The sequence below is a fragment of the Ovis canadensis genome, chromosome 18 (genome assembly GCF_042477335.2).
Source record: "Ovis canadensis isolate MfBH-ARS-UI-01 breed Bighorn chromosome 18, ARS-UI_OviCan_v2, whole genome shotgun sequence".
Classification (NCBI taxonomy): Eukaryota; Metazoa; Chordata; class Mammalia; order Artiodactyla; family Bovidae; genus Ovis; species Ovis canadensis.
The window spans coordinates 77,604,574-77,748,002 of NC_091262.1; the positions used below are offsets into that span (position 1 = coordinate 77,604,574).

Consider the following 143,429-nt stretch of genomic DNA (forward strand, 5'->3'; position numbering starts at 1 on the left):
CCTCCCTGGTTGGGCAACTAGGATCCCACATGCCTTGGGATGTGACTAGAAAAAAATTTAAAAAAAAGAATAGTGGAGAACTCAGTGGGTCTTTGATCCCTTTTCACTCAGGGGTGGGCTCTGCCTCTCACTCATAGAAGGAAAACAGTGGTTTATTAAGTGGCTGAAACCCATCTTCCCCTTCCATCTTGCTGACTGCTCCAAGCCCAGCACTGGGAAAAGCCCAGTGAAAGGCTATTTCCTTCCAAAAGACCATGCCTCTTCCTCTGGATCTGTGATATTATTCCCAAGGAAAGCATGCTCCGATCTATCAACCTCTCACACAGGGGACGGGGAGAAGGTGGTGCTCCTGTGTGATTCCATTCAAACTCATGGATGGGTGGGGATGCTCTCTACTCGAACAGCCTCCTTCATGATGGGGACCCAAGGGTACCAGACCAAGGACACAGGGCAGCCAGAGCTCTGTCCCACTGATTTCTGACCCCTCAAGGCCTCACCCAGTGGCTCTCCCTGGGAATTCAGAAAATGTTAGCTGAAAGAAACTAGACCCAAGTCTTGTCATTCCCAGATGAGGGCTTTTACTTCTAACCCACTTGGTCTCAAACTTGGCTGTTTGCGAGTCACCTGGGTCATTTTCAAAAATACCAGTGCCGAGATCTCTCCTCGAAAGAGTCTGATAGAAATTGGTCTGGGGTGGGGCCTGGACACGGATTTTGAAAAACTCTCACGTGATTCCAGTGTGTAACCAGGAGTGAGAACCACTTTTCCACATCACAGTGCTTCACAGAAGTAAAGAAAAAGCACTGCCGGCCTCTCATGCCATTATTTCCTGTCCTCTCAGATACAAGAGTAACGGCTTTGCGTCAGGAGAAAAATGGAGAAAGACCTTTAATTCACCCTTGGAAATAAGCTGTCCATCCCCTACCCTGGAAAGACACAGAAAAGGACAAGGTTTGGAGATCAAGTTAAATGTCCAATTTATTTTTATAACTTGAAACCAGAACAAACTTGGTTTTGAACAAGCGTACAAATGAAATGGCAGACACATGCTGAACTGAACATTGTGACATTAAGGGGAAAAAAAGAGGCCCAAAATCTTGTACAGAGAATAAAAGAACAATAAATATTTTACTAAGCCATATTGAAATGACCTCCTGTCATCTCAACATTTTATCCATAATAAAAAAAAAAAAGTGCCCATTTCTTAAACAGAGCACAAATACCAAGCAATAATAAATAGTTCCAAACTTGTAGTAAAAGACAGAACCTCCAAGTAAACAACAAAAGCTCATACAATAAGTAATAGAAAAGGTAATAAAAATATTTCGCCTTGCCAGTACAAATGCAAGCAATTTGACTCAATGTAACTTTGCTTCGCAGAGCTGATACAAGGAGCACCAAAATTCATGGGTTTGCCTGTGTTCCACGAAAATCCTTAACCGTCACTTAGGACCGGAACGAAAGGCTGACTTCCCTACTTTTCACACTTTTGCTTAGAGGAAGTCAGCCTCCTCCTCCCCCATGAAAGACCCTCAAATGGCAAGTGGCAGGTTCCAATTGGGGGCAACTTTGAACCAAGTTGTGGCAGTGTGGAAAACCGGCCTGGGGTCAGCTGGGTCCCCCCGGGGCCCGGGGCTTCTCTCACTGGGTCATCTGCTTCAGTGTTGGCTTTTTAAACACAAAAAAAGGGAAGCAAAAATGCTCATTTCTCTGCAGTCGTCAGAGACACACTCTTTGTGCTTTGGGATGGCTTGATTCTGGCATCGTGGTGACTTTGCGGAAGCTGGTGAGAGCTGGCTAGCTTTTGTAACTACAGGAGGATTGCCTTGGAGGCTGCTCAAGGACCTCCCCAGGGCACCCAGAGAAAAGGGCAGCCCGTGGGGCTTCAGGTCAAACAGGTAGGAAACAAACATCTCAGCTTGATCTTCTGCCTCCTCCCCCCTTCTTTTTACTTTGCAAAGGTAAGTGGCAAGGAGGAAAAGCGTATCAAACAGAAAAGCGCCCAGAAGAGAGATTTCTGCATTTGGTAAAGAAATTGCCCAAAAGGATGCTTGCTTATACTTTCATAACCTGAAATATAATGGTTTCTTAGAGTTCCTGAAATAAAAAATGGCTTCCTGATATAGGTATTTTTTTTTAAAACGTATTATTCCCTCATCCAAAAAACCACCACTTTATTATCTTAAAGCTACTTGGCTTTACAAAAACAAAGGGGGGGGCGGGGGGGACAGAGAGGGAGAAATAAATCAGATAAACATGAGCACACCGAGGACCGACAGGGGTGGGAAGATGGAGAGGAAACACGTGGGAAGGAAAGAGAAAGAACTACGGAAAGGCACCGAATTCGTCCCAGGCCCTAGGCATTTGGAGACTGACGGAATGTAGGTTCCGGAGAGAAAGCAGCAGAGCAGGTAAGAAAGACAGCAGGCCACCACTCTCCACGATGAAAAGGTCCTGGCTGTGATGGGGACCCCTTCCTGAAATTCAATTTGCGCTGGTCCCAGCCGCAGACCACGTCACCTGCGCCTGGCTGATACGCCAGCTCCCTTTATCACATTTTGTTTTGTTTTGCTTTGCTTGCTTGTTTGATGTTCTCTCAAGGACTAGAGAAAGCTCGGTTTGCGTTTCTTTCTGCTCTGAAGGGTGGGAGAGGTGGCGGTGGTGGTGGGTGGTGAAGAGAAGGCCTGCGCTCTCTCCTCCACGTCTGACATCTTTACAGATGCCTCGCAGAGAAGGGAGGGCTCTGTGAAATGGTACCGACATCTTGACAAAAAAACTGATTTCTCCACTCAACGCGAATAAAGAATTTCCCATCCGATCTGCTGTGGCCACACCAGGGAGCCTTGATGCAAGGTTCAGGGCACTCAGACTGAAGCCCTATTTCGAACAGTCCTTGGTAGAGGCCAATTCTGACAAAAATATATACAACTAAAATGATTTGTGAACCAAAGCATTTAGCTATTTCCTTTTGTTTCTTTTCCTCGAAGGTTGTCAAACAACCCTTTTTTTTTTTCCTCCTGTACAATAGGTCTTAACATACAAATTTTTTTTTTTGCAATATTTTATCCTGCCAAATTAAAAAAATATATTATGGCAGCCTGCTTGTTTTTGTGTTTTTTTTTTCTTTTTATTTCCAAATTCACTAACAAAAAGGTACATTAAATCCCTTTAAAAGGACAAGCTTACAGTTAAAAAATTACAAGCTCCAGTAAAAATACAGCAAGTGCCTACATCATATGAACCAACCAATATATCCATTCCAGAGGGAGGTGGGAGGAGAGAATTAAGCACAGATCAGAAATGTGGGGGTTTTTTTCCGCAAGGCAATAACAATATTAAGCACTTTTTTTTCTACATACTTTTTCTACATGGTGTAGCAATCCCCTTTTAATCCCCAAATACAAGTTTCTATACATTTTTTGAAATAAAAATTCAACACCCAAGGCAGAAAAAAATTTACTAAAACTCCGACTTCACATTTACTGTGACAAGAACAAATTATTATAGACCCACCATTTAAATTTTACTGCAACATTTTCAAGGAAAAGAAAAGGGTTTTTTTTTTCTTGTTTTGTCAAATGCCCAGGCATTCTCGATTATTACAAATACTGGTCCACTTTTACAGTAATCAAGAAATTTTCATATATATAATATATACTAAAACCCCGTCACCAAAAGAAAACAATATACACGCAGCCACTGTGGCATTTTTTTTTAATAACCTATTAAGCAAACTTTGAAAAAAACGATCGCTCCAACACACATACACACAATTTTTTTTTTTTACCCTTGTATGTATCCAATACTGTAAACGTATTTTTAAGACAGAGTGCACTAAATTTAACTTTAGAAAAAAATTAGCCATTGTTCCTGAATTGTTTTTTCATTCAACAATATCAACTTGTACCTTGTGTCACTTGAGTTTTAATTCAGCAGTAAGTCACCTCCACTCCACATCTAAGCAGCGTTGTCCCACAGGCAAAAGGGGCTGAGGTTAATTCAGCTAATGGATATCCAGGGTTGTGCTGGGTTTATTTCTTCATTTGATTGGGTCTTATGGCATTTTCACGTCTTCAACCAGGATTTTTGAAAATTTATTTAAAGTAAATGTGGCTTTGTTTCTAAAGAAATGTACTTTTCTCATTTTATTTTTTTTTAAAAAGTCTTTCATTGCAAAAGAAAAAAAAAGTTTTGCATTTGTCTCAAGAGACTCAAATAGGAAGATCAGTTTTCAAGGCACTCACATCAAATTGAATGGCAGTAGAAACACTGTCCAATAAATTATTATTTTATTTTGTTCTTTATAGTGCCAGTACTGTGAATGCCATGCTTAGCAATACTGACACTCAATCTCAGCCATCCCTTACAGTTTAACCCACCTCTGGGCCAAAAAGAAGAAGATGCTGCAATTTCTTGTTGAGAAGCCATTTAATTTAAATGCAAACAAAAGCTTTAAAGTGCGGGTCAACAGAATTCAAATGTCTAATCTGAACAGTCCAATGCTTAGTACCTTCCAACCTAATGGGATAGAAAAAAAAAAAAAAAACGGAAGTAGCTCTGGGCACCTTCGGATGGAACTCTTCCCGCTTTGCAGTAAAAGGGAACTGAAATTGGCAAGATTCCGCCCACCCCATCCGTACAATGTCATCAGTGTGCAGAGAGAATACTAACTTCCCTCCAGTCACCATCAAGACACTTGTCTGCTTGAGAAACGGTCTGTTGTCACTGGTAGCAACGTATGACTTAGGATTTCTGTGTTGAGGGTGATAAAAAGAGAGAGAAACTGTCAAGCCAGAAGAAGCCTGAAAGAACACAGCTGGTTTCTTTCCTTTCTGTGTTACTGCAGGCCACCACCATCTATCTACCCCCCAAAGTACCCTCAGCCTATTTTATTTCGTCTAATCTATGGCAAATAGCAGAGATGGCATTCCAGGGCACACCAACATTCCAAGAAACGGATGGGATCTGCTGGGAATGCACTATTTTAGAATGCTCTTGGGCCGTTTTCTGGGGCAAAGTCCTCAAAAACTCCTGTTTCTCTGGCAATGCTGAGTATTTGGGGGGGAGGGGAGGGAAAGCCCACCATTCAAAGGTTTCCTTATGTATGGCAAGGTTGAAGTCAACACAGAAAAGGCCTCCCTTACTCAGGACATCATCAGTGCTACAGCTCCATTTCAATTCTGAAACAAAGTGCTACAACTTTAAAGATTGTTATCGCTGTACATCCACCCCCCTCCCCCCCCCAAAAAAAAAACGCATGCCACTTTTTATTTCAGGACAAAAAAAAAACAGAATAAAAAAGTAAACAACTTTAAAAGTCATTTAAGTGTTGGCTTCCTCACAAGAAATTACACACGCTTAGCTTAGATTTCAAAAAAGCAGCGCCCTCCCCCCCCCCAAAATTATAATTTAAAAGATAGCTTCCCCTCTACAGAGCTCAGGAGTCATCGCTCAGGCTACTACTGGGTTAAAGAAAAAAAAAAAAAACTAAAGAAGGGATGGATACCCAACAAAATCTCTTAAAGGAATTTCAACAGAAAGAATAACAATAAAAAGTACCTGCACATGCCAAAAAAATTACAAAACCCAATAAATACAGAAATTATTGCACAGTTAAAAGGCTCCACAATTTTTTTTGTTTGTTTTTACTGCCTTAATCAACCCTCGGGTTTCCATAGGACTTCGCAGACACAGGTTAGGTTGGAGGGCCGCCTCCCCTGGGCCCCGGGGACCCGCGGGGGGCGCCGAGCGGCGGTGACGCGGAGGCAAGTGTCAGGTCAGCATTCTCTCGCTTGGCGACGGGGCGACTGTACAAGTGCGCGGGGTGGGGCCCGGGCCCGCGCGCGCGCGCGCGCACACACACGCGCACACGCGCTTAGCTCCTCTCCGCCTGCTCGATTTTGACGTCGTTAGTCAGCAAGTGCTCGCCGTGCCACTTTTTCATGTGTTTCTCCAGGGTGCTATAGACGCTGAAGGGCATTTGGCAGATGTCGCAGCGGTACACCTCCTTGCCGATCTGCCCGTGCGTCTTCATGTGGCGCGTGAGCTTGCTGCTCTGCGCGCACGCGTAGTTGCACAGCTCGCACTTGTAAGGCCGCTCGCCGGTGTGGCTCCGTCGGTGCACCGTCAGGTTGCTGCAGTTCTTGAACACTTTGCCGCAGTACTCGCACGTGTCGCTGCGCCGGCCCTCCTTGGAGCTCGGCCGCCCGGGGCCCGGGCCGCCCAGGTGCGGCGTGCTGCCCCCGCTGGCCGTGCCGCTGCGGCCCGACAACCCGCCGTCCAGCAGGTCCCCGGGCGGCGTGGAGAAGCGTAGGCTGCCGTTCTCGGACGAGTGCTCGGACGACGTGGCGAAGGGCGACTGGCGCGCGTCCGTGAAGCCCAGGAAGGGGTCCTTCATGAAGTGCCGCGACGCCGCATAGCCCACCAGCCACTGCGAGTACACATTCTCGGACGGGATGAGCGCGGCAGGCGGCAGCTCTAGGTCCTTCTCCACCTTGATGCGCTTGGCCGCGCTGTTGAGGCCGGGGCTGGGCAGCGGCGCCGGCTTGCGCGGGAAGAGGCCGGGGAAAGGCTCGGCGCCCGGCGCGAAGCCGCCGCCGCGCCCGTTGACCGCACCCCCGGGGCCCGCGTCGCCGCAGCCCCCGGCGTCGTCGTCGTCGCCCGGGTCCCCGCCACCCCCGCCACCGCCGGCCGCGCGCTTCAGGAAGGCGCCGCGCTTCTGCTTGTCGGCCAGCAGGTCGCCGTACGGCGGCAGCGCGCCCAGGCCCACGTTCTCCATGACCTTGCCCAGCACCAGCGCCTTCTCGTCAGCCAGCGCCTTGGCCGCGGCGCCGCCGCCCGCGCCCGGCACGCCGGCCACCCCGCCGCCACCGCCACCGCCGGCGCCGTTCTCCCGGTTGCGGCTGAGCTCCGAGTCCATGCTGAAGCTCGACTCGGGCCGGCTCTCGTTCTCCAGCAGCAGCTCCTCCTCCTCCTCCTCCTCCTCTTCGTCCTCCTCCTCGGGCTCATGGCCCAGGGAAGGGTCGCTCTCGTGGTGGCGGAAGTCACCGTCGGCCGCCTTGAGGCCCTCCCCGGTCAGCTCGCTGGTGCCGGGCTCCGGGGAGCTGGCAGCCGAGAGCCCGTCATCGGAGCGGCCTGCCAGCGAGCCGGCCTTGTGCATGTGCGTCTTCATGTGGCGCTTGAGCTTGCTCGCCTGCGAGCACGCGTGGTCGCACAGCTGGCACTTGTAGGGCTTCTCGCCCGTGTGGCTGCGCCGGTGCACAATGAGATTGCTCTGGAACTTGAAGGTCTTGCCGCAGAACTCACACGACTTGCTCTTGGCCGGCGGCTGCGGTGGCGGCGTGCCACCGGGGGGCATGGGCGGCAGCGGCGGCGTGCTCAGGAACGGGGACTTGGGGCTGGGCTGGAAGGGGTTCAGGAGCCGGTGCATAGGGTTGCCGCGGCCCGGGGACACAGGCGGCGGCGTGGAGCTGTTGCCCGCCAGCTCGCGGAGCCGCCGCGAGAAGTCCATGGCGGGCGAGTCGATGGCCATGGGGTTCAGGCGCATGACTCTGTCGAAGGCACTGGGGTGCTGGGCGACGAGCCCCATCTCCTCGGCGCTGAGGCGGTGCGGGTCCAGGTGGTGGCGTGGCGGCGGGCTGAAGAGCGGCGGCGTGCCGGGCAGGCGGCCCTCGCCAAAGCCCGGGTGGTCCCGCAGGATGGGGCCCGTCATGCGCAGCAGGTTGAAGGGGTTGCTGTCGCCCAGGAAATTCATGAGCGGGGACTGGGCCACGGCCTCGGGCCCCAGCGGCGGCGGGATGGTGAGCCGTGGCGTGAGCGAGCTGCTGGCCGGCCCGGGCTCCAGGTAGATGCGGAAGCCATGCGTGTTCTGCGCATGCTGCAGCAGGAACCACGCGCTGTTGAAGGGCTGCTTGCATGTGGTGCAAATGTAGCTGGAAGGCTCATCTTTACCTGCGGAGACACACGGACAGAAAGAGGCAGGAGAGACGTGAGATGCGGGCGGCGGCGCGGCTCTCGGGGGCGGCAGCGGACCACTGCCGAGCAGGCCCAGGCCAGCGACCCCCGGCAGACCCCCTGGCGCACAGGCTAGAGAAGCCTCTGTGTGGCTGTTACTCCAATTGGTAGACCTCGCTCTGTGCCCTTGTAACATGGTGTCTTTAAACCCATCATCTCAGAAGCCAAAGGAGATGTTATTTGTGAGAAAGCCTGATTCCAACAATGGCAAGTATTCCAACAAAGGCTGGGCTGCCTAAAAGACAGCGGGGCAAAGTTCAACCATCCTGTAGATCCTGGTAGTTCTTTGAGGGTGGGGTGGGGAGTGGGAGGGGTACTGTCCTGCGCCTTGTAGGATGTTTGGAGGCATACCCACTAGAAGCCAGTCGCACTCCCTCCCCTCCCAGTCATGAGGATCAAAAATCTCTCCAGGCATTGCCAAACCTCTCTGGGGGACAAAACAACTCCCCCCACCTCCCCACCCAGTCATAACTAGGCAAATCTTCAATCCAAGGATGTTCTAAGAAACACAAATCAAACTGAATCACCTCGCAAACATTTTAAGAGAACTGGCTGATAACCTCTGCATCATTTGGGAGTGGAACTACTGGAAATCATAGGGTTTCATACACCAGTGCCTGTGCAAAAAGCACCATCCAAGTTAAACAGGGATTCTCGTATGAACAGGACTTCAGCATCGTAAGAACATCACCGTAGCTGCCCACCCCACCCCCCATCACTGCCCTTGCGGCCTCATACACACACACACATACACCCCTAACCACAGCATGGAATCTGGCCTTGAAACCCCCCAGGGCGGAGCACTGGCCTATATGAGGCCCCTTACCAGAAGGCTGAATGAAAGTGTCACCTCTGACAGGGCGATCAGGATGATCAGTGCAAGTGTGAGTTTGTGACAAACTGGGCTCTGGCATCAGGAGCCAGTGTTAGTGGACGTTGGTGGCATGGAGCCAAAACATCCTTGTCTTTGTCCATCATTGGGGGCGGTCACAAAATGGGAGCCTGGACCTTCCAACCAGCACCTATTTCGTGGCCGACATCCTCAACCTGCGGGTGATGCTGGCTATTTCTCCAGCCTGAAGCTCTCCTAACACTCTGTGAAACGGGACAGGTGTGGGCAGGCCCTGCCCTGCCCCCTCAGACTCGCTCACTGGCTGGAGAACGGAAAGGGAACATGGCATCACAGCCGAGGTCTTGGAAAAAAAAAAAAAAAACCCTTTTTGTTTTTTCAGACTTCCTTGTACCTGGAAGATTTTAACACTGATAAAGTACAGTAGCTGCAAACTCCCCAGTGAAGCCAAAGGTGTCTGTTAGTTTCCAAACCCGGGATCAGGAAGGGAAGGGGAAGCACAGCCCCTCCTCGAAAGAGGAGGGACTTCTGAAATCCCATATAGAGATGGAGTTTTTGTTTCTTTGATTCCCACCCAAGAAGTATGTTTCTTGGGGGCTTCACCCTTAGCAGTCAAAACTCTGTGGACTCTGAGAACAAATACCCCAAGTTCCTTATGGGTTAGACTTGATGGCTTCAAAGGAGCCTGGACCTCGCTGAGCCATGCAGTGTGTGGGGGGTCCTCCAGGAGTCAGAGGTCAGCGTGGAGATTCTCCACAACACAGAACCAACTGGGCCAGATCACCTACCGCTGGGAACTAAGACATGCCTTCCAAGTCTGGTGGTCCACGGTCATTACTGCACACTCGTATCCAACAGGACACGTGTCTCCAGATTTGGTAGTGAGAAGACCAGTGGGTGGGTGATGGGGGAACGGACAGAAAGGGAAAAAGGGTTCCAAAGCTCAGCTTCCCCTCATTTTTAAACCCAGCTCCAGGAGAACTTCTGAGGCCATTTTCTTTCTCCGAGGTGTCTGGGAAACTTCCTTCTCCCAGCATGTCTGCATTAATTCAGTTCCCCATGCTGGAGCCCCTCAGGAGAATCCCCCCCACCAGAAACGGGCAGGGAGGCCTTCCCAAGGCCCTGGGCAGCTGTGTTCCTGGCTTTGGGAGCAGTAAGGCCACACTGACACTTCAACCTTCCCTTCCTGTGTGCCTACCCACTGTTGCAACAAAAGGCCATTTTTGGGGGGGGTGCATTTCATCGTCACATGACCGCCGAAGGAGGCCAGGCCAGGACCACATCCCTACTGGCACATGACGATGCTACAGCCCAGAGATGCACAGTCTTCTTGGAGGTGCCATCTCCTGTCCTGGCTTATTAGGTGATATATGTGGGGAACGACAGAACAGTTCACCTCAGTCTCACGGGAGAGCTGGCCAGATGCCATAGTGTTTGCTGCTGCTGCTGCTAAGTCGCTTCAGTCTCTGTGCGACCCCATAGATGGCAGCCCACCAGGCTCCCCCATCCCTGGGATTCTCCAGGCAAGAACACTGGAGTGGGTTGCCATTTCCTTCTCCAATGCATGAAAGTGAAAAGTGAAAGTGAAGTCACTCAGTCGTGTCCAACTCTTCGAGACCCCATGGACTGCAGCCTACCAGGCTCCTCCGTCCATGGGATTTTCCAGGCAAGAGTACTGGAGTGGGGTGCCATCGCCCTCCTCAAATCCTTTTCTGAAACAAGGCAGAATAAATAAGTAATAAATAAGAAGATAAAGAAAACATCCTTCTCTGGCACCAGGAGCTAATAACACAAATGAAGCGCCACCTCCCACAAGGCCATAGATCTTCCAGTTAAAGAGCGCTGGACTCCCTGGTGGCTGGATGGTAATGAAGCCGCCTGCCGGTGCAGGAGACGCGGGTTCGATCCCTGATCCGGGAAGAGCCCACTTGCGGCAGAGCAACTCAGCCCGTGCACCTCAACTACTGCGCCTGTGCTCTGGAGCCCAGGACCCACAAATACCTACCGAGCCCACGCGCCCTAGAGACGTGGTCTGCAGCAAGAGAAGCCACCACAGTGAGAACTCGGAGCACCGCAACTAGAAAAAGCGCACACAGCAGCAAAGACCCGGCACAGCCAATAAAACAATTTTAAAAATCCGTTGCTTTCAACTGTAAATCAATAAAAATAAATTTAAAAAAAAAAAAAAAGAGAGAGCACTCTGGACTCTGCACCTGGGCTCCAGCCACTCTCAGTAACCGAGTTCCACACACACAGCAGCTCTGGTTCCTTGTGTTTTCAACTTGGGCCACCTCCTTTCCCCTAATCTCTTTTTTCATCATCTTCATTTCCTTGGGTCTCTCTGGAGCACTTCCTGTTTCTTGTTCTGATGGCCACACACTTTCTGGAAAGTTCTATTGCCCCTGAGGAATGCGGGTATCAGAAGACAGTGCAAAACTCTCGGGCAGGCCAGGAATGAAATGGCCGATTTAAATATATTTTTTTAAACTCAAGCAGCAGCTGCTGAGAAGCGTGTAGCTGCACGTTCTAAAGAACTCAGAGGTTTCCATTTCTTGTTTTTTTTTTTTTTTAAAGACAAAACAAAAAGAGTGAAAGACATTTATACGATTCTAACTTAGAGAAGTCTAAGGAGGAAGTTTTGCTTGCTGTAGTCTCATCCTTCAGTCCTGTCCAACTCTTTCGCGACCCCAAGGACTGTAGCCAGCCAGGCTCCTCTGTCCATGAGATTTCCCAGGCAAGAATACTGGAGTGGGTAGCTATTTCCTCCTCCAAGAGTTTCTTTCCCACCCAGGGATCAAACCTGTGTCTCCTGCGTTGGCAGGCGGATTCTTTACCTCTGAGCCACCAGGGAAGCCAGAAGGAGGACGTTAACCTGTTCGGAATTTATCATCAGGTGGGGGAAGAGCTCTGTGCATGCAACCACCAAATCAGATTCCAGGGTCCCAGATCATGCCAGGGTAAGCGCTTTTCCTTGCCTTTGAACAATCTGGTCCCCTCACTTCCCTCCACGCCATGGCAAGATTCACAGCAGGGGACAGTCTATCCCAGGATCTGACAGCTTCCAATGTTTTTAAATCTCCCAGTCCTCAAAGCCCCTTCCTAAACAACGCTCTTTCCACTCTCCCCTTAACTTTTTTTTTTTAATAAAATGTTCATTTCCATACTTCCACTTCACGGTTATCTGTTGCCTAGAAGTAGCCTTGAGCACTGGGACTGCTCACTTTTGAAAACTGAACAATGTCAGAAAGGCTTTGAAGAGCCACTCAGAACATTCTTCTATTCAAAAACTCACTAAATATTTTAAAAGGCAGCACACAGTCACAGACGGCTCATTTTTAAATGTGGCAGAAGCCCCTCGGTGAGAGGGCTGCTTCGGACGCGGGGCTGTCCCTGCTCCTGGAGCTCAGGGCCACTTGCCCAGAGGTGAGTTGGAAGCTCCAGCTGGTGCCAGCTTTGCTGATGGCCCAGACAGGGGCCATGCCCCAACACGCTGCCACTGTGGCTGCCACCAAGGTTCCCACCGAGAGGTCAACACCTAGATTATTTTGAAGCGACCTGGAAGTTGAAAAGTGTTAGTTGCTCGGTCGTGTAGGACTCTTTGCAACCCCTTGGGGTGTAGCCCACCAGCCTCCTCTGTCCATAGACTTCTCCAGGCAAGAATACTGGAGTGGGTTGCCATTCCCTTCTCCAGGGGATCCTTCTGACCCATGGATCAAACCCACATCTCCTGCAATGCAGGCAGATTCTTTACCATCTGAGCCACCAGGGAAGCCCTGAAGCAACTTACCCAGCAACATTAAGCCTGGCCTACAGACCTAGAAATGTCAGCTGCATTGGGATCACTACATCGGGCCTGGCAACTCAGAACCCAAGGCCAGCGTGTTTCCTTGTCTGCTTCCGTCCCTTTTCCTTCCTCAGACGCTTTTGGTATCCGTTGGCAGAAACCCACACCGGACCTTCTTCGCTGTACTGGCTTTCAAGATAGACCCTTGTGTTTTTCTGTAATTCAAAACCCTCCCTGAGATCACTGTTACAAGAACCCTGAACAGCGGCACAAGTTCATACCTTGCCATTCCCTGCAGGAAGATGTCAATCAAGGGGCTTCCCAGGTGGCTCAGTGGTAAAGAATCTGCCTACAATGCAGGAAACATGGGTTCAATCCCTGGGTCAGGAGAAGGAAGTGGCAACACACTCCAGTATTCTTGCCTGGGAAATCCCATGGACAGAAGAGCCTGGCAGGCTATGTGTGTTGTGTGTGTTAATTGCTTAGTTGTGTTCGACTCTTTGCAACCCACAGTCTGTAGCCCACCAAGGCTCCCCTGTCCATGGGATTCTCCAGGCAAGAACAGTAGAGTGGGTTGTCATTTCCTTCTCCAAAAGGAACCACAGAAAGAAAGAAAGTGAATTCGCTCAGTCGTGTCCGACTCTTTGTGACCCCATGGACTGCAGCCTACCAGGCTCCTCCATCCATGGAATTTTCCAGGCGAGAGTACTGGAGTGGGTTGCCATTTTCTTAGTCCATGGGGTCACAAAGAGTCGGACATACTTAGCAATTAAACAACAAGGTCAACCAAGTCACTTTACCCCTCTGAGCTTCATTTCCTCATCAGTAGAATGGGAATAACATGCCAGCTTCCGAAGAGGGCTGGGGGAGCAAATGAGATCCCACGCGATCCCTATAAAATCCACACATCCCCACGCATGCACGTATTATGGTTGGGCTTTGTATGTTTCGTGTTTTATTATCCATCTTGTACCTGGCAGTGGATGTTTCAGGCGGTGCCCTTCTGTGTAACTCTGGCTGTAATAAAACCCTGGAGGAATTTTAATGCAGCCGGCCTAATGCATTAGAGGTTCCAGGGAAATAGAAACTTGCAAACGTTGAGGAAACATCATTTTTTATTGTGACTCTTGGGAACCAACACGCAACTGGGCTCCTGCAATGAAATGCTGCTCTCCCTCCGCCAGTGGGTGTGTGTGTGTGTGTGTGTGTGTGTGTGCGTGCGTGTTTTAATGAGCACTGAAATAATTGTTCCTCCCTATTATGCTGGTTACTCTAATAATACCAATAAAGGTATCAGGGATGTTCAATAAAAAGCACACCTTTAATTGAGTTATTATTCAATAAAAAGGCCGTAATTGAGAGCAATAGTTTAAAAGGGCTCTCCTAAGGCCGAGTGATACCAACTAGAAGGGTATTGCTGCCTGCGGGGGATTTAGTGGTTCAGGGCTTCTCCAGAGCCACAAGCGGACACCGCCACCCAGCTCAAGCAGGGCCTGCGGTGATCGCCAGCCAGGGCCTTCCTCCACCCAAAGGTGGAGGCAAAAGTGAGAGTCCTGACACTTGGATGCTGAAGAACGAACTGAGTCTTGGCTTCACGTGTCCCTCTGTGGCTTGCGAAGCACTTGACAGGTGGTTTGGCATTTTCATAGCGATCAAGGCATTTCTCTCAAATATGACCTCTGAGGGGGCCAGGCCAGGTCCACATCCCTGCTGGCACACGAGGATGCTGCAACTGAGAGAAGCAAGAGCCCTGCCTCCCCTCGAGAGCAAGGGGAGGGCCACACCCCTGCACAGGCTTCCCCACCCCTGGCTCCATCCCGTTGCCCCCCAGCAGCACCTGAGAGATGGACCATTCTCTCCCTTGTCGGGGCCTGTTTCACAATGAAAAGGTCCTCCTGCCACACTGTGTGTGCCCTCCCAGTGAAGGACATTGATTACCCTTTGATGGAAGCCAGTCAGGTCCACCACGGGCTTGTCCCGGGAGTGAAGATGTTTCACAAGAGCAGGTGAGTCCCTGAGACAACAGGTCACTCAGGACCTGGAGAAGGGGTGATGAGATGCTGGGCAGTCAGATGGAAGGGTAGGCTGCTGGATTCAGGGTCTGCCACCCCCGCCGCTTTCCCTCCCTGGGTTTTATGATGCCCAGTGCCCAAGGAGAGGGCTGGACCCACTGGCCGGCCACCTAGTCCTCCAACAGAATCTATACATACTAACAGTGCTGTCTTTTCAGTCCCAAAATGATAATAATTATTATTGATATTATCAGATCCCCTGGATGAGGTCATGGCAATCCACTCTAGTATTCTTGCCTGGAGAATCTCATGGACAGAGGAGCCTGCTAGGCTACAGTCCATGGGGTTGCAAAGAGTTGGACACAACTGAAGCAACTAAGGACATTATCTCTAGATATGTGTAGACCCCTTATTAAAGAGTATCTCCCCTTTCATGATCCCAGAAAGAAAACTTTCAATTGGTTTCCTTGGGTGGGGGGGAACCTTTGTAAGTTTCATATTCATATCATTTCTGAGCATAGTCATCTATGAAATCTACAAGCACCCCTGCTTGTTCTGAAACAGTTCGGTTCAGTCGCTCAGCCATGTCCAACTCTTTGCGACTGCAGCACACCAGGCTTCCCTGTCCATCACCAATTCCCAGAGCTTGCTCAAACTCATGTCCATTGAGCCAGTGATGCCATCCAACCATCTCATCCTCCGTCATCCTCTTCTCCTCCTGCCTTCAATTTTTCCCAGCATCAGGATCTTTTCCAACGAGACAGTTTTTAGCATCAGGTGGCCAAAGTACTGGAGTTGCAGCTTCAGCATCAGTACTTCCAACACAAGCTACCAAACAAACCTCAGCCTCTCCGAGAGAGGTGGTGGAGCTGGGGGGGGGGGGGGGGGAGGGGAAATAATGGCAGCAGTAACAGTCAACTGTCTTTAAAGCCTTCCATGAGCCTCACGCAATTAAGGCGGACTGTCTTCACAACAACCCCCAAGGTCAAGGACTGTCATCAGCACCATTTCACAGATGAGGAAACTGAGGACTAGAAGAGAGAAGGTGATCCGCCCAAAGCCACACAGCCAGCTGTGATCTGGATAGAAGCCTGGTCAAAAGAGGAAAGGGTGCAGACCCAGGCCCCTCCCAAGTCAAGGGACCCGGGGCAGGAGACGGGGCAGTCGTGTACACCTTGGGATCGCTTACCTTTCCTCCCAGCCACATGCTAGGCAATGTGCAGACGCGTTGTTCTTGGCGAGAACTGCAACAACTCAGTGAAACCCTGCTGACTATCTCGTGCAGAAGCGGTGGGTGTGCTCTGTTGGGTATTGGTGCCGGTTGGTAGTAACGGCAGTAACAAGACTACTGTGTGTGCCAAGTTGCCCAGCTGCGTCCGACTCTTTGTGACCTGTGGACAGTAGCCCCCAGGCTCCTCTGTCCATGGGATTCTCCAGGCAAGAAGACTGGAGTGGGTTGCCATGCCCTTCTCCAGGGGAACTTCCCAACGCAGGGAGGGAACCTGAGTCTCCTGCCTCTCCTGCCTCTCCTGCTTTGGCAGGCAGGTCCTTTCCCACTAGCACCACCTGGGAAACACTACTGCTACTAAGTGGTCTCCCTGCTGCTGAAGTTGCAGAGCCAGCCTCAGTCCAACACAGCCAAGGCCCCTCTGCCAGCGGCTGTGGCAGACATCAATCGGTCCACCCGCACTTGCCCTGCCAGCCTCGGAATCCTCTTGAACCCAGAGCTCTGGACAGCTGCAACTGCCATCCCTGGACCTCAGCTCATACAAGCCCAGGAAGTGGGGAACCAGGATACAGGGCTGAATGGGCAGGTAGCAGGCTGTGTCCTATACTTGCCTTGCATTCACTCACTGAACAAGCAGGAGCTGGCCACCCTTGATCCACCAGCTATTCTGCTGGTCTCCAGGGATGCAGCTCTCGAATCCCAGAGGAGATAAGAGCGCCTGGTAACCCTCTCGATTATTTCATGAAAAAATGAGTGCTAGGGTCAAGTTCAAGGTGCTGGGAGAGAGAAGCATACAAGGGCTTGGCTGACTTGGGGGCTTAGAACCTGCATCACTCCATGTAGTCTGCTAACTCTATGCCTGTGACCATTTGCGACAGAGGCGGCTCAGAGAGCGCAAGCAGGTTGTACGAGACCACCCGACTGGCCTTGGGTTATTTATTTAAAATCCATCATCGGAACAGGAGTCCAGGCTCCCTGAGGACCAAGCTGACCCTCCACTGCCAGGACTCTGGCCACGCACAGGGTGACAAACGCACACGTGCTTCAGAGTCAGGCGTGCCTGTGTTAGCTGAGTTCTGGCTGCTTGCTCCCCTGCAGTCGGGGTCCCTGGAATCATCACAGGTAGGAGAAGGGCGTCTGCCCGGGTCTGCGTGAACCTACCCTCCAGGTGAGGCCCTCCGGGCGAGGCCGCCTGGGGAGCAGGGCTCAGCTCAGCGTTCAACAACACGCCGCTCCCCCGGCTCACCAGGCAGGGCCCCACCCAGCACGCCCACGCCTCCCTGCTGGCTGTGTTCCACCCACCAGAGCACGCTGGGATCCAGGTGACTCTAAAGAATCTAGACACTCTTCCACCGCCCCGACCCACCTCTGAGCCACCCCGGCAGAGTGGGCAAGTAGGCGGGCCAGCGACCCTCCTGAGTCACAGCCTTGATGGTCCTGCTGCCCAGACGAAGCGCCAAGCACTCAGCCTTCAGCATCTGGCTGGACTCACTGCCCACCAGTGCCCTGGCCCCCTGCAACCCTCCTGGTCCTTGCCTTGCCCGTGCAACTCACAGCTCCACGCACCTGCCATTCCTGCGACCTGGAAGACCTGCCCTTCCTTCTCACCCTGCAAGCATCTTCTGAGACCTGGTCCCAGGACAGCCCCCTCTGTATCCCCACGGCCTTGCAGGTTTAGCTGCTCAGTCGTGTCCAACTCTTTGCAACCCTATTGACTGTAGCCTGCCAGACTCCTCTGTCCATAAGATTTCTCAAGCAAGAATACTGGAGTGGGGTGCCATTTCCTCCTCCAGGAGATCTTCCCAACCCAGGGATCGAACCAGGGTCTCCTGCCTCTCCTACGTTGGCAGGCAGATTCTTCACTGCTGAGCCACCTGGGACGCCCCTACAGCCTTGGGGGATTGCTACTTGACGTTCATCACTGCCTGTCATCACCTTTCCTTGACTTTGCTGGGCTTGACACACATACAACCTGCACGAGCCAGTGGTGGCTTTGTGCTCTCCAAAGGGCACTCACAGAGACTCTGAAAAGTGGGTTCTAATCCAGGTTCTGCATCAAAAAGAAACTCAGTCTCATCACAGTTAAGTGAGGGGCCCCAGATCAGACAGCTGGGTCACAGAGCCCAGATTCACACCTGGGTCTGAGCCCCAGGCCTGGGTTGTATCCGACACATACCTGGCTGCCCCTCCACCGGGCCTGCAGACTCTGCTATAACCGGCCTTGAGGTGGGGCCTGAACCCACCACAGCAAACCATTCCACCGGCTTCCGTGCACCCCAGCGAGCTGACCGGTGCCGCAAGCTGTAGGCTGTGTGCAGGAAATGCCACACGGAGCTTGGCTGAGAATAGAGCGGCCTAACACGTGAGAAACCTCACTCCACCACAGTCCACTCACTCTGAGAGCATCCTGCGGTAGAGGTCACCTCTGTGCTCCAGGTGCCCGGAGTTACCCCGGGCTGGGGGACTGGGCCCCCAGCCTCCACCACAGCCTCACACTGAGGCCCCGCCGTCCCCCGAGACAGCCCAGGTGCACAGAAACACGAGCGGAGCGAGAGTGGCATCTTTGGAAGTTACTCCACCCAAGGAGTAATCTTGTCCCAAACGGTCTAGGGACAGGCCTTTCTCATTCATTCATTCGCTCATCCATCCAGTCGACATGTGCTGGGTGCTAGGACCCACAGCAGGACCTACTTGGAGGGATCAGCCAAGACCCCTCCCCACCCCCAGGAGACCACAGGTGGAGACCGGGGAGCAGGAGTGGGCTAAGCTGTGACACAAAGGATTCTGAGGCACACCAGGGCCTGCCGAGTGACCTCAGAGCATCCAGGGAGCAGGCAGGCAGGAAACACCACATGGAGGTGAGTTCCAGACAGAAGGAAAGCAGCGCCTGCCCAGATCCAGGGTGGGGGGGGGCCGTGCATGAGCACCTTTGGGTGAACTGAACAGAAAGCAGCTCTGGTGGCTGCAGATGGAGGCAAGGGGGAGCAGGAAGGGAGAGGCGATGAGGAAGGCCAGGCTCTGCGGAGAATTCTGCAGGCGTTTTCATCTGAGGCTGAAACCTGCTGGCTCTGCAGGGTTCCAGCGCAGGGAACATGCACACGCCATCCAAAGCCAGGGCTAACCGGTCAGTATGAAGAAGGTTCCCAGCTTTCAGTAGTCTTAGTCTCCTCCTAGAAAGCCAGAAGCCCTTCAGGACAACACCCAAGGTCACACTCCACCTCTACCCAGAGACCATACTGAGGAAGCAACAGCCAGGAGGCTTTTCTCAGCACGTCTATACCTTTGTCCCTTCCTCCTTTCTTTCCTTCACACAGGCAGGCAGTGTTGTTCTGCGTGCCAGGCCGACGCTGAGCAGAAGGACACCCACATGGAGCCTGCAGTCCAGAGCAAGAGGCTACTGACTCCACAAGTGTCCACTAAGGCTCAGGCCACTAGGTCACTAAGAAAGCATGTGCCAGGACCCAGAGGAGGAGAGGGTGACAGGCTGGGAGGACGAGGGGGACTTCTCCCGAGAGGAGACCCTGGGGCTGATCTCAGAAGGAAACGTGAGTCCACGTTGCAGAGAAAGGAAAGAAAGGATGTGCCCTGCAGAGGAAACTGCAGGCCTGAAGGCTTGGAGGTGGGACCCTGGATTGACGGAGGGTAGGGCCTGGATGTGGAACTGAAGAGCGGACGTGGGATCCATCTGCGGAGGCTCTGAAAACAGGCAAGACACTGAGCCGCAGACAGACCACATTCCACTGCTGCGAATTCCATCACAAGGAAAACTTTTTTTTTTTTTAATGAAGATTTTCAAGCCCATACTAGAGGCCTTACTCGAATCACAAACTGTTCAGTATAACAAAATCTCAGGACAACGAAAGGATGGAGGTGGACCTCTGGGAGAGTTTGGTTTCAGACCAGACCTGCCCAAAGTATGAAACCATAAGGCATAAAGACATGAAACGGGTGGGGTGGGGGGGTGGGGCCAGGTAGAAAACACAAAGAGAGAATTCCAAACCCCATCTATGAGGATCACTAGCCTAGGAAGCGAGGAGGCTTCTAAATCGGCCTCCCCAGCGTAAGTTCTGTTATGCCAGCCAGCCGCTTATCCAAGCACCAAAGTCTGTGAAGCCACCTTCAGGAATGGCTTGGTCCAGATTCTCAGCGGAACAGGGAAGGATGAAAATTGAACCACAGCTGCAAGCACCATGCACCCTAGATTTCCCCGCAAACAGTCTCGATTTCAACTGCTCGATTCTGTGGTCACACCAGGTGTGCAGTTCAGGCTCAGGAAGCAGCCAGCCAGCCCCGAAACAAAGCGACACCGCTAACTGTGGGGACATCTTGGGGCTGGGTGAGAACTGTGGTGTTTGCGAGTCAGATGGAAGAGCCAGAGGCAGGACACACACAGTCAGTTTGTATGCGGCAACTCACTCACGGCATTCTCAGAAACCTGCGGCCCATTCCCCCAGACCATCTTTATATAGTACCCACGCCCCACGTTGCACAGGCATTGGGAATAACACGTCTGCCCTGAGACAGACGAATACACCATCAGAAATCTGCTTTCTGTAGACTTCACTGCAAAGAACCTACACTTTTCCAGTGGGTGCTGGTGAGCTGACAGATGTATATATTCTTCCCCCACCCCAATGTAAGGCTTTCTGAAAGGATTCTAGAATGCTAGGGACAGGAATTTAGCAGAGAACATGAAGAGGAAGCATAGAGCAGATCATCCTTATCACTTAATGGAAAAATACAGAGCAAATTAAGAAATTAAGGGGCAAAACCAATCATGCGGTAAGCTGCTCGCATGCGTGAATGCTGGCGTGTGCACACACCAAGCACATCTCACGCACACGTTCTGGCTGACACAGGAAGTCTCCCCTCTCTGAATTCACAACTTCCTTCATGCAGCAGGCCTCCATCCTCCGTTTCCTTAAATCCACAAAAATCTCCACATTTCACCCCAAGAAGTATTACAGGGGCAGTAAATCTCGTTTTAATGGAGTGTACGTTTAGCTCGGAGGAGATAATTGACGTTATGGAGAGCCTCGACGCTGAGCTATATAGGTTAGCTAACGCAGAGGGGACTCATAGCCACACACCACAAACAAGCAGTAATATATGTATATTGTTCTGAGTGGCGTTACAGCAAAAGTGTTCGGGTCCGCAGGGATTGATAAAACACAAGAAAACAGCAGACGCACACTTGTAAATTTGCCTCATTTGTCTCTGAAGTTAAAGGTTATTCCCTTGTTCTGAATCTGTAATAAAAACATGCTAGCCCAAGGTTTGTGGAGAATGTTTGAATATTTAAATTGTGTATAATGATGGGCAATTATAGGGTAAAAACTGGACCTTATGAATGGGGCAGCGCTGTCTGGATCACCAAGTGTTTCCCCAACCAACGACTCATTTATATTTAATGCATAAGCACTTCCAACCCTCCCCCTCCACCCCCACCCGCCTCCCCCACGCCCACCCTGCCAAAGAGCTGGAGGGGCTGTTAACAGATCTCACCGCCACTAACCGGTAACCAACCAAGCTGGGCTTTGCCTGGGTGAGCAGATTCCTTTCTTTCTCTTTCCTTTTCTCTTTTTAGTTCTGTTTTCTTAAGTACGCCTAGTATGTCCCTGCAACCAAGAGCTGAGACCGAGGTCGTGACTCTCCAGGACAACTTCTGAGGCATCATCTTTCCCCATGGCCGGTCATTGCCTCTGTGTTGCCTGGGAGCTGAGGCCAGGAGGGTGGGGGTGGGGCGGGGGTCTCCACCCCGAAGGGGGCGCCTGCTCCCCGGCGCCCTCCCTGGAAGACAGCAGAGGGCCCTGCAGGGAGCCCCAGCTGTGCTGCCCTCTGAGGTGGCACCTTGGCTTCTGGGCTGGAACCGAGGTGCCCGGCTGGCCCCAACCAGGTTAACCAACTGCAGTGTTAGAGTAACTGCAGCCAGCTTGTCACCGAGCACAAAAGTCATCAGCAAGTGAATGTTCTTTTCTGCACCACAATTAAGACGAATCAATACGACGTGCCACAAATGGTATTTTACTCTCAATAAGAACTCGAGCTGAGTTTATTCAGAATATTTTAGCGCTTCCCCGGGGGATTTTGGGCCGACGCAGATGGCAAATAAAGTACTCAGCCTAAGGCTACAGCACATTATGGTAATTCTAATGTCAGATGTACTTTAATATACAGCTCTATTTAATCACCCCATTATTTCACATTTCCATATGAAAACCTGCGGCACTTCTGCGACGCCTCGCCTCTGCCACAGCGCCAGCTCCCTCCAACCTGCGGGCAGCGGGGAGATGGCCATCCTCGCCAGGCCCGGCTCCCAGCGCCAGGGTTTCCGGATGCCCTCCGCACAGCAGAGCTGCCCGGCGTGATCGGGAAGTCAGAGGGTTCGGAGAGGCACCAGACACCTCAGGAGGTGAGGGAAAAGAGGAGGCCAGCTATACACCTGCTGCACACAGGTTCATGCAAAAATGCAGGTGTACACACACACACACACCCTCAGATCGGGGAGAGAATTATACCAGGCTCACCCCTCCGCTACTCTCCAAACACCAGCATCGAGGCTGGATGGCCCAGTGGCTAGACCCAACCAAGGATTTAGCAAGGAGGCTGGCAAGACGTGCTTCCTGCCCCGTGGCTGGCAGAGCACCACCCACCCACCAGCCCCACGAGGGCAGAGGGAGGCAGCGGCAAGGCCAAGGGTGAGAGGATGTATGCAGTGTGAGCTGAGGCTGTCTGGTGACAAAGGAGATGGGGAGAGCGAGCATTAGGCAGGCATGTGGGGCAAAGGGGCTGCCGCTCAAGCTGCCCATGAGCCTGCAGGCACGAAGCCCCCAGAACGGTCCTGTGGGCTTTGCACCGGACAGTCTGAAGGGGCGGAGCCCGGGCCCCAGGGGAGGTGGAGCCACATGGATTCCAAGTGGCTCGGCACCTCAAGGGCTGGCGCGGGCAGCCAGCTGGCGGGGAGAAGCCGCCGGAAGCCGAGGCTTTGGCTGAGCCCAGGAAATCGCTCACACGCTGTCACATGCAGACTTGGCCACACGGCTGCAGAGAGGCCCAGCACGAAACCCGCTGCCGGCCCAACGCGAGATTTCTCAAAGATGGGCTGCTGATGGGCGAAAGGAAACCCGGCACCTGACCCTATTGGGTGCCCTGTGAATGAGTCAACATTTAAAGGCACAGCACAGGATTCCTGGAGACCTTACAGCAGATGTATCCACATGAGACTCCAGCCTGCAAGCAGGCGAGGTTCCACTGCTGACAGGTGCATGGGAGCGGGGGTGGGGCGGGAGGACCACCTCTCAGGGAAGCAGGGAGGCGAGCCGAGAGGAAGGGCTGGGGGGACAGAAGAAAGAAAGAGAAGCAATATAACTGAGACGGTCCTAGCACGTATCGCCAGAAACGCTAGCAAATTCCTCAGAACTGTCCATTTACCAATAATGCGATCAGATACCTAATTCTAGCAGATATGCCTCGTAAGTGCAGTCAGTGAAAACTTTTTTTTTTTTTTAGGAAAACTGCTCGATGACTTGAACGTGCAGATTCTGGCTATTCCAGATCCTGCAGGTACCGCTGTGACCGCAGCTCACCACCCACCGTCCACCACCTACCATCCACCACCCCTCAGAGTGGGGTCATCCTGTGACTTCTTTATAAAACACACTTCAGGGGGTAAATTCAACAGTGGGAACTCACTCTTGATATCCAAGGCCTTTGATTCCACCCTATTATTATTGGTGATTCGTGAACCTAAAAATAGATACTAACATTCCCCAGTTCTCTTCCTGGCTGCAGCAACTGCCAGTTTGGCAGCGGGAGGGGGGGTTGGGAAGAGCTAGAACAGTGGTTCTAACTGACGACTATTCTGCCCCTCTCTGGGATTTTGGCAATGTCTGGAGATATTTTCAACTGCCGTGATTAGGAGGCTGGGGGTGCTACCAGCATCTAACGGGCAGAGGCAAGGATGCTGCTAAATATCCTGTGGCAAAGAGTGGTCCAGCTCCAAAGGACAGCGGTGCTGGGTGGCCAGTCCTGAGCGAGATGCTCCGCCTAAGTTAACAGGGCTTCCCAGGAGCACCGTGGCTGCACCCAGCAAAGCTGACTGCAAGAGGAAAGTGGGAATCAGGGTGAGGCAGAGTGAGGAGGAGAGGAGAGAGAAGGTGGACAGAAAATCTGAGACCAGAGGGGAGAGAGAGGAGGGGCCCGCATCACTGGCTTTTGGCAGTAAGCAGACTTGTGGAATCCCAGTCAATTTCATCATTATAGAAATCATGTGAATTCCAGAACTGCCTGGAGATGCAAATATCCGGGGCTCCTAGGGAGCTCTGTGCCTCGAAAAGGGGAAACGCCACCCCGCACAGGCAGAGGAGCAAGCAGCCAGTGTGTTAGCACCCTCTCTCCCCGGCCCACCACCAAAAAAAAAAAAAAAATCCATCCATGACGGACACCTCCCCTTCAGAACAGGGCTCAGCCACCAATGCCAGGGACGGCAAGGGCTGCCCTAGATTCAGCTGCTCAGACGTGAGCCTTGCAACAGCGGCTGCAGGAGATGAAAACCCAAATATACTTCCTGAAGTCAAAGAGATAAAAATACAATTTCTGCTGCGTACACCACTGTTTAACTCCGGCAGCAATCCTGACACGTGGGGAGCAGGGGGAGGGGGAGTGGGGAGGATGACCACGCAAGCTTAAGTCCATTTAAACACAGACACACACACGTACGATCTGGAGAGATTAAATAAAAAGTACAATTAAGGACCACTCAGAATCCCAAGGCCTTGGAGGACGTGCTGCCTCCGGAATATTTTTAGAACAATCACTAGAGTGATTCTTCTTAGTTGCAGAAACACTCCAAATCAGAAAGTCAATTTTTCCTCTATTTGCAGAAGTGAGCTGGCTCCACTGGACAGAATGTGTGTGTTTTGCTTGGCGGCTGTTCACAACGCTGTCTTGGCAGCGTTTCCTTGGAGCGCGCACGGCGAACCTGGCGCTCACACAGTAGCACTTTCATCTGAAGCGCCCGGGCCACGCTTCCCTAATAACAGCCTGGGAGCTGCAAAACCCCTGCAAGCCCAGCCCTTCACACGGGGAACAGAGCAGGGCTTTCGGGCCCCCTCTCGCCACAATAGGGACTGTAAACTGGGGCTGGTGCTTTGAACAAAACTACTAAAAGGCGGAAAAGAAAACAATGCCAGCGCCTGCTGGCCACCTTTCGCCTCGCCCCCTGCCACACACACACACACACACACACACACACACACACCCAAGCCCAGTGGTTTCTCCATCCCTCCCGCTGCCCACACAGGCACCAGATTATCTTCGGATGGGTAGGGACGCGGCCGCTGCAGAGCCACACTGAGGCTGGGTCCCAGGGCCTGACAGATCTGGTTCTCCTGCTTGGTGGCCTTGGCTGAACATGAATGCGTGAACTCAACCCTGAGCTCTGGTTTCCTTCTCCACCAGTGGGGTTAATACCTGTCTTGAGTATCTAGAGCAGGCGTGTCAAGAATCTTAGCACTGGGTCAGTGCCCAAGGGAGGACGCTCTTCGAGGGTAAGGATGTGAATGGGTGAGTCGGGGAATGAGTGGATGGATGCACGAGTGAATATACGAGGGAAAGAATGAGTGGGTGAAAGAATGCCCCAGTGGATAGCCGAGTGACTGGGTGAGGGAGTGAACTGAGTGAGCAGTGAATAAATGAGTGAGTGAATGAAGGACTCAGCAGGATGGGGCCAGGGGGAGGAGCAGGAGGAGAGGGAGCTCTCATGAGCCCACCCTGCTCCATCACTGATCAGGAGCCAGCGTCCCGCCCTCCCCATCAGAGGAGCTGTCACTCAAAAAAGGGACTTCCAGGTACCATTTCCGCCCCGCCCTGGCTTCAAGAAACGTAGTTATTTTGGCCTCTTGGAACTGGCTCATCACCACTGTCTCTGCTTCACGCGTTCCTCTTTCTTTCTCTCTGTGTTGTTTACAAAGGTTTCATTATGTTTTCAACTAATCAGAAAGGCCCCGCTAATACACAATTAACATGTGATTATAAAAAAAAATTAAAATAGCTTCCAGAAGAAGGAAATGTAATTAAGTAGAGAATGCTTTTCAATAAGTGCTTGCTTTAACCCATTGTCAGAACACAGTCTGCATTCGTCCACAATGCCTGGAACAGATGCCAAGGGCAGAATGTTAAAAGCAAGTTTAAAAAAAAAAAAAAGGTCATTATTTTCTGGGGGAATAATAACCATCAACTTGGCACACCATGCTAGAAAACTCAGATTCCGGCTGCAGAGGGCTGACCTCCCCCACCCCAAATCCTCTCAGCACCGTTTTCTGCAAAAACACTTCCCTTCTAAAATATAAGATAAATTATTAGACCCAAATCTAACATAATAAGTGAAACAAAGTGAAGAAACAACAGCCAAACACACACATTTACAAACTCCACCATTAACAGAAGTCCTGGTCCAGACCCTGAAGAGAGCTTGACATCACCACTTTTTAATCATGTCTGGGATCATTTTATTTCAATTATTTCAGCCAAGTTTCAGAAGGAATCTGTCTTTAAAAAAAAAAAATAAACAAATCTAAAATGGATTTTTAACCTCACATTCGAGAAGCAATCTGACAAATCAAAGGGTTTTGTCTTCTCCTCCTTTTCCTGCAGCCACCCCAAATAAATTCTTTATGTCAATTTATGGGCCCTGTTGGAAAACACCCTGATGCTGGGAAAGACTGAAGCCAGGAGGAGAAGGGGATGACAGAGGATGAGATGGTTGGATGGCATCACTGACTTGATGGACATGAGTTTGAGCAGGCTCCGGGAGTTGGTGATGGACACGCAGGCCTAGCGTGCTGCAGTCCATGGGGTCACAAAGAGCTGGACATGACTGAGGGACCAAATTGGCTGACTGATGGGCCCCTATGTTGATGGTTTCTGCCAACCAAGTGGTGCCCCAGTAAACTGGAAGTTCAAGGAGTTCCCTTTTCCTTGAGAGGTCTGAGAAATGTGCGTGTCCCTACACATGAAACGCCTAGTCCTCACCATAATTTTCCCAAAATAATGGAGAAGAAGCAATATTGGAAAGCCCAGGGCTGGTGGCAAGGCCACCACACAAGTCACCTGCCTCCCTCCTTCAAACCTGAGCACAGAGCAAACGCTCCCAGCCCCAGACTATCCCCAGCTGCGGGCAGGCAGGCAGTGAACAGCCCACACCAACCTGGCTGGCCAAGGGGCTGGGGCTTCTGGACACACATCCCACCACGGAGGTCGCCTCTGGGCCCTTCTGGGCACCGTCCAGTGCTGCCCCCAGTACCCTGAGCCAAGCACGAGGCACCAGGCTTCTGCTAATGGCATGGCAGCGGTTAGCTGGGCGATCCTGGGCAAGGTGCCTGACTTCTCTGGATCCAGCGTCTGGTGTGACATTCCCCATCTGTGAAATGGCCCCAAGAGGAAGCAAATTTCTCTTACAGGAAGAAAAGTGAGCGTCAAAAGGTTTAGGTGTTTGACCTGAGGTCCTGTAGGAAGTGTGAGCCTGGACGATAGGGCCCAAGAGCCTGTCTTCTTAACTAGGGGGCCAACTGCAGCCCCCTGGAGCCGACAAGACCCTCGGGGGCACTGGGCACCCATGGGCACTGCGTCAGCAGAACCTCACGTCATCCCACAAGCTCTGTGCTCTCACTACAACCCATGGGTGAGGAGCCTGCCCCTGAGGGTTTATTTGTGTCTGCCCAGGGGCCACCCGAAGTGTACAAGTAAGGCAGGTGACCACAAGGTCACTCAGCCCTCCCCACAGTACCAGGTGGGGAAACTGAGGCTGTCCGGTGGAAGAAAGACTTCCCAAGTCACAAGTGGGTTCAGCGAGTCAAGCCCTGGTTCCTAACTCGGGCTTCTAAATCCCTCGGCAAACTCACCCAAGGCACCAACAGGCTGGTCCACTCTGACCCAGGGCTCCTTTCGAAGAAAAGGAGGTGAGGTCACCGATGGCTCCCCTCAGCACTCCCATTTCACAGATGAGACAAGAGAGGAGAAGACACACAACAGGCCCACAGCCGACGCTTCCCAGCCCAGCACCCTGTCACCACCCCACCCCACACCCACCGAGACTCAGGACTCTTCCCTGGAACCCCTGAGACTATGACCTGCATTATCTTTATGTCTCTTCACTAACTCCTATTGGGGTCATTGCCTTGGGTTCAGATGGAGAATTCCAAGGCTCAGAGAGGTAAAGCAACCTGCCTGAGGTCACACAGCTGGAACCCATCCTGGGGCCAACAGCCCGGATGACCCTCAAAACTAACTGCAAATACGTTTCCCAATAACAGCACCCCAACTCTCCCCTAAAGAACAACAGGTCTCTCCAGAGTGGGAACCTCGATCTATCCATTCCTGAATCCCTTCATCACTCAGCACCGTCTGACACATAGTAGGTGCTCTTTCAACACTGGCTGGACCGAATCCTGCCCGCTGTCCAGAAGAGCCGTTAAAATTCTGCAGCCGGCGCCTGCCCTGCGCGTCTGCACGGCGCAGCAAGAACTGACAATTCTTCCTAGATAAATATCTGGAAAGAAGTCGGGAAACAATTAAAACTAGAAGCTAATAAATGATGGAGAAGCCCAGGAGCCAAGTCCTGGCCCACATCCCAGTCTTCATTCATGCATCAAAAATACCCCAGCAGTCCGAGCCTTCGAGAGGGCAGCTGGGCAGTGGGGCTGTCCAGCGTAATATAAATGGGAATTAGATATGATCGAACGTACTCATTGCATTCCCAACGGCAGACACTATCTCCCAACTCCCCCTCCTGTGTCTCCCCAGCCAAGCCCCCTCCTCAGGAACTCGTGACAGATGATCTTGTAACCAGGCAACCAGGAGGAGGAAAGGGCCCCGAGTTCCTCCACGGGATGCGGACGGCTGCGTTCCGCTGAGGGCGCTCCTGGGATGCAGGGCCATGACACCCCCTTGTGAACTTTAAAAAGTCGCGGGGAGAGGGGTGCACGAGCTATCCCCCCACCAAGAAAACTTTAGCGCTCTGGCTTCCTCCTTCACCTCCTGAGCCAGGCCAGCTTTGCAGGGAGACAGGTTTCCATGTCCCCCACCCAATGACAAGTATAGCTACAGACGAACCGGCAACAGAAGGTCCCAGACCACGGTCTTTCCAGAAAAGACTCTTGCTCTGCAGCGGCCCATCCTCCTTGACTGTTTGCCACCTGCAGCTGTCTTGACAAATGCTCCCAAGGATTCCAGGGAGCCTCAGAGGCTCAACCCAGTCAGCTGCACTCTGGGCAAATATGTGACTGCAAAGAGAGCGCTCTGTATTCATGGGAGCGCGCGTGCTTAGTCCCTCAGTCGTGTCCAACTCTTTGCGACCCTATGGACTATAGCCCACCAGGCTCCTCTGTCCATGGCATTCTCCAGGCAAGAATACTGGAGTGGACTGCCATACTCTTCTCCAGGATTCATGGGAGGAGACAGAAAAAGGCTCTCGGGGTTCTAGACGGATGAAACGGAAGCTCTGTGAGCAGGGCGCACATATGCCCATCCACTCTGACAAGTCAAAGTACTTTTGAGGCTGTGTTAGACACCTCGAGAGCTCCTTCGCTGGGCATGAGCCAGGTGTCTTCACATCCAAGGTGATGTTGGTCCTCACGGGTTAGGTGGGTGTCACGGTTATCACGCTGATGGTGCTAACAAGGAGGATCGGGGCTAGAGAGCGGAGAAGGAACATGTACCAGGAGCTAGGAAATGGCTAGGAACCTGGCTGGAGGGATTTGCATACATGATGTCGTGAACTTTATTCTCAGCCTGGGACAATGCAGAGACCCAAGATCTACAACCAGGAGGCAACTGCATGGCTTCCTGCCTTCCTCACCTGTGCCCTTCCCACGGTTCAGGACAGAGCTTTTTGCTACCAGTCATCTTGTTTTAGGGAACTGTGCAGGTTTATTGTTGGTGGCACCGAGCAGACGAGTGAGAAGAGGACCACAGGCAGGGGGGCACGTGTACAGAAAGCCCAGCGCCCGCCAGGCACCACCCCAGGGTCTAAAGAACCCTCAGCCCCTTCCTGCCAGCTAGCTGAAGTCGGTATGCAAAGCAGGGTCCAGATGCTCGGAATTCAGGGCAGAGCTGTCAGTTCCTTTCTTTCTCTCCAATAACCATAGTGCACTTAATAAAGAAAAGGAGTGAAGTCGGAAAATTGAAAATTGGAAAAAGAATAATTCTTTTCCGGGAGGCAAGCCTGTAGGAGGTTCCTGTGGGTATCAGAGGGTAAGGGGCACTCAGGGAGGAAATGAAGACCCTGTCTGGGGGGTGGATATGATCCAAGTATCTAATAAGGCTCTTCTGACGATGCTAAGATACACACACAGCCCCGCACGCTCCCTCTTCTGAGCTGCATGAACAGACGCGAATCTTGCTAACATCTCTATCAAAATGGAAATGACCACCGCCAAAGACAGGGCAGACATGGAGCAGAGGAGACGCAGAGACTTGAGTCCATCAGCTCAACAGAGGTCCTCACGATACACGCCCCACCACCTCTGGACCAGGCAGCCCCAGAGGAGGAGGCCCTCTGACTCCCACGTTGGGGCCACAAGAAGGGAATGGAAATCATGGCAATAAAAAGAAGATACCTTCCAAAAGCACAGGTCTCCAAGCCTTTCGTGTTGGTGGGCCATCCATCACCATGGGGGTGACACAGTGTTTTCAGCTCATATCCCCCTGTTTCATCTAAGGGCCGGAAGGTTTTCCAGGAAGTGGGAGGAGCTAATAAAACCACAAGCTTTGCAGAGCCTGAGGCAGGGTGCCGGGCTAAAAACTTCTCTTTCCAATCAGCCAAAGCCACCACAACTTTAAATCAATGTCACTGCATCTTCTGATTTTTAAAGGGACACTTTCTTCTTGTATTAATAGAAAACTTTACAAATACAGACCAGATACGGAAGAAAAATAGGGACCATCACAGTAAACTGCCGTTAGCAATTTGGCTGTCCCTACAGGTCCATTTTCAGTGGACTCAGACACACAGACGTCTACCAACTGAGCGCTTGCTGTGTACATTTTTGGTCTGTGCTTTTCTCTCTTGATATTACACTGGATACATTCCCCCACATCTCTGGAAACACTGTGATATCATTATTTTTCATTGCTATGGGATGTCCTGTTGTATGGCTGGAATGCCGTTCATGGAGTTATTCTCCTCCTGGAATCCACTTGCTTCCAAAACTTTCCACTATGCCAGGTGGCGCAAGTGGTAAAGAAGCCGCCTGCCAATGCAGGAGACACAAGGGATGCGACTTCAATCCCTGGGGTTGGGACGATCCCCTGAAGAAGGAAATGGCAACTCACTCCAGTATTTCTTATCTGGAAAATTCCATGGACAGAGGCACCTGGAAGGCTACAGTCCACAGGGTCCCAGAGTTGGACACGACAAGGACACAGCAGGGGCACGTCCACGTTATCAGGCATATCCCCTGTGAGTCCTCAGGATGGGGACCCTGAAGTGATAATAGAATTCCTGGCTCCAGGGGTTTACAGGATCTCGTTTCTTATTCCCAGTTATGCCTCTGACCCTCCAAATACTGCCCTGCTTGACAACTCACCCTTAAAGGGCACAGGAATACCTACATGTTCTCAAGTCAAGAAAACTTTCCATTTTTTAGTGTCTTTTTGTTTTATGGCTGTGAGATATGTGCGATCTTCATTCCCTGATCAGGGATTGAACCGGCAACCCCTGCATTGGAAGGCGAACTCTTAACCATGGGACCACCAGGAAATCCCTGAAAGCTTTCCATCTGATGGAAAATTTGGGAGAAAAAACTTTCCCAGCAGGGCTGGCAGGCATGCACGCACACTCCTGGTCCCTGCCAGTCTGACATCTATGGTGCAGTTGGACGGCATCACCAATTCAATGGACATGAGTTTGAGCAAACTCCAGGAGATGGTGAGGGACAAGGAAGCCCAGTTGCAAAGAGTTGGACTCGACCTGGCGACTGAACACCACCACCACCACCATTGTGCAGGACAGCTGTCTTCCCCAGGGCACCCCGGAAGTATGCCAGGGCACCCCGGAAGTATGCCAGGGCACCCTGGAAGCACGCCTAGCCCCAATGACCCACCAGTGTGCCTCTCTGGACACCCTGGACACCACCTCCCTCCCCACGGAATGATACCATTGTCCACAAACAATCACTTTTCAAAAAACAAACAGAAGGAGCATGTCGGCCTGATACTTTTGCGAGATAACTCGTCCGCTTCCTGAAAATGCGAGATAATGAATAAAAATGTTCATTACGGAATTATTCACTTTCCTCCCCGATTCACGTCTTGGTAATTACCGTGACCAGCCTAATAAAAACTGCTACAAACCGAAGGTCAACTGGCAGTTAGAAGTGTTCATTTTCATTTCAATGTATTCATCTCTGGCTCCTAATGGCCTCATTTTCTCCCATGCTCCTTAATAAATACCACTGAATTACAGGTTAAATAGCTAAATTAAATTATTGCAATTACAGCGTGCAGAGCCCTGAATCTGGGTTTACCTTTCCCAGTTCAATTAGAGGCGAAGTTTCAACAGCCGCGGAATTCTGATTGCTGTCAATATTCTCAATTGCTGAGAATCCGCGCGGATGCCCAGATATTTGGTGAGAGGGGCTTTCCCCCCCGCCCCGATGTTTCCAAGGGGCTGACTGGAGCGCTCTAGACTGAAACAAAATCACACCATCAAAAGTGGTTTTTGGAAAGAGACCACAAGGCGTAATTGATTCTTTTTGACTGAAAAGGGAAAAAACTTAGCAGGGTTCTGGCTAAATGTTCTGTGTGTGTGTGTGCTTGTGTGTGTGTGTGTGTGTGTGTGTGTGTGTACACACAAAAGAAAACCCCATCTTCTGAAGAGGAAAAGTACATTTCAATAAATCCTGACCCCCCCCATCCACTGGCCCACAGTGATTTTACGGGTCCACATTAAAGAGCCTCCTCATTATTTAAATATATTTGAACGCTTGTTGCTATTGTCTTGCCACAGGATTAATTATCCAACATTCCTTATAAGACAGAGTGTCTTAATAATACAGAGTGCCTGGGAAGGGAAAAAAACACCCTCGCCAGCTCCGTTTCCCCAAATCCCAAGATATGAGTGTCTATTTCTTGTGAAACAGCTCCCCCTTACTTCTCCATCCCTCTGCTTCGGAAGGCACCACATTCCACCACGGACAGGGACTCTCATCTCAGTGGATTTGGTTTTGTTTTTGAACAATCTTATTAACACACAGCACGGGTGAGCTCAGAAACCCGCTAGCCCCACCCATGAGTGTTTAGAAACCTGTGACATTGCGGGGGTCCGTGTCACGGAGAAGAAAGCCCACCCACTTCCCTGCCCCCTGCCCGGAGCCCAGGGATGGTCAGAACTAAAGGGAGGACCAATCCCCCTTGGGTGGGCAGGTGGGCAGGGGAGTTGGGGATGCAGGACGGCTGAAATACCATTTGGAGCTTTCCTGTCCCCGTTCCGAAAGCCCACAGCTGAGCGGGTGCCAAGCACCGCCAGGGCCAGGGGGCGTGGGTGGCAACCGAGACCCCGCCCACATTGGCTACCAGGGCCAGGGGTCTGCTCCCCGAACTTGGCTTGACAGCCCACATCTGGAAGCCCTCCCACCACGACAGACGTCCTCCAGAGGCCTGGGCACTTGACGGAGGAAGCTCTGCCCAGGGCCCCAGGAAGACACATTGTCCATGAAGCTGGCATGGGGGGTGGGGGTGGAATCTGTGTTCACACCACGAGGCCCACCCCTCCACCCAGGATCGTGGCCAGGACTCTGCCCTGCAAAGGCCTGGGCCTCAGCCCACTGGGGCCCCATGCCCCAGGACACAGGGCAGGAGGCTGGCATGACCGTTTCCAGGTCAACCCAGAAAAGAATCAGAAGCAAGAAGTCCAGACAGGGAGCTCCCCAACGGTGAGGCCTGCATGCAGGTCACCTCTGGGGCCTTCCCCTAGGCCTGGCACAGAGAGGCCCTCAGTCAATATTTGCTGACCCATACTGAATGGGAAGCAGCCTCCCAGCTGTCCACGGGCCGGCCAGACGGAGCCAGGCCTCCGTGCCCACAGCCAGCTGCCTCGGGCAGGCCCTCCACCCACACCAAGCTTTGCTGACATAGAGAAGTGGGCACAGCCAGGCCCGGCGTGGTGAGGAGAGGCCTGGGCACTGAGACAGATCAGAGAATGGACATACATGGTCCCAACCTTCCAAGCCCCCAGCACTTTCCTAAGGACAGGATTAACACCACAGAGCATCCAGTTTCCCAGGAGAGGTGGCCAACGGCCCAGGCAAATATTTCTATAGAGGAAAACCTAACTCCAGCCAGGGATTTCTAACCCTGGAAGCCAAACCATTCATTTTAAAGAATGCCTAAAAAACAAATTGACCATTCACTGCTTAGAGCAGATCAGTAGTTGAAAAGTTGTCACATATAATTAACACGTGAAATACTGGGGCTTTGCGGGGGCAGAGGAAGACACTGGAGATACAGCAGCCCTCCCGTGTACGAGGCTGGAGCCCACCTAGATCCTCATTCGAGCCTTGCAACAATCTGAGGACGCATCACCGCCATCACCGTCATCCTCCAATTTTCCAACGACAACCTAAGATTCAGAGAGGGGCAGGGACTTATCCAAGGTCACACAGCTGCGGGCCCTCCATCTCCCATGGGAGGGCTGCCCCCTGGAGAAACAGCATACCGCCCCCCCAGCCTGGCACCGAGGTGCCTCTTGAAGTGCTGCCAGCAGCCTGCTCCACCCGCTCTGCACCTTGGCCGAGGCCCCAGAGTCAAGCCAGCAGCTTGTAGAGTCGGAGGGCCTTCTCCCTCACACCCGGTAAGCTGTCACTCATTCCCTCTGCCTCCAGGGACCTCCCATCCTCCGTGCAGACTGGGGAGGGACTCATGGCCACCTTCATGTCCTGAGTCAGACATGCTTGCAGAGCTCTCAGCCTCCCTTGATGGTCCCTAGACCCATCACACAGTCTCTTGGTCCTGTACCTGCTGTCTCCAAGGATCACATCCCTTGTCTCCGCATCCCACTGCCCAGAACACAGAAGGGCCTGAACAAGACCCTTCCCCTCCCTGGGCCTGGGTCTCTGGCTGCAGAGGGAGCCAGGCAGACAACTCCCCCACCCTCCACCGCGAACCCAGGGCCCCTCAGCCCGAGTGCTCTGGGGCAGGTGCGGCCACTGCAAAGCTATGTCCAGGGAGAATCACGGGGCCTCCCCTGGTCCCTGTCCTCTGCCGTCCAATACCGATGGGTCACTTGGACAGAACAGATGAAAGCTGCCTTCCCCAAGCCTCCAACACGCCCAGGCACCAGGCTGGGCCCTTCCACACGTCATCTCAAATAACTCTCCACTTCCTGGAGGAGGAAACTGAGGCTCAGAGATGGGAAAAAGGTTCCCAGCTACCGAGGGGGAAGGCAGCGGCTACTGCACTGCCCAGCAGCCCTGCTCTCATCCCTGAGGCCTCAGTAGGCAGAGCAGGCCTCGACAGCCACGTGAGCAAGGACCCACCAGACGGTCCGCCCCTGCACATCTCACCATCATGGGTGTAGTCAATTAATTACTCAGTTCAGTCACTCAGTCGTGTCCGACTCTCTATGACCCCATGGACTGCAGCACGCCAGGCCTCCCTGTCTATCACCAACTCCCAGAGCTTACTTAAACTCAGTTCCATCGAGTCGGTGATGCCATCCAACCATCTCATCCTCTTTCATCCCCTTCTCCTCCCACCTTCAATCTTTCCCAGCACCATGGGTATAAACAGTGTGTAAACGATGCAGACATCCCCAGGCTCTGAGCTGGGTGGGGCATGCAATTATAACAGGAGTCCCCCCACACACATGCATCACACACACATTACAGCACAGCAGGAGGCAAGCACCTCTGCCCCTGGAGACCTGATCAATCCTCTGCAGCACCCCCACCCCAGCGCCTCTCACCCCCATCTTTGGGCCAATGGACATGGCCAAAATGTCCCGGGTACCACACGGCCACCCAGTCTTCCCAAGACCCTGCAGATGGAAAGGCTTCTTCCCTTGGCTGGGATCACCGCCCCTGCCCCTGACCTCCAGGCCCTGCCCAGTCCTCAGAGCGTGGGCCCTCTGGGACCCCACTCAGTCTGAGCTAGCCTTGGAACAGAAAAGGCTGCATCGGGCAGGATGGTGGGGTGTGCGGATAAAGGAGGGGGTGATAGTTCGGTCTTGGGCGGTTGCTGCAGACAGGATCCAAGCCTCAGCTGTGGGGTGGCCCCTGGGGAACTCTGGAGAACTAGCTATTCCTGGGGGTCTGGGGGTGAAGGCTGCATGCTCCCTGGCACAGGACAGAGGCTGAGGCTTCGGTGAAGCCCCAGCTGGCCTGAGCTGAGCGCCCTGAGCTCCCCCTGTCTACAGTGACAGAAGGCATCTCACCCTACAGCACAGGGTGGGCACAGAGGCGTGGGGGCAGGGAGGCAGGTGGAGGACCCAGGACTTTGCTCCCCTCCTCCCGGCATTTCATCCCAGCAGCACACAGGTAAGGGCTGCACGGAGACCCCTTTCCCCGCCGACATGGCTCCACACATGTCCAGCCAGTTGCCCACCTTGACCCCTGAGCTGCTCACCCCAGAGCTGTTCAGTGCAGCCCCAGTGACGGGGCCAGGGCTGGGCAGCTGGGAGCCGGACACGGTCACATGCCTAACAAAGAGTCTTGACCCTTCTCCCTGAAAGGTGACTGACTGCCTTCCTCCCATGAACCCGGGCAGAGGGTGAGCTTGAGCCCAAGTAGGGGAAGAAATGTTTCAGACTAAACAGCGTTAACATCCTGGTCACTCCCTTGGGCCCCTGAAGGTGGTCCTGAAGTACATTCCTTGTTCAAAAAGGTCAAAAAAGAAAAAAAAAACACCTTAATAAACTCACAAACTCATCCCCAGTAAGGCCACACGGGCAACATGAACATAGTCACTTGAAGTGAAGTCGCTCAGTCATATCTGACTCTTTGCGACCCTGTGGACTGTAGCCCACCAGGCTCCTCCGTCCATGGGATTTTCCAAGCAAGAGTATTGGAGTGGGTTGCCATTTCTTTCTCCAGGGGATCTTCCCAACCCAGGGATTGAACCCAGGTCTCCCGCATTGTAGGCAGACGCCTTTTTGTCTGAGCCACTAGGGAAGTACAAGTTACTTGGTTTGGGCCCTAACTTAAGCCCACATGGTGTGACAACTTCTCTTATCAAGGGTACCTGGGACAGGACAGGTGAGCCAGGCCCCAGACCTGTGGGCAGGTGTTCAGACGATGTACCTCCATCAAATTACTTTGAAAGGGAGGATGAAATGATTGTTGCTTAATGAAATGTGATTTTTCACAGCAGCGGAAAGGGACAATTAAAACAGGTCCTTGAAGGAACAGTGGGACTGTCCTGGGAAGGTGAGCGTGAATTCTGAGACTGGTAACTTTGACTGTGATTTATTCTCAGGCTTCTCTTCAGGGTAGTGTGGCCAGTGATTCTCCAGACCCCAAAAGTGAGAATCCGGGAACAACTCTAACACAGACACCAGGGCCAGCTAGGCCCACGGAGAGATCCCATTCACTCTGGGTGCCCCATCCAGGTTGCACACAGTCTGGGGAAATTCAGGGATTTTCCCCCAAAGCCTGTACCAGCCACTTCTGACAACAGTTAGCTAAAAGCAGCCACTCTGCAAGGTGTCGGCCACACAGACATCCAGGGAAAGGGGAAAAGTCAATTCCTGCACCTCCTATGTGCCAGGCCCCACCCCAGCAGCTTTACAAACCTCCACTTTCCAGAGGAGGAAAAGGAGCTCAAAGTATATCTATGCAGTCCTGCCCCTTCGCAGCCCTTATAGAATGAGGTCAGGAATAAGTTAATAAGCAAACTGAGCGTAAGTGGTAATGAGCAGAATTCACAGAAATCTATTGCCTCCAACCATCAGAAAAAAAAGAAACTAGCCCAACTACCTCTTAATCGTTGTGGAGCCATAAAGCCGGCCCCAAGGCCTTCCTTCAAACTCCTTTCCTTTGCGGAACAACTGCTGAAGGAGCGTCAAGGTCGCCCTGCGAGGGGAGCCCTTTACAGGAAGCAAGCCTGTAGGACCAGGGCTGCCTTACCACCTGAGGCTGGGGCTCTGGCAAGGGAGCACACGAGCCAGCGAGGTTCACCTGCCCGGAGCTGGAGCCACTGGGGTCCTTCACCGGACTCTCTCTCCAGGGACGAAGAAGCGGAATGACGTCTGGGGATGCGGAATAAGAGCACCAGGCCCCCCAGCACAAGACGGTTCTGATGGTGCCATTTAGTGTGTGAATAATGTTTCGTCTCAACTTCTACCGGCGTCAGTCTGAGAACCTGTCTCCAACTTCTGTATGCTAAAATGCCATCATGATCCGTCCCTGTGATATTCTCTGTTCCTTATCTCGGGGATCCTCAAACTACAAGTCATGGAATGGCTGCTGCTTTTGCAAATAAAGTTCTATTGAAACAGCCACCCTCATCCAGTACGCATCATCCACGGATGCTCTTGCCCTGTGATGGCAGAGCTGAGTAGCTGCAGCAGAGATGGTTGGGGCCCACAGAGCCTAAAATACCTACTATCTGGACCTTTATCTCAGATAAAGCCCTATCTCATCAAAAAAAAAAAAAAAAAGCCCTGTGATCAAGTCTCCCAGACTTGAAGTTGATGCAAAAATCTCTCTATCCTAAACCATGATGCTTCCTTTCATAAACAAATCAGAACTCATCATGTCTCCCTTTTTGTCAAGGCTGCCAGGAAGCTCAGAACTAAAGTCTGTGCTCCACTGCTGTGTGGGTTACTGGAACAACCTTCCCCATCCCTTGAAGGTAGGACTCCTGTTGTTTCATCATCATTCTAACGCTTCTGTTACTGGTTTACTTAAAGTAAGAGACTCCCTATTCCTTCATTAAGGAAGCGGCTATCGTATAAATATTAAACAGAGAAAGAGCATGAGGACAGGAAGACGCTGCAGCTCAGGGGTCCCTCTGCACCATGATAAATCTTTGCAGAGACCCCATTCTCAGAATTCACCCAGGGAAGGGAGCCCCATTTCTTCCCTTTCAATCTCAACTTCCTCCAGCTGAGTCCTCTGGACCATGAAGCTGGGTGAGCTCCAGACACTTACTGTGGTCTCTTCCAGTGCCCTACCAGCTTCTGACGGGCAAGACACTCAGGCACTCAGACCTTCCTGGGCAGGGTCTGAGGGATAAGACCCAGAGACAGAAACACAAAACACAAAGACACAAACATAGTCCATGCCCTGGGAGCCTCCCGCTCCTCCACACAAGGGTACATGGTGAAGGGCTCAGTCCAGAGGTGTGTACTGCGTGCCGCCCAGCGGAGCCAATCCTATCCCAGGGATGCGTCTCTGTGGGAGTAAGCGGGCTGCCCAGAGTGACTCCAGAGCTTGCCGGGTGGAGTGCAGCCAGGCCAAAGGGCAGAGATACCCAGGGCCCAGAAAGGAGGCCAAGCTCAGACACTCCCCAACCACCACCAGGGCTGAACGATGGGGTTCTGGCCAAGCTCCAGCATCTCACGGCTCCACCTGGAAACCAGGTGCGTGGACGGGGTGACCCTGAGCTAACGCCCTCACACCAATGTCACAGCAGCAGCCTTCGGAACACTCAAGTATTTCATCAAACAAAGCTACAACAGGCGGCTTGGTACAAGGGGTGGAACCCAGTGGCAGCTCTAGGAGGTGAACTCCAAAGGCTCCAGAGAAGTTTACTTCCCCCTGGGCACTCCAGAGGGTCCCAACACTTAAAAGCAAGAGCTCAGGGTCCAGTCCCTTGACCTCCTAAGCAGAACAGTTTGAACCTGAGCTCAGCCAAGGCTGCCACCCCTTCCCCCTGCAGAAAAGCCCATAGGGTGTCGCGAGGGTGTCGGCCACAGACCCTAGGACTTCACTGAGCCCTGGATCCCAGGTGTGGACAGGGGCCTGCCCTCAACAGAGGTCAGTGTCTCCAGGGCCACCATCCACCAATCACCGCGTTGCTTACTCAGAGTTTATCAGGCGGTTGCTGCCACTGCTTGCTGGCAGGCTCTCCTATTTACACCTAGCTTTCTCAAGGTCTCCCCAAGTGCAGAGGTAATAAAAGAGCCATTCCTTCGCAATGCAGACAGGGAGACTAACCCAAGCAAAGCCTAGCAAGGGCTGTGTTTAACAAGAGAAGAGGGGCTTTGGGACTCCCTCTGGCTCGACTTGGGAATTCTGGTTAATAGCACTCGCCTGGGAAGTGACCTGCCCAGCTGCCTCCATCCCATCCAGGGAGGCTGGGGGCAGAGCCTCCACCCAGAATTCAGTCGGACTTGTTTGAGGCACTCCTAGCCCAGGGCACCATGGGCGGCATGAAGGGGTGTTCACTGGAAGGACCACTCTGCTTGTCCACCCACTCATCCCCCAGACCTCAGCAGGCCCCTTCAGTGAGCCAGGCAGGATGCTCACGTCAGAGAGGCAGAAGTGACTGAGTGGTCTCTGCCTCAGTCTTGAGGTGGAGGGGCCGGGGGGAGACGGGACACACAGCAGGAAACTACACCGCAGCCAGCAGCCAGGCCAGGACACCCAAGAGGAGAGAAGGAGCGGCTCCCTGCAGGCAGAGAGCAGAGACAGCTGCACGGGAGGGAGGCGGCTTCAAGCCAGGTCTGAGTGAGTGAGTGAGTGTGTGTGTGTATGTTCTCAGCCATGTCCAACTCTTTGCAACCCCATGGACTGTAGCCCACCAGGCTCCTCTGTCCAAGGGAGTCTCCAGGCAAGAAGACTGGAGTGGGTTGCCACGCCCTCCTCCCAGGGATCTCCCCGACACAGGGATTGAACTGGTGTCTCTTGTGTCTCCTGCGTTGGCAGGCAGATTCTGTACTACGTCTAGAGGGAGGGAAAGAGGGCTGGGGCCCTAGAAACCTGGGACGAGCCTCCCTCTGCTGCTGCTTCATACCCTTGTGGTTCTACAGGAGATCCTCGACCCATCTGAGCCTCAGTTTCCACATCTGTAAGATGGGAGTGGCCACCCCATCTCAGGGAGGCTATGGTGAGGATTCAAGAGGTAAAGGGTTGGAAAGATGGGCCCCACAGGGCCCCCATCTCTCTCAGCTCACATTCCTACTGGACCCCAAAACTCTTCTTGTTGATCAAAACATACAGCCTCCGCTGACATCAGCAGGGAATTCTCAGGCGACCGAAGAGCAGGCCACGGCTCTAGGGTGGAAACCCCTGGAGACCACGGAGGCCACGTGACAGAACAAGACAAGTCCCAAACCAGGATCAGGTCAGCGGGAGGGCCTCCCCAGCCCGCAGCAGCTGTGACGAGCAGCAGAGAGAAGCAGGCAGCCGCACTCCCACACCCGCCCCCAGGGCTCAAGATAATCTCAATCAGGGACTGGCGAACACAGGTCCCCAGGTGCCGGGTGGGGGGAATCCTCAGCCTCGGGTGGACCAGCTCCCACTTCTCCAGGCAGCCGAGTCAGAACAAGACCCGGGGCGGGGCCAGGACACCAATGAGCTCAATGAGCTCACCTGCAGCTCAGGAGAGAGGCCTGGGATCGAACTGGCTGGGTCCACCGTCCTCTCTGCCTCTCGGTCAGTGCCCTTCAGAACACTCGAGTATTTTATCAAATGAAGCTACAACAGGTGGCCTGGTATGAGGCGTGGAGCCCAGCGGCAGCTCTGGGAGGTGGGAGGAAAGGCCAGGCCTTTCCCTCTCTGCATGTTGACCGCATCGCTGCCCCAGAGCGTTCGACCGGCCCCAACACACACCAGCCCACAGCAGAGCAGCCATCATCTTTACAACTACATTTAAGCCAAGGCCTCTCAACTACCTCCCCCAAGATGTCCAGTAAACCCAGAAAGACCCACAAGACCCAGAGGTTCCCCTCAAGCAATGAGGAAATGGGGCAAGGTGTGTCTCCTCTCCCATCATATTCCCTCACAGCAAAGTCATGGCAGGGTGGAAATGAAATTTCAACTTCTGGGCTGATGTGGTCGACTAGTGCCCAGGCCCAAAGGAGAGAGGTGCTATGACTGACTAGTAATGTCTGCCACGGGTACAGCAAGGGGCAATGGAGGCACACGTGCTATATATACACCTGATCTTAACACATCTCTGGACAACAGCATTCCTTCAGGGAGAAATAAACACAGACAGAACACGGATCATAGAAAATAGGAAAGCTGGGACAGTTGGTCCAGAAGAATGGCCAAGACCAGGGAGGAGAGGAAGAAGAGTTGCCTAGAATTTCCGTAAATCTCTGAACGACTGTGGTTCAGTCGCTCAGTCATGTCCAACTCTTTGTGACCCCATGGACTGCAGCACGCCATCACCAACTATCCAACCTGTCCATCACCAACTCCCAAAGTTGCTCAAGCTCATGTCCATTGAGTCAGTGATGCCTTCCAACCATCTTGTCCTCTGCCCGCCCCTTCTTCTCCTGCCTTCAATCTTTCCCAGCATCAGAGTCTCTTCACATCAGGTGGCCAAAGTATTGGAGCTTCAGCTTCACCATCAGTCCTTCCAGTGAATATTCAGGACTGATTTCCTTTAGAATGGACTGGTTGGATCTCCTTGCAGTCCAAGGGACTCTCAAGAGTCTTCAACACCACAGTTCAAGAGCATCAATTCTGAACTTTACCAGCCAACAGTAAACACAAGGCCACGGGTTTTCTAGTCCATCTTGCCTGCAGAGGTGTTTACAGAGAAGGTTTTCTCCAGGGAGAAATAATGGAGAATAGATCTCTCTGCTCAGCTAGCCACCTCCCTGGCTTCAACCCCTTCACTCTGGGTCTGGAACAGGCTCCCAGAGGACCCAAGCAGCTTGCACCCAAGCACCGAGAAACCACCATCCTGAGAACTGGGCTCATGGCAAAGTGCAGAGGGCCTCTCAAGGGTAGAGACACAGGCAGCAAAATTGGGAAGCTGGCAGAGGGCAGGGGCTCCCAAGCAGGGTACTGAGGACATAGCTTCCCAAGGGGCACAAGGAGGTCCAGGAGAGCCCCTCAGAGCAGCTCACACTGGTCCAGTAGGGACACTTGGGTACTCCAAAGCCTGGGGTCTCCACACACAGCATGGGGGTGGATTCCGGGGCAGGGGTCCAGCCTTCATCACCACACCCTCCCTCAGCCCAGCTACACCTTCCCCTCTGCCGACAATGACAATGATAGTCCTAGGACGATGCGCAAAGGTGCCCTTCCTGGGGCCTCAGTGCCAGGCCCCGTGCTAAGCACCGCGCACACACTGGAACCTAGGTAACTCCCTCACCTCCGTTCAGTAAGTGAGGAAACCCAGGCTGCAAGACCGAGGTAAAGGGCCACCATCACCCAGTTAGCAAGGGGCAGAGCTGGGACAAGCCCACGCCTGGAGACACCCCGCTAGGGCTCTCTGCTCACCCAGCTCTGCCCCTGAAAGCACCAGCAGGGTGGCCAGCGTGCACCAGGAGAGAAAGATCCAGGGTCCCCAAGAGGGCCTGCAGTCATGCTCGAGGGCATCATCTGGGCACCTCACTCCCTCTTGGTCCTGTGTTTCTCTCACTGCTCCCTGGCCCTTCGCAAAGCACCAGAGAAGCTGGCCACGGATCTCAGGGTGGAGAGTGGACGCACCATTCATGCACACGCATGCACATGCATCCACGCATGCAAACACACAGACCTGCACACGCGTGGATACACGTTTACATATGCTTATGTGTACCTGCCTGCACACACACATGCCTCCTTCTGGATACTCAAGTCTACAGCCCTTACTCCCCAGGGTGACTTTCCTAACATAAATAGACCTGCTGCTTTGGGTCCGGAGGCTCTGACATGCTAGCCCGTCTCCAGCCCAGAGGTTCTCTTCAAACACTAACCCCCAATTGCGTCCTCCACCGTGGGTACCTCCATTCTAAACCCTTGTTTATTTTCTGGGAAATTTAATGGATAAACAACCTGCTTTTCCAGCCTGTGCTTCTCATGGTCTACATTTCTTCTTACTCATAAAAACAGGAAACTTCAACTTGACGGAGGTAAATGAACTTGAACCTGTGCCCACTCTTACTCCACCACATACATCCCCCAAAAGATGCGATGATTCCAAACTTAAGAAACCACACTCCATGTCCAATTCCAAAGCAAGAATCTTCCCCTATCCTGGTCACTGACTTCAGGTCCGTCTCCCCCATCCCCTTCCATCTCGGTCTTTCTCAGATGTGTCCCAAAGCACTGTCCTCATACCCGGGGGTTCACCTGAGCAGCGGGCGGGCTGGAGCACCTTGCAGAAGAAAGGGAAGCGGAAGCAGGATGGACCCCTCACACACACAAAAAAGACTAAATCTCCAAAAACTCAAGTGGTGCACCCAAGCCAGAGAAACGCAACTCCAGGCTGGTCTGACAGCAGCATCCTACAGGGCTCAAATCTCAGGTTTCTTCGATATGCAAGGCTGCCGAGACTCCCCAGGGGACCCCGCCTCCCTCCCTCCCTGCTCCCACAAGCTACATGTGGGGCTGGAGGCCAGCCCACCTATTGCCCAGGCCCCTGGTGAGAGAGTAAGCAGGTGGGCAGCACAGGAGACCACAGCCCGGGGGGCTAACCCCAGCCTCACTGCATTCTCCATCCTTCCCGCCTGCCTTGGTTTTGCTCCCCCAAAGTAGGGTGCAGACAAGAAGTCTCTGGGTCCACCCCTTCCCTCCAGGGACACCTCTCCACCTGGGTTTAGGACTTAAGACACTGGAAGTTCCCAGGAAAGAGATACCAAATCCAAAGGCCAATTTCTTGTTTGCTTTCTCTTTTTTATTTAAGGCTGCGCTTGGAAACTTGTATGATCTTACTTCCTCAATCAGGGTTCAAACCCAGGATCCAGGGGTAAAAGAGCAGAGTCCTAACCACTGGACCACCAGGAAATTCCCAAGACCAGTTTCTTAGAGGGAACAAAACCTAGCCTAGTTTCTGCACCCACCATCTGAGCAGGAAACACACGAGGGAGAGGGGACCCTGAGATTCTGTGCCAGGGCCAGGCCCAGAGCGAGGAGTCCACTGTACCCCACACCCATCTGCTTCCAATTCACATAAGCAGACAAGATAGGGAATCTTTTCAACTGGACGTTAATCATTGGCAGCAATTAGATCCCCGAGACCTCGCAGAGGGTGTGCAATGAGTCCAGGAACGCAGGAGGCCCTGGAGCGCTGAACAGCAGGGCTGCACCAACCTAGGTGTGCCCACACCCAGGGAAAGAGGGGCCCCGGGTCTGCTCCGCTCAGGTGCCGCCTGCAAAGCCCCGACTGTGATCAGATGGCAGAGGGCTGCGATGCAGAACGCCCGGCGAATTATTCAGCAATAAGGTGTAATTGAAAGGATTAACGTGAATGCGAGGTTTCCCTTCCAAAAATTCGAGGAACGCCAAAGCAACTCTCATCTGGGCTGGTATGACTCATGATTTAATAGAGGAACTTAATTTTCACTTCTGAGGAATCTGGGCTCCGGGAAACATTGTCTAAGAAACACTCATTTTGCTCTGCTGACAACAAGTACCGCCACCTCGAGAGTAAAAATAAAGATTTCCCCAGCCGGCACCCCCCCCTAGCCTCCCCGTCTTCCAGAATCCACCGTCAGCCAGCGGGTGGACCCTCCATGGGCCTGGGCAGAGGCCATGGTGTCAGAGGAAAGGGTGCGGTCTGAGGTCCACCAGGCAGGTCCTAACTCGATGGGGTGGCGGGGACCAAGCCCTTCCCGTCTCGGAGGCACTGCTCAGGCTGGCCCGCCCGGAGGCGCCTGGCAACACTGCACAGGGAGGGCCCCCGGCCCAGCGCCCCATGTGGGCAGGACGTGAGGCTGCCCACCAGCACGACGGGCACAAGGGCATCTTCCTCCTGATGCCCGAGGGCTCCATATGCAGCAGCTCCCGGCACCTCCTGAAGATGGAAGGGCTCAGTGCCTGGAGCCCGAGGCATCGTCCTCCCAGCAGCACCGGCTCCCAGGAGACAGAGCCCCAAACCCCCTGCCCCCACTCCCACTGCCTGATGCTGGTCCTCACACCCAACAGGGGCCGATGGGACCAGGGCTCCGAGGTCAGAGTAACCTGTCACCACCCACCAGCTGCCTAGTTAGTGGAGGTGGGATTCCCCACCTCCATGACCAGAAGCTGGAGAAACGCCCAACCCCTCCCTCCTGGCTCAGTCCCTGTGCCCACACCCACAATGTCCCTGCCTCCCAAGGACCTTCCAGACCGGCCCAACTCCGCTCCAGATTCCAATGAGCGTTGAGTTTTACGGAAAAACTGGACCCATGGTGAGCATCTGGGGTGCAGATTTCTGCAAGCAGCGGTACCTGGCAGGCCCCTGTTATCCTGCCTCTTTACCATCCCAGCTGTATTTTCTTATTTACATGGCCCCAGCAGGTCCCCATGCCCACAGCTTCTAGCTGAGGAATGGTTCCTGAAGGGGAGGAGAGATCAAGGGAGCTGGCTTGAGGCCACAGCACCCGAGTACCACCATCACACCACAGAAGGGCCCCGAGTACCACGCTCACACCAAGGAAGAGCCCTGCAGGTGAGAATTTCCCATCAAGCATGACTAGACACAGGATGCTCCAAGATACCACAGATCCTCAGATGCTCACTGCCACATCCTGGCAGCTCTGTCACCTGGCCAGTTGCAGCCAAGGGTCCCTTCTCTATGCTGCGCACCACTCACCAAGGTTTCCACAGGACTCAACAGAAACCCCTGCCCCGACCTTGCAATGGACAGTAGATACCCAGATCCCCTCCCCAACTCTTCCTCACTTCTGCTCGGGCCAGGGGAGAGGCATTCATTTATAAGTTGCCGATAATGTCACCCACCATTCATCCAAATGTGTCACTTACATCCCATTAGACTGTAATTATTTTTTAATTAAAACTAAGAAAACTGGCATGCCTGTGCCGACTTTATGCATCTGTTATGGGTTAAAATAGCTTTTAAAAAATGTTTCGGAGACCACAGTCTATTGTGGCCACGGCCTCTGCCAAGGAAAACGCAAGCTTGCTTATTTTCTCCGTGGGGCGCAAGAGCGCCTGTGTGCGCCGGAACAGAATCGGCTGGCCGTGAAAAGAATTCTAAATAAAACACAAACATGGAATTTGGCAACGCCACAGAAGCAAGCTTAAGACTAATTCCAGCATGCGGACGGCTCTCACATAGTAAGTCTGGCTCCAGCATAAATGAAACCAGGCACTGTAAAATACCAAGCAAGTTGGAGTCTCAACTTAAAGAGACAGAACGCTGGTTCCAGGTATAAAAGCTTATTAAGCTGGGCTCGCGCTGGCTCCATAAATCCATAGGTTATTAGCTGTTTGCTTTCAGCCAATGCCTCCTTTCAGAGATGCATATGAGGAGAGAGAGAAAGAGAGAGAACAAGAAATGAAAACCATCGCTTTGCACTTGACTTTTAGTGCAGCGGTTCTGGAAATACTGTGTTCATTATCTCGATTAGAGCAGAGAGATTATCAGACCTCAAATACACACAGACTGAAACAGGAGGGGGAGATGCAGTAGGGACTGAGTGATGCAAGGGAAGAGTACCCACTGCACTGGAAACCAGAGACAACAGGAGGCGGGACTCGGCCACCGGGGGAAAGCCGTGTGGGTGCTGGAGTCCCTCCACCCGGGGAGACGGCAATGGTAAGCCTTGTGATAATTAGTTACAGCAACAGTAAAAATAGTAGAGTAATACCTGCTACTATTCGCCCCCTTTCGTATACCATCTGCAGTTGAAGGCAGTATAGAATTGATAAAGCAAGGACGGTTCTCAAGTCTAATCAAGTGGTTAAGGGCTCTGAAGTCAGACTCGCCTTGGTTTCCAAGTCTGTAAAATGGGATAACAGCTTGCCTTCCTTGCAGGGCTGGGCTGAGGGATACTGAGGATGGAGCCCACGGTGAGCGTTTAGCAAAGCACCCCTAACAGAGTCGGGACTTTGAGCCCAGCTCTCTAAGGGCAAAGTTGAACACCCCCCTCACCCCAGCACGCTCTCCTGGATGGGGCACCCTCCAGACTGGCCAAGTTTCCCAGGACTGGGAACTTTGGGCTCCCTCTGAGACTGGGGTGGGGCTGGGGACGCGGTCTCCTCCATTAGGCCCAAAGAAGGGCACTTCATCCACGGGGAGAGACTTGCCCTCAAAGGCTTCAGCGGGCCTCAGCACTGAAACTTGATCACACACACCGCAATCCAGGAAGAACTGCAAAGTTCAGGGAGGAAAAATAATCAGAAGTGTCTCCACATAAACACCCGGTCCTGGGCGGAACAGGGGCTCAGGGGAGGGCCCTGTTCTATGCTGACAGTGTTTCCATGCCACCACACACACACACACACACACACACACACACACACACACACGCACAGACATGTACACACACGCACATATATGTACAGCCAAATGCACGTACAGACACAGACTCACATATAAACACACACATGTACACTTACCTACCCTCACATATAGGGCTTCCCACATGGTTCAGATGGTCAAGAATCTGCCTCTCAACGCAGGAGACACAGATTCGATCCCTGGGTCGGGAAGATCCCCCCCGAGAAGGGAATGGCAACCCTCTCCAATATTCCTGCCTGGGAAATCCCATGGACAGAGGAGCCTGGTGGGTTACAGTCCAACAGGTCTCAAAGAGTCAGACACGACTTAGCACTAAACAACAACACTCACGTGTACACAAATACACACATACCCGTGAATACACAATGACACACATTCACATACACACAAACACACACCGAGGCACAAACACTCAGGGCCTTCTATTACGGAGTCTGTGCCAGGCCCCAGGACCCTGGCAGAGGCAATGGGAAAAACCAGGGAGAAAATTACATGAGGCAACGTTTGGCTCCAACTGAAAAAGCCATGGAACGTTTTCCCTCTAAAGTCTTGGTTATTCCTGCAGGTCCACTCAGACCCAGATCATCACCGCCCTGACCATCTTGGTCCCAGAGCTGAACCAGCGTCAGTCCTCCCGGTGCACCTGGTGTGGTCACAGTCAGGCCCGGCAGGGACTATCCTCCCAGCATAAGCACGCACGGCCACACGGCCAGGCTCCCGATGCTCTCACTCCCCCATGGACCGCCTTGCTCCAGAGGCCCCTGCAGCCTGACATGATGACATCACACACGTGCGTCTTCCTAAAAAGATGCTGGACGTCTTAGAAGATGCACACTAAAAATACTCCTGGCTTCTTAGAGCCGGTGTACAAAAATAATTGTATTTTCTTAAAAAAAATAAATAATAAGATTATAGGCGAGTATGTGTCCAGCTATTTTTAGCTTCTCTTCCACTCTACTAATTTTTTTTCTCATAACAATCATTGTAGACTAGTTTTTAAAGCCACCCCCTCTCTGTTAATACGTGTGTTCTAAATTGGCATGAGGCCAGAACTGGGGGGGCGCAGGGGGCAAGGGGCACACAGCCTTCCATAAACCACGCAGGTCGGAGTGCTGTCCAGAGAGGACCGTGTCGGAGAATCATCACCTCCTGGAGAAAGGAACATGTCATCATTCCACTGGCGGTCAGCTCCAAGTTCAACCCACCACGCTTTTGGGGGGTGCCCTGCCTGTGCCTGAATCTGTGCCAGGCATTGGGCGTTCACAGAGGGCACCGACTGGAGTTCCTGTCCTGGAGGGGCTCACAACCCGGGAAGGGGTTACATGGCCACCCCTGAAATGAAGCGTCCTTAGATGTTTCTAACCAAATCCTTAGAATCTGTGAATGCGACCTTATTTGGGAAAAGGGTCACTGCAGACAGAATTAAGCTCAAGATGTGAGATGACATCATCCCAGATTATCCGGGTGGGCTCAATGATAGTTGCCCTTTTCATTTTAATTATCCCAGAGAGCAGACAGATCCCAAGGAGGAGGCCACGTGACCATAGCAGCAGAGACAGGAAGGATGCGGCCGCAAGCCAAGGGATGCCCGGAGCCCCCGAGGCTGGAATATTCTTCCCTTTGGAAGGAGCAAGGCCCTACTGACACCATGCTTGTGGACTGGCAGCGTTCAGAACTGTGAGATAGCCAACTCCTGCTGTTGGAAGGCACCCAGACCGTGGTCATTTGCTACAGCAACCCTAGGGCCGCAGAGAGCAATCACAGCTCTGCGTGATAACCCCCACCCCATCCCACCAGGGCCTCCCTCCTGGCTCAGAAGGAAGAGAATCCACCTGCGATGCGGGAGACCCAGGTTCGATCCCTGGGTCCGGAGGATCCCCTGGAGAAGGGTATGGCTACCCACTCCAGTATTCTTGCCTGGAGAATCCCCATGGACAGAGGAGCCTGGCGGGCTACAGTCCACGGGGTCACAAAGAGTCGGACACGACGGAGAGACTAACAATTTCACTATTGCCCCTTTAACAAGGACCCGAGGCCTCTTGATCAGAGGAGCAGACCCAGGGAGTTGCCCATAGTCCAACTCAGGATGCCTGTTCTTCAACCCCTCCCATGCCAGCAAGGCTGGCATGATGATGACCCCCTGCAGACAGGAGAGGTTCAGAGAGGGGCCACGGGGACCCTCAGACACCAACCAGCTCTCCCTGGCCCCCAAGGGCCCCCACCCTAAATACACGCTCTTCCTGTTGACCTGAACCCGAAGCAACGACCTGAGGACACAGCAGAAAGGACAGCGAAAACTGTCCATTTGCAAAATCTTCTTCCCCCAAGGCTCAAGCTAACGAAATGCTTAGTGACAGCTGAAAAGCAGCGCCGGGGAGATGGGGTCACTGAGGGGAAGCCTTTACAAGGGACGTTAGAGACCCTCAGAGGGACCGAAGACACTGGCCCAGGACCACAGCCGCAGGCACCAAGTCTGAGTCCAGAGGCTGGTTCCTGCCCGGACTCTCAGGCTTTCTAACCTCATAAGCTGGGCCAGCTGGTGTCCACATCCCTGAGGCTCGGAGTCCTCAGCTATACACCCCAACCAACGGTCAGCTACCGGTGAGGAGGTGGAAATGCTGGGCCCCTTGAGCACTGCTGGTGGGAATGTAAGAGGATGCAGACGCCGTGGGAAACAGGTGGGTGTTTCCTCAATGAGCAGAATTACCATGTGATCCAGCAATTCCACCCTGGGTACTCACCACCCTGAAAGCAGGGTCTCCAACCATTACGCACACACCCACATTCCCAGCAGCACCATTCACAGTAGCCAAAGGTGGAAATAAACCAGTGTCCATCGCAGGATGAATGGCTCAACTGTGGTCCACCCGCACAATGAGTATGACTCAGCCTTCAACAGGAAGGTGTAACACATACGGGAAAAGAATCAGAAGGAGAATGGGTATGGTCATGCGTACAACTGAACCACTTAGCTGGACACCCACAACTCAGAGAACATCGTAAATCAGCTACACTCCAGTAAAGCAAAATTTAAAAGGATAAATAGAAAGCAAGGCGATCCGAACACAGGCCGTGACGTGGAGGAACCCTGAGGACGCGGTGCTGAGTGACCCGCAAGGCCAGTACTGCGTGACTCCACTCACAGGAGGCCCCCAGAGCGGCCAAGTTCAGAGAGACAGGGGGGAGTGAAAGGTGGTCGCGGGCTGGGAGGGGGCGGATGGGCAGTGAGCGTTTAACGGGCACAGAGTTTCGATCTGGGGTGACAAAGTGCCTGCGATGGATAGGGGTGATGGTAGCAGAAGAAGCTGAGTGGATTTAATGCCACTTGACTAAAAATCATTAAGATGCTAAATTTCATGCTTTGTGTCATTTACCACAATAATTAAAAAATATTTTCAACACACACAGCCTCACACTGTTGTGAGAAAGAATCGGTGGAGACGGCTATACGCAGCCCAGAGCACACAGCGGGCCCTCAGGCCATGGTTTCCCTGCTGTTAAAGCAAGACAGAATTGTGCATGCCGGCTCACTCACTAAGTTGCACCCGACTCTTTGCAACCCCATGGACTGAGCCCACCCGGCTATTCTGTCCATGGAGTTTTCCAGGCAAAGAATACTGCAGTGGGTGGCCATTTCCTTCTCCAGGGAACCTGTGTCTCCTGCGGATTCTTTGCCACTGAGCCACCAGGGAAGTGAGAAAAAGCTCGATGCTAGTTCATAAAACACCAGGAAATTCACGAAGAGGGCGCCTGCCTCAGGAAACACTGGTTACACGTGGCTCCAAGGCCGACTCAGGCGCCAAGGGCCTGGTCTCACCAGCCCTTCCTCACCTCTCGTGAACAAAAGGCCATCATTAAAAATGTCTGGGCTTAGGAAAAGATTCCAACTGCTCCCGTCTCTGCAGGGAGTGACTCCACTGTTACACTGACCTCCTTGGAGAAGAACTTCCGAGCCCTCTGACCCCTTGTGTTAAAACCATAAATCACAGGTCCTCCAGTCAGCCGGCTCCCCTGATTCATTACCTTGCCCCTCTCCCTCACACCTGCCAGGTGGAAGGCCAGCGGGGTGGGCAGTCCAGAGCCAGAGAGGGAGAAGAGCAGCATGTGGCCCCCACACCCAAGGGGACCTGGGTTCAAATCCCACCTCTGCCCTCTAGCAGCTGTGCTATGTGGGGAAGTCAAATTACCTCTCTGGTCAAGGTCACCTCACTGGTGACCTACCGAATAGGTTACCTTCCTAAGAGAGATGCTTAAGTATGTGGGAAGGCCCCCAGCAGAGAGGCTGAGGCTGGGGAGGCGGGGGGGGGGGGGGGGGGGAGACACACAGAAATGATGACCTGGCCGTGACCTGATGGCGCCCTGCTGCCTGTAAGCACCCTGATGGGAGAGGAACTCACCGTGGTCGTATAACCCAGCCCGACCACACACATGGCCACACGTCATCCCCCACCCCGGGCTCTCGGATTATTATTAAATAACGCCCCCAAGGAGGGAGTGGGCGCCTCGGGCAGGCTACACATTCCACCACCCCCCCCCACGCCTGCCAGTACGATGTTGGGTGGCAGAGCACCACAGAGGGACCCCTGCCCGCCAAGGGTTTCTTCCCACTGCTTTTTGGATTAAATTGGCCAGCCCTGATTATGTTTGGATAAACTTTATTTCATGGTTTAGACGATTTTGGTTTGATTGTGAAATATGTACAGCACGCAGTCCCTCCTCTGCCCCGCCCGGCCCTCGGGTTTGAAAAGTCAAGGACATCTTGTTCCCCCCACCAAAAAAAAAAAAAGCAGCCACGAACACCTCCAGCTATAAGGACGACGAAAGCCGGTTTCTTCTGGAGGAGAAATTGCTTCCGGGAAACCACGTGGAAATCTGAGGCGCGCATGGTACCCCAGTGTGCTTCCGTCCGCTTGCTCTCACAGATGGGAACACGGCTCTGCGGGGTCTCAGCGCCCACCAGCTCCAGAGGGCTGGGCCAACTCAAGCGCTGGGAAGACTCAGACAGGGCTCTAAGTTCACCCAGGACGAGAAGGAACTCGAGGGCAATCTGATGACACAACTTCCCCCATGCTCCAGGCCTCTTCTTCAGTGTCAAAACTTCCCCATGGGGGGTCTGAGGGTCCGATACTCTGTCCTTTCATAAGTTACTAACAAGTCGGACCCCTTGGGGGCCAGCTGGGGCTACAGGGGGGCTCACGGGGTCAGTGGGATGCCCCCACACACATCTGTCACCCGGCCACGCCTGGGAAGGAGTCTGTTCCCCACCCCGCACCTCACCTCCAGGAGGAGAATCCCAGTGGCCCTCCAAGACCCTCCCAACTCCCACGAGCCCAGTTGTGTAATTTCCCTTAAGCAGAGAAAGGCCTTAAGGAGCGTGTACCTCCCAGTGTCTGTCCACCCCCACCACCACTGCGAGGTCCTCTAAAGCAGAGACCCAGGCCGCTTATTCCTGGACCTCCACGTCCTGCCCAGATCAGGCAGCCGCAGGACCCTCAGAGGAAGGGAGACACAGGGGACTCTCCCAGGACTGTATCCAAACGCAACCTGACTTCCCACGGGTGACCTGCCTTTCTGTCGCCTGCCTCTGAGCCACCAAGCGGCCCAACAACATGAAGCCGGGGGGGACAGCCCAGAACACAACTCCAGGGGGGGCCAGATCCACGTTCCAATCTCAGTTCAGCTCTTTGTGTGCTGTGTGAGCCTTTGTGCCTTGCATAGCCTCTCTGAGCCCCAGTATCCTCATGAGAAAAGGATGGGGCTGGACTTCCCTGTGGCCCAGCCCTTAAGACGCTGCACTTCCACTACAAGGGGCTGCAAGTTCAATTCCTGGCCGGGGAACTAAACTCCCACATGTCACATTAAAGAAAAAAAAAAAATTCTGCAAAACAGAAAGGATGCAGCTGCCTTCCTTCCAGGTGTTACAAGGATGGGCGCCCGAGTGAGGTACGCACAGCGCCCAGAACGGTGCTGGGTCCTGTCAGGCCCCTGAGACATAGTGGCAAGTCTTAGGGGCAGTGATAGCACTGGGCCTTCCTCCTCTTTCATTCCTGCTAAGAAAACCTCCCATGACAGACGTCTAAAGAGATGGCAACCAAGTCACTGGGGTACGGAGCACCCAAGGCCAGGCTTCTCTTTCCTGCCCCCCAAATGTCCCTTTGTCTGTGCTTCCCCACGTGCTGGCAATCAGCTGTGGCCACCCCAGGATGGAGGCCAATCAGGGGACCCTCCAAGGCAGGGATGGAGAGTGGGTGCTTCCAGGGTCCCCATTTCTCAGATGGGTAAACTGAGGCTTGGAGAAAGACAGCAGCTAGCCCAGGGTCACATATTAACACCAGCGCACCTTGAGAACAAGGAGCAAGCACGGTCCCGTCTCTGGAGCCTCCCACAATGCCTGCAGCTCTTCCACAGATGTGTGTCCACAACAGCATTTAATTTTTTAATTATGCCACAACGGCATAAATCCATGCCCCAGAAGAGATGAGCCACAGAAGGGATGGGGCAGCCAGCAATCAAAGGACAACGACAGAAAGTCTCAAAGCTGGGACACATGGACGCAGGTCCCCACCGCAGGTGGCAAAACTGGGGGTCCAAGAGGCTAGGTTCAGGGCTCCCCAAAACAAAAATTCTAGCAGTTGCCAAATCTAACTGCACGTATCACGTGGCTTCAGCCAGATGACGAATTTCCCTCTCCAGTTTCCAATATGAACTCAAGAGGGGCAATGATGTCTAGTGGGCAGAGGCTGGGGGAAGGACAGAGCGGTGCCACAGCACATCCTGCGGCCTCTCCCCCAGTCTATACCTCAGTGTCCCCCCTCCGGATGACCAACGGGTTGGGTAAGATGATCTCTCAGGACCCCTGGTCCCAGATCATTAAAAAATTAACTCAAGTCTTCGGTCACTGGAGGCAGACCCATTTCTGGGCCACTCCATCCATGCAGAGAGCGCCCAGCCTCCTCTGCCCCGTTCAGATCTCCTTTCAAGCTACAGAACGTGGCCGCCCTGTTCGGAGATCTGTGATGTCGGTGGCCAGTGCTGGTCCTTCTCATCCACTAACAGCTTTAAAGCGCTGCACCCAGCGCTGCATTAAAAATTAATTACACATGCTATTTTATTGCCAGTGCATAATGTAATGAGCACCAGCTGTGCTAAACAGCCAAACTCCTTTTTAAGACAGCTATTAAAAAAAAAAAAAAGGAAAGAAAGAAAGAAAGAAACTGCACTCCCAAATGCCTCTCCTGTCAGAGCAGAAAAACAGCAACATCTTGTGCGGATTTTGAACAGAATTCTTTGATTTAGCTCTGCCTTCAGAACGTCTGAAGGGCCGGCTCGGAGAGGCAAGTGGAATCTGGCGAGGCAGTACAGCGGCCTCCAGTCGGGGATGTTGCCGGGACCCTCCTTTTATCTAAGGACAGTCACACGGGTAGGTGCCCCAGCCCCCACCCCACACTAGGGAGCACAGGCCCCTCCTGGCCCCCAAACCCCCTCTGATGCCTGGTGGTGTCGGACAAGATCTAGGTCTGCAGCTCTGGGGGACAGGGGACTTCCCTGGAGTCCACTCAAGCCCTACTGCCCTTGGCCACCTCCGCCAGGCTGGAGGGGCGGCTTCCTCTGACCGGGGAGCCATGCAGCTCCCAGGAAGCCAGCAGACAGACACCGGAGCAGACGCCAGTCACCACCGACGGAGGGATAGCCGGCGCCCTCCAGCGATGTAGACATCAGCACAGGGCATACAGATGACCCTTTACATTTTTAATAACTCCCCTGACAGCCCTTCCTCCAACAGTTAGCTAACCCCCCACGGCCCCTGGGACCCAGTGAGCCCAGAAAGACCCCACAAGGCACGCCAACTCTGCAGCAAGAATCAGGAGAAAGGCAAGGGCGTGTCTGGAACCTTCCCGGACAGAGGGCTTCTGTCCACACACGTGTGCCCACACTCAACTTCTCTTCCTCATCCCATACTCACCCCTCCCTCCAAGGTCTCCATGGAGGCCCCCACGCCCCAGCAGGGCGCCTCTGTACCCACCCCCACCCCAGGATGGAGGCGGTGCCCCAGCGGGGACCTGGTGAGCACTGCCATCTTGGTCCACATCGCCCTGTGGCTGCCCACTGATCCTCCGGTGTTAATCAAACCCAGTCCGAAATGAAACTACGGCTCGCTTCTCGTTCTAGTATGAAATGTGCAAAGCGCAGACCATATCATTAACATAAAACTTCCAGAAATAAGGCCACTTTCCAGACAGACTGTATTAATTGCATCAAGCTTCCACAGCTAGGGTGGTCTCCTTCACGGCGTCCCATTGGAAGGCTCCAGTTATAAAAACCAACACAAAATGAACACTGGGATATAATTGAAGGAGGAGAAAAACGATAGATTCTACTGTGAAACCCTACTATTTACTTACAGGTATTCTTTTATCTTTATTGTCCTTTTAACCCATGCCAAGAAACCCCAGACTGGTTAAATAACACAGCAAGCACAATTTCAGTAGAAAAGTAAATTGAATTTAACTTTACAAGATTGCCCTGTGATTTCAGCATATACTAATGACTGCAACTGACTCCTTCTATTAAATCCAAACACTTCACTTCCCCGAGCCGGGATCCTGTGTGTTCTTGCTGGAGACCTTGAACTTCACCACGCGCATGTATTAATCAATGTGGCTGATGACCATTTGCGGCTTTTAAATATGCAATGAAGTTTCTCGATTCCTTCACCACCTCCCAAAGCTGGTACACCGCCTGAGCCAGCCAAGAGGCTAAATGCCTTTAAGAATGGAAACTAGGGATCCAGCTTCAAGTTAGATTCCAAATGGAGCCAGGCAGGTAATGAAATAATGATGTGAGATTCATCCTGCTTGAGCGTGAATCAGAATGTCTGGAGGGCTCGCCCAGCAAGAGGCATTGTTCTCAGCACCTGGCGAGCATGACCTCATCCAAACTTCAGAACACGCTTTCAATGACCCCATTTTACAGGTGACAAAATGGAGGCAGAGGGGTAGAAATGACTTGTCCAAGGTCACACAGCCATACAGGACAAAGCTGTCTTCACTCCGCAGTCTGATACTATTTCTAATGACTGCCTCCCCATCATGGAAGCCTCAGATCAGGGAAAGGTTTGGGAGTCCAAAACCCAGTGGTTCTCTGAAAACCCCACCCCCACCTCGGGAACCCTAGCCAAATCTCACTCAGGCAACCCCCGCATCTCAGTAATCGAAACTGATCAGTATGTTCTGCTCTGAAGATCAGTATGAGAGAGGAGCCTGGTTTTTAAATGCTACATATGTACCACATGCAGAAGGCGATGGCACCCTACTCCAGTGCTCTCGCCTGGAAAATCCCATGGAGGGAGGAGCCTGGTGGGCTGCAGTCCATGGGGTCGCTAAGAGTCAGATATGACTGAGCATCTTCACTTTCACTTTTCACTTTCATGCATTGCAGAAGGAAATGGCAACCCACTCCAGCGTTCTTGCCTGGAGAATTCCAGGGACAGGGGAGCCTGGGGGGCTGCGGTCTATGGGGTCGCACAGAGTCGGACACGACTGAAGCGACCCAGCAGCAGCAGCGGCAGCGTGCTTTACACAGGTTTCCCTGGTGGCTCAGTGCTAAAGAATCTGCCAGCCAACGCAGGAGACGCAGGTTCCATCCCCGGTCTGGGAAAGTGCCCTGGAGAAGGAAATGGAAACCCAGTGCACGATTCTTGTCTGGAAAACCCCACGGACAGAGCCGCCTGGAGGGCTACAGCCCATGGGGTCACAAGAGTCAGACACATATATACAAACATATATATATATATATGCATGCTAAGTCACTTAAGTAGTGTCCAACTCTGCCAGGCTCCCCTGTCCAAGGGATTCTCCAGGCAAGAATCCTGGAGCGGGTTGCCATGCCCTCCTCCAGGGGATCTCCCCAACCCAGGGATCAAACCCACATCTCCTACATCTCATACATTGGCAGGCGATTCTTTACCACGGGCTCCACCTGGCAAGGCCAGAGGGGGAAACTGACGTCCAGAGAAAGGAAATGACTTATTCAAGGTCACCATCCAGGTGGAGTCAGGGCCTGGACCAGAGCCCCAGACCTTTGACTCCCCAGGCACCTTGGAGAAGTTCGTATGTGGAATTTGCCAGGGAAGATATTTCAGTTTCCAGGAACACCCCTAAGTCAACAGTCATAAAGCAAAGGGGACCCCTAGTCCCTTCTCCTTCCTGTGACGATCAGAAGACCTGGCATTGGGGTCCTGGGAGGCAGGGCTGTTCAGGGTGCTGCCAGAGGGAAAGGTACACACACACACACACACACTTGTGTGGTTCTCTCCCCCATAAAATCTCATCCTTCCATAAATAACCTCGAATACATTCACCGGCATGCGACTAACCTGGGTGAACACGGTTACACCGGGGTTTCCCATATTAATTTGAAGAGAGAGGTTCAGCGCATCCTGATCCAAAAAGGAACAAGACAAAGTTAAGGACAGAAGCCCCTTTCCGTCTTTATAGAGGACCGCTTCTTCCTAACGGGTTACTGGGAATTTAATGACTCCATTCAAACTACTAATTAAACAGGCACTAAAAACACTTTAGCAAACAGCCCAGTGCCAGGGGCAGAAGCCACAAAGGGACAAACACCACCGGAATAGGATATTTTTCAGGTCCTGACACTGATCTGAAAATATGATGGCACAACCTCACACAGGCTAATTACCGCAGACCCAGGGAGGAAAGACCGGGGCTAGGGATCGGGGCAGAGCGTCCGAAGCTGAGAGCCGGCCCCTGAGCAGGTCAGGAGAGGCCCAGGGACCCAAGGGACAGACACGGCCCCATCTCGCCCCCACTTCCCGGCACTGCCAGCAACCACAGGGGCTGCTCACAAGTTCTGAACCCTGATGGCATCGAGTTCTAAAGTCCAGGAAGGCCTCTGAGCCAGGCGAGCCAAGGCCAAAGGGGAAGCGGGTGCAGGATGGGTAGCCGGGGATCAAAGCCTGCCTCTGCCCTCCCGGCCCCTCCCTCTGGTCGCCATTCCCGCTCCACCACCTGGCCCATCACACTGCAGGTCACAGGAGGGTTGGGACCCACGACTGCACCTCGGTTTGCACAAGAATGAGTGAACGCATGAGTGAACGCATGATGGGAGCTTCAATACCTCACATCTCCGGGGGTCATCCACAAAGCGGGAGCAGGAAAGCTACCTCCTAAGGCGACCGTGAGGACTAAATTCAAGAAGGCACACCACATGCCTAGCACAGGGCAGCACACAGTAGGCCCTCATTTCACGTTCCCTACAAGGAAAGCGGGCTGCACTGTGGCTGAGCAGGACAGAGTAAGAACATTCCCCAGGACGTTGGCCCGCACGGCCCAGCGGGAAGAGGGGCGGCCTTGTTGGGAGACGGCCTAATGGCAAATCCCAGTTCACAGCCCAGGCCCAGCCACTGGCCCCCCCCGCTGAGCCTTGGCTTTCCCATCTGTAAAATGGGATTAATTAACTCATGCTCAGCCATAGCTTCTAAGCAGAGCCAGAGATTAAGCACAGCGGAAGGCTGAGCCAAGCCCCAGGCAACTCCACTGCCAGGGAGAGCCTGTTCCTGCACCAACTTGACCGAGTCCAGTCATGAACACTCAGGCTGACCGTCAACAGTACGACCCCCCTCCCCCAACAGCTGCAGCATGAATTACGGGAGGTCAAGAGAGCCACGTGGCCACCCGGACGGAGCAGGTGCCCTGCACTCAGCAAGCAGGGGTCAGAGCACAGACCCACGGAGCTGGGACAGAATGCCCCATCGCCCTGAGCACCCGGGCAGCTCAGGACAGGGAGCCGCCCTCTTTGCAAACTGTTCAGATGCCTTCCTGGGTGATTCAGTCTATGCTCTGTGCATTCAGGACCCAATCCCAGTACCTATGACATCAGCATCTGTCACAGGAAGGGGCGCTGAAGCCTGCAGGCCGCCAACCCACCAGCAGGAAGGCCTGGGGCTGGGCTGCCCACGGTCCTCTGCAGAGCTACATCTCTAACAGGGGCCACCCCTTGGGACAGCTTCAGCTAAAAATACAAGCTGCCCCCCAAAAAAACACAAGTCTCTCTTTCAGTGCTCGAGTCAAGAGAAAGCCAGCAACACGCCTGGTGCCAAAGCAGGGACACACGGAACCTGCCCTGGCGGGGCACTCACCCTGTCCTTTCCTGGTCCCTGTGGGGCACCCGCCACCACCCATGTCTGTATCAGCGTCAAGGCTCCTGCAGCCTCAGTGTCTTTTACATCAGGCTCTGCTGAGATATTAAGCAGGAGAGGCTGGGATGAGGGGCCCCCGCCTGCACATCCCAGGGGCCCCAGGCAGGAGCAGGAGTTTGGGTTTTGTTTGTGGAGGGAGAAGGGAGGTAACACAGCACAGGTCGGGTGGCTGCATTGCCCTGTCTGCCCATCTGTGTAATAGGTGACCACGCCAACCCCGGAGCTGGGCGCTCAGCCCCACCCCCTGCCCTGCGCGCCCCGCCCCCCTCTCCCCGCACACCCCAAAATGTTTCACTCCGTCCCAGAGCCAAAGCTAAAAGGCTCCTCCAGATAAACCTTTTTCTAAAAGTTAATGGGCAACATATTCTCGCAAAGAGAAACTCAGCATTTTGGAGGGCTCCGGCGATGTACGCAGACAACCAAAGAATCATCTCCTGGCCGTGTCTTGGAGGGAGGGGCGGGGCGGGGGCGGTGGGTAGTGGCTGGAGTGGGGAGAGCAGTGGCGAGGGCAGAAGAAAACCTCAGATGTTAAGCGTTATCCAATTAAACTTTAGCTAAACAGCCGGAAGAGATGAAATTTGGAGGCTGGGAGTGAGATCTCGGAAGGGGCAGAGGCTTGGGGGGTGGGGACCTCCTGACCGATGGGGACCAGGGCACCGGCGTAGAGCTGTGTCATCATCCTTGGCATCTCTCCCCTGGGGCCCCACACCTTTGCCCCAGCCCACCTGCGAGAGAGGTAGCCGCCAGCCCTGCCCAGGGCACCCCCGCACCCCCCGGGAGCCCGCCCCCCACTCCACCGCGGCGGTCGGTTACCTGACAACTGACACTGACATCCAAAGGGAGCCTCCGTCTGACCCTCACCCTGAGTCCCGTCACCCGAGACAGGGAGCGCGCTGCAGCACGGCAGGGGGACGCAGGGCGGCAGAGCGCCCAGGGCGCGCAGAGGCGAAGTAATCGCGGATGGGTGAGGGTGGGAGGAGGTGGCAGCTATGGGGGCCATCGCTGGCAGCTGGGCAGGCCTGCACGGCCCTGGAGAGAAAACAATAGAAAAGGCTGGTCAGTCGGACCCTGGACTGTGCGAGGGCTTCGGGGAGTGGAAGGAACGGGGCCCGGGGCAGAGAAGGCTGCAGGCCACCCTTGCAGCAAAGGGGTGCAGGGTGCCAGCCCCTGCCGTGGGGGCGGGGAGGGGGGCGCAGCCAGGACTGAGGGCGGGGTCAGGGAAGTAGGCGGGGCCTGACGGGTTCCTGAGGCTACAGCTGCCATGTGGGTACCAGACTCCCATCCTGGGGAGGTCTAACGCCCGGGGCTGGGGCACCCAGGGGGGGTCAGGACCCCTGATCTCAGGCTGGTCTCCACAGGTGGGGGCTTCTGGTGTGTCCCGGAGCAGACTCCACTGGGGGATCTGTTTTCCCCCACATCTGGGCCACCCCCTCTGGAAGAGCCAGGAAGAGCCAGGAAGTCCCAGGCCGCCACTGTGTACTCTGTCAGGATGGGCTGTCTGTGCAAGCCTGGGGCACCCCCAGGTGGTCCCCTCCCAGCGCCTGGGCACTGCCCAGCCTCCCGCCTGGAGGAGGGCCAGCCGGTGCCCTTTCCAGCCCAGAGCAACTGACACCAACACACAGCACCCAAGCCCCAAGGTCTTTTCAAAGGCTTTGAACCCCGTCCTCCTCCTCGCCCCAGAGAGCCCTGGCACCACTCAGCACCCCCTCTTCACACCTCCCCGTTTCTGACAGCGGCGACGCCCGGCCAGGGGCCTGCCGGTCTCCACCCAGCCCCACAGCTTGCCCCGGCTCCCCGGCAAGGTCTGCGTTTGATTTGGCCGTTTATCTTAAATGGCTAAGAGACCACCAGGGCAAAACATTTGTGTGAAGCCCTTGCCAAAACCACAAGTGAAGAAGCCCAAATTCCCTGGGTAAATAATTGAGCAGGGAAGCATCAGAGAGACAAGAGGAAAACATCAACAAGATGACGGGCAGCTGGGCTCCGGGGCCGGCTCTGCCAGGGACTCACCCCCTCACCCCCAGGCTGCTCTGTGCCCCGCACAGGTCTAAGGGGGTGGGGATGTGCCCGCTCTACAGCCATCACAAGGGAGCCACAGAGCCCTGCAAACCCTCTGCAAGCCAGCAGCCTGCCAGTCTTCATCATGAGCGAGCTTCCCAGCATGCCCTGGGGGCAGGGCTCAGCAGACCCATTGCACAGACCAGGAAACTGATGACATGACCACAGAGAACTGCAGACAGCAGCAGCCAGACCCACCAAAGCCCTGCTGGCTGTCTGGCTCCAGAACCAGGGCTCTTTCTCAGTACCTCCTGGGTCTCCAAAACAGGTATTTTCTTGGACCAAGGGTATCAGAGCATGTAAAGACCGCCTGCACGTGTCCTGCCAAGAGGCCAAAGCTTAACACCCGCACCAACACCCGGTCCTTCTGGGCCAATGAGGACAGTGTGCTAGGCTAGGCTCTGAGCCAAGCCATTTCTGAGCCCAGGACAGCCCTGGAACGTGTGGCCAAGACCTCGTGTGCTATTCCAGCCACAAATGCTGAGCGGAAGGCTGTGCCCCAGATTTGATGCAGGAACCTCAAGAAAGGTCACCGGCCTCCTCCCAGTAGCCTGCCCTGCCTGACCCTTGCCCAAAACTCCCCAGCACTGGAGACAGCACACTCATCCTTGTCCACACCTGCCTTCACACCACGGAAGGCACAGTGGCTTTGTGCCCAGCACCTGTCACAAGGAGCTGGACTCACCTGCTCCACAGGGAAGACCACCTCCAATCTAGGGGGCAGGAGTGAGGGGGACTGAGGCTTGGGGAGGTCTGGACTTGAACCTGGAGTGTCTCCAAAGTGTGGAAGTGCCCTGCCTCCTCTGGGGGGTGAGGAGGGGTGCTGCAGCAGGGATGGGGGGACCAGGGTGCCCCAGGATCCTGAGAGGCAGGGCCATGAGGGTTGGGAGGAAGCCAGAGGGTCCTTGGGCTGAGTTGGGCCTCCTAAGCTTGCAAAGAACAACTTCCGGCCCCCAGGTTCCGGGTGAGGCCACGGCACACAAGCCACCACCGTTTCCCACGGCTGAGAAAACCAGCTGGAGCATCCAGGTAACAAGCGTCCAGTCCTAGGCTCGAAGGGAGCAGAGCCTGTGTGTCCGCGGTTGGGAAGAAGGACCAAAGGGCAGGTCCAGCCACACCCCTCTCCTTCTGGAAAGGTCGGGCTTCAGGAGGCCAGAGTCTACAGGCAAAGTCATCCTCCAACTCGGACGGGGGTGGGGGGGCTGGGCTGGCCCCCAGAGGGGCTCCTGGGTGACCTCATTAGACTTCTGGCCTCCTCGAAGTCCACCTGCTCTGAGGAGCCTCTCCATGGAGGAAGAGGAGGGCGCAGCAAGGGTTAGGGGGCTTCCAATTCTAAGTGGCCCACAGAGGCCCCTCACGGTGCTCTCACAAGACCCCTCTGCCCTGGGGAAGGTCCCCCTATCCCACCCAGAGAAGGTTAAGCCAGAACCCCACCCACAGGCGGAACTCCAAAAGAGCCTCTTTCTGAAGCTGCAAAAGCCAAAGATGATACGAGGAGCCACCTATTGTATGATGACAGGAAGTGTCCAGAAGAGCAAATTCAGGGAGACGACGGAAAAGGAGAGGAGTAGCTGTCATGGGCCCGGAGCGGGGTAGGCCGAAGGAGGTCAGGGCTAAAGAGCACAGGATTTCTCTGGGGGTGATGGAGACACTCTGGCATCAGAGACTGCTGACAGCTGCACAGCCTTGTGAACAAACTCCAAACCACCGACTGCACACGCTAAACTGGTGTATCTTTCATTATGTGAACCTTATCTCAATTTTTATTTTTTAAGCTCGACATGAAGACTGGCCGCAGCATCGGTCCCAGACCACCTCCCAGCCATGGGCGTGGCTACCTCGCAAAGGGCAGCCAGGGAATCCAGAATGCCCTGGATAGAGCACTCGAGACCCTGTGACCAGACTATGCACCTACAGGCGGGCAGAGGAAGCGCTGAGCGCAGAGGCCCCGCTGCCTCGGAGTCCGGCTTCTGCCCTGCCGTCTCCCGGCCGCGTGACCCGGGCTGAGTCACCGTTTCAGAGCCTCGCCTTTTAAGGATGGTCAGGACACGCCTGGCCAGAGCCAGGCTGCCAGTAAACACCCAATAACCGTCACTATCATTCATTTATTTTCCGTTCTGGAACTTTCCCTAACTCCCTATGCCCCCACCACCACCACCGCTACAACCTGGCAGCGATGGCCCCCTACAAAGCCCTGCAAGTCACTCCTTTTAAAAAGACGCTTTCTTCTGAGGTCCAGGCCGGCTTCCCTCTGGACCTGTTAGAGACACACATGCACCGAGGTATGTGGTGGAGGGACGCACAGACGCCATCTCGGCTTTACAAGGGATCCAAGGTGGCTTAGAAATAAGACCTCTGCTGGCTCCACTCCTTGTCGTGGAAGTTCACTTTCCTTAAAGGAAAGAGAAGCCAAAAATGGCTGCGCATGTCATCTGGTTGAAGCCCAGCAGCTTTTCTATCAGATGGCTATCAGACACCTCCTGTCCACGAACAAGGAAACTGAGGCTGGATGTCCGAAACCACAAAGCCCAGAGAGGTGGGACTCTCGCTCCATGCATACAAGGAGGGACAAAATGTCCAGAAACAAGACCACTAACACGTTTCTGAAGCTTCAAATCCGGAAGATTCTGAACGCCTCCCTCCGGAGGGGGAGTCTGTGACCAAGTCCCTTCTGGAGGGGGGTCCCTGCAGATGGTCCTCCACCCTCACTCCGCACACATGCGCAGTACCCGGCAAACACGCCCACACCGACCGAGGCAGACACAAAAAAACTGCCTGGAAAAGCCCCAGCCTGGTTTCGAGGCGAAGGCTCGCCTTTTTCCCATGGCTGCATCCTCGTATCCCTTCCCACATGGGAGGATTACAGATCTCTAGCTAGCAAAGAGGGGCTGTAGAACACACGGGTGCAGGAGATGTATATTTTTCTCCCTACTGCTGCCTCTCAATCGATACATTTTTTAAGCCAAGAACTCCTACCCGTAGTGCAAAAATGAGTCATAGATCAAGGAGGGGAGACAGACAGGGAGCGAGTGTGTGTGAGTGCGGACCACTGGCAAGACCTGACAGCCCCCGCGCCCCCTCCCCCCACGCCAAGACATTAATTCTCACAAGTCGGAGAAAATTACTATGCATGAATGCAAAAAGCATGATCAGGAGTAATTAACATGGCTTCATATGCAAATTTTATTAATGCAGAAGTACAAAGTCATTATGCAAATGAGACTTACGTCAACTCTCTTGACAAATATTCATCTCTGAGGCTCAAGTTTCTTCCTTTTTATTTATTTATTTAATTTCTCCGCCACCCCCCCCCCCACCAATACACACTTTTTTTTTTCCTGGTTGTTTGGTTTGGTTTTCTTGTTTTGTTTTTTTGCAGGTGGGGGCAGGTAGCGCTGGTGGCCACTTCAGTGGCAGCAAACCACGAGGACTGTTTGACAAGTTTGCAGAGTTGTTTTTCAACCAGAGAAATTTATTCCTGCATTGTTGATTTTTTTTTTAGAGGTGGGGGGGCTGCTGCTGGCAGGTACAAGACAGCTCATAGGAGAAGAGGAAAAAAAAAAAAAAAAGCTCTGGGCAGCAGCAGCCAATCACAACGCCAGAGCCTATAATGAGGGCGATTGATGGCTGTTTGGCTTTTACTGCAGGGTAATGAACGAGACACCAGTCTGAGGAGGGGGGAAATATGAATATTCATGAGACTGTGCTCCTGCCTTTGATGATTAAAGAAATTTTTAATATTCAAATAAGCACTTGCCAAGTGATTAACAAAGAACATGCACGCAGAAATATGGAAATGGGAGCCGGGAAAGATTTGAGAGGCGAACAGACTGCAGGAAAGGCAGCCCCGAATTTCATAAACAAGATAGGCAGATAACCCAATTCGCACGCAGGCAAATAAAAACATTTCTTTCGGATCGCTTCAATATTTTGCCAGCTACTTTGTCTTAAGGATGATTAAAAAAAAAAAAAAGCTATGTATTAAGCAGGGCAGAGGGGGTTGAGGGGAGAGAGAAAGAGAGAGGAACCACAGGAAGTCAAATGCTACGCTCTCACTGAAGAATCCTGGTTCTGGTCCTAGCCCAGCCCCCCTCCAACCCTGATGGGGAATCAGGACTCCTTCCGGTTCGGTAGTGGAGAAGGAAATGGCAACCCACGCCAGTAGTCTTGCCTGGGAAATCCCACGGACAGAGCAGCCTGGTGGGCTACAGTCCACGGGGTCACAAAGAGTCAGACCCGACTGAACGAGCCGCTGGTCGGGTTCGGTAGAGAGGGGAGACGGAGGGAGACCAGCTAAGACTTGCAAACCCAGCGCTGGAGGTTCTGGCCTGCCTGTCTGGGGCACCTCGTGGCGGGGATACAGCCTGGGGTCGCCAGGTCTATCTACAGCACGTGGTCATTTGTTGCTTCGAGGCCAAAGCAGGGGACCATGATGTCTAAAGCAAGAGAGGGTGTGATTCTCGGGGTCTTCAACCTGGAGAGCTCAGGGCCTCCTCTACTGAGGCCCTGGTCAAATCATCTAAGGCAGGTAGTCACTGAGGAAGATGGGGACCTCTCTGGGAGGCGAGTGGACTCAGACTCCAGCACGGAGTCCAGCATGGTCCCTATGGGGCCACAGAAGGAAAGGGGTCCATGGATCCCACAGCCTCCCTGAGCTGTCTGCCAGGACCACAGGCTCCTATTTTACCAGCTCCACCATGGGTTCACAGTGAAGCACATAATAAGGGTATTAGCTGGTAAAACGATCCCGCAGTTAAAATACATCTAATTAGCAGCCGATGACATCCATTTTGGCAATTTCCTATTTGAAAGAAGCAGAGTGCTACCTTAAATGAGACAGGCAGTGGGTACTCACCCGACAAGCCCTAGCTTTCCCATCCTCTGTGTTCTTTCTCTGTCTTCCTTTTAGGGGAGGAACAAGGGGCAAGGTAGGGAGTGGGGCAGACGGCGGAAGAGACAAGACAGAGTCTAAGCAGTCTTCTTTGTTACTCAGTTTCGGAGCTATATGGGTCCCCAGGGAGGGGTACTGGGCGGGGGGGGGGGGGGGGGGCGGCGATAAATTCCTTCACTCTACAGGTATTATTTCACGTCTTTTTCTTAGTTTTCAATAACCAAGTTCTGGGAACCAGCAAAAACTAGAACTCGTTCTGCGTTTCATTATAAAATATGTAACAATAAGTCAAAGCAGAAAGGGAAGTGGACGCAGTCAGTCACCATGAGAACCTGCAAGCCTAAGGTCAGGTCCCCAACCCCGGGTGAGTGGGTGTGAGGCACGGCTGGGTCACTGCACCAGAGCATTTGGGGGACCCGGAAATCCTCTATGGGAGCTGGGAGTCCCCAAGTTCCTAGCTAAAATCAAATTTAGTCACGTGAGTCTGAGCACCCATCAGGGAGTCCTGGCTGCCGTGGCTTTGGGCTTGGGGATATACATGGGTAAGTATCCTTTAGAAAAGAAGCAAGGAAAAGGAGAAATGAAGCCTCACGGGGTTTGCACAGCTGCGTTTCAAGCCTTCCTTCAGGGTCATTCTAGCTCCCATCCATTTTGGCCTTTACTGGGGCCCCATGCTGCAAAAAGGCGTCCTCTACCTGGCTGGGAGGTGGGAATCCCAATGCAGGCGGAAGGGGCTGCTTGGAGTCCCTCATCGCAGCCTGGGTCGGGCCAGGCTTAGAGAGAAACAAACGTGGGTACCCGATGCCAGGCAGCAGAGAGGGAGGAGCCTGCAAGAACATCTCTGGGCTTAAAGCCCCATCCACTGCCATTCCCCCAAGGACCATCCAGAGACCATTTGGAGCCCACAGTGACCTCAGGGCATCTTCCTGCCCGCACATTCTCAAGAAGACCCGGCCTCTGCGAGGTCAGAAGCACAGCCCTCCTGACACCCCAAGCCAGGCAGCCTCCCGCTGAGCACGCCCCCACCACCCACCCAGCGCGCTCCTGAGATCCGACACGCTGAATCACCCACTTCAACTATTTTTGCTCCCTAGACCCCAGAAAAGGGAGAGGCGAGGACGGGAACAACCATGCCCCCCAACCCCACCACCAAGCTCACTGTCTTCCCTCCACCAGGGCTCAAAAAGGGAACACCCCCCCCCCCCACCCAGCAGCTGTGTCTTGCAATTAGAAGCAGGCACATGGTTCCCCCCGCCCCCGCCAGGTCCAAAAGCAACTGTTCCAATGCCTCCAATCCCAATATCCGTAAGAAGCCAGCAGCTAGAATACACCGGGCAGCAAAACCCTTCCCACGCCCTGAGTCAAGAATTGGTGAGCTTAGATCACCAATTCCAGAACCTTCGATGGCCCTTCCAAAGGGCCCAGTGAGGGAGCAGAGGAGACTTCAGGCGCTGCTGGGGAGGCAGGCTGAACCACACCCTGAGGACTATTCGGGGTAAGACAGAGGCAGCTGACCAACTACTCGGGGCTGACCAGCAGGAAAGAGCACACAGCTTAGACTCCCCTTTTGCTGTCTTTTGCGGAAATCTGTGGAGCTCTCTGAACTGCTGGCACGCCAGTAAAGACAATCACTTGACCTCCAACCGGGAAGTGAGGCCTGTGTACCATGGCTTCCGGCTACACACAGATAAACAGGTATGAATCCTCTGGGGTGACCTCAGCAGGAAGGGTCGGCCAAAGGAGGACCCACAATCCTGGAATGGGCAGGCCTGGGGACAACAGAAGGTGAAACCATGTGTCTAACTAGCTAGAAAAATGCATGCATGCACATCTATTATAGAGAGATTACACATATACGCATACACGCATGCACGCATACATCAGCACATGGACATGTTAAAACGTCTGCATGTATTCCATGCAAACTACAGAGGCCGAGGACAAACCCGAGTTGACAGATTCTGTGAGTCTCGCCAGCAAGAACAGCCGACCAATACCTAGCAGAGGAATGCCCCTTCCCCCTGATCTGGGCCTTCTGATTAGAAGCTGGGCAGCGGCTTCCATCTTGAGCAGTTTCTGCCCTGAAACACAACACATCCAAGAACCTCCAGTAATTTTCTCTTGGGCGGCATCAGGAGCCACAGTCGACTACACGTATCTTCACAAAGCAGCCCTGGCCGAAAAGCTCAGTCTACATGTGGAAATCAGAAACTGGTTAGATCCTTCGGATTTCAAGCAGGAAGAATCTGGGACTTGGGGTCAGGACGCTGTGACTCTTTCCCTGATGGCCAGGGTCCAATGACCAGCTTGGCCAGGCAGGCCTTAGACACGTCCCCATTCATTTAAGGCGGAGGGGAGGGGTGGGGAGGAATCCACCGCCAAGACAGAAGTCACGTGTCACATGAAGGGAAGTAAGCCAGGAAGTGATTCTTCAGATTTGGTGCCTACAGTGGGTTTTAAACTAAGGGCATGTTTATCTTTTGCATCAGCATCCACTCTGCCTGGCACGTGAGGGAATCCTGGGAATACTGAATCCTGACACTCGTTCACAAACTGGTGAGCTCACGGGGGGTCGTGGTTTGCAGATCCCACCAACTCCAACACTGGCTCTGCCGTGCACAGAGTGCACGATGGAATCACAAGGACCGAGTCTGAACTGTGAGAGTCCCAGAGAATTTGAGAACAAACGCAAAGCAGCACAACCAATGAGAAGAACTTCAAGTCAACGCAGCCCCCAGCAAGGAGGTTCCCGAGATCACTCAGTCCAAGAGGAGCAGGCAGGCAAAAGGGACCAGCAGGTGCAGATGGAGTTGCGGATCTGAAGAAGGTAGGCATCATGAACCACCCAGCTGGCTCAATAGTAAAGAATCCTCCTGCCAATGCAGGAAATGCAGGTTTAATCCCTGGGTCAGGAAGATCCCCTGAAAAAGGGAATGGCCAACCCACTCCAGTATTCTTGCCTGGAGAATCCCATGGACGGAGGAGCCTGGCAGGCTGTTACAGTCCATGGGGTCGCAGAGTCGGACACAACTGAGCACACACTTGCACACACAGGCATCATCAACCTTTTTTTATGATCAGACCATAAAATTCTCTACCTGGGAAGTAAGAAAATATGCAACCACTAGGGCCAGCAGAGTTCCTTGTTTTATAAGGACTAGAAATTTAACTCGATTAGTGGAATGCTTAAAAACAATAAATAATAAAGGAAGGGAGGAAGAGAAGGAGTAAAGGAAAGGAAAAAATAGAAAAATCTAATTGTATTTAAAAAAAAAAAAACCTGCTATAGCAAAAATGCCTTTTCTGGTTTTAGTTCTATTTATTAGAGTTACCTGCAATTGATCTCTACTATTGTAATAAAAACCCCAGCTCCCCCCTGCATTTGTTGTTGACTGAGTCTATTTTTTTTTTCCTTTCACTTCTTTTTTACCTTTTGCTAATGGACATATAGAATGTGAGGTTCAATGCTTTGCATCATGTAAGAACAAAATCTTTCTATGGCCTCTTTATGTTTCTAAGCCAAGTCTGAAATGTCACTGACTAAAATGTGAACAGGCCTGTAATTACTTTCAACAAAGTAGTTCCCTTTAACTGAGTTTTCTGTATGTAGATGGCATTTCACATACATATTGTGAGCCTTCCTTTCAGCGCAGGTAGCATTTGATGGTGAAAATCACAAATTTCTCTTCTAAGGGAGCCGTCTGACAGCCACCTTCTTACTTCCTTTTCGACATGAAATCATTTTCCTCTCCCAACACACCAACGGTGACGTACAGTGTATGCACAACAAAATTTATAAAAATTAACACTTCGCAGGATTAATTTAATAAAGATTGTTAGCACATTAACACCAGTAACATTGCTCCTTGCGATTCAATCTAGCCTCACTCGCAGTGCCGCTGTAACAGGGGTTTACGTTCAGCTGAGGTTTATACCGCTATTTAATGTAATTAAAGAAACCGGTAATGCACTCCTCAATGGAAATATCATTTCTGTTGCAGAGTATTCCCATTAGAAACTGGGGGGAAATCAGACCACGCTGACTTTGATTTTGTTGTCATTTTCTTCCCCCCTCGGCTGTCTTTGAAGCAGAGCCGATGTCCTGCACTCGGACTGAATTCACTGCAAAGACTCCTTGATAAGACCAGCCTCGCCTCCTGGCAGGAACACCCAACATTTCTGTACCACTGTTTTGATTTTGAAACTGTTTAAAAAAAAAACTGTATTTTTTTAAATCTGTAGTTAATATATTCAGCTGTAACTCTCTGCCCAGCAAACAGCCTCACACAGTGAAAATGACTTTTCAGAGACCGACCAAACAGCATTGTGGATAAAAACCCAGAGGAAGGGATGCCTCCCTGGCTGCTCTTCTATAGAAACAATGATAGTCTAGCTAGAATCCCAACAAGCTCCCCTCTCCGAACCCGGACCAGACTCGAGCTTATAACCTGAGTGTGATCACAGCCAGCACGCTCAGGAGGCCTCTGAAACTAAACAGACACAGAATCAACTCGAAAACAGGGCGGGGGGGAGAAATCGTGTATCACATCGTCCAAAATGGCAAAGAAAATTAAGTCTTGGGGCTGAAATGAACCTGACTCAGCCCTCCGGGCCGAGACAGCCCCTTCTTATCCACCGGCTGCCTCTGGCCCCTGGGGCGGCCAAGAGCGAACAAAAGTGAGACCCTTTCTAAATCTGCTAGCCGTAGGTCCCCATGCTGTGGAGTGGGAGGGACTGGTTGGGTTTTCTTTTCCCCCCTTCCCTAAGTGCATTTTAATACCCTCAGTCTACATCCTAATTTCTTTGGGGAGGAAAAAAAAAAAATTAGTGTCACTTAAAAAAACGTCACTCTGTTTTGCAAAATGCAGCAGCTTCCTTGGCAGAGAGAGAGGCTGGCTGGCATTATCCCCTCGTTTGACAAAACTACTATTTCTGGGCATGTGCTCAAAAACAGGTAGGAAGCAAATGCTGAGAAATAAGGAAGTAAAAACAGCCAACAGATTTTTCACTCCCAAGAACGCCAAGCGTAAACATGATTTATTTAGCTGTGTTTAGCGTCTGTCCTCCACGCAACTACAAGCCCACTTGGGTTGAAGGAAGGGTGGGAGGAGGGGACGATGTTGGGGGGAGGGGACAGGGAGGGGGACAGTGGGGGACAGAGAGAAGAAGGGGGGGCAGCCCGGAACCCAGGATAGATGAGGACTTTCTGAATGGTTTCGCTCAGAGTTTTAGGAGAACAAGAATCTTTTTGCCCCAATATACATGCATGTGTCAAAAGAAGGCAGCAGTAATCGGCTGCTTAATTAACGAGCTGCCACTAACAAAAGATAGAAGACACAGTTCATACAAACAGTATTTACACGGGTGCAGCGCGATCCTGTACACCACCCGCCCCCTACCCAGCTCCCATTTGCCTTCCTCTTTTGCAAACCAGGTGAGGTGGGTGCAGGGACCTGGGAGGAAGCCCTCCGGGTTGGGGGGTTCTGGGCTTCCAAGTCCAAGGGGAAATATCAGTGCCTTCACAGCCTTCGCTGCCCACCCCTGCATGCCCACGTGGAATTGACTGAGATCTGTATTCAATTAAGGAGCACCAGCCAGCTTCTGGCTCCAAGCCTGCACCAACACAGGCTACACGGATCTGCCATGCCCCCGCCACCCGACTCCAGCTCCCACGCCGATGCCAGGGAACCAGGGCTCCACCATGTCCCCCGTGGAGAAGGCAGAGTGCCACACTCGCCTCAATCCCACCCTCAAGTCTGGGGTCTTGGCCCTCCTGGAGGGAACCAACCAGATATACCAAGAAAGCATTGGTATTTTCCAACTAGCTAACTTAAAAAGCCAGAGGTTTGGGGCCTTGCCAGAGGTGATTCCTATTAAAAATCGAATTCAGGTCATTCAGGATTTGCTGGAAAAAAGACTCAAAGCCTCATCGAAAGAAAAACAACAACAAAAATGTAAGAGGAAGCCCCAACAGGACACGTGGGCCTCCCATTTCCCTTGTGAAGGTACCATTTCAGGGGAGCCAGCTGTGTGCTCAGTGGGCATAAATGCCAATTTCTGTTAGCTTTGCGATGCAGTGGCATAGCAAACCAAGAATTTCCTCACCAGTCTGCACCGAGCACTTTCCTCACCTGCACCAAGCAAGACTGTGCACTTACAGGCTGCCTGCTGTATGCATTCCTCCCCAACCCAAATCTACACTCCCTTTACGCTCCTCTCCTCAGGCTAGACACCAAATATCAGGAAAGACACCTTTTCTGGGGTGTTCAGGTCAAGGACAACAGCTCTGTACTAAGCTTCTGAGTCACATGGCAGCCCCCAACAACAACCAGGAGCTGAGGGAGAGGGAGCAGCTCCTTAAAATGAAAGAGGATGAGGAAAGGGCTCTCCTATTGCTATCAGGTCCCTCAATTGGAAATTCAAGTCCTGCCCCTCACACCCCTCCTCAATCCCCTAATTCCTTCCCCTCGTGGAGAATGACAGGCTACACAAGTAGCTGTTTGGTTCCTTTCCCTTTTGCAAATTAGTCATCCTGCCCCGTGGATTAAACAAAAACAGTCAACACTTTCATGATGTCTTTGCAATCAACAATTACTGTACTTCACTCCTCCAGAATGGTGTGTTTTCATATCTGGATGGTGGCAGGAGTGTAAACAATGGGATAGCCCCATTTTACAGATGAAGAAATGAAGAGATGAACTGGTCTGCCCTGGGTTGTTTAAGAACAAACCCATTTCAGCCCTGTAGGTGTTTTTGTCTCTATATCAGGGGTGCTCTTACACCCATCAGCACAGGGTAAAGACAAGTTTAACCCAGAGTCAGACGCTGCCTTGGAGGGCACGCTCCTAGAAAACCCTCTAAGAAAATCTAGATTGCCCAAAGTAATAACACTGAAGATGCTTAATGCACCTCTGGAGGAGGCCTGCCTGGGATCCCTGCGGCTACCAATTCCACGAGTATTTCAACACGATCCAACCCACAAAATCCCTCATTCTCAAGCAAAGCTTCCACACGTGGCAAGCTAGCCTCTTGGGCCCTGCAGACCTGTCCCACGGCTCAGAACAACATGCCTCAAAGGCAGCCGACCGGCCACTCGGACACAGAAAGGTGTGTGTCCGCCAGAGGAGGACGAGGACTCGGGGGGCTGTGGGCTCACTCTGAGGATTCTAAACGAGAATCTTCCACCACTCTGCCCCAAACCTTTACTGAAATCGAGAGGGAGAAATCACTCATAATTTTCCTCACTGTTGAGTCGTCAAAATAAAGAAAACAGAAAAAAGGTGGCCTGCTCCTCCCTGTGACAGGCATTAAATCACCAATCGCACATTTACCTGTCTTGCAAGCAAAACCTGAACAGTCACCCCACGCCCCCACCCCACACACACACCTTGTCTCCAAAAATCCCGAAATGGACATCTCTCTAAAGGAACTGCATAGACCCAGGACGGGGCCCCTGGAACACACACCCATAATTAGTGTTTCTTCTTTCTTTCTGTAAAGGAATCCGGTAACATAAATATTAATCAAACACGAGAATCTGCCTCTTCAGTTTTGGACCATTATGCGTGCGGGATTGTGATCTTTACCCGTATTTACAGATATTCAAAGGCAGATTCTATCTTGTTAGAACTGTTATAAATGGACGTCTGAGAAATCAACGAGCAAGTTCAGGCACATAAGAAAACCTTCCTGTCCAGGACTGGCAGCGGCTTTGAGTTCCCAAGTGTTGAATTTGTTACCTTTTCCGTAGGCCTTTCAAAAAAAAAATTGACAAATGTCTTCAGATTCCTCCAGCAGAAAAAAAAAGCAAGCTGCTCAAAAGTTCGGGTAAGCTAAATCGGAGATTTTTTTAAGATCAACTCTTACTCAAAATGCCATGAAGGCATTGTTTACAAAAAACGTTAGCCTCTGAGAGCAGAGAGCGTGCATATTAATATTCTGTTATGATTTGGGCCAGCCCAAATCATAAATATATATGTATATACATATTTTTTCAAATTATCTTGACTCTCGTTACAGCAAATATATTCTGCTTGATTCAGACCTATTTCTGAAATAATGGGAAATAGAGACATGGTTCCAATTCTAGCTAGAAAAGCTGTCATGGTGAAGGTAAACTTTTAATCTTCTATAGGCAAACAGCATACATTTTTATTTCCAGAGCAACAGCTTTGGGAAAATGTTTGAACATTCTCTTAAGAGCTTTGTGGTAAATACATTGGGCGTCCAACCAATGCTTTTCTGGGTCTTTAAGGGCCTGTTGGAGTGCTTTAAACAATTGGAGGCCAATTTTTAGGAAGCAAAAATAAAGAGAGACTCCTAGCAAGGTGACCATTTGCATTCAAATTCTCTTTGGGGGAGTTATTGTAAGAGGTCGGCCTGGAGGAAGGGCTGACATTAATTCCCTGTAATTCCAGGGGGCTTTGTGCCCCATTCTGGTGGAGGGTTGCATTCCCACACAATTGGGAAAACACTTTTGTTCTTGAGTGTTTTAAATCCCAGCCCCAGGAATTCCCTCTAGAAAAACAGGCTCCCTCTCCTCCCCTGCTAAAAAAAAAAAAAAAAAAAAAAAAAAAACTCCGAAGAACACCACTTTTGGACAGGGCTTTTTGGCTCCGGATGGACACAAATTATGCACAACCGGACCCTGAGGAAGGCGCCTTCCAACCGAGCCTCACCTGAATCTAGGGGACCGCCGGGCTCTGTCGGGCCAAGGCGGGTGGATGAGGGCGGCACGACCCTCTAAAGCTTAGGCAGCAGGAATGGAGACGCCCCCCGCCCCAGCCCCTCGCCAAGATCCGGGACCAAAGCCCGCGAAGGAAAGCCACCCCAGCCCAGGAGGCCCGCCCCTTGTGCACGGCGGCTGGGGAAGGGGGGCCGCTCGCAGGACTTTTCATGGGTCCTGAAATGCAGTTCCCCACGCCCCGGGAAGGTCACCAGCGCGGGCGCCCACCGGGGGTCCGGGGAGGGAGCAGCGGCAGCGCTGGGAGGAGGGGGCGGCCCAGAGCGCACAAAGGGGCCCCCCGGCCGGCGGCCTCCCCGCCCTTGACCTTGGGTCTCCGCCTCCATCCATCTCCCAGCGCTGCCAGGGAAGGGGGCTGGCCTGGGGCCAGGGGCGAGCTCGCTGGGCGGGTTCGGAGCAGGGGGCCGCCAGGGGGCCGCCTAGGGCTGGGGGGAGGGTGGGGGAGGGTCTCGGAAAGAAAGACTCCGGGCCAGCCAAGTGCTCCCAAGAAACCTGCATTCCAAGTCCGCGCCTGGTGGGTCTCGGATTCACTGCACGCCTCCACCCCCAGGGAAAAGTGGCCTGGAGGCGCGAAGGAAGCCCCCTTCCCCTAGGCCGACCGGAGGACTCGGCCGCCCCCCGCCCTCCTCGGACACCGGGCCCCGAGGGGGGAGGGGAGCTGTCACGGGAGGAAGAAAGGAGCGCGCCTTCCCGGTGAGGCCAGACTCGAGCAGGGTCAGCTGCGCCTCCTCCGCCCGCCCCTCGCCGCCCAGCTCGGGCAGCTGGTCCATTAAGCTCCCGAATTATGCATGGGCCTGGAGCCCCCCCTCGGCCCTCCCGCCCCTGGAAGACACAGTCTACGCGCGCCGCCGCGGCCCGGGACCTGGAGGGCAGGAAGGAACGGCTGATGGTCGCACAGCCCGCGCGCCCGGGGCGCAGGCCGGAGTGGCCGCGGGAGAGTCGGCCAGCCCGGCTGCCCCCAGCGGGGCCCAGACGTGCCCAAAGACCCTCGAGCGGAGCCTCGGCATGCCCGATCAGGAGAGGGGCACCGGCTGCAGGGGAGGCCCTGGAGCCATTAGGAAGTTGCCAGTGTCCACCCATTTCCCGTACGGGGTCGGGGTGGAGCCCTGCGCCCCCGCTGGAGGTCGGCGTTACCGGCCACGGAAAAGGCTATTGTGTGCCTGGTCTTGGCTAGGAAGAGGGACTATGAGACCCCCACCTTGCAGGGCCCCCCGGGGGGCGGGGCCTCAAGTGCTGTCCCCGCCCCCCTCCCACGGAGGGAGCAGATGATTTGCAGGTGGTGGGCGCGTCGGGGGAGGGGTGGGGGAGTCATTGGAGATCCTGGGGGGACGGGGGGCGGGGGGCGCGGCCAGAGGAGTCTTACACGTGCCAACCGTCCGGACACACGGACAGTTGCATTAGTGGTAGGGCAGGTGGCGCCCGGTTTCAGGAGAGCGGGAAAGAGGTTCAGTCTCAAGAGTGGGGCGGAGTTAAGATGTCCATCTTCCCACTGTCCCTGCTAAGAGGCCGACGACCCAGGCCCCACCAGCAACCCCGGCCCCAAAGCGTGGGGGCAGCCTCGCCCGACTCGGGGAGCCAGGCACCGCCCGCACAGGAAGGCTGCTTTCCGCGTCTGGGACCGCGGAGCCGCGGGCGGCACGACCCCGACGCCAGCGCGCGGACCTTGTTTGTGTCTCAGGCCCCATTTGCGTGTCTTCTCCCCCTCCAGATCTCAAGCAAAGGCCAGGTCAGGAAAATTACATACTTCTTTTTCCCCGGGGAATCAAGTCGCCTCGCCTCCTTCTGCAGGGAAAGTTTTACAAGCCAGTGATGTCAGCAATGCCGGGAGAAGACCACACTGTTTAGGGTTCTTAATTGGCTGGCTTTGAACTCCGGGTGGGAGGGGGAAAGACTCCACTGGCTCCCTTGGAGAACTTGGTTTTGTGGGGTCTAGCAGCCTCAACTTTTTCAGCCAGTCTCTGGGGTGGGAGGGGCCCATCAAAGGTTTGTCCTGCTTCTCCTTTAGGGAGAGGAAGGCCCCTAGATGACTGTGGTTATACTAAACCCAGGACAGGCAGTCCCTGACCTCCAGCCCCAGGGGAGGACCCCTAGAACCCTGCTGGTTGGGGGGGCTGGGGGGGGGGCGCGCTAAACTCTCCAGATGCCATTCTCTGGCCCAAAAAACCCAGAGGACCAGGTACCAGAAAAAGCAGGCCAGCTACCTGCTTCCAAGGCAAGGGATGCAGGTAAGATCCCTGGTCCCTTTATTTTTTGAAATAAAGCCAGTGCTTTCTCTGCTACTTTCCTGGATCCCTTTGGTACCTGGTGTCGGGAGTGACAAGCATGTTTTCTGGACACGGCTGGGTTAGACAGACGTACTCCCCCACACACCATCGCAGCTCAGGCACTGGGGCTGACAGGCTGCAGTCTCTGCACATGCAGGTTCATCGTGGGTGGCCAAGGACCTGTTTACACCTTTGAGTCTGGACTCACCTGCCTACACCTAAGGCTGTGTCCACACTGGCAACATGGGCCATGGAAGCTGCCCAAGGGTCAGCAGCCCTGACCAAACAGTGCCTTGACTTAGAAAACGAGCTGGCTGTCGCAGGCTGGGGGGTCCACCCGCTTTGGAAGTCATATCCAAGTAACTGTCCTCTCCTCTCCACCAGGAAGGGAGGATTCTGACTTCTCACCTCCAACCAAAGACCCTTGCGTTGCTATTTTTCCACCCCAAGGAGCCTGGGGGTCCCAGTTTCCATGCTGTCTGAGCAGCAATCAGCAACCCCTCTCCCAGAGGGGTCTCTCATTCACAAGGTCCCACCTCTCCTCCCCAGGCCTCCTCCTCCCACATGACCCAGCCTCCCCACAGACTCCTCCTTCCTGGGGACAGCCCCCTCCCCTTAAGGGCTGGGGGAGGGGGCCTCCAGATCAAAACCAGTAGATGAAGAGGACCCTAAGGAAACCCACTTAAAAATAAAATAAAGCAGAGCCTTGAGACGTCCCTGGCGGTTAGGACTCTGTGCTCCCAACGCAGGGGGTGTGGGTTAGACCCCTGGTCCACAACCAGGATCTTGCATGCTGCCACAAACAAACAAGATGAAGTATTACATTCTCCAAAAAGGCCTCCCCCACCCCCGAGTCCTGATCCACCGCGCCATCTGGAGCGCCTCCCTGGGCTCAATTCCAGCAAAGCTGACACTCCTGCCCGCTTAGGTCCCTGGTTGCCTCCTAGCAGTGCCTGGGCCAGGGTGGGTCCATGTTTTGTGGGGACTGAGGTTTATACACTTGGGGAAGGAGAGGTCCTCTTAACAACCACACCACCAGCCCCCATCGACAGGATGAGGGACAGTACCCAGAAGGGGCCAGGTCACTCGAGGGACCCAGAGTCTAAACTCGATGACTGTCAGAGGGCAGCACCAAATCCTCCCAGAAGAATCGTCACAGCGCAGAAAGAGACCCCGTGTATCCTTTAAGGTAATACTTATCATTTTCAGTCACCAATATCTTCAAAGAAAACTTACTTCCTAAGCCCACTATGTAACAAATGAGGAAAGTCCTGGAATGAACTTTCTTTATTCAACAAAATTAAACTTTTAGGCTTCTTTTAGAAGAAAAAAATAAAAAAAGGGAAGGGGATTTAGGTGGGAAGTTGGAGTCCGCCCCTCACCCTGCACAGGCTCTTGCACCTGTTAGAAACCACCGGTCACTCCTTTTCCACTAGGGAAGCGCAGGCCCAGAGACGGGAGGGTCTGCTCAAGGTCACACGGCATGCAGGGGCCTGTCTCTCCCCAGGCTTCATGCAATAAACCCACAGGCCTGTTGCTAACCCAATCCTGACCCTGGGGGTCAGCTCCTAGTAAGATGGCTTTTGCGCAGACGGCAGAAGGCACAAGCAATCCACAGACAGGCATAGGACGGCAGTGGGGTGCACCCCACACTGCATCCCAGGTTCCTTCACGGAGCTGCACCCTTGGGAAACAGGGAGCAGAAGAGGCCCTGCCAGCCACAAAGACCCACAGGAACCCTGAGTGCCTGGGCTCCCAGGAGATGACCGGGTGAGGACCCCCATGCCACCCTGTGAAAGTCACTTGCTGGCTGAAAGTCAGGAGCCTGGTTTCTAGATACAACCATGCCGCTGACTCACAGGACACAGGCAGGTTAGGCAGGCATCATCCCTTGCCCTCCGACTCAGCACAGCACAGGGTGGCTGAGCAAGACGCCCACCCTCACTGTGACTCAGTTTCCTCATCTACAAAATGAAAGTAGTATCTGATTTACCGCCCTAGTGGGGCGGAGACGGTAGATGGGAACGAGGGGTGAAATATGACCACGGGCAGCACGGGCTTCACCACAGGAAAGAACACGACTGCCAGAGTCCACACCTGGGGCCCCGCTCACTGGCTGTGTGGCCCTGGGCAGCCGGAATCCACATCCGGGCCCTGCTCACTGGCTGTGTGGCTGGGCCAGTGACTTCACGTCTCTGTGCTCCAGCTTTCTCTTCTGCACAGTGAGGCTGCTGGGAGGATTACATCAGTGAGCATGTGTAAAGCCCTTCAAACAGTGACTGGCACGTTGTAAGCTCTAATGAAGACGTGTTAAATTAAAAACCCAAATACGAAAAACTCAGATCTTTTTGTCTCCTCGGTGAAAGAGGAATCCAAGGGCACAGGGTGATAGCCAGGCTGCCTTATTTATGGAGCTGTCTTAGCCCACTCCTGAGAGATTCTGGAGCTGCTGGTTATGCATTAGTCAGCCATGAAAATTAGGGGAGGGGGGGAGCTGTCAAAAGGCTAATAAAAAACTTAAGTCAACTGCTAACTATTTACTGTCAAATAAAAACCCTAATAATAATAATAATTGAGGCTGAATGTTGGTTAGGTTCTCCTCTTGAGAGCCCAGTGCCTTTTTCTCTCTCTCTTCCTTTACTTTCCTTCCCCTTTTCTGCACTCCTGCTGGAAGTATGGATCCACCTATATAAATCAGATCGTAAGGTCCCTAACCTAAAAGGGGGAGGAACTGACCCTTTCACTGACCGGTATTTTGCGTCTCCATCTTAGTTCAATACAACTTCCAGCTACGACGCAGCGGTACAGTCACGTTGCGGAGCTTACTGACACTCTTTGCCATGGTGTGAACAGAGTACAAAGGTTACCTGCTGTCTCTCGCCTCCCTGAGACCGCCCATCCCCGTTTACAGGAGAGGAAACCAAGACTCCAAGAGAGGAAACGGCTTGCCTTGAGCTGCAGGGCTGGGCAGCCTGGTGTGGCCAGAGCCCTGCCAACAACCAAGTACACAAGCTCAGACAGGTCTCTAAACAGGCGAGGATGGGCAAAGGCAGAGATCCTTCTGGCTCAGGCCGGAACCCCGCTCACTCCACTGGCGATTACTATTTAACAGTTGCAAACACACAGGGACCTAGTAACAGGCGTGTGTGTGTGCCTGTGTGTGTATGGGTGTGTTCTCAGTCGCGTCCGACTCTTTGCGAACCCATGGACTGTAGCCTGCCAAGCTCCTCTGTCCGTGGGATCCTCCAAGCAAGAATACTGGAGTGGGGTGCCATTTCCTTCTCCAAGGGAACTTCCTGACCCAGGGATCCAACCCGCGTCTCCTGCACTGCAGGCAGATCTGTAACCACTGAGCCACCTGGGAAGCCAGTATACACATACATGGTTTAAACCACACCTTAGAACAAGCCTGACCAATAAGAAAGGTTAGCTCCATTTTACAGGAAACTGAGATTTGGAGAGGTGGAAGGTCCTACAACAAGTCACCGGCAAAATACCAGTTCTAGCCCTGGTGCATCTGAATTATTGCTTTTATGTTATTGCTCTTCTGCCACCTGTCTCTCCAAACCTTCACCAGAAAGTGTGGGCAACTGTATGAGCATGCCTGGGACTGCATCAAGGTTTCTGGGGGCCTCAGGTTTCCTGGCAGTGTTTCCAAGGGTCACACCTGGGACAGGCTTCAAAGACCACCTTGAATGAGGTCTGGAGATAGTACCTGCCGTCAATAGCTCCACCAGCCAAGCAAATCAGAATCCCTCTCCCTAAAAGCCTCCATACTCTGTGCTGTATGAAGAAGCCAGGCAGCCCTGAGTCTGATTCCACTTTGCTGTGCGACCTCAGGCAAGCCCTTAACCCCTCTGAGCCCCAACTCAAAGTGGGATTAGAAACATCTATTTCAGAGTGGGGTTAATAGTATCTGTTTCAAGGTGAGATTTCAACCCAAGAAAAGCACCTAGCTCAGTGGGTGACCAGGTTGGTTCCCTCTGCCCCACCACCCAGCAGCCCTGCCCAAGATCTGAGGTCAGTCCTGCAATGCCCAGCTTACCCCAGCCAGAAACTAGGGCCATGTCCCTCAGACAGAACAGTCCACAACCCCTTGGTGCAGACAGAACTAATAATTAGCTGTCATGATTTAATAATAAAAAAATATAATCCATGCCACAACACACATGGATTTAACTAATCTTAATTTGAAGGGAAAATAACAACTCTAAATATATCAAATGCAGGGGTTTTTTTTTTAAGACAACCTGCAAGTGGGGTTTATCTCCAGTTTCCAGCACGAGCAAGTTATTTAGTTTCTGCCACTGGCCAAGCTAATATCCTTTTCTCACACTTATTTTATTTATTTTTTACAGTCTGAAATGAACGTTTTCCGAGAAGCAGTGTAAATCCCCTGGCTGAGCAGAAGCCCTTTTCTGCAATGCATTTTGTGGCTGGGACCCCAAACCAAAGCCCTGGTGTGTGCCCTGCCCGCCACGTGAACCCTGCCCTCCACCCCCAGGAGCATCTCCAGCCCTTCCCGGTTCCTGATAAAGGAACCAGGTGGAGCCATCACGGCATGGACCTGCCGCCGCCTCCAGCCCAGGGGGCCTGCCAACCCCTGTCGCCTGCTGCTTGTCTCCTGCATTTCTCCAGAAAGCTGACACTTGGCGTTTGGGGGAAGGAGCAAAGAAAAGGCCAACCTATGGCTGACAGCTGATGGCTCATTCCTCCCTTGATAGCTTCATTTGGTTGTGGAAGGGGTGGTAACGCGCAAAAATGAAATACCTGTGATCAGGGGCTATACAATGGGAATTCTAAGGCGGAATCTGGAGGAAATGGCTGAGAGACATCCAATAAAAGTTTTCAGGACACTGACTCCGAAAGGCAAGCATCTCACACCACCAAGCGGGGTCCGCGCTCTTTTCAAAGCTTTCCAGATGCTTCCATTTCTCAGGGGTCTATCTGAGCCCAGACCCTGTGCCGGGTGGGTGCTTAACACTCTCATCTCATTGAATTCTGAGCATGAAGCCAAAAAAGCAGGTGCAGACGAGGAAACCGGGATCTAGAAAAGTGAAGCAACTTGCCTGGGTGGGCTCGGAAATCCCACCCTGGGCTACCGGCACCAGAGCAGCTCGTTCCTTCAACCCTCCAGACCCCTCCTCCTGGGCGACCTGCCCTCAAGTTGTGACCAGATGACAGTAATGTGACCGGAGACGGGAAAGGAGTGGCCACACACCAGACGGGACCCGCGACTGTCGTCCTGAGGTTGTTTCTGACGGGCAGCCTCAGAACCCAGTGGAAATTTCTCCCAGATCCCAGGGAAACCAGTGGTCACCATTCTAACACCGGGAGATGATGGAGCCGGAGAGAGACAGCAGAGCATCTCTGAAGGAGGAGGGGCCCACTCGTATCCGCAGCATGCACGCCACGCACACGTCCTTTCTAAGCATCACGATTATCGTTAGGTAGATGAGGACCCTGCAGCTCAGAAGGGCACGTCACACTGCAAGTGGCCGGCAGAAAGCAGGGTGGGCGCAGACTTGGGCTCCCCAGTGCGGATGGCAAACCCAGACACCCCTAACCCCACTCCGCCACACCCTTACTCGAGACGCCCATCCCAGAGAAGAGCTCAGAGACTCACGCTCTTGGCAAAGCCTGGACCCTGCTCATCTCTCCTCCCAGGGTTCACTGTTCCTGCTGCCCTCGATGGATGGGTCCCCGAGCTCCATCAGAACCCTCCTCAGAGGCAGGGAGGATGTGGCGGGAAGGGATCGTAAGAAACAGGAAGAACTCCTAGACAGGTAGACATGTATCAGATGCCTGCCCCTGGGTCCGATCTCCAGCCAAAGCCCTTACCTCTGGCCAGCACCAGCCCTCCATCTGCAGGGGGGCCTTGGACAGAAGCTCGAGGGACCTCCTCCAGCCCCGGCACACCATCAAAACACAGCACCCCCGAACTCGACCATGCACATCAAGGGCAGGGCAGCTCACACCCTGGCCATGCCCCCACGTGACCACCTCCCACCATGCTCCTGCCCCACGGGGGCGCTTTCCAGTGGGGATGTCCAGGGTCGGGGAAGGGCAGGAGGTTCTAGTTGAATGAATGAATGAAGGCAATGGGACAGGGGTCCCCAACCTCCAGAATCTACTGCCTGATGATCTGAGGTGGAGCTGATGTAACAATAACAGCAGTAAAGTGCACAAGAAATGCAATGTGCTTGAATCATCCCCAAACCACCCCCCACCCCACCCTGGTCAGTGGAAAAACTGTCTTCCACGAAATCAGTCCCTGAGGCCAGAAAGGCTGGGGACCGCAGCCCCAGGAGACAAGGCTTCAGAAACATCCTCTCTCCACTCTCCTACTCCTCTATCATTTAAAAAAAAAAAGAAAAAGCAGTTAACTAATGTCTTTATACCCATCTCCAGAATACCATCCCAAGGAACAAGTGCCACTCTGGGGTAATGACTCACAGAATTCCAGCTCAGTTCTCACCCTGGGGATGTCCTTAATAGTGGAAGTGCACGCATAGCTCAGTAACTTCTTTGCAACCCAGTGGACCGCAGCCCACCAGGCTCCTCTGTCCATGGGATTCTCCAGGCAAGAATACTGGAGTGGGTTGCCATGCTCCCTCCTACAAGGGATCCTTCCAATCCAGGGGTCGAACCCATGTCTCCTGCATCGCCTGTATTGGCAGGCGGATTCTTAACTACTGAACCATTCAGGAAGCCCCTAACAGTGGAAGGGACCCCCCACATATTTACAGGCCAGCCCTGCCCAGCCCATCTCTGGAGCCCAGCCTCTAGAAGCACCTGGTAGGAAGAGAGTTGGGACCTGCCTGTCTAGACCACACTCAGATTGTGGGCTCCAGGAAAAGCAGGACCCTCACAGCCACGTGGGCGCCCCACCTCAGACCACCAAGCCAGAGGCCAAGTCCTAGGAATCAGCACCACCCACACCAGCTACCGACCAGGGCCAGCTCCGGGGATGACAGGGGTGCATGGACAGGCTGGAGCATCCCCTCCCACCACGGCCAGGAAGCAGGGACAGGAAAGGCCTGAGCAAGGCCAGCAGTGCCCGGGGCTGGGGCAACAGCTGGGTAGATTTCCGGAAGCCCAGGCAGAGAAGCGCCTGGAATTCCTAGTCCCCCTCTTAAAATATAAAGACTCAATTATCTTTGAGCAGCTTGCTTTACACATGAATTGACACATTTATTTTACAATAAATAACTAAAAGTTATCTGTGTTTCCTTTACTGTTAATCTACACAGAGAAATAATAAACAGGGCTTGTCTACAAAAATGCAACTACTGCAGTCCTCAGAATTCAATTAAGCTAAAATAATTAATGCTCCCACCATATTAAATGACTTTAAACATTTGAGCTACTGAAGTTTTTATTCTTTAATCTTTCCTTTTTATTAAATTAAAAAAAAAAAAAGAAGAGGAAGAAGGAAAAAGTTGGTGTCAAAGTAGGGAGGGGAAAAGGCAAAAAAGGAGCCTGGGAAGGAAAAATCATGATGGGCTGTTAAAACGGAATGGTCGCCTTTAGCTGACACAGCACGGAGACTGTCTCGTGCCTTTGATTAAAATAACATTTTAAATGCTTTGAACAAACATATCTCCTTAGACTTCTAAGGGATTATTTTACATATTTTTTCGAGAATGAAGAAATCCATTTGTCCTGTTGCTGAACAGAAAAGGCCAAGAATATCTTTCGTCACACACAGAATAAAAATACTGTAGGCCGCTGCAGTATTACAACCTCGAAAAAGGGAGGGGGGCAGAGGGCGCCGGGGGTGTGGGGGTTGAGGACAAAGCCGCCTTGGAGATTAACTTTGCCTTTTATGAAATCATATTTAGTCGCTTTCTTAAACAAACCTACCCACAACGATCTGCAGCCTCTCATTGGAAAATACCTTCTCTGTGAAATGAGGATTTGGATGGGCCCTGGCAAAAGCAGAAAGCCTTCCCACTGAACCATGAATGGGACCCCTCTCGTAGGCAGAAGCCACTCCCAAAAGGTCTGCGTGAGCTGATGCCAGGTGTCTGTGCCACCGGTGCAAACTGTCTCTCCGCGTCGGACAAAGGAAAGAAACACAGACACAAGGGGCCCAACTCCTTCCTCGCGCCAGGGCTCCGGCCCCAAGGAAGGCGGGATCGCTCAGACCTGCTTGGCGCTCTGAGAAACCGGGGCAGACGGGACTTTGGCCTGAACACGTCAGACACTTTTCTCAACGCCCTGGGCAAGTTGAGAGTGTGGGAGATTTCACGCTAGGACGCCAGCCAGAAGGCCAGCCCCACAGGCCAGTCTGGTTGCACAGGGTCTCCCCAGGGCCCAGCCCATGCCTGCAGGACTCAGCACTCCACTGCAGGCCAGAGACAGAGTTCATTAACCCCACTGTGCAGATGGGCAAAGGGAGGCTCAGGGTCACAGAGCTGCCCGGTGGCTGCCCCAGAGCAGCTGGCCTTGCTGCGTCATCTGACTGTCTCCTGGGTGACGGCAGGGTGGGGCTGGGGGGTCTCCTGGCCACACTCATCTGTCCCACCCATGGGAGCAGAATGTCCTGGTTCCACCAGGTTCACCTGCCCACCCCAAGTAGCACCCAAAGCCTCCGTCCGCCCAGCACCTCCGCTGGTTTCCATGACCCAGACGTGGTGGAGATGGATACAATCTTCTCCGCCAGCCAACTGCTTGCGAGCTGCAGTGCCAGAAAGTACCCCCAGGAGGAAAGCCACACTGGCAAAGCATTTACGGAGCTCCTGCTCTTTGAACCTACCCACTCGGCCCGCCAGGACTGTCCCTCCTGGTGACACCAGGAGAAACTGAGGCTCGGACCCCGAAGGAGCTCATCCAAAGTCTCCTGGCAGGATCTGAGCCCTGCACGCGCTCCGATAGCGTCCTGCTGCTTCTAGGAAACCCGGGCCAACCTGGGCCCTGAGCTCAGTAGGACAAACCAGAAGCCACCACTCTGGGCTGCATGGGGCACGGGTTCCCTGAAGGAGGCCCTGGCAAGCCGTGGCCTTGACCCGAACAGAACTTGAGGCCAACTCCCTAGGCCTGCCCGAGGACGCCAGCCCCTGCACCTCTTCTTCAGGTGATCAAAGCCAGCCATCCAGGTGGCCCACCAGGTGAGCGTGCCAGAGGTGATGGCCAACCTCCCTCAAGGAGCACCGGCTCCAGCCAGGTTCCCACGAGCCCCTCCCTGGGCCCACTTCTAGCACCAGGCAACATCAGAAGGGGCCTCTTTAGACAGATGGGAAACCGAAGCCAGAGAGTGGATGAGAAAAACGAGGGCCCCCAGCAGGCCCTGCCCACACGCCATATCTCATCAAGCCTCACAACAACCCCCAACAGATAGGTCTCATTCGCTCCGTTTCACAGATGGGGAAACTGACTTTGTCCAAGATATGAAGAAGAGATTCCAACTCGATACGGTCGGGCTCCAAAGCCGGAGACTAAGCCAAGAACACCAGCAAAGTCAGGGCCAGCTAGCCTTCCCAAGGTCCATCCTGCCCTCCCAGCCAGCTGTGGATGAGGCCCCCACCACAGAGTCCATTGCCAAAAGCAAAGCAACCCTCAGCCCTCTGGGCCTCTCCGAGCCCCAAGTCTGTCTCCCCCTGAGACACCCGAATGGTAGCCCCTAGGTGAGGGCGAGCCCATCCTGGTAGCCCCTCGGGCCCTCCCAGCACCGCCACCCTCAGACAGAGGGTGAGCCACCCCCGCCCCCAGCACATCGAGGGGCGAGGGCGGGCCTGGGACCCGAGGCGTTGGGGTGGCTTCTGCAGCGGCCGGGCGAGGGCAACGTTCCATACCTGCGAGGTTCTCCTGTTTGGGGCAGACGCCTTTCGTAGGTGACAGCAGGTGGTCATCCTCATCGGGGGTCACCTGGATCCCGATCTCCACCGGCTCAGACACTTTCCTGAGCTCAGAGCGCGAGGAGGGCGGAGGGCTGCCCTTGTCCAGGCCTTTGTCATAGCAGGCCCCCAGGCTGCCGCCACACTGCTTCTTCTTGTGCTCTATAAAAACCAGGATGTCTCCCAGGGGGAAGTTCATCTGACACTGTCCACAGGTGAGCAGGTCAGGGTCGGGGCCACCCACCATCAGCCCCAGGCTGCCGGGCTCCTCTATCTCCAGACCCTCGTCTTCCTCGAGGATGGCGGCCTCCACATGCTCAGGCTCTGCTGGAGAGAGAAAGCACAAGGGGAGGGGCAGAGAAGACAAGATGGGCTTAAGGAGTCACAAGACCCATCATTCATTCCAACCCTTCCCCACCGAGAGGCAGGCCCCTCCGCTGTGGGATGCGAAGGGCTCACCACGTTCCCCACCCAAGACTCCTGGAGGTAAGGGGTTCGCCATCCTGCGTGCCACAGATGGGCAAACTGAGGCTCTGGGTGCAGCCCTTGCAGCTCCCAGAGGTTGCCCCTTAAGCAGTGCGGATCTTACGGCTTTCTAGTTTATTTCCTGCCAATTTCCCTTCCGTTCAGCATACGGACACACACATGACCACCTGCACATCCACACACATCCTGGTTCCACCAGGGGCTAGACCATCCCCAGCCTGGTGGCAGCATGATGGAGAGGCATCTCGAAAACTCTGCGACATCTCAGAACCACCTGGGACCTTTGAAAACCCCCAAGCACCCAGGCAGTACCCCAGACCAATGACACCGGGAGTCAAGCTTCAGGCTGTCTTTTTTTTTTTTTTTTTAAGGCTCTCAGGTGATTCTGATGGGCAGCCAAGGCTTAGAACAGTGAGCCAGAGCTGTTTCTCCCTGCTCTGGCGGGAGTCGCACACCCCTCTTCCCTCCCACCTTTCATTCAGGTCCTCCCCATTCATGAGCGCCCCTGCTTGCATTCCTCTACCTGAGACCTGGCTGCACACCAGACAGGAAAACAGAAACCCAGACGGGCGTCCCGGGGCTGGTCTTTCCAAGAGAAAGAAAGGACCCGGGCTCAGAAAGCAACAAGTGAGCATTGGTTCAGAAAGAAATATCGAAGGGAAAGAAAAAAAAATAAAACAGGGAAGAGACGCGGCTAGTCAGCTGAACGAGGCAGCCAGCTTCCCTGCCAAACACTCTGCTTCTGGTCAGACTTCCATCGCTTTGTAGATTTTGCCGACATTCACCAACTCCCTACTGTCCCTTTTTGTTGGTCGGTTTTTATTTCACTCCCAGTAAAAAGAAAAGAAAGAAAAAAAACTCTTCAGACTCCAAAAGCATTTCTTGGCAGATGACAAACCACACTTGCAATGGGCTGTATGTTTTCATATTTCTTTAGCCGCCGATCTACCTACCTCCTTTCATTTTTGTTTTGTAGGGGGCAAGGGACCCAAATATTTTGAAGCTAATAAACGCCTCAAAAAGCAGCAACCCCCTCAGGAAAACCTGGGAGACACAGCCAACCAACAGGTCATAAATAAGGCAACAGGACAGTGAAGTTGCATCCACGCTCAGGGTCTGAGCAAACTCGAGGTGAAATTTGTCAAGAGCAAATGTTAACGGCCATGTAGACAGCGCCAGTGGTGGGGTCTTCCGAGAAGCCAGGGGGCAGCCAGGGGGTCTGAAACCCGAGGAGGCAGGTATGGTTTAAGTTGTGTGGCATTTAAGAAAGGATGATGAAAACCACAGAAGAACAGAGGGAAGAAACAGACTGGAGGAAAACACATTCCGTGGCAGTGAAGTTATTGACGGGCCAGAGCCAAAGAACAGATAATTTAAGGAAAAAATCCTGTGGCATCTTCCATCCTACATTATAAATCACGGCTCTGTGTGTTCTGAGCACAAGCTTCTTCAGGGCCTGCGAGAGTCCGTGTGGAAGACCCAGCAGACAGCACAGGACATGGAACACGCGTGAACTCTGCACGCAGGGGTAGGCGCCCAGGTGTTGCGGAGAAGGGAAGTGACCATCTGAGATCCCGCCCATGCTTCCAGAAAGAGCAGACGGAGCCCTCGATGAATTACATGTAGAAATGCACTGGCGATGCGGCCGCCCAAAAACACCTCGCAGATGAAGAAATCCGAAATCTCTTGTCTGCATACCTCTAACAAAAAAAAAAAAAAGAACCTAGAAGGTAAGAAAAACCAGTGTGCACAAAGGCGGCCCCAGAAACCATTAATTACACTTTAAAAAGAAACCAGAGTTTACTTAAAAAGGAGTTGGAAGACAATGCTACATAATTAATTTACCAATTTATTTTATGAAAAGATGCTTTGCTATGGTTAAAATGTAATCACAACCCTCATGCCGAACAGTGTTTCTAGGGGTACCTCGTTCCCTGCTCACGGTTTGTCAGAATGTTAAAGGTAATTATTCGGTGCCTCTTTTCCCTTTAATGATCTAACATTGAGCAATACTGTTTATATTGAAAAGCTCGCACCTTTAATTACCAATTACATATACATAATTTCAGAGCCAAAGGAGAAGGGCTGTGAAAACAGTTCTTTAGAAATATAAGGATGTATTGTGCACCATTGCCAGAGAAGGAACTCTTAATAAATGGGAGGAGGATGTCAAAATACTGTTTTGTTAAAAAAAAGAGAGAAAGAGAGAGAGAGAAAGAGAGGCACAAAGGAAATAAGCTGAAAAAGCAAAAAAAAAAAAAAAAGGACAAAATGAAATCGAGAATTCAAATCAAACAGGGGTGAGTTCTGTGGTAGAAAGAGTGGAGGTACCTGGTCCTTCTGAGCGGACCTGGCACTCAGCAGCATCTGTAAGGGCATTTGATAAAAAATAAACAAAGACAATATTTCATCCATCCGAACCCCAACTTGATCATCCTTTCTGTGGACAGGGAGATGTTTTCTGTCATCTAATTTCATCTTGGCTTCCCCCGTCTTGGTTTTGCGTTTCATTAAACTTTTTCAGCCGAGTCCATCAGTCTGTTCTCCCCGGTGGGAATTTTGAGAAGCCTGAATAGTTCCTCTCTGCTGCGGGATTTTAAACTACATAATCTCAAACTTCTTTTCTCTTGCAAAAGAAACAGGCTAATTTAAAAATGAGCAAAGCTCACGCAGGCCTGTTCATAGGTATTCATCCTTCTCCTTGCCATCTTTTGCTAAGGGACTCTGTACCAACACTTTTCCTTTTTCCTTTTTTTTTTTTTTGTTTTGTTTTGTTTTGGTAACATCTGGTATTCCTTCCTTTATTTGGCAGTCTCTGCCTTTTCACTTTCCTCCTGCTGCAAGCCTCGTGAGCCCCAGTAATTGAGTCTGAAAGTATCCGAAGCCGTTGACTGGGCCGCAGGTCTGAGTTCTGCCTCCAGCCCTCTTGCAGCCAGCCAGCCTGGGCAGCCAGGCCCCGCTGGAGTCCCATCCAGAAGACAGCTCTGAACTCAGGTCCCCAGACCCAGGGTCCAGCCCTCTGCCTCCTCCAAAGGCGCCCAGGAGGAAATGAAACAAAAACATGTCCTTCCCCCGTCACGTGCAGTGCTGAAAGTAAAACTCCTGGAGATGACAGGGGGTGTTCGCCCAACTTCAAGGATCCGGGTTTCCTCTGCCCACCCCACCCCACCCCACCCCACCCCCTTGGGGCGTGGAGCCCTGGGCTCTGGCTGCTGCGGGAGGAGCTTCCCAGGAAAGTAGCAACGTCACCCCGAACCCCCAAACTGTCAAGCTTTTAGGTCAGAGCAGGTGGACCAAGACAGCTTGCTGAATCTCATGCTTGAGGCCTTCGGAGACACCCCCAAAGGCGGGCTGTGGTTTCATTTCCTCTGCAGGCGGATACTGAGCTGGGCGTGGGGGTGCGTGTGTGTGTGTGTGTGTGTGTGTGTGCGCGCGCCTGTGTCCCTTCTTAGAAGCCGATCGCTCACAGAAGAAATAAAAGGAGAAAGAACCACTTGCCCAGGCTCAGAGAAGGGCACAGCGAAATGGGGCCTGCCCCCCACAAACCCTCCTTCCTCAGTCCTGTGGGCGAGGGTGGAGACCCACTGCCCCACACAGGCTCAGAGGACCAGGCCCCTGCCTGACAGGCAGAGTCGCCCAAACTGCCACCTAGAGATGAGAAAGCACCAGGAAAGAGAAAAGTCACATATACACAAAGCAGCCTTTCAAACTCCCAGACCCTACAAACCAGCCCCTCCGGCTGCGTTGTCCCACAAACTCCAGCCTTTATTTAAAAAAAAAAAAAAAAAAAAAGAAGGCAAAGATGAGGTCCTTTCCTCCGAGAGGATTTCCGCTTTCACGCAAAGCTCCCCCAAGAGTCAGCAGCTCTGGAAAACCCTGTTGCCCTCACTCTCATGAGCCGAATAAAGTTGATGGATCGCTGCGACATTTGACTCAACGGGAGGAAAGATGACTGAGTGCAGCTGACGACTTGTTCCAACAGCAGGTACCTGGCTGGGGTGGGTTCTGAAACGTGACATCCTAAAGCACATGGACAAACATATATTTACACACACACACAGTTACATGTTTGTTGTCATTTTCTTTTACAACAAAACCACATTTCATTTACAAGGCGAGGACTCCTCCCAGCTCATAAATACACTTAGAAGCAATGAAATCAGGGTTCACAGATACTAATGGACATTCCTGTTAAGTGGACGGGGAAACACTTGATCCTCAGACCAGTTCCCCCATGCCTCGGGCTGGCCGGGAAGGAATTTGGGCGGAAGACGGAAATGGAAAGACATCATTAACACCGACCGGGCCAAGCAGCCCACAGGCCCCCCAGCAGCTGCAGAGGCTTAGCGGGCCCTACCTGGCCAGGGACCCCCACCCCCATCACACGCTGGCTCCAAGGGCCCTGCCCGCCCTGGGTCTCCTCTAACAATTGCCCCTGCACCTGCCCTTCGGGGAATTCCAACCAAGGGGCTGGCCTCCTGCTGTCCCCAGAGCCCAGAGCATGTTCCCTGCCACACACACAGCACACAGGCCTGCATCCCCTTAACCCTCCATCAATTCAAATCCCAATCTTGTCCCTTAATGGCTAAGCCACAGACCAGGAGAAACCCATGGAGAATTACTGTTTCGGTGATCGGGGTGGGGTGGGTAGGGGAAGGAGGTGGGGGGAGGGGTGCCAGGCTCTCAAAATCCTGTGCCACCGACGTCACCGCAGCCATCCTATTTGTACGCGTGTTTACAAGAGACGCTGAGCATCCACGCGCTGGAGCGCCGCATCCGCCGGGAGGACAGGTTACACCTGCTTCCTACGAAGACAGCCTCCACCAGCCAGCTCCAAACCAACAATCTGCGAAAGGATTTGCCACTCTCCTCCCCGTGAACATCCAGGAAGGGGCCGAGACCTCTAAACGCCACCAAAATGCACCCCTCGACGGAGCACACTTTCTGAACCGCCATCAACGTTTAATTTATTGGATCCAAGAGAAAATGACAGTCGTTGCGGGCGGGGGTCGGGGGGCGGTGGAGATGGGAGAGAGAAGGAATCAATTCTTGGCAGAGAAAATAATCTATGACTAGAGGACGCCTAAAGGCTCGACAAGAGGTTTATGAAGTTCTCCGCTCGGAGGGAATCACGAGGGGCCAGCAGAGGAGTCGGAGAGGAGCCTCAGCCGAGCCAGGCACGTGTTTTGAACGTCCTCAAGGGGCCACGAAGGGTTAGGACCCAGCCCCGTCTGGCCTCTAGGAAAGCCTTGGGGCTGCTGCTGGACCCGGGGAGGGGGCAGCCAGGCTGGTCCCAGGCAGGTCCCACAGATCTGGGCTCTCTCTTCCTGGACCACTCGTCCTCCCGGGAGGAGCAGGAGGAGGACTCCAGCCGGCTCCAGGTGTCACATCGCTGGGGGCCCAGGCCCCGTGCCACATTCACACTCGAGGGAAGGGCACAGGCTGGGGCCCGCCACCAATCCCACCAGACCCTGCCTGCTCCTCGCCAAACGCAGCACCCGCCTCAAAGTGAAATCTCCCATATTTCTGACATCGGGACAGAAAGAAGGAGGCCGGGGCACAACCTCATCTGTAATGTGGATTTCCCTGTCCGTGAAGATGACCTGGGGTCTGGCTGACCGGGCCCATCGCCAGAAGACCCAGGCTTGACCTGCATTTCAGGGAAGTGGGGACTCCTGATCCAAGGAAATGTTTGGGACACAGGAAGAACCCAGTCAGCACTCTTCAGGAAAGGTGTGGGGAGGGGGTTCTGAGGGTAGGAAGAACACCCCCCTCCACATACACAAACTGTCCTCTATGCCCCCAGCCTGGTTTCAGGATACTTAAGCATGTTAAAATCGGCTCCCTGAAAACTCCCCTAACTTGCTCGACAGACTTGGTCCAAACTCCCCACCTCCCCCAGTGCACCCGCCTCTCCAGATCCCCCAAAACTGAGCTCGGGAGGCCGGGTCTCACACATCCAAAAGGAAGAAAAAGACCCCACGAACAAGGAAAGCACCGCTCAGGTGTATTCACAGAGCCCATTCACTACCACAAGGCGACTAAGAACAAAGTCAAGCCCACGATACCAAAGCACGGAGTGACCTATGTTTTGAGAAATCAGATAGTTCTTTAAAGAAAAATGCTTTGCTACAGAAATCCTTCTAAACACATTCAGAAGATTCAATAAACCTGCAAACACCTTAAATTTTCAGACACGACAAAGCTCGTAATAAAACATATAAAAGCATTCTTCGAGGCCCAATGAAGAGATTTGTTTTCTTTAATGCTGTGCCTTTTCAAAGGTGCCAAACAGAAGAAAAGGACCGTCCACACAGGATGCTGAACTGAGAGCCTTTAACTGGAGGCGAGGCTCTGAGGCTCACAGCAAAACAACAAGAGTGAAAACTGCTTCCAACATCTCGTTTCCAAGGTAGAAATTTAAACTTGATTCCCCCCGCTTTTTAATTCTCAGCAGTGCATCCATTTCTGAGGCTCACGTTCATCACAATAACGCTGGCACTCAACTTTCCTGAGTCATTTTTGCTTGCTGTTTTAGTATAGAACTCGTTAGAACATTCTCAAGTGTATTTGTATTTCAGCAGTTCAGTCGAAGGGGGTCATAAAAAAGTTGTGTAAAACAGAGGATTTTTTTTTTTTTTTCACTTTGAAGTTACCTAATTCGGTGTGGTCTGGGATTTCATTATCGTAGCAGAGCTCGGGCTGGCTAATTCAACACCCAAGCAGATTATCAGCTGCCTCGGAAAAAAAGAAATAAAGAATGAATTTCTTGAATTTCAGCAACTACACAAAAGACTTGCATATGTCAAAATGCCGGACGAGAGTCCCTGTGAATGTAGCACCATTAATCAAACCGCGATCTGGTGTCACTTTTGCCAGTAAAAAAACGATGCTTCTCCCCTCGCTCCCCTCACTGGCTCGTGCGGAAGACACTCGAAGTGTGTCCCTCGGCTTTCATGTGCCTCCAAATAGCCTGCTCTCGGCACTTTTTATACATGCCTGGGGAAAACCACTGCTCAAGGGAGCCGGTCAGCAAATGGCTTTTCTTGGGGAGGGGAACAACAGCTCGGGTAGATCTCACTGACGTTTGGCTGTCTGGGAAGGAAGGGTTGTGAGATGAGGAAGAGGGCCTTGCCAGGCCCGCAGGCCCCATCGTGGGATTAAACAGAGAGCTGGAAAATGACAAAGCCACACTCAGAGCAGCCGGGTGACACAGACATCCATCCCTGATGTTCTGCCGTGCCCTCTCCCTTAAAAAAAAAAAAAAATGCCAGTAGGCCCAAAGCTAACACTACCTTCAGAGAAGGATGCTTGGCCAGCATCAACAACTTGACTGTGGCCACAGTTCCCAAAGAGCATTTATTTTCCCCCGTCCTTGCAAATGTGACAACAGCATCAAACCCAGTCCAAAGCCCTTGGAGAGTTTTAGCTAAAGGTAGGACCTAACCAGACAGCCAGAGGGTCCTTCCTTAAGCCATAGGAGATGCAGGAGATGGTCCCCAAAGGTCAGGAACCCCATCCTGACCCTCCTCCTCGTGTAATTATTTTCTTCACACACTGTCGAACCTGTAGTCTGTATTTAGTTACAGCTTGTGAAACTCCCCCAAGTTCCAAGGGAAAGGATTGGGGATTTTTGAAATGACTTTTTTTTTTTTTTAACGGTTTTCTGCAGGCCAGAGGCCACGGCCCCAGCCCAAGGGTTCAAGACAACAGTGGCGTTTTATCTCTGAGTTGTCAAATGAGCTCACTGCCGCAATGTGCTTACAAGAGGCTTGATTCAAACATTAAATGAAGTAGAGAAATCATCAGATAAATTGCTGGCCCTCTGTACTGCAGAGTGAAGCCTCTTTCCCCGGCTGATGACAGCGATAGGCTTTTGTCTGACCTAATTTATTTCTCTTTTAGGTTAGAATAAAGCACTCCTTTCCTGTCTCCACGTAACCTCTTCTGCCCATGGACTGAACTCAGTACAGGAGACTCAGGGTTAACTGTGCTGTCTGCAGATTTCTTGAACTTGGAGAAGAAGACATTATAGATCCAGAAATCCTGTGATCAGAAGCCCACATATCCCCCAGCACGAAATTACACGGTTAGGGGAGAAATCATTTCGTTAAAGGCCGTCCATTAAGGGCACCGTTCGGGGTGAAAAGCATTAGCAAAGCTGGGTCTCGCAAGCACATACTCCTCTCAAACAAAGTTTTACATGTTATTTGAGTTGGCATTTTATCTCTTTGGGGACTGATGCTTTTTCCCTTAGTACAGTGGGAACATTACCTAATAAATGGACTTGAGAATCCGAGTGTTATAAAATCTGAGCTGGAAGGATTTCCATTCATCAAGCTGTTTTAGACACGACTCCCCAAGGCAGCGGCAGATCGCGGGGTCTGTGACATGCAACACAGGAATGGACAGAACGAGGTTCACGCTTCCCAGACACCCCCCGCCACAGCCCATCCCGTGTGCCTCGACGACCTAATGGAATTCATAAAGTCAAGACCACAGACGAACTAGAGGAAACACACCCGCTCAAAAAACTAAGCACTGCAATTGTTTTCCAAAAAAAAAATTAAAAAGAAAAATTGTCCCCCCATCTGCCTAGTGAAGGCTTGTAAATCAATGCCGATAGCTTGAAAATAGATTTCTCAAACTTATATTCTCATTTTGTCCTGCTCGACTCTCTGCAGGAAAATCAATATTACAACTTCACACTTAAGACATTTTGCAGCAACGTAAACGGCTCTCGCGGCTGATGGAAGCCTGGTCCCGGCCCCTCGCGGCGCCGGCTCCGCGCATGACACGGGCACGGAGCTCCCCCTAGCTGCCAAGTGGCGCCAGGCACCGCTGGGCGTTGCAGCCTTGCCATCCACCAAAAGCCTATTCAACTGAAAGTTTATTTTGGAAAGTCTTTTATCACAACAAGCGACAGAGAATGCAAAAAAGATCGGAGAAAGGAGATGAAAAGGAAAAAGGGAAGGTGAGGGCAAGCCGTGTTCTGAGCCCAAAGCCAAGCGCCAAGAGCTTGATTCTGACAAGCAGCTAGAAACTGGTGCGCTATGCAGCGGGAAACCGGTCTGTGGGAACCCAACTGCTCAGCCTGCTTCCAGTTCCCCTGAGACAGAAGGCTAATTACTGCCCAGTGCACCCAAAGCTGGCCTGCCCTTTGGAACCCTAAGACCCAGTTAGCCCTGCACAGTGGCCACCAAAGCACCGCACCCAATCTGACCTCAGCCTCCCTCCATGTTCCTAAGGCTGGCTTCCCCAAAGCAGCTGTATTCACTCCGGCATTTGAGAAATGACTCGCTTTTCTGTTACGACATATTTTGAAGGCCAGACAAAAATCTCCAAGGCCAAAGCACAGACAGAGAGCAAACCCCCGCCCCCGCACCTCCCACCCTCAAAAAAAAAAAAAAATGCCACTGTACATAATTTTCAGGGAGGGAAAGACTACCCTTTAAAAATACTAGCGGTTGTTAAAATATGCTCATGGCTGTCTTCTCTCAGGTGTGAATTACAAATGAATAGAATCAGCCGGGCATAACACCTTGGATGAACACGGTTTTACTCTCCCTTAGAATCAGAGCAGCTGACTTATGTCACACTTCTAATGATATGGGGTTCCCTTCTGTGCAGAAGGGGGACAAACTTCACTCCCCCCCCTCCCAGAATTATCAAAAAAACAGAGGGGCCTAGATCTGATGAAATTTATCAAAGGCCCAATTTTGAAACATACGTGGACACCTGGAGATACACTCTACCCTGGGGAGTTAAGATAATTGTAAGCACAGCGGCCTTCAAAACATACAGCTACAGCAAAACCTAATTTAAAAGGCAACCATGGAATTAACACGGTGAGCCTAACTTCTGCATCAAATCTTGGGTCTCTCTAGTTGTTCTGCAAAATCGTGAACTCATAAGGAAAATTACTAATCTTCCAAGGAAACCTGTCGGGGGGGTTGTTGAAAAATAAAATCACCTGCACTGGAGTTGAGTTATCTACCCGGGACTTGTTATTTCCTTCGGAAAGTCTCAGGCTGGGGTTCATCTGCCTCTCCACTCACCTTGCCTGGCACCACCGGCTCACGGCCCTTTCCTCTCTGCCTGGTCAGTCCACTGTCCCTCATCCTCCCCTCTTCACTATTGTCACTGAGTTGTTTTGTGTTTGTTTTTATTAATAGCTGTGTCTGTCCTCCGGCTTTAAAAGCCACATCCATCTGGGTCAAACATTTTGAAACAAACCAGAAGCCTAGGTCTTCATCCCCAGCTGTCTCCCACACTCTCCTCCCGGGCTCCTCTTCTCTCTGACCTGTCTGTAAATGTAACTAGCTCATTATGGAGTCCTTCTCCGCCTTGCCAGCCCCCCACCCCCAGGATTATCGATGCCGTTTGTGCGGTCTCTGTGTCTCAGACCATCCGTTATCCCAAGTTGCATCATCTCGAAAGAACCTGAAGCCAGCGGGCTGCCACCCAACTGAAGATGTACCACGCTTTAGGTGGTTTCTTTTCACATTTAAAAGCTAAAACGTGGGTCCCCAATCAGGGCTGTGACAGCACCCATTTGGCTGGCCACGGCTCCAGAGCACCTGAGACCCACGACTCCTGCATCGTTGAGGAGACACACTTGTACAGGCCTTAAGCCTAAACTGCATCCCATTCTTGCCTTTTCCCCTGCCTGCATTCCCACCTCCTGGGTGACACAGGACAGACAGAAAAGCCAGCTGCTTTGGGGATAATAAATAGCCTTGTCTGAGAACTGGTTGGACCACTCTCCCTTCTTAAACCCCTGCACATGCCCTGGGCTCCATGGGCCCCTGAAAAGCAGGCAGGATATCCTTTGCCCCCCACCCCCTGGTCTCCTTCTCCCCATTTCTCCTTCCCAGCCACTGCTCCAGGGTCAGCCGGGCTTTCCCCAGCACTGCTCTGAGCAAGGCTGAGACAGCCATGGAACCAACGAAGGAGGGAAGGATGTCACACCAGGCACCCCTGGCCCCCCCATGCCACCCAGCCGCCACCAGTGCTCCCGGCCAGGGCTTGTTCCCGAGGTCCCAGGAATGCCAGAAGGGGAGAGAGCAAAAGCAAAGCGAACCTACCTGCTTCTTTCCCCCTTTACACACAAGTGCAAACACTCCTGGCTTCTTCGCTGCTGCCAGCTTGGCAATGCACCCCCCATAACTCCCCCTTACCGGAGCACCCCCCCCCAACGTCCCCCTCCTCAAAAACAACCCTTGCAATTATACAGAGGCTCTGTGGGGCAAATTGCCTCCTGGAGAAATTAGGTGTCTGCAACTACAGACATTCTAACAGCCGCTCCACCATCTAAAGGGGGGAGTGGGGGTGTAGAATAAGAGATTGCTAAAGGCTCGATAAAGGACTAAATGTCAACGGGTGAAAAGGACCTTGATCAAACCAGGCTAAAATCTGGTTGCAAAACATTTTGTTTTAAATGCAACCAGCAAGTCTTCTTTGATGTTACAATGGTGAAAAATATAAGAGAAGCCCTCTTCCCTCCCTCTAGAAAGGCGTCCCTCTCCCAAGGCAAGCCCACTTTCATATCTATTCCCCTCCCCAAAAAATAATCATAAATCCACAAATTCTTACTAATGTATGTGCTGTAACAAAGGAGAGATGGCAGCAGCGGAGGCTCCGAGCAGATGGCTCCTATGCTGGGTTTTCCGGGGAGGGGAGAACCCCTTTATATATTTATTTATTTATTTAAATTTTTTAAAATATAACATAAATATTCGGCTCTTGGCCGCCCCGCAGCCAGTCCTCGGCGACGGATGGGCGCACAGCCCTCTCCAGCTCCGCGCCGGCAGCCGGGCCCCAGCCTGACAAGGTGATCCGAGGATGGCAAGGAACACAACCTGCCCGCGGTTTCGATGGCACCCAGAGGATGTTTTATTTCTATTGCAATTTAAAAGAAAAATTAAAAAAAAAAAAAAAAAGCAACGGCGACTCTGGCACCGCGAGAGAAAGGACCGCGGGGAAAGGTTTGCGCGCGGCGGAGCAGCGGCCCCGCGGGCTGCGGCGGGCAGGGAGCGCGGCGAGCAGACCTTCCCGGTGCAAGTGTGCAGGCACCCGGGCGAGCTCCCCTGCCAACCCCGTACCTGGCCCGCTCCCGCACGCTTCTTCCCTTCGCTAAATAAACCCGACCGGGACGCTGGAAGCGGCTGCGTCTCTGCCCCCTTGACTGACTTTGCCTTCCCCGCCACTTGCTTGAAACCCACATGATTTCAGCCGGTGGATTTCCACTGCGACCTGCCTTGTTTATTTAGACAGGGGAAGATGAAAGATCTGAGATAGGCAGATGGGTAAGAGATGGATAGGTCTCTTTCCCTTTTTTTCCTCTTTTCTTTCTTTTATTTTTTTTTCCACTATTTTACAAGCACGTCCCTCTCTTCCCACTCCGAGCTGACAACCCTTTCCCCCCAGCCCCCTCGTGGCGGGGATTTTTCACCAGCCCCCGATGTCCCCCACCTTTTTTTTGGAGTGGGGGGGGAAGAAGACAAGAACATCCCAGGAGACAGACGGAGGTGGGGAAATGGGGGTGGGGGTGCAGGAGCCCAGCAAACAGCCGCGCAGCTGGATTCTTTTGCAAATAGCACGAGGAGGGGAGAGAAAGGCGGCAGCGGAATCCGAGGACCGGCGTGGCCGGCGCCCTGCCCGGCCGGGTGCCGCGACTGGGGGAACTCGGAGCCAGCGGCCACCCTTCGCCCTGCGTCTCCCCCAGGCCCGAGCGCACCCCGCTCCCCTCCGCCGGCGCCGTCAGCGCGGACCCACGCGCTCGCCAACTTTTCCCCACTTCCCGGCTCCCCCCTCCCCCTCCGCTCCCCCAACCCCCTCCCCCCTCCTCTCCAAACCCCGCCACCAGCGCCGCCGCCGCCACACACGCCGCTCGGAGGGGCGAGCGTCCAGCCGGGCTCCGCGCGCACACACACACACCTCCTCCAGCCTGCGCGCCCCCTCCCCGGCCCCGGAGCCCGCTCCGCAGGCCCCCAAGCCCCGGGCGCATCGGACTGCGCAGCGCCCGGATTCCCCGGGCTGCAAAGAAACTTTCCTAAGGCCCTCCCGCCCCCCAACCAGGCTCTGGGCCGACGCCGCTGCCCCTGTGCGAGCCCGCGGGCCGCCCGGGCACCCGGCCCGGCTGCGCCCGGCTCGGTGTCCCCAGCCCTGGGCGCCCGGAGCCCCACGCTCCGGCCCCTCGCGCGCACGCCGCAGACACTTACGGGTGATGATCTCCCTCTGGGACAAGTGCTGCGGGTTGCCCTGTTTGCGGCGGGACATTGCCCCGGCATCTATTCTGACATCGCCCGGAGAGCTGGACCGATGGGGGGAGCCGGGGGAGGGGGTCCGAGCCGCCGCCGCTGCCGCCGCGCCGCTGCCGCCGCCGCACCTCCTCCTCTGCCCGGGTTGGTGTTTTGGTTTTTTTTTTTTTTCCTTCCTCTCTTGCCCTCTCTTCCTCCTCTTCTTCTTCTTTATTTTGCGCTTTCTTCTATGCTGTTTTTTCTTTTATTTGCAAAAAGAAAAAGAGAAGGAAAAAGAAAAAGCAAAACCTCTCGATCTAAAATAGGAGAAAGGAAAAAAAATCTGCTGCTGCTTGCCGCGGACTGGCTTGCTTCTTCAAAAATATATTCTTTTCAAGGAAAAAAAAATTGCATACACTTCTTCAAACTGCTTGGCCTCCTGGACTTCCAAATGTCTCGAACTTAAACCGGATTTTGCACCGGCTCCTGACACTTTGAGGGTCTGGTAGGTGTAAAGCGCACTTCTACCAGGAAGGGGGGGGGAGGGGGGAAAAATGCAAACAAATAAAAAATAAAAGAAGAAAAAGAAAAGAAAAAAAGCCAAGAAAACTTGAGGACTTGTCTCGTACCCCCTCACCCCGCCCCCTCAAAAAACCCAAAGCAATGTAAAACTGCCCCGGTTCGGTGGTTTCTGGGTTTTCTGCGGGCTGCCTGTTTTTTTCTCGGAGACTGACCCTTCCGAGGCTCTGGGGGGACTCCAGGAGCGGCTCCTTCCCAGTTCACCTGGCAGGCTGGCGCCGGCCGGAGAGGCTGCCGGGTCCCCGCGAGCGCTCCCCAGCGCTCCCCTGGAGCCGCTGGCCCGGGGGGAGCTGGGCTGCGGGGCGGCTCACCCAGTGCGCCTGGGTCGGTGCGGGCGCGGACTGGGAGCTATAGATTGCAACGTGAAGATGGCGGAGTCCGGGTTCTCTGGGAGCTCTCGGTCTCTCTATGGCTGGGGCTGCCTCTGTACAATGGGATAAAATTCAAGTTCAAGTGCGGACGTGACGTTTAATCTGCACTAGAGACAAAAAGACCCAGAGAGTCGGAGCACTGGGGGCGACTAGCGGTGGCTTTTTAACATTGTACCCTGTAAGAGAACAAGAAAGCACACACACACAGAGACACACTCGCGCGCGCGCGCGCACACACACACACACACACTCGCCCGTGCGCACACCCGCAGTTCAGGCCGGCCACACGTGCGGCGTTTTTTTGTGTGTGCGCTCGTCTCCTCCCGGTGCACTGGCAGCGCAAAATGGGGGGAGAGAGGGAGGGCCGTGGGCAAGATATTTTTAAATAAAAGAAAATCCTCTCCATCCCTCCTCCCCTCTAGGGAGCTGGACCCCCAGAGAAGGGGGGCGGAGTGCGGTGTGCGTGGAAGTAAGTTGAAGCAACGCAAGTCCCCACCCACTCACTGGAAAGCTCTTGGGGGATGGGGGATGGCTATGAAAGAGTGTTGGGGTCGACACGAGGACTAGGACCACATGGTCAATTACTCCGTCTCCCTAGGAAAGTAGTTTGGTTGTTTTCACTTTTATTGAGGGGTCGGGGTTAAACTTCCAAAAAGTGTCTCCATATCAATCCTAATATTTCAAACTGGGAGAGCCAAAGGGAGAAGATAAAAGATACTAAGAGGAGAGAATTCGGGGCACATTGAGGGGCAGGGAAACGTGAGACCTTGTCTGAGTCCCATTCCGGAAGGCATGTCCACCCGAAATCTTTGCGCTCCCTGCACCTCATCCCATTCAGTCTTGGGGTCAAACACGGAGCCCACCCCTAACTCCAAGGTTTTTCGGAAGCATGGGGGTGAGGGGCACGGGTGCTTCACGTGGGAGAGTGTCTCATAGTTGCCGACCCAGAAGTAGGTGTGGCCGGATCTTTGGACACACTCGCGTGGGTGACCCCCCTCGGGTCCCCCAGTCCCTTCCCACCCCTTGACAATTATTGCAGCCTGGAAGTAACGCCCCCCACCCCCAGGGCTCCTCCGCCCAGGGCAGGACTTGAAATTGCCCGTCAGTCTGGAAAGGAAGGACACAGCTGCCTTGTCAGCCGTTTGATCTCCAGCCGGCGAGGCTGAGAGGAGGTGTGGGGGCCTGTCCGTGGCCCGGGGACAAGGCCAGGACGCGGGCCGCGTGGACATCCACAACCCCCCCCTCCAACCTCCCAGTCCCTCCTCCAGCCGCGGCCAACTTCAACCGTTTCGCGACTTGACCTCCGGGCTGGACGCGCCACGCGGCCGGCCCCCTCGCCCTTCCCAGGGTTTCTCGGGTCTGGGGCAGGAGGCGGCCAGGGCGGGTCGAGGCCTGGCTCGGGGCTGGGCTTCGCGCGAGCCCAGCTGCACCCACCCCACCCCGCCCCCCAGGCCGGGCTCTGGCGGCCTCCTGGGAGCGCAAGGCTGGGCCGTGACGCCTCCGGGCGCGCCGCCTCCCTCGGGGCCTTTTCCTTGGAGGGGTACGGGGCGGGGGCGGGGGCGGAGGGGGGGGCGTTGTTCCCCCCCAAGGTCTTGGGTGGGGCGACGGCACCGACAACTTACCGGAGCGAAGCGCCCATTAGCGAGGACAGAAAGAGCTCCCTGCCCAAGCCACCCCCCACTAAAAAATAACAATAAAATATGTTCTAGCAGGCAGTTTTGCGGACCGGGCTTCAGGGTCGGGGGACGAGCTGGTAGAGACTGGGCGGAGGGGGTGAAAGGGGGCGAGCGAAGAGCCAGTCCGCATGACCTCCCCACCCGGGACTGCATGCCCACCACCCACCACCGACACCCCACCTCCACGTGGTCCAAAGTCTGGAAGCACCTCCCTCTCCTCCCATCCAGCCCCGCCACGAAAATCTTTCCAGGAAAGTGGCCTAAGTAAGAAAGAAAAAAAAAAAATGCCGACACGCACCTTTAATAAACTTCTCAAGAATACCATACACCGGCCATCCCAACTCGCCCACATTCTTAAACTTGGGAGAGTTTGGTTTGTTTTTTTTTTTTTTTTAAGCTGAGAACTGGCGGTGTGAAGTCCAGAGAGGGTTAGCGTGTGGCCCAAGGTCACACAGCGCAAGGAGGCAGGTCTGGACTCAAATTGCCTACGGTTCCCCGCCGCCTGCGCTCAGGCGCCCGAAATCCCAGCAGGCCGACCCTCGCCCTCCCGGGGTTGATTGCAAGGATGGGGACTCGGGTCTGCGGGCAGTCGGGGTGGGACTGGGTAACCCCCCTCCAAGAAAGCACCCCCCCCCCCGACTGTAGACTGCACGAGGCGCCCGGGGTCGGGAGTGGGGAGGGGGCGCAGCGGCAGCTGCTAAGTCGCGCGCAGTCGGGCGGCGGCGTCTGGGGAGGGGGCACCCCGCCCCACCCCCAGCAGGAAGTAGCGGGCGAGGGGCGGCGCGGGCCGCGACTGACCCGGGGAGCACTTCCTCATTGGCCCCGCGCTGCCCCGACGGCGGGAAGAAGGACGCGCGGGCGGGCCGGCGCAGGGCTGGACACGCCGCCGCCCGCCGGCGCGCTCCACCTCGCGGCGGCCGGGGAGAGGCTGCCCTGCCCCTGCCCGGCCCTGCGCTGGCCGCTTCGCCTTCCTCCTCCTCCTCCTCCTCTCGGGAGAGGCGGCCGGGCGCAGGCAGCGAGCGATCCCAGCTGCCGCTCCAGTCTCCTTTTTTTCCCTCTGCCCGTCTGGCACGGGCATCATTAGCGCTGAAAGCTGTTAATGTCTGGTCTCACAGCTCCCCCTTTAGTCTTGCTGGGCTCCCTGTCTCGCGTTCCAAGCCGGATCAATAGCCGCCTCTCCGCCGACCTTGACCTCTCCCTCGACCCCTCCCGGCTTCGGCAGCTGGCCCGCGCTAATGTTTCCCCACTCGCTTGATGCCCAGACAACAGGCAGACGAAGCGGGAGGCGGGTGGCGGAGCTCGGGCCCCAGCCCCATCCCTGTTACCCTCCCCAGGACCCCAGGCAGGCCAGCGATCCAAGACCCTTCTGAGAAGGTTACTGCACCCGCGCGAGCGCGGGGGCGCGCGCGCGCGCGCGCACGCACACACACACACACACACACACACACACACACCATACCCTGATCTACACACACACACACACCATACCCTGATCTACACACACACACACACACACACACCATACCCTGATCTACCGAGGCTTTGTTTAGAATAAAAGTCACTCCCTTCCCCAAAATGGAGGGGAAGGGGGTGCAGGTGCTTGACATATGAAAATAAAAGGGGAAAGTGCAAGTACAAATATGGCGCTAAATACCACAATACAACCAACTGGGTTCTCCAAAACCTGCTGCAGACCTACTGTGTGCTGGGACCAGAGCTGGGTTTTTGTGCAGACAGGAATCAGATGGAAAGAAACGCCACATTTGCTGCACTCTTAAAATAAAAAAAAAAAGACGACGGTGTCAGAAAGCTTTTTGAACTCACAAATATTTCCAGCTTCGCAGTGCATTCCAGCAGATAATCCTTCATATTTTTCAGTCTCTTTAAATTTCTTTATTGAGGAATAGTTCGAGAATCATAAATCGTTTTGTCAAATCAAAGTGCATTTTTATTAACCTTGTGTGGGGCTCTGGTTCCCAGTGTGGCTGCAGGGCCCAGGCCATGCAGTGGAGGCAGATTAAACAGTCACATTACACCCCCTCCCTCCAAGCCAGGCTTTTTAAAAATTCTTTGAACAATTCTCAGTACTTAACTCTTAGCGCTATTTGAGATTCTGCAATGTTATCTTTGCCTTCTGAGCTGTTATATTTTGTATTACGTCTTTACTAAAAAACCGGAACCAATCAAGATGTGTAGTGTCAGTAAAAATGGGAATTCTCAAAATTTCTGCAGAAAGAAAACGGATGTTTCATTTGTTTTTTACACAAGGCTCCACCCTCTAAAATGTAGTCAGATAACTTTGTGGCAACATAAAAATTCAACGACCTGTCTTATCAAATTGTCTTGGATTTTATTTCCGGTGCTTAAAAAGAAAAATCCAGGCAAAGAGAAGGCAAATCTCTTCATATTCACAGGTGGGCAAACACAGAAGCAAACTGTATCGACTGAATTCTATTCCTCAGCATCTGTAAATGCTATTGACTGTGAAGGTGAGGATAAATAAAATGCACCCATCTGATGGGCGGATTGACTTGTTTTAAACTTTTTAGGAAACTGCAATGGAAGTCCTAAGCAAATCATATTTACGTACATATTAATAAGGCCCCCAAGATGGTCCTTATCTCCTTCTTCACTGCTCCCGAATCTCTAGGAGTTTTCAATTCCAAAAGACAAAAAAGGCATCTTAAGCTTCCTGGCATATCTTCTAGAACTATTTTATGCCATTTCTGAATATTACAGCAAATTTCTAGGACCCAATAGCTCTTGATGAAAGCTTTGCTAGATTTGGAGTTTGGTTTTTGTTTTGTTTGTGTGTGTGTGTGTGTGTTTTGGGTTTTTTTGTTGTTTTTTTTTTGTTTTTTTTTGCATTGTCACCTTATAGCAGAGGCTGAACCGCAAAACTTGCCTTCCAACAAGTGTTGGGTTGATTCTTTCCATCCACTGAAAGTACAGCATTGCTTTTCTTAAAGCATGACATCATTCACACCTTCTTCATCTCTGCAGTAATACCTGGGCTTGATACTGACTCCCGGAAGGATGGAAGCTCTTGGAAATCTGTGAGGCTTCCCTGCCTGCTGTTTTCATAGCTGCAGCCTATGAGGGGTTAAACCAAAGTCGCTGTTCCTGATTCATGTATTATTTTCCTTAAAAAAAAAAAATACTTACCCAGCTCTCCGTATATGAAAAAGACTTACACCCACATCGAATGTTCCTAGCTCTGTCCCTGTCATCAGAAATGATATTGAATGGCTCAGTACTAGGGGATCTGGAACTATTTCTACAGCTTTCTCACCTCATTTGGAATTTTCTTGCCTTGCTAATTTTAATTCTTTAGTTGAGTCATCAATTCAAATTTGGTCGGGATTGGCATCACCCAGTTGGTCGTTTTGATGGGAATACTGTTCACAAGGATGGTCAGACTTCACCAGATCCCACCCACCATGTCCACAGAGATCAGCGTGGCTGTGGTGAGTGTGTGTGTGTGTGTGTGTGTGTGTGTGTGTGTGTGTGTGTGTTGCACAGAAAGGGTCTCTCCGCTGCTTTCTGTCTTGTCATCAACTCTCCAAATTGCATATCTGAAAATGCAAAACACACACACACAGACACCAGCTTGAAGTCAGTGGTTTAGTGACCGTCAATCTACCCTCTTTAGAGCACAGACAAGGAAGAGAGAGTTAAAATGATTCATCTGGGGAAAGAAACTGGGATTCAGAAGAGTGTTTTCAGACCCAGCTCCGGCTGTCAGAGGCTGTCATAGGAACTGGAGCTACAGTGAGGTGTCTGCTGATAGGAAATGGGGCAGGGGGTGGCTAGCAAAGGAGGCAATAATGATCACCTTATTAACAAGGGTTTTATGAGGCCGTGAGGATTAATTAGTTTGCATCCTTAAGCAGTTCGAGAAAAAGGAAGTTTCAATAAATGCTAAGCTGGAGTTGTAGATGCATCTGAGTCAGTTGTGAGCTCGCCCCCCGCCACCTCCCCATTCTGAACGCAGGCTCTGAACACTCCTGTCTGCGCTGTGATGCTCTACAAAGGAAGTGGTGAAAAAGGGAAGTGAGGGGGAAGCACTCGCTTAGGCAGGAACAGAGGAGAGAGGCATGAGTCAGGCAAAGGCACCGCTAATGAAGATGCTGCAAGGGGGCGCTTACCAAAAAATAAAACTAAAAACCGGCCAATACCTCGCTTCGGCTCTGCCTTCCAGAGCTGGAAAAGACAGGGGGATCTGGGAGACCTCATCTGCAGTCTCATAGGTTTAGAAGCAGCCACGTAGGCTTTCGAGTGAATTCAGCAAAGGTAGCTTGTATCCTAGAAAATATTTAAGGGCCATGCCCTCTCCTCACTAGAGGAGGGTGAAGGCTGCAAGCTGACAAATAAGCAAGCCTCTGCAACTCAAAGTTTGAACTGCAGACGCATTGGTGGAGACGGAATAATATGTCTACAGAAGGTGGAAGTTGTCAAAGTTCTTCCATTCTGTGCTTTCTAAAACACTGTCTCTACTTGAAGACACACAATTTACAAAGCTCAATTTACAAGGCAGACAATTTGCAACAACAAAAGGTAATTAATGCTGCCCAGGGAAAACTGAGATGCTGGATTGCTGTGCATTCTGGTATTAGTTTAAACTGGGTCCTTTTAAAAAAAAATGATTTTGGTGTGACTCTAAGCCTTTGGAATCATTGAAACAAGAATGGCTTCTAAAATATGGATGTGGCAGTAACGTTTCCCATTGAACTTGCGGCAAAGCCCCTCAGCTTCTCCCTCTGCCTGTCTTTCTCTCTCTCTCTCCCTCCCACGTGTCCTGAAATGGACCCTGCACAAGAGCAAAAACATCGATCTCTGACCTGTCTCTGATGGTCTACCATCTACACACGGCAGGTTTATGGTCGATTTTTTGCCACATCTGAATTTGGACCTCCGGATTCCAACGCATAGATTCATCAGCTGCTAGGATTTAGCACAGGCATCTGCAGTTTCATTATTTGTATCTGCTTAACAGGAACAATTAGAGAACTGAGGAGTGAGGACGCCTGTTTCGGTATTGTACCCAGACCACACATTCCAGCCGGGTAGGAACACAGTAATGTAGAAAGCATTAGTGGATTTAACGCTCTGCGTCGTGTTCGGGGAATCGAATTGTCGTTGTTTCTGGCAAGAACTCATACTTCAACTGATATCTATCAAACACCTTAATTAGCTCCAGTGGCACTAGTGGTAAAGAATCTGCCTGCTAATGCAGGAGATGGAAGAGACGTGCGTTCAATCCCTGGGTGGGGAAGATCCCCTGGAGGAGGAAATGGCAACCCACCCCAGTATTCTTGCCTGAAGAATCCCATGGACAGAGGAAGCTGCTGGGCTATGGTCCACAGGGTCACAAAGAGTCGGGCACGACTGAAGCAACGAGGCCCGCACACACCTAAAGGCACCCAACCCAGAAGCAAGCCAGGTAGCAGGAGACAAAGCAGGAGCTGGGCCGGGGGGCCCAGGGCCCCCTGACTTCCCCCAGAGCCCCGTGGCCACCGTTTGGGGACTGGGATGCACAGGCCATGGTCCAAAGTCAGACCAGCCCTGGCTCTCGCCGCCGCGGCCGCAGGGGACAAGCTGGAGGGTGTTTGGATGGTTTGACAGGTGTATGCCACCAGGGTGGGAAGAGGCCGCAGTGACACGCGCCGTTGCCGACGGTAACTGAAGTCTTTTCCTCAGCCAACCGTTCCACCTGGACTTCAGCACAAATTATTGTTTTCAATTACCACCTGTGTATTCCTTCCCATGCAACTTATTGATGTAAAATTACAGCTACACCGGTATAAATAAGTTATGCTGCAGTTGTAAAATGGAAGAAATTTTGTTGTAGCAATTATGTTCAGCAAGATGACAAAATAAATTTCCAGAGCTGTGCCTGCAGTAACCTGGGGAATTTAAACCTCATAATTTCCATTCATTTCAGATAATTTGGAGTAATTTCTATATGTAATAACTTTGTAATGAAAAACACAGCGGTACTGAAGTGATTTCGCTCCGTTTTTTTTCTCCTATGGTATACATGGCACAAAATAAATGATAAAAATAATATTTCCTTTTTATATGTGTGTGTGTTGAGTAATTCCTTCAGCAAAAAAAAAGAATCATAAACTAATACCCAGACTAAATCTCTGTCCACAAAATGAAAAATAAATTGAGTTAAAGAAAGTGAAAAAGTATGAAAGGCTTTGGATGTTTTATTGTGACTTTATTGAATTGTCTTATTCCCAGGTTTCTTCCAATCTCTAAGGGTTACACTTCCTAAGTAAAGGGTTGAATGCAGGCCAGCCCCCAGGTTCCTAGGAGAGGGCCATAGGGAGACTCCCCCTGCCCCCGAAAGCTGGAATATCCAGGCCAGGTGGCCATGTCATTCCCGGAAACTGTAAGGAAAGACAGTCTTGTCCTGAGATGAGCTAGGCTGTTCTGAGTTGCTGCTTCCCATCAGGTCTTTAATAGCAACTTTCTCCGCAACTGGAGACAACTTATTAGGCTGAACAGTGGTCACAAGAGGGCCTCATTTAATTAAAGACGTGGCCAGAAGGCGCCGCTTCCCTGGTTGCCCCGTGCCCTGACGGACCTCTGACAGTGACACTCACCAAGAATGCAGACGGCCCCGAATGCCTGGCGTGATCCCCCGGAAGCTCCCACTGTGCCGTTAGAGGTGACAGGAATTACAGCAGCTGCATTACTCCCAGCGCCGTGCAATTAGCCTCCAGCGCCCATCAAGGCTCTCCTCCACACGAAGAATGGAGGCTGGTTCTGGATGAGTCATCAGCCCCTTAAACGCTGCCTGCCAGGAGAGAAGGCCAGACCTCTTGTTGGTGCCCAGGAGAGCTGTCTGCCACCTCCAACTTGAAGTTTCTCCCTCTGACCCTGCCACTGCATGCAGCTGGGGGTGGGGGAGCAGACCTGGGATCTCAGGCTACGTACCGGGTGCCCACTGGCCGGTTGGTCCAGAGAGAGGGGAGAGGACCTTCCTTCTCAGCTCAGTGGCCTCCCTGGTCCGATGGGGCTCCAGAGCACCTGCGGGCTGACAGTCTGAGCAGAGGTGAGCACCGGCCCGGTCACTGGCACCCAGCAGTCAGCACATAGCATCACTGTGGCTCACACATTGACATCACGCGTAGATGGGGTGGATGGGGGGCTTGCCACGCGCCAAGCAGGTACGTGGCACCGAGACAGCTGTATGGTTCCTCATCCAGACAGACCTGAATTTGCTCTCTACCCCTGCTCCATGGACTGTGCGGTGAAGCAGACCCAGGATAGGACCACAGTGGCCTTGTCACAGCCCACCGAAGGTTCCCATGGTCGTGCCTCCCAAGTGCCATGGGAACAAAGCAGGGGAGGGGTCAGGGGTCCCAAACACCGAGTACAGAGTTCTTCCCAGACCCTCAAGGCCTGCTAGGTCAGAAACTCGAGAAGTTTATCTTATCTGATCCTGGGAAGAGAAGGACCTTCATCCCCAGGAAGTCCAAGGCCAGTCTCAAAGACGCAGAGCAAGAATCACTGCCGGGTTGGTGTCTGGTACAAACATGCCACCAGGCTTGGGCCAGATTGGATTTCCAGCCACCCTGCAAGGCGGCCCCTGGAGGCCCCGCTGGGCGTGGAATTAAGTCAGCAAAGGAAAGTAAGAGCAGGCAGGACCGGAACCCAGGGAGAAAAAGGAAATGTAAAGAGGACCAAAGATGAGGTTAGTAGAGGAATCCCCCACACACACCCTGGGGAAACAGCAAAATTCAGAAAACGTAACCACGGCTCTGAAACCAAATCATCTAGAAATGGGAAGAAGGAGCAGAAATAATGAAGGTCTGGAGATGCTGAGTGTCATAACGGACTCAGCAGAGGAAAGGGGCTTGACGCACAGCACAAGAGAATGAGGGTGGACAGAGGGGTCTGCTGGTTAAAGTTTAGGTCAGACAAATCACTAATCCTGGCACAGATTGTTATAGAGTGCAGAGCCCGGTCCCTTCCCTGACTTGGGTTTGTCCTTCCAGCAACCTCTCGAGATGCACAAGCTTCTTGATCCACACCTCCGAGAAGCACATGGGTTGGGTCTCCCCTGCCCCTGCTACATGCTGGGAGACCTCAGGCGAGCTGCTTCCCTTCCCAGCGTCCCAGGTCTTCCTATCCCAGTCCTCCAAGACTCTCAGCAAGGATTACATCACACAATCTGTTTGAAAGCCTGGAGCATGGGACCTGGCTCATAGTAGGAATAGAGCAAATTATAGATATTATTATCACGGAGCCTTAAGCTGAGGTCAAGAGGAAACTCACATCCAGCCCAACCTATGGTATATACAGGAGTATTTTGTTTCAGGAGTGAAAAGAGTAAAGTTCCCTGGACTTCCTTCTTGAGCATATTTGTGCTGGTGAAGCACCTGCTATGTACTGGAGACCTTGTCTTTATCAGCACACAGGCTGTAGCAAATCACTGGGCTCTGAGCTCCTTAAAGCAGACGGCAGGGTCTGCCTTCTCTCCGTGGACAGTGACAGACACATAGTGGCTTTGCATGAACAAGGCAGCAAGACCTCAACACAAGACCTAAAAACGCCTACACGAGGGCCCTGAAAAAGCCAAGCACACAAAACTACGGCTGAGAGATTCGCGGGCATCATCTCGGAGATGGGGGCCAGAGGCTCGCCATTCATTTCCTTCTGTTAATCTCCAGATCCCCCAGAGTCGATACTTACGTGTTTATAATCAGCCACAAGAAATTAAAAATTAAAAGTTGTGGCTCCTATATACTTTGTGTTAGGGAGCAAGAGGGGAGAAAAACTGACCACCTATGAAAAAAAGACTGGAAAGAGAGACAGAAATGACAACCAATATTGTGTTAGGATGATGGGATTAGCAGGGCTTTAAAAAGGGCTTCCTAGTAGCTCAGAAGGTAAGGAATCTGCCTATAATGCAGGACCCTGGGTTCAATCCTTGGGTTGGGAAGATCCTCTGGAGAAGAGAATGGCAACCCACTCCAGTATTCTAGCTTGGAGAATTCCATGGACAGAGGAGCTTGGTGGGCTACAGCCCATGGGGGTCACAAAGATTTGGATACTACTGAGTGACTAACAGCGCTTTTATAAGAACCTATTATTTCAAACCTTCTAAAATGTCATAGAAGACCTACCTTGCATTTTTTGTAAAAGAATCAGGGGAGCAGTGATTGGACCCTGAAGAGCTCTGTGGTGGGAGGGCGGGGGGTGCGGCACGCACCTGGCTTTGAGATGCAGTGAACACTGTCTTAGCAGGGCACCATCCTGGGGTCAGGGGCCACTGAGGGACGAGGTTAGGTGGGACCCTTTTTAAAAAGCTGCCTTTCCCCACTTCTTTGCCTTCTGTTTGGGGGCCTCCGTTGCCTGATGCTGCATGCCGGATTCTCTGAAGTCCAAAGGGGCAGGTATTAAAAGCACTTCTCCCCACCTGCCAGGGATGCTAGGAAGCTGGGGTTGTCCCCTTCTCATCGGTGTCCGCTGCCTGGCTGGGCTCTGCGCAGGGTTCGTGCTAAGTGGGGGGTGGGGGGTATTCTTAAACAGGCACAATAAAGAATGTCCTCTCGAAGCTTCCCCCTCCTTCCCACCTTCTGTCATCCGGGGAGATAATTCATTTATGCAGCTTTCACAGAAGACTGACATTTTCGACTTTTTTAGCAGAATAAATTTATAAGGTAAATTAGGGGGTGGGAGCCCTAGTGTCCTAGACAGATTCAAACTGGTAATTACAGAGGGCCTAATTATGTATTCACCGTGGATCTTTCTGGAACAGGGAAGGCTACAGGGTAGCTCTTGTTCCTCCTGCCGAGGACAGTCTCCCCTAGAAACTTCACAACCAGCGTTTGAGACGCTTTTGCTTCCAGCCCCAAGCCATCGTGCGGAAGAGCTGTCAGCCGTACCCATGCCCTGGTATTTGCAGAGAAAATCCGGATCCTAGTCAGGCTGCCCAGATTTTCCCCAGAGATGGTGAGGTCAAGTATTCTTCAGATCAGGGTAGGGGGGCCTGACTTGGATAAAATAAAATAAAAAAATTTTAAACCACAGTTTTTAAAAAGCCCTGCTCTGCCACATCTTACCGCAATTCTACTTCGAATTCAAGACCTACATCTACAGCCTATGGTATCAAAATTACCACCCAGCCATCTTCCCTGCTTGGCTGGGAGCTCCTTGGGAGCCGAAACTCTATCTTTCACTTCTCCTTCTCATTAAAACCCGGCTTGGGGTCTGGTCTCTCTATAGTCAATGAATAGAAAGGCCTAGAAAAGGGCACAAGTGGCTCTCAGAAGCGAAGGACCCCAGGCCTCAAAGTGGTGAACTGGTGAAGGCCAGCCTTTCTCAGGCATCCGAGCACATGCAATGTTTGGACGTATCTGAGGATCTTACTCCCAAAGTCCCCCTGTCTATGTTTGGACGTATCTGAGCATCTTAGTTCCAGAGTCCCCCTGTCTAGAGCCAGCTGCCCCTCCTTTTCCAGAGCGCTCTCTGCTCCCCTGGTGTCTGATCATTCACTTGGTAAATATGGGCTGTGCCCTGTTATGGATTGAATTGCGTCCCCGCCCACCCCCAAATATGTTGAAATCCTAACACCTGTACCTGGGTATGTAACCTTATTTGGGAAGAGTCTTTATAGATATCACTAGTTAAGGCAACCTTACGCTGGATTAGGGTGAACCGTTAATCCAATATGACTTGAGTCATTATAAGAAAAGGAGAAGGCGCACAGAAAGAAACACAGAGAAGGCAGGATGTCCATGGAGACCAAGATCAGCCCAGCAGCCATCTGAAACTAGAGCAGCAAGGAAGCATCGTCCCCTAGACCTCCGGCAGGGGTACGGTCCTGCTGACACCTTGATTTCAGACTTCTGCCTCCCCTCCCAGAATGGTGAGACAGTAAATGTTTGCTGTTGTGAGTCCTCCAATCTGTGATACTTTAGTCACAGTGGCCCTCGGAAGCTGGTACACCCTCCCGTCCTGTGCCAAGCCAGGATCGAGGCACAGAGAACAGAGCAGAAGCTGAGATGATGTATGGCAGGTTCCTCCTTCCATCCTGGACCCCCAGGTGTACACCTCTGCTGGCCTCTTGCTCCCGCTTGGCACCTGCACGAACTTCAGACTCCCATCATAAAGGCAGGACTTGGGGAGGAGCAGAAAGTCAGTGCGGGAAATTCTAGGGGTGCAGAAGGGCCTTCCCATCAGCCCTCAGATCACATCCCCCCAAGTAAACTCGCACCCAGCATCTCCACAAAGTTGACTCTAAAACATGAGCCTGATTCTCTGAAATCATTCAGCCGCTTGAGGTGTTAGCTTGGCGTGTGGTCAGGTTTCATTTTCATTTGGGGGTTTAATAAACAAAGAATTTTTAAAAGTCAGAGACAACAGAGAACTAACTACTTTGCAGTGTAGCCAACGACCACGCAGGACTAAGGCTAAGGGTTTGGATAAGAGTTGGGTCTCTGGAGTTTTACTGAAAAGCATTTGGGGTGAAATAGAAGACCCACTGCCCTCTCCTCCCCCACCACCCCCCACACTAGTGAATCATCCAAGCCAACAAAACCAGCCCAGCTCCTACACGTGCCAGATGGGAAAGAAAATTCTTTTCTTCCCACCCACCCCCCACCTCCCATGGACCCCTCTTAGGAAAGCTTCAGCCTGGGCAGGACTGACTCCGGATGGCTCTGCCACCTTCCAGCCTGTGTGTGCAGCCGTAGGGGAGCCGATTAGAGAGTTCACACTTCTGAGAAGTGCTGGGTCCTCGCCCAGACACAGGCGTCTGCAGCTTTGACCAAACGTAGGCTTGAATGACGTAGATGTAACAGGACTGTCTTCCTGTTAGGCTGAGAAGGAGTGGACAGGGAGGGGCTTCCAGACAAGAACAGATACAATCTGGGCCCCTACTATACGCCAAGCATGGGCTGGACTGTTGACATCTGCCCTTCCAACGTTCCTACCCACCAGTTGGATATCAGTTAGTTTCCAGGAGGGGAAACCAAGTTCTACAGCCAGCCCAGTGCTCTAGGCAGCAGCTTCAGGGTTAGGACTCCCAGTCTGGTGACGTGGGTACCATTCATTTCTACATCCTCACATTAGTCAGCCTCAGACAGGCTGTGATGCAGAAACAAAATAACCTCTAATGGTGAGAGTTTGACACAAGAAAGGCAGTTTCACTGATGTCCTATACTTTGCATGTTAGCAGCCCTCCTGCCTCTCTAAACCACTCCTGGTGGCCTCCAGGGCCATAGCAGGAGAAGAGGGATATCAAAAAGTCCCATTGCCTCTTCAGTGCCGCAACCCAGAAGGCACACATGTCACTTTTACTCACAGCCCATTGGTCAGAGCTAGTCATGTGACCCAACATAACCTCAAAGGAGGCTGGGAAACGTGAACCAGCATCTGGAATGCTGCAGGGCTGTGCCTGTCAGTCACCATAACCAGAAACAGCATGAGCGTGAATAAAAGGGCAAATGGACCTTAACTGGAAATACCTCCACCAGTCAATCTGGGGAGCAGAAGTATGGCTCCATGAGAATAATAGCATGCCTGATTTGTTACATAACTGTACTTAGGATTCTTATCCTGAGCTTCCCCACCCCCCACCCCACCCCCCCCACCCCCCACCCCCCCACCCCCCCCACCCCCCACCCCCCCACCCCCCCCACCCCCCACCCCCCCACCCCCCCCACCCCCCACCCCCCACCCCCCCCACCCCCCCCACCCCCCACCCCCCCCACCCCCCCACCCCCCACCCCCCCCACCCCCGCCATCCTCTGATATTTACTGATGGCACTACTTTTTTATCCATCTCTCACTGAGCTTCCCCCCATCACATTGAAGACGTGAGGGCCTTCAGAGTAACACAGAGACCTTCATCACTGCGCAACTTCCCACTGGGAGCAAACAGCCCTACAGGATGTACAGGGGGCTAGTCAGCTCCTCAGAAAAAGAGGCTCACGAGACAGAGCCCCTCTGGCCCAGAAATGTGTTCGTCTGAGACGCTTGTCAAAAGAGACCTTCAAACTCTGGAAGGTGTGAGATAACTGTCGAGAGTCATGTAAGACTTTTTACGACCCCATGGACTGCAGCATGCCAGGTTCCTATGTCCTCCAGGATCTCCCAGAGTTTGTTCAGATTCACGTCCACTGAGTTGGTGATGTTATCTAACCAACTCATCCTCTGCCGCCCCCTTCTCCTCCTGCCTTCAATCCTTCCCAGCACCAGGGTCTTTTCCAGTGAGTCAGTTCTTCGCATCAGGTGGCCAAAGGATTGGAGTTTCAGCTTCAGCATCAGTCCTTCCGATGAATATTCAGGGTAGGTGTGTAGGTTGATGTAAAACACCCAGGCTTCACTTCAGAACCCTCAAAATAGTATTTGATGGATGGATTTAGATCAGAGAACTTTTCAACTGGGAGGAGCCAAGAGATGATGCAGCCCACCTACCTCAGAGGGAATCTGAGGCCGGGGAGGGGCTCACCCTCAGAGGGAGACCCCGAGCCCTGGGGGGTTGCCCCCCGCCCCTGGCTCCCAGGCAGTGGCCGCAGCCCCAGAGGCCCCAGGTCCCCTTTCCAACTGTCAGTCAACACGAGAAATGATTACTTAAGAAGCCACAGGACTTTGTCTCCTGTAAGCCTGACAACAGCTTAGGAAAGCTCACAAACCTCAGCCACCGGATGACAATGTGTGACAGGAAAATGAAGGGCGTGATGGGAACCTTCCATCTTCAGGGGAAGAAAGGGGCAACTCAACACAGGGTTTCCCTCCCCCTACGTCTCCCTGCATCCACCCCTGGGTGCCACCTGCGCCCTGCTCGAGGTCAGACAGGCAGCCCTCACCTGAGCAGGGTGTTGCCTTCAGGGAGGCCACCAGGTCCTAAAGAACCAAGAACTGACTCAGGAGGGACGAGGGCATGGAGGTGAGGGGTGGGGCCCTCACTGAGCCCTGCTGATATCCCGGTCGGGGCAGGGGTCTTGCCTCAGCATGCAGGCCACCCAGAGGCGAGCCTCTCCACTCTGCCATGTCCTTGTGGGTCATGAGGCCCAGCATCCCTCCGAGTGAGAAACGGAAGCCCCAGACGGCCCCAGACTCGCCATCCTGATGGGTCGGAATGGACACCTTGAGAGCTGAAGGAATCCCAGGATGAGCGGCTGAGCCCCAGTTGGTGACAGATGGGGAAACTGAGGCCCACTGAAGCCCCATCCCCAGCCGCATCCCCTCCCTGCAAACCAAGCACGGCCTTCCTTCCTGCATCCCTTCCCTCTCCCTGGGGTGGGGCAGGGGTCTCCGGCCCAGTTCCTGCACTCTGGAAGCGCGTCCCCCTCACCGCCCCCCTCCTCAGGGTTTGACTCCGTCCTCCTGCCTCCAAACCTCTTAGCCCTGCCCCAGGGGCTGCCACCCCAACCCCTTCCCAGGCTTCAAGAATTTTCCCTCGGCCCTGAGTAACTGCAGGCAGAGACCAGGGCTCACTTGCCTGTGTGTGGCCAGCCTTCCTTCCGAGGAGGCCCCCAGGATTAATGAAAGGAGCTGCGAGGGGGGGGGGGCAGCAGGTGGAGGCGAGGACTCGGGGCTGCAACACGCCTGCGGGGGCAGGGCGGGATGCAGGGCCGGAGGACCGGGAGTGACTCAGCGCGGGGCTGCCCGCCCTGGAGGAGGAGGCAGTCTGCTCCCTCACCAAACACAGCACCCAACACCCTGCGTGATCGCAGCTAAGAAAAAGAAGCGTACGAAGGAAAATCTTCTAGGTCATTTTTAATAAAAGGAAAAGAAAGAAAAAGAAAAAAGGGAGAGCAAGATTTAAAGGCAGAAAGAAGGAAAAAAAGGGGAAGGAAGGAAGGGAACTTCCCCGCTGGTCCAGCGGCTAAGACTCCAAGCTCCCAATGCAGGGGACCCAGGTTCAACCACTGGTCAGGGAACCAGATCCCAGCCGCCACAACTAAGAGTTCACATGCCCCAAGTAGAGGCCTTGCAGGCCACAGCAAAGGCCAAAGAGCACGAGCGGCAACAAAGGCCCAGTGCAGACAAATAAAAGTAAGCACTTTTTTTTTTTTTTAAGAAAAAGAAGGAGGGGATGGAGGGGAGGGGAGGGGAGGGGAGCAGAGGGATGGGGAGAGGCCACACAGGGCCCCCTGGAATTACCTTCAGTTTTCCCCAAGGCTCACTCACCTCTTGGCCCAGGCTACAGGTATAAACCACTCAGCTCCCCGCAGCAGGTCCTGTGAAGGATTACCAGGGATGCAAGCTGTATCTGTGCAGCCAGGAGCCAGTCTCCTCCTCTGGCCTCAGAAAAAAAGCCTCACTTTGTTTTTGTGTCATCTCAAAAAAAAAAAAAAAAAAAACCATTTCCTGAGCCCCTGCTATGTATAAAGGCCTTTGACGTGAAGTACAAAGGTTGCTAGATAGAGGCCAAACGGAATTCATATCAGAGCTCTGATACTGCCTGGCAAGGTGACCTCGGACAAGGTACTTCACCTCCAGCATCTCAGTTTGCTCATCCGTAAAGCGGGAGTCCTAACCAGACGTCAAAGCCCCTGAGAACTCACTGAGCTAAAACAGGTGAAAGTACTAAGCATCTGGGTATGGCAGATCCTGTGCACATAAATGGGCTCCAGATAAATAACCAGTACCAAGCAGAACGAAGCAAGTTCCAAGTAGCTGAAGATGCAGGATGTTGTGCAAAAGCAAAGGCATGATACCTCTGAATAGGCAGATCAGGGAAGGCTTCCTGGTAGGGGGGGCTCCTTGCCTTCCTTTCAAGACTCATCACAGTGCCACTTCCTCCAGGAAGACTTCTGTGCCTGTTCAGCTGGGTCAGGCCCCTCTACAGGGCTTCCACCAGCCCCTGGGGCTTCTTCTCTCACACTCCAACCTGCCTCGGGGTGTAAATCTCTGTAGGTCCATCACTGCTGCTAAAATGCATGGGGGGCAGAGATGGTGGCTCCTTACCTCTGAGTTTCATGTGAATGACACATCCTAGGTATGGAGTAAACAGCTCCTGTATTGGGGGTTATAATTAAAACATGCTGTGATTTCCCCACACCTCTCCCAGGGTACCACCCCATTTCTCCAAGGAATGCAGATTTTTGGACGTGATCCACTCTTACTCAGTTGAGTTGCTGCCTCCCATCCCCTCCAGAAGCCACTCCATCAGCTTTGGCTCAGTCAGCTCCAGCCAGCTGCTCTTAACAAGGTCACCACTGCCCTCCATGCTGCTAAACCCAATGGTCACACTCGGTCCACATGTACCAGACCCCTCAGCAACCTACAGTTCAGCCAACCACTCCCCGTTCTTCCATGGGCTTCCAGGAGGCCACGGGGCCCCAGTCTTTTTAAAACCCATTGCACTAGTCAGCAGTCTTCTTTCTGGCCCCTCCCCATCTCTCCATCTCTGGACACAGAACAACCCCAGAGTTCATGTCTTGGACCTCTTCTCAATTTACACTCACCCATTTGGTGACATCAGCTTTACAAGTCCTTTCAAAGCTACACGGCACTGACTCCCAAATTTATATCACCATCCCCTGCACTCTGACTCCATCCACCCAAACACCTGCTTGATCTCCTCAAGGGGTCCCTAACAGGCACCTGACTCTTCAGCTCTCCAAAACCACTTCCTGGACGTCCTCCCGAAACCTGTCCCCAAACCGAGCAAATGGTTATAGCTCAGGCTAAAGTCCAGAGAGTCATCCTGACCTCTCTCTTTCTCCCACACGTGACATCCACTCCGTCAGTCCATCCCATCAGTTCTACCTTTAAAGTCATTCCAGACACGACCGGTTCTCACCACCTCCTCTGTTACCTCCCTGGACCAAGAGCCTTCCATCTAAGCTTTCCCTCTCTACCCTTGAGTCTGAATAGAATATAGCTGAGATCTCACTTACGTTTTGAACAGCCAGTCTGACTGTTCGAAACGTAAGTGAGATCTCAGCTATATTCTATTCAAAGCCCTCAGTAGAAGCCAAAGACCCTGCAATGGCCTGGATGCTCACAGGTGGTCTGGACTCCATTACCTGTCTGACCTCACCTCCATCACTCTTCATCTCTCTTGCTCTCCACTGGCCTGCATTTTTTGTTTTCAATTTACTGGGGACGTGCAGGCCTCAGGGCCTTTGCACCTCCTGTCTCCTCTCTCTGCTATACCCTCCCCCCTCCCCAATATCTGCATGATGTGCTGCCTTCTTCCTTCAGATCTCTGCTCAGTGAGCCCTGCTCCTCCCCACCTCCAGCCTATTTTTACACTGAAATACAGATAACACAGATGAAATGAACTAATTTCTTTAAAAACACGACAACCGAAATTGACATAAAAGCAAGCAAAAAATCTCAACACTTGTGTCTGTTAAAGATTAAATCTATACCTTAAAATCTTTCTCCCCTCCTGCCTCTTCCCCTTGCTCTCCCCACCCCAAGCAAAAACAAAAACAAACCTTTAGGTCCAGAAGAATTCACTGGTGGATTTTCCCCAACATTTAAAGAAGAGATGATACCAATTTCACACAAACTCTTCCAGGAAACAGAGAGGGAACACTTCCTACCTCATTTGATAAGGACAAATATAATGATACACTTGATCTTAGACAAAAGGCCAAGAAGCAATAGGACAAATAATGCTCATAATTATACCTGACAAAGATACTGTAAGAAAAAAAATGACAGTCCTTTATCCCTCATGAACACAGAGGTGAAAATCCTAAACAAATTATTAGAAAACTTGATATCACCATGTATTCAAAGGAAAATACACCGTGACCAAGTGGAATTTATTCAAGTAATGCATACTTGCCTCCTTATTCAGCAATTGATGTACTGATGTGGAATGATCTCTAGCATATGGTAGAGGGTGATAAAGTAAAGGAGAATCTATGGTATATTACATTTGGTGTAAAAGAAAGTGAAAAATAAGAAAATATACATTCATCTGCTCATCTGAACAAAAAGGAACAAGAAAGATAAACCAGGGACCAATAACACTGATTCCTGTACTAGCTTTCTAGGACTGTCATTACGAAGTACCGCAGACTGAGGGGCTCAAACTATTGACACTGATTTCCTCATCAGTCTGGGGGATAGAAGTCCAAGATCAAGGTGTCCATAAGGTTGGACTCTTCTGCAGCCTCTCCCCCTTGGCTTGTGGGTGGCCGCCTTCTCTTGGAGGCGTGTCTGTGTTTCACTCGCCTCTTTGAGAAGGCCAGCCCATCCATACGACCTCATTTCAGCGTAGTTACGTCTTTAAAGCCTCTATCTCTGGATACAGCCACATTCTGAGGTACTCAGGGTTAAGACTTTACCATAGAATTTGTAAGTTTTGCAGTTCAGTCCATAACAGTTACCCACAGAGCTTGGGTGAGAATGGGGTGGGAAGGATGGAGGGATGGCAGATGGCAGAAGAGCATCTCTGAGTGTGTGTGTTTTAGTCGCTCAGTCATGTCTGACTCTTTGCAAACCCAGGTTCTGTAGCCCACCAGGCTCCTCTGCCCATGGGATTCTCCAGGCACGAATACTGAACCGGATAGCCATTTCTTTCTCCAGGGACTTTCCCCACCCAGGGATGAAACCCGGGTCTCCTACATTGCAGGCAGATTCTTTACCATCTGAGCTACCGGGAAACCCTTCTCTGAGTATATTATTTCATATAATCCTGACCATATTAATGTTTCACATTCTCAAAAAACAGATTAAAAATCAACGAGGATGGAGGGAGAGCTCTAAATTAGAATAGAAATGAAACAAGAGCTGAATTTAAAACAATAACTACACTGAAGGGAGAGAACTAAGCAACTTCTGGACCCAGTATTTGCATTACATGCCCGCAGACAATAGAAAAAAGAATTTGAAGCAAATATTGAATTTTAATTAGTAAACCTCCTTTTTGCAGAGGTGGTTGTCGTTCAGCAGCTAAGTCGTGTCCGGCTCGTCGAGACCCCGTGGACTGCAGCTGCTACCCATGGGGTCACAAAGAGTCAGACACAGCTTAGCAACTGAACAACAACAACAACCGCTTCTGCAAAAAGGAAGCTTACTAATTAGAATTCAGGGTGGGTTAGCAATTTTGAAACTACTCTCCGCACATTCTGCTGCTGCTAAGACGCTTCAGTCGTGTCTGACTCTGTGCGACCCCATAGACCACAGCCCACCAGGCTCCCCCCATCCCTGGGATTCTCCAGGCAAGAACACTGGAGTGGGTTGCCATTTCCTTCTCCAATGCAGGAAAGTGAAAGTGAAGTCGCTCAGTCGTATCCGACTCTCAGCGACCCCATGGACTGCAGCCTACCAGGCTCTCCCGTCCATGGGATTTCCCAGGCAAGAGTACTGGAGGGGGGTGCCATTGCCTTCTCCCTCCGCACATTCTAGGATGGGACAAATAAGTGAGTAGATTATTGATAACAGGAGCCAGGCTTTCCACTGTTGAGAAGGGAGTTACAGATTTGGAAAGAGGGAGAGGAACTTCCCAGGTGGTCCAGTGGCTAAGACTCCAGGCTCCCTATGCAGGCTGCCCAGGTTTAATCCCAGGTCAGGGAACTAGATCCCACATGCCACAGCTAGGAGTCTGCATGCTGCCACTAAAGATCCTGCGTGGCACAACAAAGATCACAATCCTGCATGTGGCAACTAAGACCCAGTGCAGTCAAATAGGGAAATTAATTAACAATATAAATATTTTAAAAATACAAATATGGAAAGAGGGAGAGAACATCAATATGAGATCTTGTGGGAAATTGGAGTTGTTAGTGTAAACTCATAGTTTTTAATATATGTATAGATAGTTAAATACAGAAATAAGCATAAAGGCACGTAGACATGTATGTATGTATGTGTGTGTGTGTGTATACAAAGTTTCCCAGCTCTACTGATAACAGAGCTGAGTAGCAATGAGCATACACAAAGAAGAGATCTTGTTTTATAAATAATATTCTCCACTCAAAGGAACCACTGGCTGATTCCACTGGTGTAGGGGAAGCACAGATGAACAACTTAAAGCAAAAAGCAAGAAAATATTCCAAAAGACCAAAGGGGTTTCCACTAGGCCAGTCTGGGACAATTAAAGCATCAAAAAAAATAATGATAACAGATGATTATAACCTACAGAATAAAGTAAGACTCTGAGTCCATATGATTCATAAATAAACAAAAAGAAGGACTCCCTTAGAGCAGAAAGTCAACTAATAGAGGTAGAAAGAAGACATTGTTAGAAAATCACTATTTGGTAGTAGTAATAATAATAACAACCCATTCTATCAGTAGAATAAATGCATAGAATAAAAGCCACTTTAAAACATAAGTGGCCTGTGCTCTTTAAAAGTATCAGTGCCACAAAACAGGAGGCTGACTGGAGAGGCGTGATAAATTTGTCCAGTAGATGACCTTGGGTTTCCTTCTAGAATAAAGGACATTATAGTGACAATTTGTGAAATGGTGAAATCTAAACGATGATTTAGACAACAGTTTTGCACCAATATTCATTTCCTGATTTTGATGACCGGACCATGGATACATATGCATATGTATAGATGGATAGATAGATAGAGATATATAAATATATTGATAGGTATCTGTATATGTATGTATATATGAGAAATTCTTATTTTTAGGAAGTACAGACTCTGAAATATTTAGAGATAAAGAACCATCATATCTACATCTTACTGTTGAATAATTCAGGCGAGAGAAAGAAGGACAGAGAAATGTAACTGTAGGAAGATATTAGCATTTGAGGAGTTTGGATGACGAGCATCTGAGAATCTCTTGTACTGTTCTTACAGTCTTTCTGTGTATCTTCGTTGTTGTTCAGTCACACAGTCATGTCTGACTCTTTGCGACCCCATGGACTGTAAATCTGAAATTTTGTTAAATAATTAGTCAGTGCGGTAAATTGAATACCATTCTTGACACTTTCCATCTCCTTCCTGTGCTTTCTTTTCTTCGGCCGCAGATATCGACATATATCAGTGTAGTATATTTTACTAATTCTGTTTGTTGCCTGTCTTCACTTGCCAGAATATAAGCTCGTGAGGGCAGGAAGTGGGATCTACTTTGTTCTCTGCTGTGCCTCCAGCAACTAAAACAGGGATTGCCGCAGAATTTTAACAATAAATGTTTAAATAAATCATTTGCCCAGAGCTGTGCTCAACATATACTTGTTGAGTGCATTAGTTGGTGGGGGGGGGGGGGGAATGAATGTTAAGTTGGGCTTGAGTGCAGCGTTCCTGTGGCCTCAAGTTTAACATTTGAATGCAAAGGTTAATGGAAAGCACCGGCTACATTCCATCAGGCTTCCCAGATGGATCAGTAAAGAACCCGCCAGCCAATGCAGGAGACGCAGTTTCGATCCCTGGGTAAGGAAGAGCCCCTGGAGGAGGAAATGGCAGCCCACTCCAGTAGTCTTGCCTGGAGAATCCCACGGACAGAGGAGCCTGGCAGGCTACAGTCCATGGGGTCGCAAAGAGTCGGACACAACTGAGCTATTGAGCGCGCGCGCGCACACACACACACACACACACACACACACCCCACATCCTGTCCCTGGAGCTTGCTCTCCAGTGCTGCTGCCTAAACCTGGCTTTGATGAGTCTATTCCCACCTCCACGATGGCACTGTTGGCCCCAGAAGAAATGTCTGAGTCTTAGCTGTCCTTAGCTCCCAAGGTGAAATGGAAATAAATTCTCTAGCAGCCACCAGAACTCACCAAGATCCAATCACAATCCCAGGACTATGAGTCAAACCTTCCCAAATATTCTCTCTGAGTGTACTCACTGCTCCTCCTCGTAGGCAAGACTGGAGGGCAAAGGAAGATCTAAGAATGCCTGATTTCTAGCTCAATTTGGGGAACAACTTGGGAAGATGCAAAGGGAACCTAGGAAGTTAAGGTAGCAGAAAAAAATACCTGCTCCCTCCTCTCTGTCTCCCCTCCTGCCCAGAGAATTTGTAATTCCCGATGCTCTAGCATTCCTGGTCAGTTTCTCATCATAACCTCCACTCCTATTTTAAAACAGTTGTTCTCCAATTTGTAGGCCTGTGAGACTCACCTTAACTTCTATGCAGAGTACATCATGAGAAATGCTGGGCTGGATGAAGCACAAGCTGGAATCAAGATTGCCAGGAGAAATATCAATAACTTCTGATATGCAGATAACACCACCCTTATGGCAGAAAATGAAGAAGAACTAAAGAGCCTCTTGATGAAAGTGAAAGTGGAGAGTGAAAAAGTTGGCTTAAAGCTCAACATTCAGAAAACGAAGATCACGGCATCCAGTCCCATCACTTCATAGGAAATAGATGGGGAAACAGTGGAAACAGTGTCAGACTTTATATTTTGGGGCTCCAAAATCACTGCAGATGGTGGTTGCAGCCATGAAATTAAAAGATGCTTACTCCTTGGAAGGAAAGTTATGACCAACCTAGACAGCATATTCAAAAGCAGAGAAATTTAAAAAAAAAAAAAGTCAGAGAAATTTCTTTGCCAACCAAGGTCCATCTAGTCAAGGTTATGGTTTTTCCAGTAGTCATGTATGGATGTCAGAGTTGGACTCTAAAGAAAGCTGAGTGCCAAAGAATTGATGCTTTTGAACTGTGGTGTTGGAGAAGACTCTTGAGAGTCCCTTGGACTGCAAGGAGATCCAATCAGTCCATTCTAAAGGAGATCAGTCCTGGGTGTTCATTGGAGGGACTGATGTTGAAGCTGAAACTCCAATACTTTGGCCACCTGATGCAAAGAGCTGACTCATTTGAAAAGACCCTGATGCTGGGAAAGATTGAGGGCAGGAGGAGAAGGGGACGACAGAGGATGAGATGGTTGGATGGCATCACTGACTCAACAGACATGAGTTTGAGTAAGCTCCAGGAGTTGGTGATGGACAGGGAGGCCTGGCGTGCTGCAGTTCATAGGGTCTCAGAGAGTCGAACACGACTGAGTGAGTGAATTGAACTGAACTGAGACTCACCTGGGATACTGATGCAATAGGTCTAATGAGAAGTCCTGGAATGTGTATTTTTAACAAGATAAAGGACCAGAACTCAAATCCGGGAATCAGCCTCAGAGCACATGCCCTCAACCGCTATGCTATGCTCTTGTAATATAATTATTTTTTAAGGGTGCAAAAAGTAATTACTAGGATGTCCACTACAGGATTTTCCAGTATTACAAATACTGGAAACAAACTAAATGTTTACCAACAAAAGAGTGATTCATTAAATTACGATGCAGTGGGATTCTGCTCAGGATGGAGAAGCTTTCAGGAGACCAATGTGTCTGTTAAGAACAAGTATAAAATCCAGATAAAATTTTAGAAATTCTTCTTAAAGGCATCATGGCTATAAGCAAGAATGTAAAGCAGTTCTCAACAAATCTGAAAATACCTAAGTCATTTAAAGTTTGTTCTTGATCAATGGTGTAATTAAGTCAGAATTCAATAACAATAGAAAAACCTGAAGTGCTGAAAATGAAGCAAAACATTGAAAGGTCGAAACTTCATGACCTAAGTATCTATTTCAAGTTAGGAAAAATAAAAGCATACTAAACACAAAGAAAAATAGGAAATGATAAAGAATGAAGCAGAAATAAAAAGAAAACAAGCATATACTAGAAAATCAGCAAAAATAAAAATTAGTTCTTTGAAAAAAGATTAAAATGGATAAACATTCAGCAAAATCAATCAAGAATCAAAGAGAGAGAAAATGAATTACCAACATTAGAAATGAAAAGAAGACTTCAGTACATATCTTATAGACATCGAATAATCACTTTCTGAAATATCTGAATGCTTAGATGAAATGTCCAAAGGCCTGGAAAAGTGCAACTTTTCAAAATGATTCAAGAAGAAATTGAAAATGTGGCTAGTATACTAATATTTTTTAATTGTTTTGTAATTCAAAATCTTTCCCAAAATAAATATCCAAGCACATATAGCTTCCCTTGTTAATTTTTTTGAACATTTAAAGGAGAAGTAATGTCATAACACTACACAAATTTTTCCAGAGAACAAAAATAGGGAGATTATTTCCCAATGAATTTTATAAGACCAGCTTTATCTTGATGTCAAAATTCTGATGAAGGCATATCAAGAATATAAAATTATAAGTCAATTCCTCTCATGAAGAGAGATGCTAAACTCCTAAACAAAACTTAAGCAAGTTGAATCAAATGATTTATAAACTGGCCACATGTGATTTATCTCAAAATTGCAAGGATGGTTTAATGTTTGAAAATTAACCAATTTGATTCACTAAATTCTCAGAAAATGTGGCAAAATTATAATATCATTTGATAAAATTCAGCATCCTTTCCTAAGGAAAAAAAATTCTTAGAATTCTTAGAACACAGCTTTCATATCCTGATAAAAATTATCTATAAAAAACTGATAGTTATAATCATCTTTATCTTTGCTTCGTAATATAGAAAAGAAGACAAGGATCTCACTACCATTTATATCAACATGGCTCTGAAGATTCTAGACAGTGTGATAAAGAACGACAAAGAAATAAAGGATATAAGAATTGGAAGAGATGAAACAAAACTGTCATTTTTCTCAAATAACACAACAGTATAAGTAAGACATCCAAATACACATACGAACTGTTAAAATTAAGAACAGAGGATGACAAGACTGTTAGATACTAGCTCCGTGTGCAAATATCATTCTCACTTCTATATAACAGCAGCAAACAATCAGAAAATGAAATTTTGAAATGATGCCACTTCTGGCCTGTTGTAATGGCAGAGGTAATTGGTTTGGCAACTACTCCCAAAGATAACAATCGTGAAGCCTGCACAAATTTTTTAAAAGGAAATCTATTTGAAGGTATTTTAAAATTATAAAAAGGAAACAGAGGGAGGAAGAGACTTTGGTTAGAAAAGAGGCCACTGCAATGGGATAAAAATGGAAATATGTTGTTTTCCCTGATATGACTGAGAGTGATCTCCAATCCCCATACAACCTATGGCAGAAAACTTCAGATTTCCAGGCTTGATGAGGTAGAGGAGCTATTTCAGAGACAGCAGAGTAACTAAAAATTGAAAGGGGGTGGGGGAATTTCCTAGAAGCAAGAGAGCAACAGAAAAAACAAGGCTCAAAATCTAAGTGCCAACTCTGCCCCAAACCCTGGGTGATTGCTCACTTCTACTTGCATACTGAAGAGCCCAAGGAGCTTAGTGAAAAATCGCTTGGAAATCGGAGAAGAGCCTCCCTTTGAAAGACAGAACTGCTCTGGAAGAACTTTGAAAGTTTGTTGCATTTTTTTTACTAAGGCTATTCTTCAGTATGCAGAGCAGTCTTCAGAAAGTTGAACTGGTACTGAATATAGAGATCAGAGCTCAAGGTTGGAAAAACAGCTGGAAATTTAAGACAGAAACCATAGGAGCAAAGTCAGAGAAAGAGTGAATGACAAATTATGGGCATGTCTAAAAGCTATGGTTTTTCCAGCGGTCATGTATGCATGTGAGAGTTGGACTATAAACAGAGCTGAGAGTCAAAGAATTGATGCTTTTGAACTGTGGTGTTGGAGAAGGCTCTTGAGAGTCCCTTGGACTGCAAGGAGATCAAACTAATCAATCCTAAGGGAAATCAGTCCTGATAGTCATTGGAAGGACTGATGCTGAAGCTGAAACTCCAATACTTTGGCCACCTAATGGAAGGAGCTGACTCACTGGAAAAGACCCTACTGCTGGGAAAGATTGAAGGAGAAGGAGAAGGGGACGACAGAGGATGAGATGGCTCGATGGACATGAGTTTGAGCAAGCTCCGGGAGTTGGTGATGGACAGGGAAGTCTGGCGTGCTGCAGTCCACTGGGTTGCAAAGAGTTGGACACGACTGAGAGACTGAACTGAACTGAACTTTCATAATTTGGCTAACCACCAACTTATGCTGGTACAGGGGAGACTCCAGAATCCAAGCTAAAATTATAGCAGCTAGAAGTTGAAAAACTAAGGATAGAAGAGATGATGTTTTAAGAAGATTACTGATGAAAGTGAAAGTGAAAGTCCCTCAGTGATGTCCAGCTCTTTGCAACCCCGTGGACTATACAGTCCATGGAATTCTCCAGGCCAGAATACTGGAGTGTATAGCCATTCCCTTCTCCAAGGGTTCTTCCTAACCCAGGGATCAAACCCAGGTCTCCTGTAATGCAGGCGGATTCTTAACCAACTGAGCTATCTGGAAAACCCTAGATTGCTGATGAGCTAGAACCAAAAAACAACAATCTTTAGAAGAACTTAACAGAATCTAAAATAATGTATTATCCATAGTGTCTAGTTTTCAACAAAAACTTACTAGACATGCAAGTAAGCAAGAAAATATGACATATATCCAGGAAAAAGTTAGTCACAACTCCAAATGAGCACAGAAGCTGAATTAACAAAGACTTCAAAGTAGTTATCATAAATACTTAACAGAGATCTGGTGTTTTAAGAGAGTAAATGAAAATGTGACCTTAATAAGGAAACAAATAGGATATTTCAACAGAGAAAACAAAACTATCTAAAAAGTTAAATGACTATTCTACTGCGGAAAAATAAAGAGCTGAAAAGAAAACTTTATTACATGTGCTTAACAGCCATTTGAAGATGGGAGAAGGAAAAATATCACTGAACATGAAAATAAATGACTAGAAGTTATACAATCCAAAGCAGTGACAAAAAAAAAATTGAAGGAAAGGGAGAACTACAGAAAAATATCAAGTCCAATATACAAGTCAAGGAGTTCAAAAGGAGAGTAGAGAGAGAAAATTCTAAAAAAGAAATAAATAAAACTTTTTTTTTAAAGAAATAATGGTCTAAAATTTCCTATATTTGGTGGAAAATGTTAAGTTACAGAGAGAGAAGCTAAACAAACTCTAAGCAGGATAAATACAAAGAAAATGACACCCAAGAACGTCATAATGAAAAGGCTGAAGGTCAAGATACAAATTCTAGAAAGCTGTCAAGAAAAATGGTAACTTATATAGCAAAGAACAAGAATAAAATTAAATAATGCCTTTTCATCAGAAGCAGTGATGGTTAGAATATATTAAAATTACATTTTCAAAGTACACAAAGAAAAATAAAACTACCAACTAAAAAAAGACCTGTCCTTCCAAAATGAAAGCAGGGAATTCCCTGGTGATCCAGCGGCTAAGACTCCACACTGCCAGTGCAGGGAGCTGGGTTCCATCCCTGGTCAGGGAACTAGATCCCATATATAGCAACTAAGAGTTCACCTGCCACATCTAAAGATCTACATGCTGCCACTAAGACCCGGCGTAACCAAAAATATACATAAATATGGAATTCCAGTGGAGCTATTTCAAATCCTGAAAGATGATGCTGTGAAAGTGCTGCACTCAATATGCCAGCAAATTTGGAAAACTCAGCAGTGTCCACAGGACTGGAAAAGGTCAGTTTTCATTCCAATCCCAAAGAAAGGCAATGCCAAAGAATGCTCAAACTACCGCACAATTGCACTCATCTCACATGCTAGTAAAGTACTGCTCAAAGTTCTCCAAGACAGGCTTCAGCAATACTTGAACCATGAACTTCCAGGTGTTCAAGCTGGTTTCAGAAAAGGCAGAGGAACCAGAGATCCAATTGCCAACATCTGCTGGATCATGGAAAAAGCAAGAGAGTTCCAGAAAAGCATCTATTTCTGCCTTATTGACTATGCCAAAGCCTTTGACTGTGTGGATCACAAGAAACTGTGGAAAATTCTGAAAGAGATGGAAATACCAGACCACCTGACCTGCCTCTTGAGAAACCTATATGCAGGTCAGGAAGCAACAGTTAGAACTGGACATGGAACAACAGACTGGTTCCACGTAGGAAAAGGAGTACGTCAAGGCTGTATATTGTCACCCTGCTTATTTAACTTCTATGCAGAGTATATTATGAGAAATGCTGGGCTGGATGAAGCACAAGCTGGAATCAAGATTGGTGGGAGAAATATCAATAACCTCAGATATGCAGATGACACCACCCTTATGGCAGAAAGTGAAGAGGAACTAAAAAGCCTCTTGATGAAAGTAAAAGAGGAGAGTGGAAAAAGTTGGCTTAAAGCTCAACATTCAGAAAACGAAGATCATGGCATCCAGTCCCATCACTTCATGGGAAATAGATGGGGAACCAGTGGGAACAGTGTCAGACTTTATTTTTTGGGCTCCAAAATCACTGCAGATGGTGATTGCAGCCATGAAATTAAAAGACACTTACTCCTTGGAAGAAAAGTTATGACCAACCTAGATAGCATATTGAAAAGCAAAGACATTACTTTGCCAACAAAGGTCCATCTAGTCAAGGCTATGGTTTTTCTAGTAGTCATGTATGGATGTCAGAGTTGGACTGTAAAAAAGCTGAGCACCAAAGAACTGATGCTTTTGAACTGTGGTGTTGGAGAAGACTCTTGAGAGTCCCTTGGACTGCAGGAGATCCAACCAGTCCATTCTAAAGGAGATCAGCCCTGGGTGTTCTTTGGAAGTAATGATGCTGAAGCTGAAACTCCAGTACTTTGGCCACCTGATGCAAAGAGTTGACTCATTGGAAAAGACTCATGCTGGGAGGGATTGGGGGCAGGAGGAGAAGGGGACGACAGAGGATGAGATGGCTGGATGACATCACTGACTCAATGGACGCGAGTCTGAGTGAACTCTGGGAGTTGGTGATGGACAGGGAGGCCTGGCGTGCTGCAATTCATGGGGTCACAAAGAGTTGGACATGACTGAGCGACTGAACTGAACTGATACGTAGAGTTTCTAATGAAAGCAAAAAAGCCAAAAAAAAAAAAACAGCCCAACATTATAAGAAATGCTAAAGGAAGCTGAAGGGAATTGACATGAGATGGTAATTTATATCTAAAGGAAAGAATAAAGAATAAAATGCACCAGAAAAGGCCATCATGTGGGTAAATTTTAGGATGTATTTATTTTTTGTCTTAATGGCTTTAAAGGCATATAATTGTTTAAAGCAAAACTAACAACACTGTATTATTAGGTTTATAATGAATACAGATGTAATATATGTAACAACATTAAAGGAAACCATTGTCTCAAGTTTCTTCCACTTTACCTGAAATTTGTATAGAAATACAAATCCTAAGCAGATAAAGATGCCTAGTATAATCTCTAGGCCACCCATTAAAAACAATGTTGATATATATAGCTATAAAGAAGAATTTAAATAAAACATCAGAAAATGTTGTTAACACAGCAAAAGAGAAACAGAACAACAACAAAGAAGAGATACACAGAAAACAAACACCAGCATCGCAGATCTATCCCCCACCAAGTTAGCAACTAGCTTTGTAAGAAATGGGTCACACACTAAAATCAAAAGGCAAAGACTGTCAGACTCGATGAAAATGCAAAATCCAGCTAAATGCTGTCTGCAGTAGATGCACTTTAAGTGCAAAGATGGTTTGAAAGTAAAGTCATGACGTAAAAGTTACCATGCATACAGTGAGCATAAGAAAGGTTCAGTTCAGTTCAGTCGCTCAGTCGTGTCCGACTCCTTGTGACCCCATGAATCGCAGCACGCCAGGCCTCCCTGTCCATCACCAGCTCCCGGAGTTCACTCAGACTCGTGTCCATCGAGTCAGTGATGCCATCCAGCCATCTCATCCTCGGTCGTCCCCTTCTCCTCCTGCCTCCAAACCCTCCCAGCATCAGAGTCTTTTCCAATGAGTCAACTCTTCACATGAGGTGGCCAAAGTACTGGAGTTTCAGCTTCAGCATCATTCCTTCCAAAGAAATCTCAGGGCTGATCTCCTTCAGAATGGACTGGTTGGATCTCCTTGCAGTCCAAGGGACTCTCAAGAGTCTTCTCCAACACCACAGTTCAAAAGCATCAATTTTTTGGCGCTCAGCCTTCTTCACAGTCCAACTCTCACATGCAAACATGACCACCGGAAAAACCATAGGCTTGACTAGACGGAAAGGTGGAGTGGCTCTATTAACATTACACAAAATAGACTTTACGAAAAGTAGTACTGAAGTGAAATTCATAATGATAAAAGAATCAATAAGCAGAGAGATGTAAAGATTATAAACGTGTGCATTTAACATCGGGGCTTCAAAACACAAAACAAAAACTGACAGCACTAAAGAAAGGAAAGCCGCCGCTGGAGGGTCAGGGGCAAAGATCCACCCGCCAAGGCAGGAGGCCTGGATTCGATCCCTGCTCAGGGAAGGAGCAACCAAGCCCGTGCACCCCGACTGTTGAGCCTGTGCTTAGAGCCCAGGAGCCACAACTTCGGAGTCCACATGCTATGACATTTGAAGCCCTCTTGCCCTGGAGCAAATGTTCTGCAACAAGAGAAACCACCGCCAGGAGAAGCCGGCACCCTGCAGCTAGAGCGTAGCCCCCTCTCCTTCCCTAGAGAAAGCCTCCTCGCAGCAGTGAAGACCCAGCATCACCAAAAATAAAGGAGCTAACTAAATTGTTAAAAAAGAAAAGGAAGTTATAAACCAAATCCCTTATAAAAATACACAAAACCCTTGATAAATATTAGCAATCAATTCTAGCAATATATAAAAATGGTAATACATCATAACCAATTAGTTTATTCTAGAAATAAAACAGTTTAAGATTTGAAAATCAATCAATGTAAGTTATCATATTAATAGAATAAAGAAGAAAACTGACATAATTATCTAAATAAATGCAGAGAAAGCATTTGAAAAATTTCAGCACTCATTCTTGATTGAAAACTCAGCAAACAGAAGGAAATTGCCTCATCCTGTAAAAGAGTACCTACAAAGGAAAAAACTATAGCTAACACCATACTTGGACTTTCCTGGTGGCTCAGTGGTAAATAATCTGCGGGCAACAGTCACAGAAGAATCAGACATGACTTAGCAACTAAACAACAATAACATACATCATGGTAAAAGACTAAACGCTTTCCCCCTGATAAACAACCCAAATGTCCATCAGTGCTAGAATGGATAAATAAATCTTAGTATGGTCATACAACAGAAACTACAGATCAATGAGCAAATATTGATGGAGGAACCGTTGCCGTATGCAACAAAAGGATGAATCTCGTGAAACCAGATATAAATTTTTACATACTGTATGAGTCCGTTTCCATAAAGTGCAAAAATAAACAAGCAATTAAGCCACAGTGATAGAAGTCAGGATAGAGGGCACATGTGAAGGAAAACAATGGCTGCTGGAGTGTGGATAATTTTCTATTGCTTGACATATGTGGTGGTTACACAAAGAGGTTGGCTTTTAAGGAATTCATTAATTCATACAATTGTGGTCTGTGTATATTTTTCTATGTATGTTACATCTCAATTTTTAAAGTTACTTTAAAAATGATGGTGCCTCCACTCTATAAAATGCCAAGTAACCATTTTTTAATGAGGTAGCTTTTCCTACATGTACTAATTTGAAAATCTCCTCAAGACACCTTAAGGGAAAATAACAAAAAAAAAAAATCATATAGCATGATAGTACATTTTAGAATGGGCTATTTATTATGCACGTAAGTATATACACATTCACATACATTTTAGATGGGTAGACAGGTATAGAAAGATAGATATTAAACTGAAAGTTTTGAATGAAGCATGAAGATAGAATAAATTTGAAATTCAAAACTGAGAGTCCCAACTGAGATGAAAATATTCAAAGGAAATACTAAGTCAGTGGCATATCCTAGTACCAAGTGTGGCCCCATGAGAATAGTCCGCTCTGTGTGCAGACAATTGTCTGTACATAATTTGAAAACAATAATAAAACTAAGTAAGCATTACTCTGCTTTTTATTAACGCCATGCATTGGCCATTCTAAATAATGCTAGTAATAAAATACTCCTCCTGCGGGGGGGAAATCTTTTGTTGATCTAAGTTCTAAATAATTGTTACTATCACATTTGAGTTTTAATAATATGTAGGCAAGTTAAAAAATTAGCACATTTTATAATGTACCCTTTATTAAATATTGTATCCTACAAGGAAGTTAAGGCAAAGAATTTCCAGTTAAATGGTTTGTACCCAAGACACATAAACTCAGTTCCATGTGTTCATTTGGAAAGTAAGTTCATAATGGTGGGAATTATTCAAGCTTGCAAACTGAGAGATATGGTGTCTTGGACATGAGCATATTTTAGCTCATGGATAAAAGGTTTTACTGAATTTAAATGTGCTTAACATTGGGCTTCCCTGGTGGCTCAATGGTGAAGAATCCGCTTCTGATGCAGGAGATACAGGCTTGATCCCTGGACTGGGAAGATCCCGCATGCCATGAGGCAACTAAGCCCTTGCATCGCAACTACTGAGCCTGTGCTCTAGAGCTCAGGGACCACAACCACTGAAGCCGGTGCACAATAGAGCTTGCGCTCTGCAACAGGAGAAACCGCCGCAATGAGAAGCCCATGGGCCACACCTAGGGAGCCGCCCCCTCACCTCAACTAGAGAAAAGTCCGCACAACAGCCAGCATCCAGCACAGCCAAAACGAAATAAATAAACAAATTATTTTTTAAAGTGTACTTGACATTGATAGTTTTTTTTTTACGGTTGTTAGTTTTTAAGAACCAAATAGCAACCAAGAAAACAATTATCACTGATTATTATGTGATCATAACTAAACATTTTATTATGTTGACGAAGTGTTAAAAATCGTTGACTTCGGGTGTTAACTACACTAAGTAGGCTACTGACCACAAGGATACTATAAAGACTCAAAAAGAAAATATATACAAAACTCATGGCATAGTGCCTAGTATATAGTAGATGCTCAATTCATGGTAGCTTTGTTATTAACATTCACAAGTGATTGATCCCCATTTGTCTTCTTAAACCACATATCAATTTCCATCCTTTGAGAAGCTGAGATTCAGACTGAGTTCAAAATTTCAGGCATGTGCCAAGCCCTGTGATTAGTATTTTATACGCATTATCTAGTTTATTACCCAGAAACTCTCAGTTCAGTTCAGACGCTCAGTCATGTCCTACTCTTTGCAACCCCATGAATCGCAGCACGCCAGGGCTCCCTGTCCATCAACTCCCGGAGTTCACTCAAACTCACATCCATAGAGTCGGTGATGCCATCCAGCCATCTCATCCTCGGTCGCCCCCTTCTCCTCCTGCTCCAATCCCTCCTAGCATCACAGTCTTTTCCAATGAGTCAACTCTTCGCATCAGGTGGCCAAAGTATTGGAGTTTCAGCTTTAGCATCAGTCCTTCCAAAGAACACCCAGTGCTGATCTCCTTTAGAATGGACTGATTGGATCTCCTTGCAGTCCAAGGAACTCTCAAGAGTCTTCTCCAACACCACAGCTCAAAAGCATCGATTCTTCGGCGCTCAGCTTTCTTCACAGTCCAACTCTCACATCCATACATGACCACAGGAAAAAACATAGCCTTGACTAGATGGACCTTTGTTGGCAAAGTAATGTCTCTGCTTTTCAATATGCTATCTAGGTTGGTCATAACTTTTCTTCCAAGGAGTAAGTGTCTTTTAATTTCATGGCTGCAGTCACCATCTGCAGTGATTTTGGAACCCCCAAAAATAAAGTCTGACACCGTTTCCACTGGTTCCCCATCTATTTCCCATGAAGTGATGGGATCAGATGCCATGATCTTAGTTTTCTGAATGTAGAGCTTTAAGCCAACTTTTTCACTCTTCTCTTTCACTTTTGTCAAGAGGCTTTTTAGTTCCTCTTCACTTTCTGCCATAAGGGTGGTGTCATCTGCATATCTGAGGTTATTGATATTTCTCCCGGCAATCTTGATTCCAGCATGTGCTTCATCCAGCCCAGCATTTCTCATGATGTACTCTGCATAGAAGTTACATAAAGAGGGTGACAATATACAGCCTTGACGTACTCCTTTTCCTATTTGGAACCAGTCTGTTGTTCCACGTCCAATTCTAACTGTTGCTTCCTGACCTGTATATAGGTTTCTCAAGAGGCAGGTCAGGTGGTCTGGTATTTCCATCTCTTTCAGAATTTTCCACAGTTTCTTGTGATCCACACAGTCAAAGGCTTTGGCATAGTCAATAAAGAAGAAATAGATGTTTTTCTGGAACTCTCTTGCTTTTTCCATGATCCAGCAGATGCTGGCAATTGGATCTCTGGTTCCTCTGCCTTTTCTAACACCAGCTTGAACATCTGGAAGTTCATGGTTCACGTATTGCTGAAGCCTGGCTTGGACAATTCTGAGAATTACTTTACTAGCGTGTGAGATGAGTGCACTACAGAAACTCCAGGAGCACTATTTTTATTGTTAGCTAATATATTACAAAACTAGAGGGTTTTTCTCAAACTTACTTTCTTCAACTCATCCAGCTAATGTGAAAGCATTAGTTGTTCAGACATGCCCAACTCTTTGCAACCACATGGACTATGCCCTGCCAGACTCCTATGTCCATGGAATTCTCCAGGCAAGAATACTGGAGTGGCTAGCCATTCCCTTCTCCAGGGGATCTTCCCAACCCAGGGATTGAACTCAGGTCTCTCAAATTGCAGGCAAATTTTTTACCATTTGAGGAATATAATGATCAAACCTACATTCTTCTGATATTAATCCTTCACTCTGTCTATGTAACCATCCTGCAATTGTGATATCATCATCATCGTCAATAACATCATCATTACTACCATTTATGAGCATCTCATACCAGATACTCTCAGACTTTGTTTGATATTGTCCATATAAAACAATTTGGGGTGGTGGGGAGGGGGCTTCCCTGGTGGCTCCGAGGTAAAGAATCCGCCTGCCAATGCAGGAGACATGAGTTCAGTCCCTGATCTGGGACGACCCCACGTGCCATGGAGCAACCAAGGCTGTGTGCCACAACGATTGCGCTTGTGCTCCAGAGCCTGGGAGCCCACGAGCTACAACTAAGGAGGCCTGCATGGCCTTGAGCCCATGCTCCACCGCAAGGAAAGCCACCAAGCAGAAGTCCACGGGCTGCAGCTAGAGGGTTGCCCCGCTTGCCACAACTAGGAAAAAAAAAAAAATCCTGTGCAGCAACAAAGACCTAGCACAGTGAAAAAATAAAAACATTTTTTTAAAACACAACTTTTAACCCACATTTTACCAGTTTCTTGGATCATCCTTCCTTCATGCAGTGCATACCCTTCATGGAATCATTTTCTATCTGTTTGACGTATATATATCCTTCAGGGTTCTTTTAGTACAGGTCTATTGATGGCAAATTTTCTGGTTTTGTTTACCATAAATAAAAACTGTATTTAATCCCAATTACTAAATGATATTTTTGCTAAGTATAGAATCGCAGGTTGATTTTTTTCCTCTGCACATTTAAGATACCATCCCACTGTCTTCTGACTTCTATTGTCTCCACTGAGAAGTCAGCTGCCAGCCTCTATCTCCTCTGTGTGTGTGTGTGTGTGTGTGTGTGCGCGTGTTAGCCACTCAGTCATGTCTGAATCTTTGTGACCTCATGGACTGTAGCTCACCAGGCTGCTCTGTCCATGGACTTCTCCAGGCAAGAATATTGGAGTGGGTAGCCATTCCCTTCTCCAGGAGGTCTTCCCAACCCATGTCTCCCACCTTGCAGGCAGATTCTTTACCACTGAGCCACCAGGGACGCCTTTTATGTATTATCTATCTTTTCTTAGAAAATCTTCTAGAATCTTTTCCTTGTTTTTGGTGCCCTGCAGTTCATTGTGTTATGTTTTATTTCATTTTGCTTCTGGGAATTGTTCTTTCCTCAATTCTGGAAAGTTCTCAGCTGCTATCCCTTCATACTACTGGCTTTGCCCCATTCCACCACCACCCCCCGACCCTGTGTACTTTCATCTCCCCCTCTCTCTTCTTTCCTTTTCTTCTCTTCTTTCTGTTTTAAAAAATATTTGCTTATTTATTTTGCTGTGCCAGGTCTTAGCTGTGGCATACAGAATCTTTGACCTTTGTTGAGTCATGCAAACTCTTAGCTGCTGCACATGAGATCTAGTTCCCTGACCAGGGTTTGAACCAGGGATCGAACTCAGGCCCCCTGAATTGGAAGCATGGGATCTCAGCCACTGGACCGCCAGGAAACTCCCCTTCTTTTCTCTCTTTTTGCAGCTGTGATTAGACTACATTTGGCTTCTTTCTTTATCTTTTAGGTCTCTTACACACTCGTTCACATTTTCTGTATCTTTGTCTCTGAGCTAATTATTTTTATCTTCAAATTCACTAATTCTTTTTTATTGAAGTACACAGTAGTCGATTTACAATGTTTCAGGTACATGCAGTTATGTATAACTGACTCACTTTGCTGTACACCTAAAACACATGTGTGTGTTTTTGTGTCTATGTGTTCTTTTTCAGACACCAGTTCTTTCTTAAACTTTTTCTGAACTGTTATTTAATCTGTCCACTGAGTTTTCAACTCCAATTCTTATATATTATTTACATTTCTAGGAGTTCATTTTCTAACCTACTTTCTTCCCACTCATTTCAAACTTCCTCTTATTTCTTAAATATATTAAACACAATTTTGTGCATTTTTTATATAATATTGGCATCTGAAGTTGCTGAAAGATTGATTATGCAGTACCTGGTTTTGCTTTCTCCCTCCCCCTCTCATTTTCTTGTCTGTCTAGTGATTTTTACATTGCAGTTGCTCATTTTCCATGGAGAGATGGAAAGTGTTTAAAAGCCTCGGATGAACACAGTCTCCTCTGGAGAGCGTGTGTGTCCTGTTCTGTCAGCTCCCTGGAATCACTACCAGTCTGGGGCCACTTTAAAGTCTCAGCTTGAAATTCTCTGGGCTCCCAGACTGTGTGAATTCAGGCTACAAACCCTCCTTGTCTGCAGAGTCTCAGAGGAAGCTTCATTTTCCCTCTTATCCAGCCCCACAATCCAAGACAGATACCTTCCCTCTCAGCCTCAGGAGGGGAGCCCTGATTTCAAGTCCTTTCTTACAAGAGGGTGTGCGCTCCTGGGTGCCTAACTTCAGAACACACTTCTCATCTCGAGCAGGTCCTGAACTATGTCCTCTTACTCCCTGTTCTCAGGACATACAAAATCGGTTCTCAATTTCGCCTGGCTTAACACATGTCCCCAAGACAAAAACAAGCTTCAGCCTTCTGCTGACCTTCCTGAGTTTCCATCTTCACTCCAGCTTCACTCACAACCTGCCCTGATAAACTTCTTTTCTCACCATCTCAAGGATGCATTTAAGATCTTTTAAAATCCAAGATTTGTAGCTGTTTCCAGTAAGAGAAGTGTCCATTTGGTCCACAGTGTTACCTGAAATTGAAGTTCCTGGGCCTCAGTGTTCCTATCTTTTACTACCCATGCCCCCTGGAGTCATTGGGAAGACCAAATGGGCTAACAGTTTTTAAGATAATTAGTAAACCAGTGAATCCGTTGTGAGAAACCAGAGTCAAACACCTCCGAAAGCCATGAGGGTACCCATGGAGACACACAGTCCAGGGTTCCAAGTGGATCCGGCTCCAAGGGAAGGCCGTCATTCCATGCACTCAAGCCTCAGCAGCTTAGTGCCATGACACTCCGCTCCCTGCAGGTAAAGATGGGGACCCAGGCTTCAGAGACGAGGCAGTGTAGGAGCCGACCTTGAGGGGGCTTGAGAGGGAGCTGGGGAGAGACTAAGGGAGAGCATTCCAAACTGGAACTGTGACCAAAAGCACAAACACGTGTCTCGGTCACTCAAGTCCTGTTTGACTCTTTGCAGTCCTTTGGACTATAACACACCAGGCTCCTCCGTCCATGGGATTTTTCAGGCAAGAATACTGAAGTGGGGGCCATTTCTTCCTCCAGGGGATCTTCCCAACCAGGGATAGACCCAGCATCTCCTGTGTCTCCTGCATTGCAAGCAGATTCTTTCCCCGCTTAGCCATTGCAAAAGCCAGACGAAAGCACAGAGGCCTGCAAAGCAACTTGCCCATGAGGGCAGTGAGGACTGAGGTCAGAGAGCAAGGCTGAGCCGGATGGCTGAAGCCTCGATGGCCAGGCTCTCCAGGTCTCACTCTCCCCTCAGGCATCGGGAGTCCACACAGGTTTATGAGTCACATCATCAGGGAACCTGAGGACATTATCTGTTTCATTCATCAGTTTATGTCCAACAGGAGGCTGCAGGCATTCAACAAACGTTTGAAGAATGAATGGATAAGTGAATGAATGAAGACTGTTGGCCTGGTCTCTTTAAATTGTGGCCACATTATAGGCCTTTGCTAGTTAAGTCTGGATTTGTTTGGAGCTACAAATGTGGATGGAAAATTAAATAGCTTCAATGAACATTTCCAAGAAAGCATTCAAATGTTCCAAGTGATCAATGCTGTCGTTGACAGTGTACTGGCAGTTCCTGAATTCCCTTCTTATCCTTGGAGAGCTTCTCTGACATTCTAAGGCAATTCCCTGGATATCCAGCCACCTTCCTGAGAAGCTTCATCTTGCTCCTGTCTTTTAAAGTCCAGCCCAGCTCCTCAATTGGGTGTTTGGGGAGCAGATCCTATCCCCTAGCTGATGGGATGAGCCCACAGTCCAGGCTGAGCCTGCTGGTCACCATGATTGGTCCAGACATGGCCATAGGATGCGAGGCCTGTCAGGCCCTCCCCCAAAATGTCTTCTGGATAGACCCAACAGAGAAGAGTCATCTTTGCTCTCAAGTCACTAGCTGACAGCGTGTGATCCTAGAACTATCTGGGGCCATATATTCCTCCCCGTCTGTTCTGCACATATGTGGAAGCAGCGTGCAGAGAGGAGCTGAGATGATTAAAAGATGGAGGGAGGGAGCCAGCCAGCAATGCTGACCAAGCCCCTATCTCCAGGCATTCCCAGGTCATCAGCACCCTGTCCTGGAAGGCGTTTTAGCACCAGAGCTCTTTTACACCTCGACCCAACATGAGTTGGAATTCTCTCATTTGCAATCAAAAGGATTTCAGCTAATTTAGAACA

General features: G+C 51.2%; 1 protein-coding gene and 1 long non-coding RNA gene across 3 annotated transcripts; one reads left to right on the forward strand and one right to left on the reverse strand.

Moving 5' to 3' along the window:
• Positions 1-3,698: 3,698 nt before the first annotated feature.
• BCL11B (BCL11 transcription factor B) lies at positions 3,699-102,965 on the reverse strand. 2 transcript variants are annotated; one of them, XM_069559971.1, is made up of 3 exons: positions 101,955-102,965; positions 88,204-88,572; positions 3,699-7,950 (listed from the first exon to the last, which is right to left on the reverse strand). In XM_069559971.1, exons 1-3 carry the CDS (start codon positions 102,010-102,012, stop codon positions 5,876-5,878), a joined length of 2,502 nt encoding a protein of 833 aa, XP_069416072.1. In that variant the 5' UTR covers positions 102,013-102,965; the 3' UTR covers positions 3,699-5,875. The 2 variants fall into 2 exon arrangements, with proteins under 2 accessions (XP_069416072.1, XP_069416073.1); XM_069559972.1 differs by having other exon boundaries at positions 88,204-88,569; positions 101,955-102,125.
• On the forward strand, positions 22,622-24,497 carry LOC138423706 (uncharacterized). Its single transcript, XR_011250423.1, has 2 exons — positions 22,622-23,148; positions 23,397-24,497. It is a non-coding gene; the product is annotated as an uncharacterized lncRNA (long non-coding RNA).
• Positions 102,966-143,429: the final 40,464 nt, after the last annotated feature.

Bases quoted from the DNA above. Each gene is read 5' to 3' on its own strand.
- BCL11B (XM_069559971.1), bottom strand. From the start codon at position 102,012: ATGTCCCGCCGCAAACAGGGCAACCCGCAGCACTTGTCCCAGAGGGAG. The intron at 88,573-101,954 runs GTAAGTGTCTGC...TTCTCTCTCCAG, and splicing joins CCAGAGGGAGATCATCACCC to CAGAGCCTGAGCATGTGGAG. The intron at 7,951-88,203 runs GTATGGAACGTT...GTGTCTCCGCAG, and splicing joins CAAACAGGAGAACCTCGCAG to GTAAAGATGAGCCTTCCAGC.